The sequence below is a fragment of the Brassica napus genome, chromosome C5, assembly GCF_020379485.1.
Source record: "Brassica napus cultivar Da-Ae chromosome C5, Da-Ae, whole genome shotgun sequence".
Classification (NCBI taxonomy): Eukaryota; Viridiplantae; Streptophyta; class Magnoliopsida; order Brassicales; family Brassicaceae; genus Brassica; species Brassica napus.
In genome coordinates, this window is record NC_063448.1 from 48143258 (window position 1) to 48260849 (window position 117592).

Genomic DNA, 117592 nt, shown 5'->3' on the forward strand with positions numbered 1-117592 from the left:
ATGCCTACTCCATTACTGTTACAACTTGAACGAGAAGCTATCCCACCAGAATTGTTCTTGGATCTCTACGTTCGCGGGAAAGTTACAGTATCTCACGCGTCCTGACCTGCAATTTACTGTGAACTATGTATGTCAAAAGATGCATCAGCCAACAGTTACTGATTTCAATCTCCTAAAGCGGATTCTCTGGTATGTTAAAGGAACTCTTTTAAAATTCTTTTTTACAAAAACTTTGACTCAACTCTCCGAGTATATATAGCGATAGTGATTGGGCTGGGATGCAAAGACACACGCCGATATACAGGTGTTTATTGTATTGGGTTGAGGGTCAGAACCTTTAGACTGCTTCCAAACAAGCAACAGTATCTCGAAGCTCAACCAAGACTGAATGTAGAACACTTTCTGAGGCAGCATCAGAGATAACCTGGCTCTGTTTAACACTGCCAGAAACTCCAGAAATATATTGCAATAACCTATATGCTGTAATGCTTACTGCTAGTGCTAACCATACAAAATGTTCTTACACAATGAGATGAGTAAGCAGAGGAGTTGCTTAGAAACAGAGAAGTGACCAACCATTTTTTATTACATAGAGAAAGATCGGAAACAGATTATTAATTGGGGGTAGATCATGTTCAAAGAGCCATGATTGTTGTAAAACTGGACCGGATAGAGCAGGGTCGCAGCTAATAATTTGAGAAATAGTGTAATAAATGTAACACCGGATTTAACATGGAAAACCTTAAAGGGTAAAAACCACAGACAAGGTAGAAGAATTTATTAAGAGAAAAAATAATAGGAGTTACAACCTCTCAATTATAACGGAGAAATCGATTAATAATTTTCTCGTTATAATAGGAAAAAATACCCAAACTCTCTAAATAATTTTCTCTCAACCCGATCCCAAATACCCGTAAGAAATTATAAAAAAAAAAAATTTCTCTCTCTCACGTTCTTCTTCTTCTTCACTTCTCTTTGTGATTTTGATTTTGGGATGAATGTGAGGTGATGGCATGGCTTGGTATTTATAGATATTATGAGGATTAGTAGGTGCCTACAAGAGTTGACAAAACTCATTTCCATTTACGGCCACCGTCCAAGCCGTAATCACCGTCCAAGCCGTGATCACCGACCATCATTTTGTAAACGTGTTTTAACAATCTCCCACTTGAAGATTTGGTTGAGGATCAATCGGATCTTCACACCATTCTTTCTACCTTGTCATTCCATGTTGCTTACGTCTCCTTCAGGCCACAAGAGGATCGACACCAAATAAACTTGTCAGTAGTGACTGCTTTTGTCATAAAGTCTGCTACGTTTTCTTTTGTATGAATCTTCTGCATATCCACCGTGCCCTCTTCCACTTTCTCACGAACGAAGTGATACTGGACTCGTATGTGCTTGGTTTTTGAATGAAAGGCTGGATTCCTTGCAAGATGCACGGCACTCTGGCTGTCACAAAAAAGAGAAATTTTCTCTTGTTTGTGCCCGAGTTCCTCCATTACCATCTTCAACCACATCGCCTCTTTACTAGCTTGTGTAGCTGCTACATACTCTGCTTTGGTTGTTGATGTAGCCACAATTGACTGTAGTTTTGAAACCCAACTTACAGCTCCGCTAGCGAGGGCAAACACATAACCGGTTGTGGATTTGCTTTTATCTAGATCGCCTGCATAATCTGAATCAACATATCCTCTGACAACAAAGTCTGATCCTCCATAACATAATGCAACATCCGAGGTTCCTTTAATGTACCGTAAAATCCTCTTTACGGCATTCCAATGCTCTTTGCCAGGATTCGCCATGTACCGACTTACTACTCCCACTGCTTGTGCAATGTCTGGTTGTGTACAAATCATTGCGAACATTAAGCTCCCCACTGCTGATGCATACGGTACTCGAGACATTTCCATCATTCCTTCTTCACTGCTAGGACTCATACTGGAGGATAACTTGAAATTAATAGGAAGTGGGGTAGAGATTGGCTTACAATCTTGCTTGTTGAACCTCCGCAAGATTTTCTTCAAATAATTCTTCTGTGACAGCCAAATCTTCCTATTATTTCTGTCACGGTGAATTTGCATCCCTAGAATCTTGTTTGCTGGTCCCAAGTCCTTCATCTCGAACTCCCTAGCCAACTGTGCCTTCAATTCATTGATACGATCATTGTTGGGGCCTGCTATCAACATGTCGTCTACATATAACAGCAGAGTAATGAACTCTATTTCACTAAACCTCTTGAAATATGTACAAGGGTCTGCATGAAGTCTGCTATATCCAAGGCTCATGATGAAGGAATCAAATCTCTTGTACCAACATCTTGGTGCCTGCTTTAGACCGTACAAAGATTTGTTTAACCTGCAAACCAAGTTCTCCTTTTCTTTTTCTTTAAAACCTTCTGGTTGGAGCATATAGATTTCTTCCTCAAGATCTCCATGAAGAAACGCTGTTTTCACATCTAGTTGCTCTAGATGTAAGTCAAATGTAGCACACATTGCCAAGAGTATTCGAACTGTAGTAAGTCGAACCACAGGTGAAAAAATTTCATTGAAGTCAATGCCTTCTTTCTGAGCATATCCTTTCACCACCAATCTAGCACGATACCGCTCCACTTGGTCATCACCATTTCGCTTGATCTTATAGACCCATTTGTTTCCAATGGCTTTTCTTCCTTACAGTAATGGTACGAGCTCCCAAGTTTTATTTTTATGTAGAGCTTCAATTTCTTCTTGCATTGCTTCCATCCACTGAGAAACATCTGGACTGCTCATTGCTTCTTTAAGATTTGATGGCTCTCCGTCCTCAGTTAAAAGACAATATGCAACATTGCAGCTCAGATCATAATCCTCGTGCCAAGCTGGTGTAGTTCTTACACGTTTTCCTTTACCAAGTTCTTCTTCCAACTCGGCAGGTTCGGCTTCCTCGTGTTCTGGTGTTGCTCCAGAAGAATTCTCCTTTTCCACTTGTACTGCTACAGTCTCTGACCTTTCTTTTGAATTGCTTCTTTTTTCTTCGATCTTCTTATCTTCTGTGAAGATAACATCTCTGCTGATTATAACCTTGTGGGCAGTGGGATCCCACAGGCGATACCCCTTTACTCCATCAGCATATCCCAAGAACACACACTTTCTAGACTTTGGATCTAGCTTTGTATTTTCTTGGTTATTGTACATTACGTACACTAGATTCCCAAATATATAAAGGTCTGAATAGTCGACGGGCTTTCCTGTCCACATCCCCATCGGTGTTTTCAACTCAATTGCAGTTGATGGCGACCGATTTATCACATAACAGGCGGTGTTGACTGCTTCTGCCCAGAATTTCTTCTCTAAGCTTGCAGCTCCCAACATTGCTCTTGTTCTTTTTAACAGAGTCCTGTTCATCCGCTCTGCCACTCCATTTTGTTGAGGAGTGTATGATGTAGTGAATTGCCTTTTGATGCCCTCTACTTTACAGAATTGGCTAAATACATCACCAGTGTATTCACCTCCATTATCTGTCCTCAAACACTTGATCTTCTTCTCAGATCCAAGTTCCACCCGTGCTTTGAAAACTTTGAAAACTGAAAACACATCTGCCTTACTCTTGATAGGATACACCCAACATCTCCTGGAGTAGTCATCGATGAAGGACACAAAGTACTTCGCTCCTCCTAGTGATATAACTGGTGCTTGCCACACATCAGAGTGAACCAATTCTAGAATAACTTTACTTCTAGAATTTGACGTGCTAAACTTCAACCGATGCTGCTTGCTTGTCACACAATGCTCACAAAAGGATAGTGATACCTTTGTGAGACCCGGAAGTAACTTCTTCTCTGCAAGAATTTTCATGCCTTGTTCAGACATATGCCCAAGTTTCTGATGCCACACCGTAGTAGCTTTCTCACTGGAACTGCTTGAAGCAACAGATGCTTCTGATTGTGACAGAGTTTCTCCTCTTAACATGTATAACTTCGCAGCTATCTTCTCTCCTTTCATAAGCACAAGTGCTCCTCTAATTATTTTTAGAGTACCATTTTCAACCTCAACTTTGCAACCAAGATCATCAAGTTACCCCACAGATAGTAAATTCTTTTTCAGGCCTTCCACGTGTCGCACCTCGTGAATAGTACAAACTGTACCATCATACATCTTCAGTTGAATGGATCCAGTGCCAACAATCTTAAGTTCGTGATCATTGCAACTGTACACAGATCCTCCTGAGATGGGTTCATAATGATGGAACCATTCTCTTCTAGAGGTCATGTGATATGTAGCTCCTGAGTCGAACAACCATATATCAGCGAACCTTCTTCTATTTTCGCTTGAAATTGCTGCTTCACAACATAGCGCGATTCCATTATCTGAAGTGTTTGCGACATTTCCTTGAGGGTTGGAATTTTTTAATTCCCAACAATCCTTCTTCAAGTGACCCTTCTTGCCACAGTTGTAGCATTTAAAAGTCTTCTTACTTCTTGACTTTGATCTACCATGTTTGTGACTCCCACTTGAGCCATGTTCCATTGATCTCCCTCTCATCACCGTCAATGCCTCTATTTGGGAATTTTCTCGTCTGTCTTCTTTACTTTTGCGCCGACTTTCTTCTTCAAGAACCGCAGCTGCAACATCGTCAAAGACTAGACTGTCGGTGGAGATATTATTTGTTAAGTTGATGATGAGTTGATCATATGAATCTGGTAGACTTTGAAGTAGAAGCTCAGCACGTTCTTGTGATTCTACTTTATAACTCAACGAAGTGAGTTGAAAAAATAAAGTATTCAAGGTGTTGATGTGCTCCGTCACTGAAGTAGATTCTCCCATTCGAAGGGTATAAAGTTTCCTCTTGAGGAAAATTTTATTGTGCAGCGATTTGGCCTCGTACAATTTTGCAAGGTGATCCCATATCTCCTTTGCAGTCTTCTTCTCCTCTATGCTTGACAACACTCCATCTGCAAGGGCAAGATGAAGATTTGCCATAGCATTCCCATCCATCTCGTTCCATTTATCACCATCTGTGTATGTAGCCGGTCTTGCACTAATGACAGCTAAACAACCATCTTTTCTCAAGATAGCCTTCACCTTCAACTTCCACAACGCAAAGTTACTGCCGTTGAATTTTTCGATCTCAAATTTTGCCGCCATTGCTTCTTCCAGAACCTATGCTCTGATACCACTTGTTGTAAAACTGGACCGGATAGAGCAGGGTCGCAGCTAATAATTTGAAAAATAGTGTGATAAATGGAACATCGGATTTAACGTGGAAAACCCCAAAGGGTAAAAACCACGGACAAGGTAGAAGAATTTATTAAGAGAAAAAATAATAGGAGTTACAACCTCTCAATTATAACGGAGAAATCGATTAATAATTTTCTCGTTATAATAGGAGAAATACCCAAACTCTCTAAATAATTTTCTCTCAACCCGATCCCAAATACCGTAAGAAATTATAAAAAAAAAAAAAAAAATTCTCTCTCTCACGTTCTTCTTCTTCTTCACTTCTCTTTATGATTTTGATTTTGATTTTGGGATGAATGTGAGGTGATGACATGGCTTGGTATTTATAGAGATTATGAAGATTGGTAGGTGCCTACAAAAGTTGACAAAACTCATTTTCATTTACGGCCACCGTCCAAGCCGTAATCACCGACCATCATTTTGTAAACGTGTTTTAACAATGATGACAGAAGAAACCAAACCAAATAACAAAATGATGCAGTATGGAAATAAACTATGTACATTGATGCTCTCATTAAATAAAAAAAGACGAGAGAATTTTATCAACACAATCGCCAGATAGTCCTCTTCCCTTGCTCTTGCTTGATCAGCTTCTTTAAAAACGTCCCATCTTTGGATAAAATGTTCCCTTGTTTGCAAGTATATCGGACACTTCTCATAGACCTCAGCGGAACCCTAGAGAGGATCTCCTTTACCAAATCTGGTGGAAGATCGGAAAATATCGTCATCGCTCTACAACTTTCAACAATGGATTTTTTTTTTTTTTATGTAACCCACAAATTAAGGTAGGTTTTACCTTTTCCTATGTATCAGATCATTTCCCCTATGAAACTGCGCCAATTGTGGGCTCATATGTGGGTCAAGACAAAACCGGTTCAAAGTTAAGGGTATAGCCGACCAAAGGTCTAACATTTAAAGTTACTAGGGCCATTACCTCTGCGCGGAGTGGTAGTCTGCGCGGAGTGGTAGACAGAGTTTTTGTTTCATTTCAATATTTTGCTAAGGTTATTTTAGTTATTAATTTTGCGTTTTGAGTTATTTTTCAAGTTTTTTTTTTATTGTTATAGGGTTAGAGTTGTGATGATGAACTGTGTATGCATTGTTCTCCACTTATGAAAGATTAAACTGTGTTAGTAATGTGATTGATATAATTTGTGTTGTTGTTTGTTCTGTCACTGAGACTTATTGTTTGTTTGTCTTTTTTAATTTGTTTTTTGTACTGTTGAGAGTACATAAATTATATTAAATTTGTTGAGAGTACATTTTGTTTCTAGATATTTTTCTCCAGTTTACTCGTGTAAGTTATGTGTATTAAGTAATAAGTTTTATTATCCTTATTATGTTTGTTATATGTTTTATTTTATTTTTAAACTTGTTACTCTTACCGGAACCTTAAAACAAATACATGAAGACTTGTAGAAATAACAATAAAATGAGTGACAGTTCTGAGTATTTGGGCTTTAATGAGTTTTAAAACGAATTTATGTATTTCTCATAAGAAGACAATAGCATTGGACTGTTGACATTGGGCATGTAAGCTATTTTTATAAGACAAGATGAGTGAGCAGGTGGAGCTGTTGTTGTCGCTTTTGTGTATGTCGGGATTGTCTCTTGTATCTCTTGTTGTGGCTGTATTTGTTAATCTTTTATTTGATGGGTAATATGTAAACAAAAATCATTGTTAGTTGTATTTATCTGAGTTCATAACTTACTCTGCTTTTTTGTTTAGGTAATTTCACTGATCTTGGTTGTCGTCTTCGTCTTCTTCGTTGCGAAAGTAAATTTGTAAATTGTTAAATAGCTGGCTGTGTAGTTTATATGTGTTTAGCTGACTCGATATATGTGTCGTTGCGAAAGTAAGTTTGTAAATTGTTAAATAGCTGGCCGTGTAGTTTGTATTTGTTTAGCTGACTCGATGTATATGTCGTTGAGTTTTAGTTGAGCTGATTGGTTTCTTATATTTGTTTTGAAGTTTATTTCTAAGATTAGACAAAAAAGAGAGGTGGTCATTAATGATTCGTCTTTTTTGGAATTCTAGTTTTTGGTCTTTTGATTAATTGTTTGGGTTGTTGTGGTTTTTTTAAGCTGTAAAATAAAGGTTTGTGTAAAATTAGTTTGATAAGTAAGGGAGATAATAGACGATCACGGAATTTGGGTAGGAAACATTTTTGATTATTGATGTTAGCACAATATAGATAATAATATAAGGGAAATTGTGTATTCATTATTTCTTACGGATCAATGAGGAGACGGATAACGACTCGAGTTGTTTCTTTGCTAAGGTCAGAGCCTTGGACAGAACGGATTTGCCCAACCACATCTGCGAGTTAAATATCAGTTATGATAATGAAACATATTATAAACCCAGATGCAATAAGATAATATATTTGGGAGTTGTAGGTTTGTATTCGCAATCACTTGGAAATTGTCAAACAGTCTAATTATGATTGGAGAATGATCTCATGAGCACCTGTGATGACTTCATCAATAAAAGTTGGTTAGATGAAACGAATGAGGAATGGATGATCAATTATCTTGTACATGCTTGAGCACCTAGCAACCTCAAAACGATCAACTTTCACAATGGAACCGGCTTTCAAAGATGACATGTAATGATTAGCACGTCCGGCGGGAATAAACCCATGAATCACGGAATATGCAAATAATATTATTTAACAAAAAATCAGGAAATCAATTAAAAACAATTATATTAAATAAGTGTGATAAATCGAAGATTAAATTACCTTTTCATCAAAGAAGAAAACCGTGATTCCCATAAACTCACTGTCTTTCTTGAAGTTCAGGGAATCCCTTAAGCGAGGAGGTTAGAGGCTATGCTCTGACTACTACGACCAACACGGAGAGACTCGAAGGTTGAGTGACGGATGCCGGGAACGCCGATTTGAGGAACTGGAAAGGCAGAAAGACATTTTCTAGAAGATCGTTAAAGCTAAGAGGAATCAATGAGTTTAGTGGAGATGCAAATTGGGTTCATCAAAGATGAGAATCATATATATAGGGTTTACAGAAAGGCTACAAATCAGGAACATTTAAGATCAAGCGATTTAAGATGGGGAGATGAAGAGTTCACCGGTGAAAAATAGATTACGAACAGACATACATCGCAACTCTGTAACTCAGACTTGTCTAAGACAATGATGAAAAGAACACTAACCCATGTTAAACGAAGACAGTTTACAATATGGAAAAACTATAATTGTTGTTTTGTTCATATAACGCGATGAACCTCATTTAAAAATGAAACTCATAATACACTTGTAGGTCCGGCCCACAGAGAAAACCGAAGAAGCAAAGGTTTCCGACCTTCATAAATATATATTAGTTTCGGCCATCAATGTACAAAGTATCCTTTAGTTTAGTGGTATAAATGTTGGTATTTATATCTCAATAACCCGGGTTCGAGCCACAGGCCTGACACTTTTTAAAAGTGGGACCCACCAAAATGCTGACGTGTCGCCTCAGAAAAGAGGGAATTGTACTTTATATTATAGATTCATAGGCCCAAGCATCCGGGTCTTCGGGTCGGGTTCGGGTCGGGTCTTGTCAGATCCTAGCAATTTAGACCGATATAGGTACCTATAATTTTCCGGGTCGGTTCCGGATCGGGTCTTGTCCGGACCGGTTTGGGTCTATAATTTCAATATCCGTAAAATACCCAAAATTTTCGGGTATATTTCGGATCCGGATCGGTTCGGGTATTTAGGACTCGAAATAGACCAGAAATACCCGAACTGGACCCGAAAACTCTAAAATACCCGAAAAATCGTAAAAATACCCAAAAATGTATCCAAAATCAAACCCGAAAACCCAAAATATACCCGAATACCCGAATTATATTTTCTAAAAATCTAAAATTTTACCTGAAACCTACAATTATATCCGAAAATCCAAACCCGAAACTTAAAAAAAATCCGAAATACCAAAAATATACCTAGTATATAAAATTATTTGCGGGTACTTCGGATACCCGAACGGGTCTCGGGTAAGAACCGGACTCGAACCGAGACACGCGGGTCCAAAAAAAGACCCAATAGGTACTTAGCATAGACCCGAACCTGTATTTTCGGGTCGGTTCTGGTTCGGGTCTTCGGATCCGGGTAAAATGTGCAGGCCGAGTTATTCATTTAGTAATTAAACCGGTTTGGCTGGCAGTGACAAACCGATATATAAACCGATTTCCTTCCAAAAACGCTAGTGGAAAAATCTGTTACCTTCTTCTTCTTCTTTAACTGAAACGCTTCGAGGAGAAACTTCGCGGATCGAACAATGATGGGTTGGATCGGAGAAACAGTGGATTCCATCAAATCAATCAAGATCCGTCAGCTTCTCACTCAGGCCGTTACGCTCGGTTCGTTTCCATATCACTAATTCAAACCTCAGCTGGATTTGAATTCTATATCAAACCGTTTAACCAATACGCTAACATTGCACCGCTGATATCGTTTTTTTTTTTTTTTTTGGGATAACGATCACTGTTACATAATGTTTTTTTGAATAAAGGCGTTACCTTTTTTATTGGTTTTTTTAGGTATGATCGTGACGTCTGCATTGATAATATGGAAGGCTATGATGTGTGTGACTGGCACTGAATCTCCTGTAGTGGTTGTTCTCTCTGGAAGCATGGAACCTGCCTTTCAGAGAGTATGTGTTTCTCTCTATCTTTGGTTCTTTTTGCTCCTGCTATTGACATGAGTTTGTAATCAGTTCGAGGGCAAATGTGACAGGGGGATATATTGTTCTTGCGCATGACCAAGGACCCCATTAGAACAGGCGAGATTGTTGTTTTCAAAATTGATGTAAGTCTCTCTCTCTCTTGTTCTGTTCCTCCCAGTTTCCTGTCTCCTTATTGGTTTAACTTGTCTTGATTATGCTTCTTCTTCTTCTTTCAGGGTCGTGATATACCCATCGTCCATCGTGTCATTGAAGTAATGTTCTTTTCTTTAACACACTTTCTCGTTACCATTTCTAAATATTGAAGTCACCGGATTGTTGAGCATAGTATTAAGATATTACTATCACACTACAGGTTCATGAGAGGAAAACTACTGGAAAAGTTGATGTTCTAACAAAAGGTGCCTAGTTTTTCTTTGTTTGAATGTTAAAACCCATTTTACAGTAACTGTGTCTATCCATGGATTAGTTGACACCACCTTTTGCTTTTCCCAGGTGACAACAATGATGTGGATGACATCGGTCTCTACGCTGACGGACAAATGTGGCTTCATCGCCACCATATAATGGGCAGAGCTGTTGGGTAAGTACTCTAATAAACCTGCCAGAGATGGTGAAACAAAGGACAAATCGCATGACCTCACTGAAGATGATTCGATAAAGATCAATAGTAGTAAATGATTTCATTTTCGTATTTTTTTCTCAGGTTCTTGCCGTACGTTGGATGGGTGACTATTATCATGACAGAAAAGCCTATCATCAAGGTGCAATCTTCTTACACAGACCTGCGTATATAATATATGTTTATGGTTTTTGACTCACTATAAGCTCTTTGTTTATATTCTTTCAGTATTTACTCATTGGTGCAATGGGTCTGCTCGTTATAACATCCAAAGACTGAAACAATATACATAAAGACGAATCTATGGTGGAGAAGTGGCTTCTGCAATTGCAACCCTCATCATCTCATCTTTTTGTAGTTTCATGTCCTTAAACCGAATAACAAAACAAAGTTCACAATTGAACTTTTAGATTCTTATAAGCCATATTTTATAATTTATATAGTTTTTGTGACAGTTCTTTAACAGCATTTTTGTCTGTAACTTCCACTCAGTGCAAACAAACAAAAAACTATAGCTTGTGTCTGAAAATTACAGCTTGAACTCACAGAAACAGTCAGGCAATGCAGATCCTCTGCCAATTTCAAAATCATTCCTATGAACCTCCCAAAGAGCTTTCTTCAGCTCTTCCTCTTCAAGTCCCTGAGAACTCAGCTCCGCAAACGCCTTTCTACTCAAGAACAGAGTCTTATGCATCCCATTATAAGCTCGCATAGCTGCAACCATCTTATCCATGTTCCCAAAGTAAGTAGCTACATAGGCGTCGCTGTTGATGGAAACATAATAATCCAACGCAGCTTTTGTGTTCCCATGCATTCTTGTGAAATCTTCACGGTTTAGCAGAGCAGACTTGGTGAACACTTGTGTGTAAACGGATGTGAAACCTTCCATCTCCATCAGACCGTCTCCCGCTGCTAAGTATATGTTTGTGCTCGTTGGGATCCTTAGTGACTGAAGCATCAACGCTGTTTCGTTAGGAGTCAGAGGACACTTGCCTCGCTTTCTCCAGCTCTGAGCTATCTCTCCTGTCCATGGTTTTTTGTCTTCTCCTCCGGCAGCTTTAATAGCAGCAAGTGAGGAAGGGGATAGGTTCGGGTATTCGCATCTGCTGTATGCTACCATGTCAGGCTCAAATCTGAGGTGAAGTGACAAGAAAGGTTTGGGTATGGCATCTAGAAGCTCGAGGGCTTTCTTCTCCAAGGAGGTAGTGAGGCGTAGAGCTGAGTAACAAGCTTGACAGAGCGTGGCTTTTGCGTATTGGGGGTACCTGAAACGTAACCACGCAAATGCTGAGAATGAGAAAGTATAAGATTCTATAGTGTGTGACAAAAAAATCATGTACCTGTCTCTGCGCTGGCTCATTGCGGGTGTTAGAGAGATGTAATGATGTTCCAATAATAGTGGGAGAATGGTTTCTCTGTAATCGAATTGACCTTTCCTTTTGCTGCAGTCTACTCTGAATGGCTCTTTTGATGATATATCTGTGGGAAGATCCTTGACAACTTTGATAAAGCCATTCATCTTTTGAATGAAGTAGTCTACATCAAACACATCTCCAAATCCACTGCAGCAAAAAACATCTTGTTTACAAAAGTGATACCAAACTAAAGATACTTAAAAGAGTGACACCAAGTAAAGAAACTTAAAAGAGGTAAAGAGGTTACTCTACCTTGACTCATTCCAATAGGCAGCTACCTCAAATTTGGGTAAAACAAGCGTGGCATTTAATAGACGAGCGATTCCAACACCATCACACAACTGTAAGAGCGTCACATGATCAATGATTGCTTTATGAGACAGTAAGAAACATTGGTCCAAAACACTTACATCGCGTCGCATCTGATTGAGGCCACCAAAGCAATCAACGCGAATGAATCCATTGCTTTTAGCAGGTAGAGCTGAACAAAAAACCAAAGCAGACGTCTGCAATGAAAGCCGTTCAAAAGTATTCTTTGACTCAGAATATAAACAAACAGAGAGCTTCAGCGAAAACAACAAGCAATGCCTTTCTTTCTAAACAATATACAAAGAATCTGAACAAACCATCTAAAGCTACTTATATCTTCACATTCAGATCCATCAAAGGAGTCACTCTTACAGAACAAAGCTACTTAAAAGGATAGAGAAAAGGAGTCACATACGGGTGAGATGCCCATGTAACCACCATTTGCAAGGACGCCACTCTGCTATCCTCTTGACACTCCATATATCAAACTCACTGAAGCAAATGACAAACTCTCAAGTTATATATCTCTATATATCTCAATAAAGAGACAAGTTCGAATCTTCTTGTCCTGTATCAGAGATAAAGCTGGAAACTTTAAGCTAATTTTAGTATCATCATGTAGGCCTATCTTCAAGAACCATCGATCGAGTGTTACCCAGCTAAATATCTAACATTTCCAATTTTCGTTTGATCCAAAGAGAAAGAAATCTATAGACTCACTTACAGCAGAGAAGCCGAGGAGAGTGGAGTGTTCACGAACTGAGGCGACGGAGATAGCAAGATCACGGCGAGGAGGAGAGAAAAGGTCAAAACGACGACGAAGAGTGGCTTCACTGGCAACGAAACCATTTGATGTTTGATCGGAGAAGACAAAGGAAGTATTGCCCCGTTCAGTTTTGTATGAATTTTATTTAGATCTGTTTGATTTATCGTTTTACTTTTGTTTTTGTTTTCTTTTTTGGTTATTACAGCTAGACAACCATGTAGTTTAAAATGTTCTCTAAAACTTGGATTGAAGAAGTTAAGTTACACACAGGTAGATAAAAGAGAGAGAGAGGGAGTAAATGGTTAACACTTAACACTAATCAGCAATCAACATTCTAAGTTTTGATCAAAGCCCTCGCTTTTATTGAAAGACAGACACCCACTCATGTTTTACAAGAATCTGTAAATTTTCGTATAGAAATTGTAACACCTTAATCAATGAAGGTGTTCATAGATTATGAGAACTTGAATAACAGTAACATTAGCATCTTAATCTTTCTATTAAAACGCTTCTCAACATAAAACTTCCTCCATGAGAGACAGCGCCATTTTGACTATGCAAGTCGTTTTATTTGTTGTCTCTGTAACAAAAAAAAACGCAAGAAGAAGACTGTTAATCAATTATATAACAGCAATGAACATCTTGGCACTAAATTAAAGAGTTGGCTTGATTTACCTCTTGACAAAAGAATCATCCTCGGTGTTTATCACAATCTTTTCACCTGCCTCCAGATAAGATGGTACCTGAGGAACCAATGGAATTGCAATCAGACTAGTTTCTTGATCACAAGAAAGATTCAAGGTAAAAGAACTTGAATTGCTGTAACTTCCAAAGGAAAGTGAGATTTTACTTGAATAGTAGAACCATTATCCAGGAGAGCCCTCTTGTAACTGCAGTTTCATTCGCCATTTTTGAGAAAGACGATGGTAAGAATCAACGATATGTAAAGAGACATATACCGACGAAAAAAAGTGAAAAGTTTTCCTGATCTTAAAGAAAAAACATACCGAGGAGCTGAGGTTAAGCCTTTCATTGGTAGTTGAGTTTCTTGGATCGTGCATGTGACATGCTTAGGGACAGATGCAGATAAAGCTCTTCCATCATACAGCTGCAACTGGACTCTCATTTCCTCTGTCAACACACGAACATATATCAAAGGGAAGGAAAGAATCAACAGAATACGTTAGCAGTTATAGAACATGCAAATGGATTCTAGCAAAACAAACAAAGCGGACTGATGTTGTTGCTACACCAACCTTTTAAATATACAGCAGCTTTGCCAAATATGTCCAATGGCACCTCAACTTGCTCAAACGTATCGGGCCTGTCGAGTTAGAAATCAGATTTTACAACTCATGATCCTACAAAATGTATAAAGTCTACGAAACAGGCAAGGAGATTGCACAAAAAAAAAGTCGGACTCACTCAATCAGGAATGCAGTATCTCCCTCTGTATATAAACATGTGAACGATTTCTCCTGAACAAAAACCTCTGAAATAGTGGATTGATACAAAATCAATATCACACCAAAATAAAATTTGATATAGTTACGCTAGGTTTTGAATGTTAATGGAATAAGTAACATACTTTCAACGGACTCCTCAGGTCCAAACCGCAGGTTAAGTTTGCTCCCGTTGTCAACATCTCGAAGCTCTACCTGTTTCCCGCAAAGAAAAAAGAGAATATCAACAGAAAAAGACAAGGTAACTGTTGATAAAATAGAACAAGTCGAGTAGCAAAGGCTAAGAAAAAAAAAAAGAAACTTATAATTAACAGAACCATATCAAATACCAAGCCACATGCCTAATCAGCTTAACATGTTCAACATGAATTCCTAAGCTGGTGCTTTCACAGCTAATATGATCATTTGGAGTTCCAAATGCATACCTGTATGGAGGCTCCTCCTCTGCCTTGTTGTTTATGCTCTGATTCTACAACCTATAACAGGAACAAAAAAAACAATCGTGTTTATCAATACGTAGAAGAACCAAAAAAGACTGAAAACATGATGAAACAAATGTCCAAATGACTAACCCGGAAAGTACGTCCTGAAAAAGTCCACGTTCCATCCAAAATTGAGTTAGATTCAAACCTATCCATAAACGCTCTGATATATAACAGAAAAGGAGAAAAGCCGCCAAACCTGTTCGTTCAATAACGTTCCCTGGCCTTAACTGGAAAAAAAAAAAAAAAAAGCAACCAAGAACTCAGAGTGAGCACAAGAAAACGAGCAATAATAATAACTCTGCTAATCAAATGAGTAGGAACTCTACCTGAATGGCGTTAACTTTAACGCCGCGGCTTTGAAGAGCAGACCACAGTGAACCAAGCGCACGAGTTTCCCCGGAGCATCCACCTGATGTCGCCACTGTGATCCCGTGACTTACGCGTGATAACAGCGATCGGCTCAAAGAATAAAGCGATCTACTCGAGATCCCTCGCATCTCCGTTACACCTGCAACAACAAAAAGAAACAAGCTTTGTGTTTTTTTTTTTCTTCTTTCAATGTCGGAATATATACACAAAGCAAACCAACGCTTTTGTCTTCCTAATCAAAACGAAGAATCAAACAAAACAGAGTACAAGATAACAGAATCTGTTCGTATCTCACGAACAGTTCTCAGTACTAAGCACATAGAAGTATTGCAATTTTCAAAGCTAAAAAAAGTAAAGCTTTTTCAAAACCCTTTAGACTTGATATAGGTATCGAAGAGAGAAAAGGAGAGAAGATGGCTCGGAACGAGAGGGGTTTTTACCAGTGGGAGAGGAAGATACAAATCAGTCGAGTCGAGTGATGGAGAAATGCGAATCACGACGATTTGGGAGGGCAGACGGCGGTGGAACTTGTTAACCGGAATAAACCCTCTCGTCTTTGGGCCGAGAGAGGATAGTAAGCCCAATATGCAACTTGTCGTACTGAATGCTATATTTTGAACGCAAACGTTGTTTTGGGTCGAAACTAGTTAGGGAAACATCAAATTATTTATATTTGATACACGTAATATATATATATTCATTAAGATAACAATACAATATATAAGAATTATCTTTTTTCTTTTTAAAATGATATTATTAATATAAGTTCGTTTTTATTATAAATAAGTTATATTTAAGAATTTATTAAGAGTAACTTTGACATTAACCGGTCTAACTTTTAACGTAAGAACTCTGTTACGAAAAATCAATTCGCAAATAATAGTATAGATTTTATTTTTAATCGAAAAAAGTTTGGTTCTCGTGAATGCATACATACTAGGTGTTTTGTTCGCACATGCAGGCATAATTATCTTATAACTATTTATTACTATTTATTATTAATTTATATCATTATTTTAATTTTTTTTAAATAGTATAATTTTAATAAATTGTTTTTTATAAAAAAAAACGGATTGGGCTAATGCATGTATCGATGTGTGCAAACTATTATATCCAAAGACCATAAAACAAAATTATTATCAAAACATGTTTTTCTTTTTTAAGTTATTTTAATTATATTTCTATGATGAATTTATTCAATAAAGGTAATAATTTATTTAGTAAGTCTAACATTAACGTGAAAGTTCGAATGCAAAAAATCATTTTGCAAATAATAGTATAAATAGACATACATGGATGATTTCTCTTTTAGCTATATGACACATGGATTAATCTGTTTAGCCTTTAAAACTCTTATTCTTGACCCTAAATATCTCCTGAAGGATATATGCTTTGGCTAAAGAGAGACTTAGGCAGCTATTTTTAGGCCATAATTTTATCCTTTCATATATAAAAGAAGATTATTCATAATCATAAGATATGATGTCTTCATCACGGGCCATACTTTATATCTTATGTTGTCTTCATCATGACACATCACTTATCATACTTATCTTCTGGAGACTTCAAAATTACCAATTCATGTTAACTGGTGAAAAAAAGCAGATTTTTCAATGTTTAATAGTGAAGTAGTGATTCTTGGATACATGAAATATTTCTTAAAGAACTTTAACCGAAAAAAGTTTAAACAACACTAAAGATTAGTACTTCAAATGTAGAATATTTTCTACTAAACAAACGTGATCTACACAAACACATGCGTATCTTAGGTTTCATTAATTATTACAACAATGGTTATCCTAATCCAAAAAGTTTATTCTATCAAACGTTCATTGTATCTAGAGCCATCTTCACACACACATTAAAATATACACATAAATATCTATATATATATATATATATATATATATCTTCATATAAATCATCATTTGAGTAAGCACAAAAACTAAGCAACAAGTCTTATTGTTGTAGAAACAGTGCCAAGAAGCAACGTTTTTTCTCATCAAATGTCTTCGTCTTACATATCATCAACCTACGAGCTGATGAAAGCCGGAGAACATCCAAAGAGAGCGGTGATGGTGGAGAATATACCGGGGGCGAAGAAGCGGGCAGTGAAAGAACGTGACATCAACGAAAGTGCAGAGGCATTTAGACAGAAATTCAGAAAGCAGCTTCTTCTCCAAACGGTTGGAATCAATTGTCAGTAACAGCAATGCTTACTAGAAATCATCACCTATATCGTTTTTAACCCGAGAGATCTCTGAACTATTAGTATCGCTTGTGTGTGTCTATGTATTAAGAAAGAAAAAAGTATCATAATGTTTTTGTTTATATAAAAAAAGAAGAACAGAATAAAACAGTGTCTTAAAAAAAGAACTTTCAGACAAACAGAAACACAGAGATGTGAATGAAGTTTTATATTGTTATAAAAAAAAAAAACATACACAAGGCACGTTTCACAACATAAAACCAAGCTCAGGTCTGGTTCTAGTACTACTGAAGCTTCTTGATCCCAGGGAAGGAAGGAAGGATTGATATGAGAGCATCATTGTATCCTACAGGCTCTGTTTTGAAATTAGAAAAAAAATAAAAAATCATTAGGCAAAGAGTATTAAGAAAGGTTAAAGAATAATAAGAAGAAAGACTTGCCTCCATCCTCTCTGAGTATTTTGACAACCTCGCCGGTAACATCAGACTGGAAGATTGATCAAGAAACAGAGAAGCAATGTTAACAGACTTGGTGACAAGCAAGAGTTATAAGATGATTAATACATCAGAAATTGAAATAACCTCGATTGGAAACTGGCCACCGAGTTGTTCAATGTAGCACAGAACTTGACCTTCTTTCACTTGGTCTTTCTGTCAAGTGTACACAAAAAGCAAAGACAAGACTAATGAGCGGTCTCCCCATTAAACCAAACACTATCTTCTAGCTCAAGACGATTGGTCTTTTACCTCTTTACATGACGAAGGAGTGCGTTTACCCTTTAAGGTTTTGGATCTCCTGAAGAACCCTACCTGCATTTAGATTTGGTGACTTTCCGACATTTATTTAGCCTTTTAAGTTGTGTGGTCTCTTACTTTTGGAGATTGGAGAATCACCAAACCCTGATCAGCAGCTGAGGATGTTGGTTTTGTGATAGCCAGTGAAGTAGAGGAAGCTGATCCATTCGAATCAACACCCTCCGTGGTTGCACTTGCAGCAACGGCAGCAGGAATTGGCTGAGGTTGTGGTGGACTACTGTTGTTGTCAGCTAAGTTCGTTGCTACATACAGGCGGAAACCCCCCAGCTATTAGCATGTGCAAATGAAAGACGTGGAAGATATTAGAATAACAATCCTTTAAAAGAACTTAGCTGAGCACTACTAATCAAAAGAGCAATAATATAACTACAGAGCCCTTACTTTCAATTCAAACTCTGCAATTGATGAGGAGTCGCATATTTCAGTTACAAGAGCTTCCACCTACAAGATCAAATAAAGGAATCAAACCAAATGTATTTATTTATTGTGCAAGTACATTCCTATAAAGCATGTTCCCATAGAGTCAAAAATCAAATCAAAATCCCACCTCAGAGGGCTTGGGAACAAGCTGAGCGTTCAATGGAGATGGCTTGGTCATTTCAGCATCTTCTACTTCAACAGTAGCTATTGATATAAAATTGTTAATTCAGAAAACATTTAAGGAGAAATAAGAGACATACCCTTCTACGCACAATGTGAAACACTCGGTGCATCTATCATAGAAGAAAGACCTAGAGATCATAAAGCATAGAGAGACAAACGTACCTGCAGATTCGGCAGCTGTGACAGTAGACGCTTGGGGAGCTTTCACAGAACCAAGAGTTGCCCTGAGACTCAAGTACTTAACCAGCCTTTGACCAATCAACACTCTTTGATTGCATGGTATCTGTAACTGTAAGCTTCCAGATCTTACTCTACTGAGGTCTACTGCTGAGATTTTAATCTTAGGAACTCCTAGGCTACCTGAAATAGACACCGAGGTCTCGTTTACACCCTCAAATCCGAGATAGCTCTAGAAGCATTCAGTATGAAAATCTCATGGTAATGGTGCCTAACAGTGTATTGATTGGATTTATAAGAAACTAATAGTCATTATTTAATTAAATTACAGAGAGTGTAAATGACAAATGATTAAATTAGATTAAGCTTAATTCAATGTAAAGGAAGCAACTTTTGAACTTAAGAGAAATGCTTCAACTTTAGATCACAATTCACAGCATAAATCAAATCAAATTGTTCAAATCAAGTCCCCAAAGTTTCCATATTTTTCGATGAATATCATTCTATGAGAGAACATAAAACTATGAAATCATCCAAGTTTTGAATGTGAGAACAAGAAGACAGGTGAGAGAAACTTACAGGAAGCCATGAAGGAGGGAAGGCAAGGATTCGTGACAGAGAATGTAAGGCAGAGAGGGATGAGATTATTGAAACCGATGCGATAACGATACGAACGAGGGAGGGCGAGAAGACTCTTGATTAAATCAAAAAAATTTGAGGTGAACGCTCTTTGTTGGTTGGGTTAGCTCATTCGATACAACCAGAGTGTCTTTGTACAGCGAAGCACGAAAGACTAAACTTTTCTTTTATTTGGGCTTTTCTAGCCCATTAATGTGACTACATAGCCCATTGGGAAATACCCAAAGTTAGTATTAAAAAAGTTTGAGCGACAAGTATTGACCGTAAGGATCAAAATGACCAAAATATTTCATTAAAAAAGTAAATATACATTTATATCCATCCATAGGACTAACTAATCCAAACTTTAGGGTTTAGAGATAACAGGTGGAGATTTGAGATTGAGATTTAAAAATTTCATAAAATAAAAAATAAATATTAAAAATTTGAAAATAAAAATTTTAAAAATAGTTTCAAAAAATATTTTTGAATTACAAAAAGAAAATTTGAAAAAAAAAAAAATTCAAAATCTTTTTTTTTTTTTAAAATTATAAAAAAGTTCGAATTTGAAAACATATAATCTAAATTTTTTTAAAAAATTATTTTTTAAAAATTTTTAAATTTTTTTTTATTTTTTTTATATATCTAGGTTATTAGGATCTTTTTACCTATTAAATAAAATATTTTGGTCATTTTCCTCATAATTGCATCAAGTAATTTCGTGTTTGTTTAACATAAATGTATATTCATTTTTCACTTAAACAAAACTTTTGAATATTTAGTTAATGTTGTGTTTATTTTAAAATTAAATTTATATTTCCTTTTAACTAAAACGAACTTTTAAAATATCTAACTAATTTTCTAATTATAAATAAACACATGTACAGTTTTGTATTAATCTACGATATTAATTTTATATAATATTTTTCAATAAATTTTTTGATGTTTCACCAGTAAAATTTTTCAATTTAGAATTTTGTATCACATGATTTAAAATATGAAAAATTTAAAACAAATAAATTAAATAATTGCATGTGAACTATAAAATTGTTGTGTTTTAAAATGTTATATTAAACAATTAGTAATATGGTTAATATTACAATTAATCATGTAAAACAAATAATTATGTGTGTAAAAATAAAATAATCATCTGCACGGTTGTGCGGGTCAAGATCTAGTATAATCTAAAACTATAAAAAAAAATTATTTTTTTTATTATTTTTTTATATATCTAGGGTATTAGGGCTTTTTAACTATTAAATAAAATATTTTGGTCATTTTTCTCCTTGTTATCAAAACTTGAAAATTGTCTATTTAGGAGAATTGCCCTAGTCCATGTACATGGTTTGTAAAAAATTCATAAAATTATTAAATTTGTGCTTACTGGTCTAACCGGTAACCAAGGAATGAAAAAAATAATGCATTCTTTATTATTCTTTTTTTTATTTCACAATTTATAAAGAATAGTTTTTTCTTTTTCATTATTTCTCATTCTTTTTATTCTATAAGAATATTGAACAAATTTGTTCCTCTCCAAAATTGATAAGGAATGATTTTTTTTTTCATTCCTATAATTTTATTCATTTGCATTTTTTTCTACTTATTTTCTCTAATGGTCACCGGTTAGACCCAAGTCTGTCAATCTTCAATTTTTTTGTTTTCACCGGTTGGACGTAAATCTTAAATTAAAATATCCAGATATTTATATAAAAGGATACTTACACACGTTTAAGAACACTTTATCCAAAGTTGTTTTCTTAAAACAAAAAAAATGGTTATACTGAACACACTTGGATGCATGCAAGAACCTTCATACTTGCACTATCGCAAGCAATTTTAAATTCGGATTGTTTAATTATTTTTCCTTTAATATATTTGGTTTGTGTATATAAAATTCTACTTACTATTGCACATTTTTTTATAACCACAAATTACTACTGCACATTTACGCTCAATAGGTTGACAACTTGTAATAAAGTGTATTAACATTAGAAACTTATGTGATTGATATATTATACTGTAATATATCAATCAATTGTTTTGACAAAAGATAGATATATTACACATAGACGGCCCTATACTATATAGTCTGCGTTGAAAAGGCTGGACAACAAAAGAACAAAAATGACAAGAAAAAGTAGCAACTCATGTATAAACAATAAGCCATGAAATTGTGAAGAGAATCTTCTTTTAAGAAAGACATGCAGCGTACAATGGTCAGAATAACAAAGAAAATTACTACAATCGCCAGGGAAAACGATTTGACGTGGTAAGTATTTTCATTGGCTAGTTCTCACACGTATAACAAGGCTAATTATATGTGGAGGCGCATACATTGATACATAGTTTAAACTCTTGTTCGAGAACTCGTTAGGCGTTCCTGTTTGGGTTGGACTTAGAGTATAATGAGAAAATCGGAAATTACGCGGGGATTAATTGGGGATTAGTTTTATTGCATATATAACTATTTAAGGGTTATATAGGACATATGTGAAACTAAACTAACGATAATTCGTGGTCTAGTGGTATGCCCACTTCCTAAAGTCCATAGGACACGGGTTACAACCCGGGCTGAACCTTTTTTCAACTTTTTTTTTTTAACTAAGTTTAATTAAAGCAAAATGACAAAAATATTCTTTTCTTCGACCTCCACACCTGCGATTTTACGGCCGCTTTTTCACTTTTTCTTACGATTTCTTGATGTTTTTGGTTTATAAGTTGATGTGAACATATATTGAACAGATCAATGATATAATATGTGATTATGGGCTTAGAAACAATCGTTTTAAAAAAAATCCGAAGAACTGGCCGAATCAGTGCAAATCGCCACGGATTGCCGTCGCCTCGCGCTTTTCCGGCGAGTTTTCGACCGCGAACGCGTTTTCGAAAATGGGTTTAAACTAAACATCGAAGTTGTCTGGATACTTCTATATTTTAAAAGTATTTCAAAAAAAAAAAACTTCTATATTTTAAATTTCTAAGTTTTGATTTCAGCTAACTGGTAAAGAATATTTTAATGAACGATACTTAGGTTCACCTCTGTGGTGAATGATTAAATTCACCACACTTTTCATAACCAATCAAAGTGTCATGTAGGAGTAGTTAAAAAAGACAATAAAAATAAAATAAAAATAGCTGAAAAAAACAACACCGACATTGATTAACGTCGTTTAAAAACCTAGACTATAAAACCATAAATCCTAAATCTGAAACACTAAACCATAAATCTCAATCCTAAACTCTAAACCCTAAATCTTAAACTTTAAACCCAAACTCTAAACAATAAACCTTAAATCCTAAAATCTAAACCCTAAACCCAAAGCTATAAACCATAAACCATAAAATCTAAACCCTAAATCCTAAATCCTAAACCCTAAACTTTTTTTTTAACCCTAAACTCAAATCCTCAACTCAAATCCTAAACTCTAAACCCAAAACTTCAAATCCTAAACCCAAACCTCTAAACCCTAAACCTATCTGCTAGTTAATAAGATTAAGGTTTACGGTTTAGAGGTTTGGGTTTATGGTTTATGATTTAGGGTTTGGGTTTAAGATTTAAAGTTTTGGGTTTAGGGTTTAGGATTTAGAGTTTAGATTTTAGGATTTAGGGCTTATTGTGTAGAGTTTGGGTTTAGGGTTTAAGATTTATGGTTTAGATTTTAGGATTGGGATTTATGGTTTAGTGTTTTGGATTTAGGGTTTATGGTTTTAGAGTTTAGGTTTTTAGAATTTAGAATTTTGCGGATCGCGCTAATTAATGTCGGTGTTGTTTATTTTTTTAGCTATTTAATTTTTTACTTTTATTGTTTTTTTAAACTATTTATATATGACATTTTGGTTGGTTATGAAAAGTACGGTGAATTTAACATTCACCGTAGGGTGAACCTAAGTATTGTTATATTTTAATTGTATAATGTCCAAGTGATGTTTGATTGTTTGACAAGGTCACGGAAACATGCATGTTACAACCGATACAATGATCAAAACTGAACATAGCCATATTGATATTATAACATGCAGCAACACACTTATGGTGTTGACACGTAGCAAGCATCTTTCAGTTAACCATAACGTGTCACGACAACACAGGATAACACGTACAAGATCGAGAAACCGCATATACTAAACACTGGCAAAGTACAACACCCATACTCACTAATTTAATTAGCTTTTAATCTCCACACACCACGCAGCTATACACGTGTCTTCTATGCCAACACGTGCCTTGTTCTCAAACCGACCAAGGCACACTATAAATGTCTCGATGGTCTGGATAACAATACACAGTTTATACACAGCAACGAACATTTACAGAAAAAGCTTTAACTTTCATTTCCTATTTGCGCATTTGAAGAAAGAAAAATGGCGTCCAACCAACAAAGCTACAAAGCTGGTGAAACAAGAGGCAAGACTCAGGTACTAATAATAATATATACATCTACATATCTATGGGTGTAACTGGTGATAACTAAAAGGAATACGTGGAATTATAGGAATTATTATTTATAGAATTTAATGGATTGAAATTGGCATTCCACTTGTTTTGGATGTTTTTGATTTGGAATGATTTTTCAAATGATAGTTAAATTTTTTTTCCAGAATGGTATGTAATATTATGGAATGAAATTAACACATTTCATTTTTTAATTGTAACTGGTGAATTTTTTTTGGAATGTGCATCTGAATTAAGCATTCAGGAAGTTTTAATTCCAAAAAGATAGCATTCCAGTTGCAGCCTATATATGTATCTCATTCTCTTTTCAAGTTCTAAAGATGCTTTGGTTGTGTAATAACAGGAGAAGACGGGACAAGCTATGGGAGCGATGAGGGACAAGGCTGAGGAAGGCAAGGACAAGACTTCCCAAACGGCCCAAACAGCCCAACAAAAGGCTCAGGAGACGGCCCAGGCAGCGAAAGAGAAGACATCTCAAGCTTCCCAAACGACCCAGCAAAAGGCTCAGGAGACGGCACAGGCAACGAAAGACAAGACCTCTCAAGCTGCCCAAACAACCCAGCAAAAGGCTCATGAGACGACCCAAGCAGCAAAAGACAAGACATCTCAAGCTGCCCAGACGGCCCAAGAAAAAGCCCGGGAGACGAAGGACAAGACCGGAAGTTACATGTCCGAGACAGGAGAAGCCATAAAGCAGAAGGCTCAAAACGCTGCTGAGTACACAAAGGAGACGGCTCAAGAAGCGGCTCGGTACACGAAAGAGACGGCTGAAGCCGGTAGAGACAAGACCGGTGGGTTCTTGAGCCAGACAGGCGAGCAAGTGAAGCAGATGGCAATGGGTGCAGCTGATGCGGTGAAGCACACTGTTGGAATGGCTACGGAGGAAGAAGACCGGGAGCATTATCCAGGCACCACTACGACCACTACTGGTACTACTCGGACCACTGATCCGACTCATCATACTTATCAGAGGAAGTGATGATAGCAAGAGGATTATGAACGTGGCTTTTCTTTTGTTTCTATAACGTCTTGTTTGGTCTTTTGACTTTTCCGTGTCTATGTTTGTTATCTCTGTCATGTCCTTGTGTTTGTGATTCCCTTAATCATCTTTTGTTGTGACGGTGATCCTGGAGACTTCTAATTTCCAGCCAATAAGTTTAAGATTGTATCCCATTGCAACTTTTGTGTCGTCCAAATTTGTATTTTTGTTTTAAATAAACAGTTCTTAATTCCACACCATTAATCACTTTATCTAATGGATCCCAAGCATTCATTAGAACTGTAATCAACTTATATGTTTAAACCAAATCAGTTTTATTGATCTTAGGAAATTCGACATGTCGTCATATATTGTTTTGATTTGTATGAGTTAGCTTGTTTCTTATTTATAAATCTTTACCCAAAAAGTTACGTTGAAACCGTGATGAGACGATATCAAACTATAGCTAGAACATAAGAACCGAAAGATACAAAACAAAAGGAACATTTTGTTTCATATAAGTATAGAAGATTTTATGAATAAACAAACAACTTTCAACAATCTTACAAAATTCAAAGATACTACCTTCATCAAAGATGTTAACCTTCATAATATAACAATTTTCAACTGATGTAACTTTTTTTTTTGTTCTTGTTTTTAAATTAAAGAACCAGACAATTTATTAACCATGACATTGGATAATGATTTTTTTTCTAAACCGGAGAAAACCCAACCGAAAAACAAGAAGTCAAAGGACGAAACCCGGGCCACCATAAAACGACACCGTATGACACCTTAGAGCATGTACAACGCTATAAATCAGGCAATCCTTAGGAACAATCCTTAATGCTTTTTGATTAAAGAAATATTAAAAAAGGAGGATAAAGTTAAGGATGATCCTTAATTAAGGATTAAAATACGGAAATCCTTATTGTGCTGGCACACTTTGATTGGTCAGCTGAAAGTGTACGTGTTCTTCATCTCCACCTTGTCTCTTCCACATTATCTGCTTCACTCTCTCTCTCTTTCTAGAGCAACAATGGCTACGACTGCTTCTTTCTTTACAATAGCGTCGTCATTCTCCGAGCCCAGGATTCAGATCCGTTCCTCGAAGCGCACAAGCCTTTCACTCCAATACTCAATTCCGTATAAAGCCAATTCTCGGAGCAGGAGGAGACTCGTGGTAAGCTCCGTTTCAGCGCCCAAAGTTGAGCTCCGTACTGGACCGGATTATCTCATTTCATCCCTCCTCTCTAAGGTCTGTATCGGTTTGAGTCAAATACATTTTCAATTTTAAATTTTAAATTTTTAAATTTCTAAGATTAAGAAAAAAAAAATTCTAAGGATTCCATATTAGATAATACCATTGGACCTATAATTATGTTAAGAGTTCTTAACTATTGAAAAAAAAAGAAAAATTATTATAATATATCTAAGGATTCCAATGGTGGGTAACACCATTGGAGTTGCTCTTAGGGTTATGACTAACAACACGTCGTCGTTCTGGTTCGGTCACTCTCGATTGAGATAGCTACTCTCGGTTCTTCCATGTTCCTATTTTAAATTTTCGGAAAATTCCGGCGAAAGTCATTAACTTTCCTCTCCCTTTCCCCGTTCTTGATATGTTATAGATCAAAAGAAGCTCGGAACTTTTTTGTTGTGAATTTGAAGAAATCAATCTCTGCTTGATCTAGAGATGGCGGCTTTATTGTCGAGCAGGTTTCTCAAAGGAATCGCTAACAATTGGGTTTCTCTTTTGCAATCTTAAAGGTTGTTTCTTTTTCATCTCTTTGAGTAAATGCCTTTTGGGTTTTGATCCTGCTGTTAATTGAACCTGATTAGGTAAACACTACGTGAGATATGAGTAACTTGATGTTTGTATGTTTTGCCTGTTCTAATCTTGAATTTACTAGGAGCTTCAACGGTTTTATTACATGGCTTCTTATGTTTGCAGGCATCTGCATCGGGCTACCAACATGGGATGATGAGATCCTACTCTACTACAGTGCCCAGCGAATCAGACACGCATGATGATTTCAAGCCTACACAGAAAGTCCCTTCCGGTTCTACTGCCTCGCTAAAGGATATCGTTGAGAATGTAAACTTGGAGCTTTTTGGTTTGATGGTTTGTTTTGAAATTTGCATCTGGTTAGAGTTGTTTTGCTGATGGTGTTTAGCTTTTTTGGGTCGTTATAGGATGTGAAGGAGAATCCTGTTATGATCTACATGAAAGGAGTTCCGGAAGCTCCTCAGTGTGGGTTTAGCTCACTAGCCGTAAGAGTTCTGCAACAATATAGTAAGTTTTTGATGTCTACTTGTAGTTGTAGATTGGTATTGAAGGCACCCTTTTTGTTTGAAACTCGGAATCTAACGTGTTGTGAGTTATGGTGTTCAGATGTTCCTATCGGTGCTAGGAACATTCTTGAAGATCAAGACTTGAAAAACGCTGTGAAATCCTTCAGGTCAGATTATGCTTCATAGAGAGAGAGAGAGCTGTATAGTCTCATTCTCAATGTTCTTATAAATACCTTCTTGTTCTGTCATGGGTTCGGTAACGCTTTATAGATGTATGATCTAGGCATGCTTCTTTGGCTAAAGCATTTCTTCGCTAGTTTTGTATCTAATTCGTGAAACTTCCTTCTGTGCAGCCATTGGCCTACGTTTCCTCAGATCTTCATCAAGGGAGAGTTTATTGGAGGCTCAGACATCATCCTTAACATGCACAAGGTTAATGAGCATACTCTTTTTAGTGTCTTATTGTATTTTCCATTGTGTTGGCTTATGATCTCAAGTCCTTTTGTACAATTCCAGGAAGGTCAACTTGAGGAAAAGCTTAAAGACGTCTCTGGAAACCAAAACTCTCAATAAACTTCTAGAGGTTTTTATTTGATTTGATTTGATTTGAATGAAATTATTATGTTTTTTTTTTGTTTTTGATGGACGGCAATAATGTCACAAGAAACTCAAAATCTTTTGAATCTTGGTATGAACAAACATTTATTTCATTATTTATAACCATGAATAGAAAAGCAGAAAAGCAAAAGAAAAAAAAAAATCACAAAACAGTTGAAACAGAAAGTGCCGTATACCCCACGAAACCCATCCATTATATATAATATGTTCTAACACCATGTATAATTATAGATATAGAGATGCTTTTGGAGCTTAACGCCATCCCTCAAGACCAAGCCTTGAAGCGAGCCAGTGAACCACCTCCTCCATTTCCTTAGGAACCGTGTAATGACCCAGCCTACATAATGACAATAAAGCTCATTATCTCAGACCAAAACTGTAAAACAGACTACACTGATAACTTTGATTTACAACTTTTAACACTTACCCTTCATATGGTTTGAACACAACTTGTCGGAATCCAGCCATAGCAAGTGAATACGCTGATTTTTCTCCAAATCTGTAAGGAACTACATCATCCGCTGCAACCAAACAACATATCAAGAGAAAACAAAAATTAGATTCTATCAGGTGATTTTTATACAACTTTATATTACAGAATGATGTGTGCACATACAAGTTCCATGAGAAAGTATAACTGGTATTGATGCAGCACGCCTTGCAGCCTCATTAGAACTTTCTATTTTGCTCCTTAAGCTCCTGCATTGTTATATGTAACGTTTAAAATATTTGGAATCTGTATTAACTAGTGACATGAAGTGGTTGTAGAGAATATAATAAATACCTCCAACCAGGAAGCCAACCACTAAGTCCTACAGTAGCTCGTAGGTTTATAGTATAAGGATGTCCGGTTCCGTAACGTCCAAGAGCGTAGCACGTCGTGGAATAAAGAGCTATTGCTGCACCCATGCTGAAACCTCCTATCCCAACTTTGACTGAAACAAACAAACAACATTTCCAAGTTAAGCTAGAGACTGTGATGTTGAAACTCTTTGCCTCTCTTACCATCTGTTGGTTCAGCTGACAAGAGGTTAGCAATATGTGCAGCTGAAGCATCTAAGCCTTCTATATCATCTTGAAGATCCTCAGAAATTTCTCCCACGTCGAACCCTGAGAATCAAAGAGTTTGGTATTAGCTATGGTTTTGGAAGAGTGTTTTGGTGAAGATTAGAGAAGCCTGCAAGTTGAATGATCTTACAGGCAGTGCAAGGGAATCCTCCAAGAAGAGAAACAGGACGAGAAGGAGCAGTTGGACAAATCCATTTTATCTGTGCATAGCATATAAGCATATATCTTTTTTTTTATCAGAAACCATTCAATGAGAGTTCATTAATACAGAAAACTACTTCCAAATGTATTTTGTCTTCATGGATCCCTTACGTTTGGAAGAGGAAGGCTCTCCAAGAGCTGAGACGAGCTGCAGAGAGAACATAGACACAGTGAGTTTCTGGTTCAAGTCATTTTGAGCATCGTTTAGGCATACTGACTTGCCTCAAGATTCAAGAAATGGAGATTGATCATAAGTACAAGGCAAGTGAAAGATTATTATAATACCTTGAGCCATTGTCTCCAAGACCGTGCAACCAAACAATAGTAGCTTGGTGTTTTCCTTTAGGCCTCACAACATAAGTCCTTCCAAACTCATGTCCTCTTCCACTTCTACTGCCTACAAATATTTTGCCAGAAACATATTGAAGAAGAGTAATCTCAAAAATAGAGTTATGACTAGCATACAGTAACAACGCATTAAATATTACATAATATAGAGTAAAAAAGAAGTAGAAACTGACCAGAACCCATGCTTTGATGAGAATAGCTCATTGTTGTTCAATTGACTGTTTTGTTTTTCACTACAATTTTTTTGGTGGAGAGTTTTCAAATGCCACAAACACACACGATGATGGAAAATATAAGAGAAGGTTAGGGAGGGGGATGCTTATTTATAGAGAAGTTTTGAGGTGATGTTGAGAGGAGAGGAGAAGGAATAAAAAGGAAAGGAGATGTGAATCAGAATCATTCACTATGGGAGGTTAAATGTGTGCACCAGCTACACAAAAACTACTACTAAGAGAAGGCCAGAGAAACCATACATGCAAAATTTCTTTCTTTATATATTTAAAACAAAGAAATAAATCTTTTTGGGAACAGAAGGAATCAAAATCAAAACCAGAGCAGAGTTAGCTGCAAAAAGAGAGAATCAATGCTTTTGTGGACAGTGGAGGGAAAATAAACTCTACCGCGTAAAAGAATATTAATTCTATATACATATAACATAAGTATATTACTAGAAACATGAGGGTATAATCCAAAACTGAAAAAGAAAGAAGAAAAGGTTAAAAGAAAAATCTTCTTGTTCAATCATTTGTTTAATGAAAAAAATGAAAGTGAGAAGATTGATGGATACGCATTAACCAGAAAGCTGAAACTATCTCAGATAAAAAGGATTAAAATTACACAGTGGACAAGGAGATTACATTTAAGGTTTTTATAGGGTTCTTGGATTTGTAAAATCTGAAAGCACTGAGTGTAATGATGCGTAGGAAACATCAGTGACCAACCTGGACTTCATGTGCGGGAAGCAATAAAATTAAAAAAGCCTTTGATCTTTTCTCATCTCCTTCAACGCTTCTTTCATTACTCTCTTTTGTTTGACACTGTAGAGTTATCCTGGCCACTATTTTCACCCAGTCATTTTTCTTAATATATAGATAAAAGATTGTATTAACAAGAGTTTATTATATTTAAATGCATATGATAACCTAAACATGTACATTATATTTGGCCAGCTCTTCTAATATAGTAGTGTTTTGTATAAGTTCTGTCTCATTGCGCCTTTTTCTAGGTTATTTTTGTTGTTAACGAGTTTTTTCAGTAACATGCATCTCAGATCGCATGCGGGTTTGAATATTGGATGGTAACACGCCAACGATAATAACATTACATTGATTTTGTTAAAGAGTTTTATCTTTCGTTAAAACTTAAAAAATATTGTTAAAAGTTTCTTCTATCCATCTCTATAGTTATGCATTAATGCAGTTGTTTTCTTAGACATTGACATTTCCTGGTGTTTAGTACGTTTGGTCCACTTGAGTTATCTAGATCCCCATATTTCTTTACTTTAAAAGAGTGTTAATTATTTGACCAAAAAAAAAAGGTGTTAATTAGTGTTTTTTTTTTGTTATCTGGTAGATTAAAGATTAGATCAAACATCATCTTACACAAAAACGCCAGCGACATTACCTACCTTTCCAGAGCCAAGAATCAGCGAGGTCACAAACCTCTAAAAATAACAAAGACAATAAAGAAAAAAGATGTCGAGAGGCAGGAGAGTAAAACATAACTTCAGGAAAGGAGTTCTCCACTTTGCGCTCAAAGACGAGCATACCGAAATAGAACTCATCAACAATTAACACAAGCTGAAAGGAGCAGCGAGATAGATAGACGCACACGAACATCACCAAACATTTAAACTGAATCGAGAGAGGTTAGAATCCTTAACCGTCGCTGTAAATACCCTTCAATCCCAACTAAGACTCGCCATTGGACCTTGAGTATGCTCTCCCCGCGCCTCATACGCACCATCACCCCACGGCGAAGCCTATAAAAGCTTCCCGGAAACGTCTTATTCATACAGCCAGTAACTGGATAATAACCACTCCAAATCCATAACAATCACGATCAAAACGGCGGCAATCGACCGACAATGAAGCAATCGCTTCGATATACATCTATTCCTTCTGATCCTCTCAAAACTAAGGTTAAGCTCGCAAAAAGCTCTGGCCATCAAAAACAACAACCACCGGGGTTGACTCTAATGAACAGAGGCAGCACTCCCAAACCCAAGCAAGAAGCCGAGCCACATTCGCAGCTAAGCCTCACGCCCCCCTTCACAGTGGCCACTACTGCTTGTCCCAACGAAGAAACAAAGGGTAAAACCTATTTCCAAACATTCCGCTCCGACATCGAAACACAAGGATACAAGATCTACGAAGAGAAACCACTTGAGAAACTCTAAAAACCGACTCCACCTAAATCAAGCCCAACACCTTCCGCGCCATGACTCCAACACCAGCAAGCTCGCATTCCGGCCGGCGACTCCACGCAAGCAGAGACATAGCCGAACAGAATCTCCGGAGGTAGAACCAAAAGCAAGGCGGACAGGAATGGATAGATCTCGGAGTGTTAATTAGTGTTCTGATCAGTGGAAATTTTTATGGGTTCAAAAATTATTAAAATTTGTATTTTACACACGTGTAATTGTATATTGGGTGAGGTTAATTAGTATTTATCTACGTTATATTAATAAAATAAATTAGATAAGAAAAACAACTTTAGTGGGAGTGTGACCTACATGATGATAAAATCGCAATGGGTCTGACCGTCTGAGACTCTGAGCAGTTCACTTATACTAATATTTGAAGCAACGTAGCCGATAATATTCTAAATACTGTTTTATATATTGAAACGAAACCGCCCACTAACAATTTAACACGTTACATTAAAAAGCATGGAGCCAGAAAAAGATCATGCTAAATTTCAAAACCAAAAAAGTTGAACACTGGAAATGGGCATGGTCAGATGGATATTGGATACGTCACATAGCATACGCGTAATAATTGACTTTTGTCTCACTTTCCATCTCTACCACAAAGATCTCCATAGATTTCATGGTATGATTACTATATATCTTTCGTAAAGAAAATACCAACTGTTACCACTTAACTTTTTTTTTTTGATCAACGTTACCACTTAACTATTATGACTTGTTAAAGTTAACTGGTGATAGAAATTGAGTGATTTATTACCGGGTATCAGATATGGTATTTCAATGGCTGAGTAATTTAATTGTGATATTTAAGGTGCATGCAAGTATTTTATTTGAAAACTAGGTTAAGACCCGTGCCTTGCGCGGAATAAACATTATATATATATTATTTTATATATTATATGTTTATAACATATTATGAAATAATAAATATATATTGAATAATTAAAAAGTCATTATCTACTTATATAATTAAATTGTTGCAAACATATAAATAAATTTTATAAATCGAAAAATATTTTTTTATTTGATGTGATATATAATTAAATTTAAATGGTAGTAACATATATATGTTATATTTTAATATTAATATTTATTAGATGATGATTTTTACTCATATTTTTTTTATCATTTGTATCTGTTATAGCAAAAAAATCTAAATTAGTGATAACAAAATTTTCACTGTGAGATTAGTGGTTTAAGTAATTTATAATATTTTAAAAAATTAAGTTGTCAATATTTTTTCAAATTTTTTATCAAAAAAATGTTCAAAGTAAATTTCAAAATTAAGATATTTATATGTTTTTATATGGCATATAGTTTAATTTAAAATGATACATTTATTTATATATCTTTTATTTTTGATACTTATTAAATGAGACTTTCAACTTATATTATTTTTTAATTATTTGTATCATGTCATTACAAAAGTTTTAAATCATAGATCACAAAATTTGAATGTGAAACTTTTAACAGTTTTAGTAATTTATACTCATTTTAAAAAATTCAAAATATAATATATAAATATTTTTTAAAAATTTTTATTATATAGTTACTATGATTGTTTAATTTATTTTAATAGCTTAAAATTAAACAAATATAATTATAATACACACTTATTTTTATCAAATATTTATTATTCAAAATCATTAATTGTCATATATACTTTAGCCACATTAGGCAATTCTGTAATCTTATTTAAGGAAATAATTAAGCACATTTAATAATGTATTTATTGTGGTTTAATAAAAAGCTTATTATATATTTAGATGGACCAACCTATTTCTCTAAGGATTCTAAGAATCATTATAGTGTTGACATGTGTCTACAAACAAATGTTGCAATGCTTCTCAAATAATATATAGGAGATTAGTTAAACAATAATAACTTATGTAACAAACATAGAATGCAAATAATGTTTTACATCTATGCATTAGTTTGAACTTTGAACTGTTACTTGACATTTCTTTATAATCACGCACCACATTACAAAACTTTTAACAAAGGTCAATAACTTTTGTAAGCAACCCATGTTCCCGCGGTCCTTTTTTTAACTTGTATTTAGCTTTTGGTTAGTCAACTCTTTTAGTGACCCACCGCTTTCATTAAGAAACAACTTCAATTGGTGGTGAATAGTCAACCAATATTAAAAAGTTAATTTAAACATATTTACATTATGATTTTCTTATCAATTGACATAAAACAATACAATGGATGCTTCCAGCACTACTATGAAGTTCGATAATTTTTTTTAAAAAAATATTGTATTCTACAACTTAAAATCCTATTTTGTTTTCATTTGAAACAGCATATTTTCAGACAATATCCCTTTTCCCTTCTCCACATACTATATAATTTGTTTGTACCAATTTAAATATTCCATTTCCAAATAAAGTACAAATATTAATTATTATTATCGAGCACATCGACCTGAAGGAGCATTTATGATGTTATTTATAGTATTCGATCAGTGATAGTATATGCTACGCCTCTGCTACCGTAATTAATTTGAGGGAGTCATTTATACCCCCTTTTTAATTAATAAATACATAGACAAGACGCGAGATGCCTTGCTAAGTTTCTAGGAGTATAAATGCTCATAAGTTATTGTAAGAGCAAGATTATTCGGAAGTTCTTGAGTCGAGGTTATTAGCGGAATATAAGAATCTGTCTTTTAATTTTTAACTAAAAAAGCTAAGAATCGGTTCTTAAATAAGAGTTTTAAGAGACGGTTCTTATCGTTTTTAGTTAAAAGTTAAGAGACGGATTTTTAGAGTGGAGTTCTTAGCGGAATATAAGAACTCCACCCTAAGAACTTCCCAATAATCATGCTCTAATACTCCCTTCATTTTTTAATATAAGCCGTTTTATAATTGTGCACATATATTAATAAATCATTAATTTTTTATATTTTTTAAACAAAAACATCATTAATTATTTACCTAACCACAAATCAACCAATAATAAAATAGAAGATATATTATCATTGGTCATATAATATTAAATGTTAATAAATTTTATATAGAAAACCGAAAACGTCATATAATTTGGAACATAAAAATTTCTTTAAAACGACTTATATAAAAAAACGGTGGGAGTAGCAATTAGCAATTAGCAACTAGCAAGTGAAAGGATTAGTGAAGGATGAAATGTCATGCTGCTGTATGGATAAGACATTGAATATGTTAATTGTAGGGGATAAAGTATTTAACATAATTAATCATATTGCATTTATCTTTTTGCAGGAAATGTACAAGTTTTATAATACTCTAATTGGGGACAAGCGGCATCTGATATCGTTACGATAGTGTAATTATATCGGCAAATAGTACTATAGGCATAACTTTTCAGCACTAGAGATGTTATAAAGTAAAGTAAACGTCCAATAAACGGGTAGTCATGTCTTGTTCCACAATTTTAACACTGGATTATGATGTATTGTTGGTACTGTTAACCAATATGATATTCATAATATAGAAACTACGTCGATTTATCGACAACACTCCTTTTGTTATATTTATTTTTACATCTGTTTAAAAACAATAATCTATCATGTACAACTCTTAAATCTAGCTATATATCTAGTATCCATAGCAAAACAAATAACAATGGATATAAATATGAAAGGAATATTTATAACACGTTTATATTAGTCAGCAAACAAAATATACGTGTTTAATTTTATTATTTAATTTGTGAAAGGTAAAATTGTCTCATAATTCTCAAGGCATAATATGATTTCTCTACCATAGTAATTTCACGCAAGAAACATATATTTATACACTTTTATAATATGCATGTATGCTAATTTTTAAAAAATATATATTTGGATGTTTATACTATGCATGCATGCATGTCTGAGCTCTGAAGACGAGAGGTTCGTAGCGAGGGCAAGCTGTGTCGAACATCAATAGAGATTAGAGAATAACTGTTTATTTGGTGATTTTTCTGAAGTAGAAACAGAATATTGAACTCCGACGTTCTTCAGTTACAAAAAAAAAAACTCCGACGTTCTTTCTTCTTTATAGTTTGTTTCCTTTAAAAAAAAATCAAGACTCTTTTGCATTTTTTGGAATATATTCCTCGCGCATTTTTTTGAAAACATTGTCCTTTTGTTGTTTTTATTTCTATTTTATTGCTAATTAGCTTTTGTTTAGGTATGCTTGGTCTTTTCATTGTGAACATATAATGATATGACAACAAAAAGGCATATGAAATGAATAAGAACTGACGCAATTTTCAAATATCAACAATCTGAATACTTTCACTTTCGGTAAATCAAGTTCAATTAATTTGGTATTTAAGTTTTTTTTTTTTAGCCATTTGTGAAGATAATTTAAGAAGAAAACGTTAGGAAAGAATCGAAAGATAGCGAGAGAATAAAAGCGGCCTTGATGTTAACCTCCACCGGTCACCGGTCTTGGCCGCCGTGTTTATTGTATTTATGTATATAAAATGAAAAAGTAACACGTAGGTGCATTGTATGAGTAATTAGTGTTAAACCAATTAATCAACAAGGTTGGAAGAAAATCGATGTTTCGATAATATATTGAATTATATGGCCGTTCACAGGGAATCAAGGACACCGTGTCCTGGACACGATCAAAACGTCCAATATGAAAAGACATCGAACCAAAAAATTAAAAGGGTAAAAGTATATAATAATATGCAAAAGGCAAGAATGATTCTGATTCAAGAATTGGTACAAAAGTAAAACAACGGTCGAGAGAGTTTTGGCATTTTGACAACTTCCGATACCGAAGTGTTGTTCCAAAAGGATCAAAAACATTTTTAATTGTGTTTCACCAGCAGCATATGTTTTTTATTCCAGTCAAAAATAATAAAAACAAAAAGCAAAACTCGCAGCAAGGGAGAAGCCGGAATCAGTGGTGGTGCTCATCGTCTTCATCACCGTGACCATCGGGAGGTCCACCTGGACCAACCACCTCCAGCTGCATCACATACATTGTAACCGATTCAATCAATATTCAATCTCAACGAGTTCTTGCTCTTATCATCCTTTTACAGATTCGTCTGAGCTATGACTATTTATTTACAATTTAGAGCAAGCTAATACGAGTTTTAACTTACCTCAAAGTACTGAGTGCAAACCGGGCATTCAAAAGACTTTCCTTTCTCCAGCCAGAACCACACAACATCGTGTTCATCCTCTGCAGTTGATAAGACCAAATCGATGGTTAGTAGATGTGTCATACGATGAAAAAAATATAATAACATCAAAATCTTGCAATGAGGCAATAATTAACGAGAAAACCATCCATTTTATGCCGCTTCTCATCGTTTTACGACACTAAAGAGTGAAGAATGGATGAACTTACCGCCTTCACCACCAGGGCATCCCACAATTCGCTTGTCATAGTAGGACTTTACAATAGCAGGAGCTTCCTGAGAAATTAAAATTTGGTAAGCGTATATGTATAAATAAGATGTATCAAACGGTAGACAACCGACAATGAATGCTGCTCAATCGAAAATAAAATGACACAATAAATGAAAAGGATCAAATGTCTCAAATTGTGTTATACAGTTACACATCATGCGCAGCTCAACACTCGTATAACCCTATGATTTTCAGTTATTCCGAGAAATGATTCTTAAAAACCAAAATCTCCATGATCCATAGACACCAGCCAGATGCTGTATGTGACATATGAAAATTTTCGCCAGTATCATGAACATATGCATCATGTGCAGTGGACCATGGTAAACTAACAAACACAGCTTAAAGACTTGTCGAATGCACCATTCAAATCCCATATATGATTCAAATCCAAACTAGTGCCTCACATCACTCATGGAACTAATACTAATTACATTATCCACAAAAAAAATCCTAAAAACATGACCAGAAAATATGAAGAAAGGATGGTGTTAAAGTTAGACAAGATTCAACTAGACATGGCGAAAGTAAATGTACTTGGTGCAAGTTGAGAGCCATAAGGGTCAGACAGTAAACCAGCGGGACTCAATCCAATTCAATTTGGATGAGATATAAGTCGCCGGATGTTCGATGATCACTAGAAAACCTAAACTAGACTAACCATTTACCACACTAGACTTAAATGAAGCATTGTTGGTTTGTTTACGAGCTCTAATAACGACGTAACGTGAAATTTTGAGACATATATCTTAAAAAGTAGACAGTAAACAAACCTTAGTTCCAAAAGGACCTTCGGGGAAGTCAATGTCAAGCAGCCTCCTCCCCTGCATCCAAGAAAACAATGACAAAATCAAATCTGATTTAGTCAAGTGAAGAGCACAATCGTAATGTCGGAAACATTCCAGGGGTAACAATATGACCACACAGGTGAAGCTGCGGGCGGTAAAGCACATTTGTATCACAATGTCATACTCAGGTATATGTTAAAATGCATAGAGAGAATCACCTCAAGTTCAGCTTCAAGCTCCTCCTTTTCATGTCCAGTAGCAATGGGCATTACATCCTCCACCTTCTTCTTCTTCCCAACGGTCTCCACTACGAGGGTAATAAAAGTCATTCAATCTCTAATAGCAAATTAGGCAGACAAGAGTCCAATACTAGAGATCATAAACTTAAATTCAACAGCGACATGAGAGTACTAATTAGGTTCTGTTAGGTAACGCAATAACAATCTCAGAGACCAATACAAATTTTGATGAATATATATAAAGATTATTATACAGCGAGATCTGGAAAAACTGTAGCAACGATATATAACCTGATTCGGAGCTGAAATGGCGAGGGAAAAGGGAAGAAGAAGCTTGATTGGATGCGAGATAGAACCTCAAGGGTCTCACGGATCGACGAGGAGAAGCAGCGGCGACATCGGAGGCTACGGTTTTGAGACCAGAGGAAACGATTCTTCTCCACATGATGATTTGTTGTGTGTCGTGAATCTCAGGTCACCCCCTCCCACCTCCAAATATTATTAGCGAGCGAATCTGGAATCTCTTCTCACCGATGCGATGCTGCTTTCTCAGTTGTTGACCGACCTTTGGGACGGAAAAAAAAAAAGGGTCTCCTCACTCCTTTTTAACTCGTACGTGAGAAATACTACGCACTGTGTCAATCGCTTTTACATGTTCTGTATAAATGGTAATGCTGCCTAGCCAGGGTTCGAACGTGTGAACCCTGAATTAGATAAAATCTTGAATGTGTCAGCTTTTGATCTTAAATATATAAATAGGCTATATTGTACTTTGCATTTATAAACTTCGATAATGTGTGTTGTTCTAAAACGATCAAAAACATTTTTCAACTATGTTTCACCAACGGTGGAATTTTCTTTTATTCCGATAAATAACTGTAAAAAATTACTATATGATAACAAAATGTAAAACTCGCGGCTAAGTGAGAAGCTGGAATCAGTAGTGGTGATGCTCATCGTCTTCATCAACGTGCCCATCAGGAGGCCCACCTGGACCAACCACTTCTAGCTGCAACACATGCATTTTAACCAATTCAATATTTCATAAACAGCTCTTGATCTTAATCCGCATCACTGTGTGTTTACCATTTAGAGCAAAGCTGATTGATACGAGTTTTTAACTTACCTCAAAGTACTGTGTGCAAACCGGGCATTCAAAAGACTTTCCTTTCTCCAGCCAGAACCACACAACGTCGTGTTCATCCTCTGCAGTTTTCAATAGGAATGTCTATCAGACAACTCATTCATAGATAGTAGTATCCTTTGGTTTGTTAGACACATTCAATGATGAGGTGAACTTACCGCCTTCACCACCAGGGCATCCCACAATACGCTTGTCATAGTAGGACTTTACTATAGCAGGAGCTTCCTAAGGGTAAATACAATTAGGGTATCAATAAGATGACAAATATCAAATGTTAGCCATACGAAAAATGAATGCTACTCACTCAAGAGATGAATGACATGAAAATGTCAATTGTGTTATGCAGCATGCAAAATTCCGCACTCCTAAATGATTTTAGTAATTCAGAAAAGATACTGAGGATTATGCTAAGAAATTGATTATCATGATCTACACACACTTGGACATGTTTCATAAGGCATCATAGGCAGTGGACCAAGGCAAACTGACAAAACACAGCTTGGAGACTTGTTGAAACTCACCAAACCCCATATACAACTCAAATCCAATATAGAGTTTTATTTATCCAAGTAGTACATTGTTCACAAGAATAAATATGACAAAAGTAATATCAAGAGTTTAATTTGACAACTGACAAGATTAAAGTGTACATAACAGAAGTGATAGCTGCATGCAAGACAGTGCTGGGTGATGGATATGGGTGAATAAACTAACTAGACTCGATATAATTTTATCAGTAAATATTTTGATCAATGAAATAGCTAAACTGGATTAAATGTTCAGCTGCCCCGAGTTCTGTGAATATATGATGGTTAGAAACACTGATGTGGTTGGTGTAAAACTAGGCGGTGAGAAAAAGATTAAGATAGAGACAGTGAGAGTCGCGAAATATAACAAACCTTAGTTCCAAAAGGACCTTCGGGGAAGTCAATGTCAAGCAGCCTCCTCCCCTGCATCCAAGAAAACAATAATCTGATTTATTCAACTAAAGAGAAAAACAAAAAACACACGAGGAAGGAAGCACCTCAAGTTCAGCTTCAAGCTCCTCCTTCTCGTGCCCAGTTGCAATGGGCATAACATCCTCCACCTTCTTCTTCGCTAGTGTCTCTACTGCAAAGCCAAAGGATACTAACAGTCACTCACCACACAAACAAAATAAAATAAAAAACGACGTGAGCATTAATTAAGATAGAACAGTGATTGAGACGATAATACGGCGAGAATTGCATCGAATCCCAGCGTAAACGGAATCACAAGGAGGCGGCGAGATCTGAAAATGTAGAAACTATATAGCAATTGATTTACCACCTGATTCGGAGCTGAAACAGCGAGGGGTGACGGAAGAAGAAGAAGCGGGATTGTCAGCGCGATGGAAGTGGACGGGTCTCGCGGTGGTGGTGGTGGCTATCGAACGACGAGGAGAAGCAGCGGCGACATCGGCGGCTAGGGCTTTGAGATGAGAGGATACGATTCTTCTCCACATGATGATTTGTTGTGTGTCGTGAATCTCAGGTCACACCTCCACGGATCCGCGAACGTTTTTTTCTTCTTCTTCGAGTCTCTTCGCCGATGCTCCTTTTTTAGTGGCCGGCACTTTGGGAGAAATTGGATATTTCTAATTGGAATTGGTCACTCTTACTTGATACATATACAGTGATACTGTTGATTTTATACATATCCTAAATTAATTACCTAAAATGTTATTCGAGAAATTGTTTTTTTTTTTTTTTACAAATTTTTTATATGCTACAACCTATATGAAAATAAAGTTACAAGTTCAGTCTGAATTCATATTTAAAATGAATTATATATTTAATAAACCTCTAATAAAATAAGATTTATTGGTATATCCTAAGATATAATATTTAAATTAAAATATTTTTAACTTTATATACACAAATTAATTTATAAGAGAACCAAATTTTGAGTGATGTATATGCTTATATGATTATGATACTGTTGTGAAAAAAAGAGAAAGATACTGCTGTAGCAATTGATTTATTGTAGGAGAAAATGTTGTAGTTTAAGATTTCGGTAAAGTTAATATATATACAAAAACATTTGTACTTTTCTTTTATAAATATATTAAAATATTTTTTTCAACAACAATGTATGAAAAATATTTCATCACTAAACATATTATGATTATTTTCTTTAGCCCTTCTTTCGCAATAAACTTCAGTATACAATCTACTGTAGTATAAATTTTATTGTTTAAACTTAACGGGTTTGTTTCCCTCGTTTGATTGTTTTGGGTGTCCCTGATCAACGTTTTTGGGTGTGTTCATACTAAAACAGCCAGAAAAGAAGAAGAAAACAATTTCGGAGGGGACTTGACTCATTAACCAACTATTTGCAAAGGTCGATGGATATGCTCAGGTAGTGTTTTCCTTTTGACAATATTGTTTCAACGACGTCAAAAGCTGCCAAATCGTTTATGTACCCCCTATGTCCTAATTCCGAAATCAGCATCAGAGCGGGTGAGAGTATTAAGTTAATGCCACCTAAAGACACAAAAGGGGCCTTAACTTAGGTTCCAAAAAACTTAATAACCCAAATTCGAACATGTGATCTCTTTATGCTGCTGAGACAATGGACTTGCATCTTGCTCCTATCCTCTGACGTTTTTAGGGTTTTTTCTTCTGAAGATGATGTTAATTTCCTTCGCTTGTTCCTGTAATGGATGAAGAAAGAAACTAAAAAAGATTGTAACTGATCGAAAAACATGTGTGAAAAGTGAAGAAAGAAAATACCTCTAGTAACCTCTTCCACTTCCCTTCTGACTTTGCATGCAGGGCTTTCCATTCCACCGCCAGCTCGTGTACAATGTGGTTTGGCTGCGTGCAGTGTGCTGTAGAAACGGCCTTTCTCTTTTAAACAAAAAAAAAACTGTGTGAGACCATGGTTTGCTACTTTGCAGTTTGGACAATGTTCAAAAAGAAAGAAAAAAACGTTTGACATGACAATTGCAACACCTTACTTTAGAAATCGACATCAGAGCCCTATCCACCAGCCTCTGATGTCCAGTAAAGCTTCCACATTCTCTGACTTCCTTTGGAAAATCTCTGCTACCCACTAGAGGCCTACAAAAAAGGATCATATAAGAGAAAAAAGGAAAGAAAAAGGATTGATGAAATTTGTGCATCTGTGAGAGATAGAACGTGACATAGCGACCTCTGGTCATCTAACATCAGGCACTCTCTGGTTAACCGGGATATAGCACTATCAGCTGCCTTTTTGGTGTAAAAAATCACGAGAGCTCTCCCTAATTAGAAAATGCAGTTTGTTATGAAATAACTTATAATTTATAGTATCGAGAAATTTAAATAAGAGTAGAATTTAATACCCGTAGGAAGCAAATAACACTACTATGAGTGAGAGAGTTTATTATAAGTAAGAAGAAGAAGATGTAATGGTTCTTTGATTATAAACTCTTGTTCTTGTTTTTTTGGTGTACAAAAGAGTGAGATGAGTGATGGTATTTATAGTGAACAACAATGCATAAAATATCAAAGATGGTGCTTGATTTGGTAAATGAGTGGGTGATCATAGTGCTTGATGAGTAGATGATCATAGTGCTTAAGTTGGTAAAGGGGTGGAGGATCATTTCAAAGTTTATCTTATAACACTCCCCCTTGATCATCCATCTTGTATTAAATTAAGTTTCGTAATACTCCCCTTGGGAACCGGTGTCACTCTCCGCTCTCGCTCAACGTCTTTGTTGCCTCGTTAAAAACCTTTCTAGGAAAACCCAATGGGAAAAACCATAGTTAGGTAAAAAGAGTACAACTACGTAAGCTCCCCCTCGATTGAGCAATCATAGATCCTTCTGATGACGCATTCCAATGTTATGGACATGTTTTCTGAATACCGAAGTAGAAAGTGATTTTGTGAAGAGGTCGGCTGCATTGTCGCATGATCGAACATATCTTACTTCAATCTCTTTATTCTTCTCGAGCTCTTGAGTATATGAGAAGAACTTCGGAGGTATATGTTTGGTTCTATCGCTTTTGATATATCCTTCCTTCGTTTGAGCAACACATGCCGCGTTATCTTCATATAGAATAGTTGGCCCCGTACTTTTGTCAATCCCACTACTTGAACAAATGTGTTGGCTTATAGATCTTAGCCATACACATTCTTTACTTGCTTCATGGAGTGCGATGATCTCAGCATGATTTGAAGAGGTAGCCACAAGCGTTTGTTTCTGAGAACGCCAAGATATAGCAGTGCCTCCGATAGTAAAAACATATCCTGTTTGCGATCGGGCTTTGTGTGGATCTGAAAGATATCCTGCATCTGCAAAACCAACCATTTGACCATTTGAATCCTTAGGGTAAAATAAGCCTAAATCAATAGTCCCTTGTAGGTAACGAAAGACATGTTTAATTCCATTCCAATGTCTTCGTGTTGGAGATGAGCTAAATCTTGCTAGAAGATTAACAGCGAATGATATATCAGGCCGTGTACAATTTGCAAGGTACATCAACGCTCCAATTGCACTTAGATATGGTACTTCCGGACCAAGTATCTCTTCTTTTTCCTCAGGTGGTCGAAATGGATCACTTTCAATGTTAAGTGATCTAACGACCATCGGGGTGCTAAGAGGAGTTGATTTATCCATGTTAAATCGTTTCAACACTCTTTTAGTGTATGTGGATTGATGCACAAATATACCATTTTGTGAATGTTCTATTTGTAGGCCAAGACAATACTGTGTCTGTCCAAGATCTTTCATCTCAAATTCTCCTTTGAGATAGTCTGATGCCTTTTGTATTTCTTTTTGAGTTCCAATAATATTTAGATCATCAACATATACCGCGATTATCACAAATCCGGATGTTGTTTTCTTGATGAAAACACATGGGCATATAGGATCATTCACATATCCTTCTTTTGTTAAATGTTCACTGAGACGATTGTACCACATACGTCCAGATTGTTTTAACCCATATAATGATCTTTGCAATTTTATTGCACATAACTCTTTAGGTTTGGAACTTAATGCTTCTGGCATTTTAAATCCATCAGGGATTTTCATGTAGATATCAGTATCTAATGATCCGTATAGATAAGCTGTAACAACATCCATGAGACGCATCTCAAGATTTTTATCAGCGGCTAGACTCATCAAGAATCTAAATGTGATCGCATCCATTACAGGAGAATATGTTTCCTCATAATCAATACCAGGTCTTTGAGAAAATCCTTGGGCTACAAGGCGAGCTTTATACCTTGTAATCTCATTTTTCTCATTTCGTTTTCGAACGAAAATCCATCTGTACCCAACTGGTCTCACATCTTCAGGTGTGAGTACAATAGATCCAAACACTTTTCGTTTGTTAAGCGAATCAAGTTCGATTTGTATTGCTTCTTTCCATTTATTCCAATCATGTCTCTTTTGACATTCATATATGGATTTCGGTTCTGGATCATCGGTATCTTCATTTACCTCACCTGACACGATATATGAGAAAGCATCATCAAGATCATTTTGTTCATTTCTATTCCATATCCTTTTATTATGGATGTAATTAATAGAAATCTCATGATTATCTTTCGATTCATGATGCTCTGATTCATCAGAGTCCTTATCATTTATTTCTCCCAAAATATTTTCTGCTATTTTGGGTGCATCATATATTTCAGCTTTCTTCTGTTTCCTAGGATTCTTATCCTTAGAACCAGCAGGTCTACCACGCTTCAGGCGTGTTTTTGGCTCTCGTGTGTCATCCTCCTTTTCTTGTTCATTTGGCATTTTGATACGAGCAGGAGCATTTGCAGCTGGTATATGAGATTTAGTTACCGTCTTGGTATCTGCAAATGCATCAGGTAGCTGGTTAGCTATACTCTGTAAATGCATAATTCGCCGAACTTCTAGTTCTGACTCTTTAGTAGGAGGATCAAGATATAACAATGATGGTACACTCCATTTTATATCACTTCCAACATTTTTGTTTTCTCCCCCTAGAACTGGGAATACATTTTCGTCAAAATGACAATCAGCAAAACGTGCTGTAAATACGTCACCAGTCTGTGGTTCTAGGTATCTTATAATTGATGGAGAATCACAACCAACATATATTCCCAACCTTCTTTGTGGTCCCATCTTTGTTCGTTGTGGTGGTGCTACAGGCACATATACCGCACAACCAAAGATTCTAAAGTGGGAAATGTTTGGTTCTCGACCAAACGCTAACTGAAGTGGGGAATACTTATGGTATGCACTCGGTCTGATCCGAATGAGTGCTTCTGCATGCAAAATGGCATGTCCCCATACAGAGGTTGGAAGTTTTGATCTCATGATCAATGGTCTTGCAATCAATTGCAGACGCTTAATTAAAGATTCAGCCAAACCATTTTGCGTATGAACATGAGCAACCGAATGTTCAACTTCAATTCCCATTACCATACAATAGTCATTGAATGCTTGGGATGTGAATTCACCAGCGTTGTCTAGTCTAACTCTTTTAATAGTATAATCAGGAAACTGTGCTCGCAGTTTGATTATCTGAGTTAGAAATCTCGCAAATGCCACATTTCGAGATGATAATAGACAAATGTGTGACCATCTACTGGATGCGTCAATTAATACCATAAAATAGTGGAATGGTCCACATGGTGGATGTATCGGTCCACATATATCACCTTGAATTCTTTCAAGGAACTTTGGTGATTCTTTCTCGATTTTGGTTGGCGATGGCCTTACGATCAATTTTCCTAGAGAACATGCAACACATGTCATTTTATTCCCTTGAGAAATCTCCTGGATTTTCAGTGAATGACCATGTGAGCTCTCTATGATTCTACGCATCATTGTACTGCCTGGATGGCCAAGGCGATCATGCCATAACGTGAACTCTTCTGGGTTCCGTTTTACTACAAGATTTGATTCGATCTCATCGATATAAGTATGATGTAATCCCGAAGGAAGTTCTGGAAACTTTTCCAATATGTGTTTTCTGCCACATTTTTCAGAAATTACATACATGTATTTCTTTCCATCCTCAGTTGCAGACTGAGTATCATATCCGTGAAGATATATGTCTTTAAAACTCAACAAATTCCTTTTAGAACTCGGAGAATATAAAGCATTATTTATGGAAAATTTTGTTCCATTCGGCAAAGTAAAGTTTGCTTTACCAGTTCCTTCAATCACGTCTGCAGGACCTGATATTGTATTGACGACAATTCTTGTCGGTTTTATATCAGAGAAATATCTCTTTTGTCTCAGAATAGTGTGCGTTGTTCCACTATCTGGTATGCATATTTCACGAATCCGTTTCTTGGATTTTGCTCCATTAGTATTTTGATCCATTTCTGAAATTATCATAAACATTAAATAAAAGTGAAACGTGAAATTTATTCATTGATTATATAAAGAAAACACACAATAATTATACATATATTTTTGTTAAAACAACATTATTCTTTGAAAAACATAATTATTATATATTAGAAATGAGGACTATTCAGCAGTCTTATTAGAAACATTTCCGTACTCTTCAAGAGTATTCTAGTCCAGCTCATTTGCGAAATCAGAGGATTCAAGGTATGAGGTCCCTTCAACGTTTTTCGTGAGGTTCATCTCTTTAGCCTTTCCTTTTATGGATTCTTGATATAACTTGCACAAATGTGGGGGAGTACGACATGTACGGGACCAATGTCCTTTACATCCACATTTGTAACATTTCCACTCTTCAAGAGCGTGAGGGAGATTGATTTCCTTCTGATGATCAAATCTGTCTTTCAAGGCTTGCCATAATACGGCTGGATCCTCAACGTCTCCATAGTCGTGAGTTAGATTCTCATCTAAATGCTTCTTCAGGAAGATTATCGCTTCGGCTATATGCTCGGGTGGCGATTTGTTGCCGACTATTATCGCTTCGGTTATATTTTTTTTTTTATTACAAGATAAGGTTTCACATTTGTGACCCATCTGACATAATTTTCGCCGGTTTTTTTTTCAGAGCCGGGAACTGGAGTTTCTCGACGTTTGCCATTTGTAAAACGCAAAATAATAATTTTATTAGAACTTCATAATTTAAAAACCGTTTACATTAACCATACAAGCAATTACAAGGAGAAGCGATGTAAATAAAATTAAACCGATAATCATCTTAAATTCACTCGGAGTAAATTCTCCATCGAATAAACCATAAATAGAAACACAAATAAAAATGGCACATAAAAACAAAAGTGCGCGAATCATCTTTCTTGAAAAATCGGAGGAGAGCGATTTGAAATTTTTGAGAGAAGATGAGATGTTTTGGATGATGAAATGAAGTGAAAATGAGTTGTATTTATAGATGAAAATTACTGTTCATGACCGTTGGAGAAAGGGGAAATTTTTTGAAAAATTTTCTTTGTGACCGTTGGGTTAAATCGAGTGCACCAAAAATTAGTCTGAAAATATCGTATTAAACGGTCAATCAAATCTATAAAATTTCATAAAAGTGAAAAATTATGACAATGAAATATTTATGTTATATGACAACAAATCATGCGACGGCTCAGCCGATCAATGCAGAATAATAAATAAATTATACGGCGGCTCGGCCGACCAATTAATAATAAACAGAATATAAGGCGGCTCAGCCGACCAATAAATAATAAACAGGATATAAGGCGGCTCGGCCGACCAATAAATAATAAACAGGATATAAGGCGGCTCGGCCGACCAATAAATAAATTAAATTACTAGTAAATAATATAGGCGGTATTCCGGCCATTATAACATGATATAAATAATAGTAGAGGCGGTATACCGACCATTATAACAGGGTATAAATGATACAAATAAATTTTACCGAATCGCAGAGTGATCGTGCTGATAACGTGTTATGAAATAACTTATAATTTATAGTATCGAGAAATTTAAATAAGAGTAGAATTTAATACCCGTAGGAAGCAAATAACACTACTATGAGTGAGAGAGTTTATTATAAGTAAGAAGAAGAAGATGTAATGGTTCTTTGATTATAAACTCTTGTTCTTGTTTTTTTGGTGTACAAAAGAGTGAGATGAGTGATGGTATTTATAGTGAACAACAATGCATAAAATATCAAAGATGGTGCTTGATTTGGTAAATGAGTGGGTGATCATAGTGCTTGATGAGTAGATGATCATAGTGCTTAAGTTGGTAAAGGGGTGGAGGATCATTTCAAAGTTTATCTTATAACACAGTTAGCTTTGTTGTCCTTGCCGCTTATTTTTCTTTTCTTTAATAATAATGTCGGAACTTTAAGGTAGGTTTAAAGCAGGCATACCAATATGTGGATTAGAAACAAGACTTGCTGGGATCATCTTTGCATCAACTCGTTCCTTGAGAGCTTGCCTACAAAGATTCTGCATGCAACAATATAATCAAACGGCGATGAGTGTCACTGTATTTTGAAGTCTTTTGCATAATGATTGCTAAAACCATAATTTGATCTACGAGTTGATGGGATTGTGTTCTCAACATTGTCTAGGATGCTGAAACAATAGTTCTCAAATATCATTCTAGAAAATATGGCAACAAATGCATACTGTCGAGATCTCTATCTCAAAACTAATTGAGATTGAGTGAGATTCCTAGTATGCCACATCAAGATGAAAGCTCTTTTAGCAACATTCATCATGAACTAAATAACAATGGAATCGTTTACATACCCATTTTTTCAGAACAACCTAAGATCATGGATGTAGTGATGTCATTTATATAATAGCTTATGTCCTTATTTTCAATGTAGGACCACATACCTCCACCTCCATCGATGTGTATGATGGTTCCAGGTTTTCAAACAAGACCAACCTTTCTGTTTCAATAGCTCTTTTTAGTTCCTCCTCAAAGTTCTGGGAAAATGTATATAGCAGTGTTAAATGAAAAAACCAGTGTTTAGTATATATAGTTTTCTGTGAACTTCAATATTCCCTTGGCCTCGTTTCGTGTCATGAAAGCCATCAGCTTGTAAAACATTGTTTCAGATTCTTCTTAGACGCAAAAACATTATTGTAATACAGCTGGCCAACATGAGACGAAAAGCCATAGTTAAGGCGTCAAAGAACTTACCAGTTTCTTGTACCAGCTGCTTCTACCCTGTAAGACAGATAAAAGAAGAAAATAAATGTCCTAAGTGAACACTATCTCAAATTTCTATGTCATAAGAAGAAAAATAACTAGTTCATTTCACAAAAGTTTGTGATGTTACATCGTTAACGTTTCTCTTAGCTACTCCAGTGAAATAGAGACAGTACTTACAATTGTTTGACTTGGAGCTTTGTCTACAAGAGGCGGATTTTGGGTGAGTTTCTTCTCTCCTGGTTCAGGGAAATAATCTGAATCTGGAGTATTGAGTACAAGATTCCTCGTTTTAGAAGGTTTGTGATCACCTGATGAAACTGAGCCAAGTGGACTCCCTAATGGTGTGGTTTTGGTTTTCAGACCTCTTGACGTAATATCAGCACTTACACTTGTCTGACTTGGAGCTTTATCAACAAGAGGCGGATTTTTGGTGACTTTCTTCTCTCCTGGTTCAGGGCAACAATCTGAATCTGGAGTATTGAGTACAAGCTTCCTCCTTTTAGAAGGTTTGTGATCACCCGATGAACCTGAGCCAAGTGGACTCCCCAATGGTGTGATTTTAGTTTTCAGACCCCTTGACGTAATATCAGTATTGACAGGAGGGTATTTCTTCACATGTACACGATCAGCCAACATTTCTGCCACAATGAAAGGTTAGTGTCAATCTGTTCTGTCTTTTGCACAGAAAAGATAAGAAAAGGATCAACCTTTCTTTACTGGGCTTGTTCTACACGTCAGCTTTCCATCTCTGTCGTAGTTTTTTTCTAACCGCGACTCTGAACGAAAAGATTTCACGGGAGCTGCGCTCGAGTTTGGGCGTTTTAGCGGGTCCTTATCTATTCTCTGGTTGAAGAACTTCTCCACTGCATTATCAGAGGCAGTTGAAAGTAAAATCAGCTTTCGTTAGTAACACATCGGAAGAGCATTAGTTATTGAACAACAAACCTCTAATTCCAGCTATTGCATCTGCAAAGTCCTCTGATATAATCTTCAGTTTTGTATCGAAGGTGCGGGAGAAGACATAGCGAGCATTCCTCAACTCCCTTCTTGTTGGTAATGGGTTCCTTCGGTCATCTGATAAGCATACAACACTGCACTTCCCCAAGATCGTATCCTACACCAGCAAAAAACAGACAAAATCTTACATATAGAGTAACCATATCATCATCAATTAAGAAGAAGAGGTAGGAAACTCTCACCACATCGTTGATATTGTAAACCCCAGGGTCATCACCACAAGCGAGAAACAACTCATCCCACTGCGGCACGTAATCTCTCAAGTAGCCGCGGATGTCCATAGGTCGGAAAAACCAAAGGACCTTGACTTTCTTCTCGCCTGATGAAGTCTCATACATCCTGATAAGCTTCCCGATTGAGGTCTCGCACTGACCATGGATCTGGAAATAAGCACAGTCGAAGAGACGGTACTCGATGTCCTCAAAGGTAAAGGATTCGTAAAAGCTAACGCTTTTATCCGTGCGTCCCACAGCTTTCTTATCGCCCCACTTGAAGTCAGGGTGCTCTTCTCCACGGTTACTCTTTGGTTGCAACATAAACAAATCCTCCTAGAGAGAAGAAGACAATAAACAAAGACCATGAATAAGCTCATCATCTTCTTGAGTTTTGGACTCAGCAGCAATGAAACCTTAACTAAGAAAAACAAAAAATTATAATAATTACGAATTGATTTCACAACTCAAAAACGTTTCATCCAACTAAAACCTAGCCAGTAGCCACGAAACAGATCCTATGGCTGGCTCTAGAAGATGACACCGAAGGCGATTACTGAGTAAACCGATCGAGAGTAGGATTCGACCTAGAAACGGTGCAAATAGATGGAACAGTGACGATAAATCTGTAAAAATCGTTGCGTGGTACTTCGGAAACAGCTCAAGGTTTCTTAAAATACCCCCCCCCCCCCCCCCAAAGAAGCAGCTATTTCAAAACCAGAGGAGAGAGAGAGAGAAGGGAGCTCACCGGAAAGCTGGTGAGCTGGTTATGGGCGGCCGATCAAAGTAAGATTGTGAAAACGACGTGAAAACTAGGTAGATGAGCTTCGATAACCGTTTATTCCGGCGATTTTAGGTCACCGGAGAGGAGTGGTGACGAGGAGGAGGAGAGAGCAACATGGAAATGGGTTTTTGGAGGTTTTGTATGTACTGAGCAAAGAAAACAAAGCTGAGTGTATAGAGAGCCTAACGATGATGCTTCATGGAAATTTCTGGAATAACTTAATTACGAATTAATTTTCTGTAATTAGTAAGTTTTAATCATCTTTTGATGACTCTGTTTTCCCTGACTCAACGTCTCTGTCTTTCCTTATATAAACATGGAGGAGGAACTAAGCTATTTAACTTTAACTAATCCCACTTTTTTTTTTTTTTTTTTAACTTTAAGATCTCTTTAATATACATAATTTAAGAGCTGTAATTATGGATATAATCTTAAAAGCTTGGGTTGAGATAAAAAAACACACACGCAGAGAAGACCATTGGGTAATAATATGCATGACCTCTCTGTTTGAATAATTTCAACGAATATCGTTTGATTGGTTACTTTTATTTGAAACATTTGTATACATATAAGATTTGGCACCAAAGATGCGCTTATTGGACATTGACCAATATACCCTTTAACTACCTCACACGTTTGGAAAGGAAAATGAGGGCTATAAACCCTAGGCAGGCCAGCTGGCATTAAACCCTAAAGGTTATTTTGTCGTCTTATATACCGTCGCTGCTCTCTCCGCCGGCTAACTATTCCGTCGTACAACTGTAAACTTCAACTCTCTCTCTCTCTCTCAAACGCCGTTTCTATTTCCGCGTTCAACGTATCAGCCTCGATTTAATTCACAAAGCTGAGAAATGATTTTTTGATTTTTTTTACGGCTAACAGTGTCGAATTGTTTCTCAGGGTTGGGTTGAAGGAAGCTATGTATTCGATCTCAAAGATCCTGCGAAGGTATAAAAAGCTTATTTACCAGCTTTGTTCCTTTCTTTAGTGTGTGATTTTGATTTAAAGGTTTTGCTTTTCCTTTAAATAGGAGTTCAAGATTCAATCTTGCGCCTTCTTCGTTTGGTGCTGTTAGTAAGCTAGAGATATCAATTGGTACCAAAGAAAGTGCTTTCAGAGCATCTGGATTGAATTTTAGCAACCAATCACAAGGTTTAGTCAGACGCTATTCCGTGAGAGATGTGTTCTCACGCTTCATTGGCATCAACAAGCTTTCCTCTGTAGCTGATGTTAAAGGAGACGAGGAAGAGAAGGAGGCCTTTCCTGTTTCTGGGGATGCAGCAGAGGGAGTTGAAGACGATTCTGAGCTTGGTAGTGACATAGAAGATGCGTGTGATGATGGTTTTGAAGTTGAAGTGGAGCATTCAAACAAGGGGAAAGCTAAAAGGACAAGAGCGCGCTGTGAGCTGTATGACTCCATCGTTGCATATAAATCAGTGAAACATGTTCTTGAACAGTGGGTTAAAGAAGGCAAAGATTTGAGTCAAACAGAGGTTTCTCTCGCTGTTCACAACCTGCGTAAACGCAGATCCTACGCTATGTGTTTGCAGCTCTGGGAGTGGCTGCGAGCTAACACACAGTTCGAGTTCACAGAGGCAAACTATGCCTCTCAGTTGGATCTGGTGGCTAAGGTGCATAGTTTGCAAAAAGCTGAAGCCTTTCTGAACGATATTCCAGAATCTTCCAGAGGGGAAGTAGTCTACAGAACGCTGCTTGCAAACTGTGTCCTTAAGCTCCACGTGAAAAGAGCCGAAGACCTTTTCAACAAAATGAGGGAACTGAAGTTCCCGACAAGCGTGTTCGCTTGCAACCAGCTGCTTCTCCTCTACAGCAAGCACGACAGGAAGAAGATACCTGACGTTTTGTTACTCATGGAGAAAGAAAACATCAAGCCCACTCGGGGAACGTATCAGTTCCTAATCAACAGTAAAGGTTTATCCGGGGACATAGCTGGAATGGACAAGCTAGTGGAGACGATGAAGGAAGAAGGCATTAAGCTAGATCCGGAGATACAAGCTGCAGTGGCTAGATACTACATGAGAGCGGGGCGTAAAGAGCGAGCAGAGGAAGTTATGAAGGAGATAGAAGGGGAAGGATTGGAGCAAGCTCCATGGGTGTGCCGTTCGTTGCTCCCTCTTTACGCAGAGATAGGAGACAAGGAGAACGTGAGAAGGCTGAGTAGGTTTGTTGAACAAGCGTTGAGGTATGATAATAGTATCGCTGCTATCAAAGCGTGGGGAAAGCTGAAGGAGATCGAGGAAGCAGAGGCGGTGTTTGATAAACTCGTGGAGAAGTACAAACTCGTCCCCATGCTGCCGTACTTTTCTCTCATGGAGATATACACTGAGAACAAGATGCTGACGAAAGGCAAAAACCTTGTCAAAAGAATAGCGAGTGCAGGGGTCAAGATCGGCCCTTCGACATGGCACGCGCTTGTGAAGCTCTATATCAAAGCTGGGGAAGTTGGAAAAGCTGAGATGATATTGAACAAAGCTACGAAGGATAACAAGATGAGACCCTTGTTTATTTCTTACATGGTGATACTCGAGGAGTACGCGAAGAGAGGGGATGTTCATAACGCGGAGAAGGTTTTCATGAGGATGAAGAGGGCAGGGTATGCAGCTCAGCTAATGCAGTATGAGACTGTGTTGTTGGCTTATGTGAATGCTAAAACGCCTGCGTATGGGATGAGTGAGAGGATGAAGGTGGATAATGTGTTCCCGAACAAGAGTCTTGCTGCGAAACTGGCTCAGGTCGATCCATTCAGAAAGAGTCCAGTGTCTGTTTTACTTGACGAATGACCATTATTTGGTTGTCCTAAGTGTTTTTATTGTAATTTCTGCTAAGCTTAGATGATAAGAAACTGGAGGATTCGTTTTCATTCGAATCAAAATTTCTTATCAAGTTATGGTTGTGTAATTTTAGTCAGTGTAAATTGTGTTCAAGAGAACAACCAGATTAGAGAGATGTGGAAGAGTTGTTCACGAGTTTGGAAAGAAGATTCTCAGAAACTGGGCTGCTAAATATTTTAATTTAAGCCCATGTATTGACCCGTATTCGGATGATTTAGATTTTTAGTATTGAACCGGACGGGGGATATTAGGTGAAGCAAACCGAATCGAATCAAGTTAAACCAGCGTAACCAAAGTAGAAAACCGGTTTGAAAAATTCAAAAAAAAAAAAAGGAATTATGCGGTGAGCGTGGATCGAACACGCGACCTTCAGATCTTCAGTCTGACGCTCTCCCAACTGAGCTATCCCCGCTTCGTTGTCTATTGACAATAGTACCTATAGTTATTTGACAAATATAATTTTAATCGTTTTGGGTTCGTCTCTCTCGATAAAAGGGTAAAACGCAGAAGCGGCCCGACGAAGAAATCAGGTATCAAAGATGAAATCATTCAAGGAAGAATTGACGTTGGGTTCGTGGCTATTTTACGATTCGATTTCGATCTGCTAATGGTTTCTTCCTGGTTTTTTTATTGATAATACTTAATAGACCTTATCTATCTTATGGTTGCAGATGAAAGGCTCGCGGAATCGAGGGAGATCATCGCCAAGTATCCTACTCGGATTCCTGTAACTCTATTCTAACCTTCTCTTCAGTTATTCCGAATATATTTATTTGTTCATATATTCGATTCGATTCGATTCAATTCAATTCAATTAATTCTCTGAAATTGATTTCGGAATTCAAATGTTTTTTTCAGGTAATTGCTGAGAAGTATTCTAAGACCGATCTGCCTGCAATCGAGAAAAAGAAGTAACTTAATTTCAAATCTGAATCTGAATCTTTTCTTTTCTTTTCTTTGTGTGTCTGGAAGAGATGATGTTGAGTTGAGTTGTTGTTGTTGTGTTTTAGGTTCCTGGTTCCACGAGATATGTCGGTTGGACAATTCATCTACATCTTGAGTGCTAGATTACACTTGTCTCCTGGTAAAGCCTTGTTCGTCTTCGTCAACAACACTCTCCCTCAAACTGGTAAGCCTTTCTTGCTTGCCTCAAAAACTTGTTTGTTTTTTTCTTTTATTAACCTCTCTCTCTCTCTCTCTGCAGCTGCTCTGATGGACTCCATCTACGAGACTTACAAAGACGAAGATGGATTCGTTTACGTGTGCTACAGCAGTGAGAAAACCTTTGGTTGATACTACCACACCATGTTTGTACATATACACTTCCTCATAAGCTGTTGTTGTTCACTACTTCAGAAGAGCTTGTAAGCTTATGTTGAGTGCCGCTTGTTTTACCCTTGGTTCATCTCCAACAACTATATATGTATTTCCCACAAAACGCTCTCTTTTGTCATCATTGTTCATCTTCTTAAGAAAGCAAAAGACAATTGATTGTGTTGCTAGGGGAAGAGTCTTTGCACTTACTTTCCGTCGAGCACTACCAAGTGGCAACCCACCGGTAGAGTTCTGGCTAAGAGATGGATTTTGCGAGGTAAAAGGCTAAGAGATGGTTCATAGCGCAAGAAAGACAAGTGTCTTTAGTAGTATCAATCTTGTTGAGATTACATGAAAACCAAAACTCAAAGCACATGTAAACATTCTTATAACCCAGATCCAGATCTCTTGTATGGTTACATTATCTAAACCTTAATGCTTGTTAGATCTCACACACACTGCAATTCCCTAGCCTGAACAAGTGCTCATCCTTCTCTGACATTATCTGGAAAAACAACTATGGTAATGATCATAATGAGCTTGCACATTTTTAACAACTATGGCTGAGGTTTTGCTGCCAGTACGACACACCCCAGTCAGTCCATCGCTACCTTATCTAGCTAGCTTTAGCATACTCTTCTTGTAGCAATTTCATACCTGAGTGCCCCTGCAGAACATCTTCACTAAAGAGTGCCAGGTGTACATCTTGTTTGATCCTTGCAAAGATATGCCATGATTAGATGACTGCGCAAAGGTATCATCGCCTTTATTATATATACTCTGTTCAAGCCTTCAAAGTCTTAACCTTTATCATCATGGTTAATGCTTGTATTTGTTTTTTTTAACACAATGCTTGTATATTTCTATGTCAGGAATCCCATCATTTGAACAACTACTTTGTATATGAAATGTCTAAACAAGTAAATCAATTTAAGCGGGCCAAACCCCAAAGAACATCAAAGCCCAGACCTTTAAATGAGACAAATCGGTCGGTGTGTCCTCACACTCGTAATGTGAGTGCGCAATGAGAACAAAAAGAAAAGCTAGATAGAAGAGAATCTTAACTTTGCCATGTACGGACAAGCTGCATTGTCACGATTATTCTAAAACGGGACCATTCATAAACCACATGGAGAGAAGGATGCTACATTACAAAAAATCGAAACAGAGAGACTATGATTTATTTGTCCTTTTTAGCTCCATACATACTATAATCTTATCTCGTTAGTTTCTTTTCACAGTCAAACTTGCAGTCATTCATGAGTTTCTTTTCACAGTCAAACTTGCAGTCATTCATGAATGTACTTCATGTGTTATAAACTGTATGAGTTAGTTTTTTACATACCCAAAACAGTAACTGTTTGAAAAGAAAATCGTCAAACGATGATCATTTATTCATTTTTAAGTAATTCTTGTTTTAGACTAAAACCAAACTTAACTGAAGTGTATGAAGTTTACTTAACACCAAACTTGAAAAATCAAACTGATACTGTAAAAATTGTTTATTGCATCTTGTAATATATCAACATCACTAGCATACAAATTACCATTATCATTGTAAAGACTAGAGAATAAGGACACATCTATGCATTGAATTATATTCCCTTTGTAATATTACATATATTTATATATATGTGGCAAATCAAGAGGGGTTGATTTTGTCTTCATCCTTCTCTTATCTCTATCTTCCTCCACAGGCTCTCAATCCTCTAACATTAAGATCATGTACGTACTTTATATTGCCGACCAAAAAGAAAAAAAAACTTTTTTTTAATTATCTTAAAATCATGTTTGATTTGATTATACTCCATAGAACAGTGATTAGCGAATCAATATTTTAAGAAAATGAAAATTAATGGTACATTAATCCAAACCTTTGTTTCTTTATTTAGGAGTCTTGCGCTAAGTCATGATTACGCTCTGTGAAGAGAGCCTTTCAAGCAGAAAAACATAGGAAAATGTAAAAGGACTATATTCAAACTACCTTCTCTTTTTATATAAAAAAACACAGCACTACACTGAACTTCGAGCTCACGGTGGAACAGAACACGAGCCGTAATGAAGAAAGCACCTTCGCCGGAACCTGTCACCACCCACGGCAACCATTCGCCGCATAGTGACCAAGAAAAGTTCGCCGGAGACGTGGAGTACTACTCTTGGTTCGACGAAGCTTGCATCCAAGACATGAACTACTTCGTCAAAACCATCACCGGCATCAAATCCAAAGGCATCCGACCAGACCTCATCGGCTCCATCATCGCTCATTACGCTTCTAAATGGCTCCCTGATCTCTCCGGCAACGTCTCCGCCATCACGACACCACCACCGACGGAAAGCGTCACGGCTTCTGTAATGAAAAAGCGTTTTTTCGTCGAAACTCTAATCGGAATCCTCCCTCCGGAGAAAGACTCTGTTCCTTGCAACTTCCTCCTCCGTCTACTCAGGACAGCGAAGATGGTCGGAGCCAATGGGAACTACTTAACGGAGCTCGAGAACAGAGTGGCGTGGCAGCTGGACCAAGCCTCGCTCAAGGAGCTCATGATACCTTCCTTCCGCCACACGTCTGGGACTTTGCTTGACGTTGAGCTCGTGACTCGTCTCGTGAAGAAGTTCGTTGGCTTGGATAGTGAAGGTGTTAAAACCGGCGCGGCTTTAGTTAAAGTGGCTAAGCTTGTTGACTCTTACTTGGCTGAAGCCGCCCTAGACGGTGGCTTGACTCTACCGGAGTTTATATCCCTTATTGAAGCTCTGCCTAGCTATGCTCGTACCACGGAGGATGGCTTGTACCGCGCCATTGATACATACCTCAAGGTAATAAAGTATTAAGAAAAATACAATTTAATAGCACTAAATCATGTTTTTAGTGATAAAATTAATACGCAAGAGAAACAAATACGCAAAATAACATTTATTTAAAAAATAATAATAATAAACATTTTATAAGTGGATTTAGGCTTAGAGTTTGGTATAAAGCAATGCTTTAAATATCTGTTTAGACGGCACCAATACATCTTCCTAGTCGGCAAATCGGATATAAAAGATATGATTTTTCAAAACATTTTTTTTTAAAATTGGTTTAGGCAGTCAAAAAAAACATCCATTTAAATAAATAATCTTCTACTAGGTTAAGACCTGCGCCTTGCGCGGGATGAACATTGTATATTTGAATTATTTTTATATATTATATGTTCAGTTTTATATTATAAAAAAATATATATATATATATGTATTCGATATATAAATAGTCAATAACTATTACTTATATAATTAAATTGGTGCGAATACGTAAATAATTTTTTTAATCCAAACAGTTACCTTTTATATTTTATATTGTATATAATTAAATTTAAATAATATATACATATATACATAGATACATAGTATATTTTTAATCTTGATATATGTTAAATAATGTATTCTACTCATTTGGTTTTTTGATGATTTGTATATTTTTATAATAAAAACTTTAAAATCATTGATAACAAAATTTTCATTGTGCGATGTTTAAAAGTTTTGGTAATTTATAATATTTAGAAACATTGAATGAAAGTTTTAAAATTTAAATATTAAGTTGTCAGTATTTGTTCAGAGCTTCTACAAAAAAAATGTTTATAGTAAATTTCAAAACTAAAATATTTATGTATTTTTAATGGTATATAGTTTAATTTAAAAGATATTAAAAAAATAATATATATATATATATATATATATATTTTTTAATCTTGATATTTATTAAATGAGACTCCCTAATTATATGATTTTGTAATTATTTTTTGTCATAAAAAAATTAAACCATAGATCATAAAATTTTAATATGAGACTTTAAAAGAAATTTAAAATATAATATATAATAAAATATAATATATAATAGAGGGTGCATTAATTTGTATCAAATCTTTATTATTTGAAATCATTAATTGTCATATATACTTTACCAACATTAGGAAATTCTGTAATTTTTATTTAAGGAAAGAATTGAAAACATTAATAATTAATTTATGGTTAGTTTAATTAAAAACTTATTATATATTTAGATGGACCAACATATTTTTCTAAGTATTCTAAGAATCATTGTGGTGATGACACATGACTACCTCATAAGTTGTAATGTTCCTTTTTTTAATATACAGGGATAAGACGTTTGAACATTGGTATTTATGGGATGATGAGGGTGGAGGTGGGATTAGGTTTAAGAGTTAGAGTAATTTAGTTTTTTTCTAATCAAAAGGATGCTATTTTTTAAATTTTTATCATTGGGTGTTATGTATAGGATAAACTTTTTAAAAGTGTTATTTTGGAGAGTTGTCTAGTATTAAAACTTTGGAATGGAGATTCATTTCTTGAGACTCACTCAATCTTTAAATTCAACTATCAGGCTCATCCTCAGGTGTTGAAGCAAGAAAGGAAAGAACTTTGCAGACTCATTGATAGCAGAAAGCTATCACCAGAAGCAGCTCTCCACGCGGCTCAGAACGATCGCCTCCCGGTGAGATCAATCATCAGAGTGTTGTTCACCGAGCAGACAAAGCTAAGCCGTCACGTTGACTGGAGTGGTAGCTTGACGAGGAGTCCAACAAACCCTTCTGGCTCACATTACTTTGAGCAAGGAGGCTCTGGAGCGAGGTGCTTGTCAAAACGCGAGATGAACGTTCAGCAAGCAGAGATAAAAAGACTTAGAGAGGATGTGGCGAGGCTGCAGAGCGAGTGCAGTGCCATGCATTTGCAGGTTGAGAGGCTTTTGGAGAAGAAGAGTGGTGGGAGTAAAGGGTTTTTCAGGTGGAAGAGGCTAGGGTTAGTGCCTTCTATTAGAGGAAGTGTTAACGTTGAAGAGATGCCGAACTGTGAGAATGGTGAAGGGTTTGAACCTCAGACTCCTGGGGATATGAAGACAAGGCTTGTTAAAGGAAGAACACCTTCAAGGTGGAGAAAATCTATGTCTTAGCCAGTGTCTTCTAATAGCAAATACAAGTGGAACGATCAAAGATGGTTTGAGTGTAAATTTTTTCTAAATTATAAAATAATAAATATAAAAATTAGAGACTAAAATTTTAAAATTTTAGATCTAGTGCTAAATTTAGAATTTATAATTTGAAAAGAACAGTTAAACATATGTATATAAATAGATCTATTAACTTTTAAAATTATATATTTTAGAGAGATTACATAGTTAGATATACCATTAAATATTTTTTTGAACATGGTCTATAAATAATTTAAGACAGCACTGGTATCAGGGAAAACAACACAACAAGCTGTTATTACACACAGAGGAAGTCTATTTGTACACAAACAATGAATCAATCATCAAACTCTAACACAATGCATGTAATGATAAATGGGGTCTAGAATTTGACAGCTCTTTTGATTGTTTGAAGAGATGACTTGATGAAGTTGTTCTTAACAAGATATTCATCCTCATCGTCATGACCTGAAACCACTGGCTTCTTCATATTCCCCTTTTTCATTCCAAAGATGAGTGAAGGAGATGATGGGATCCTTCTGAAAGCTCTAGCACTCTCTGATCTCTTCACCACTTTGTCTCTCCCGCTCTTCTCTGGTGTGTTCTTCCAATCAAAACTCGTTCTGCTTCTACGTGAGCTTTCAGCTCTTGTTTCCACCTTGTTTGTGTTGTTGTTGTTTGCCTCCACAGCCTGCAGCAACTGCAAGTCCAACACATCTTCACTAACCTTGTCAAGTAGAGGGAACTTGTGATCCAGTTGCTCTATCAGTTCATCGATCTTTTTGCTTCTTTCAGCTTGAAGATCCTGTGGATTGGTGATTTTGACGTTGTTCTCGAGTAATATGTGGAGCCATTTCTCAACGTTTCCTTTCCCTCGCTCTCTCCTGCTTTCCTCATCTTCTTCACTCTCTTGTTCCTTCAAAACAGGAACTGCTCTGAAGCTTCTGCTCTTCTCTTCTAATTGAACCAGAGACTTCTCAGACACTTCTGGAATCTTCTGCTCCTCTTCCACCTCTTCTATCTCCCCATGCTTCTGAGTTTCAGCCTCAGAAGTTGCTAACTCCTTGTTTAAAGACTTGTCTTCACTTGTTCCAGGAAGGTACAAAGACAACTTCTTGTCTCTATCTTCTAGCAGCAGTTCATCTTCATTACTCAGCAAAAGTCTTGATCTTTTCCTTGCTTTCTCCAGTTCAGGCCTCACTTGATTCTCCAGCTCCTCTCTCTCTTTAAACTTCTTGTGAAGCTCTTTCTCCGAACCATCACAAATCGCCTTCTGCGCCTCTAACCTCGCCATAAGCGCACTACTTGCAGCCTGGTTTAACCTCACTTGTTCCTTATACACAACACTCCTTCAAAACAAAACAAAACAAAGTTAAGTAACATTGAGCTAATCATATAGAGAAGATCAAGAATCTCTTACTGGTGCATAGCATCGCGGATCATTTTCTCGAGTGTATTCCTATACGAGCATTGAGCTTCTGCCAATCGCCTGCCCTTTTCAGCTCTTCTTCTCCGCTTAATCAGCTCACTCTCCAGCTCCTGTATAGTAAGCTGCTCTTCGCTGTTCTTTCTTTTCAAGTCATTCATTTCCTCATCTAACTTCTTCATCTCAACTCTCATATTCTGAGCTTCCTCTCGGTGTCTCAGTGAGTCCCTAGCAGCAACAATGGCTTGATAAGGATTCTTCATTAAGTCTGGAGTCTCATTCTCTTTCATTGCACCCACTCTCATCTTCCTTGCTGCAGTATAGCATTAGAGAACTTAGTATTTAACTATCTATAACAGAAAATAGTATTATTTTCAAAATAATACTCCCTCGTTTTAGTAAGATTCTTTATTTCCAGAAGTAAAATTTTCTACCGTTTTAACGTTTATTAAGAATAATAAATATTTACAATATAATTTACAATTTACTTTCCAATAATTATCCACTAATAAAATTTAATCAGTTCAAATATTCACAATTAATGTTTCTCAAAAGTATACAAAAGTACCTTGAAAATATAGAAAATCTAACAAAAATAAACTCTAGAAAATCCTAGTTTCGGGGGAACAGAGGGAGTATATGTTATAGAATTGTCACATATATTAAAAATACATATTTAAATTTTGATTATAAAACTATTTCTCATAATTTTTAGACCATTAAAATTGAATAAAAACAATTAATTTCTTTAAAGTTAACAATTATCATTATTATCAAAAAATGCATTGAAAATGTATCTTTTTAAAACATTTGTTTCCTAAAAAATTAATCATTTTGAAAGGGAGGGAGTAGTTACTAACCATGCGTTTGACGATTGTAATCGAGAGACCTCAACACTAGTGAAGGGTCATAAGGATCTCTTTTAGAAACAACAACTGCAGCTGAAGCAAGTCCAAACTTCTCTTTTGATTCAACAAAATGCTGAGGGAAACGATGCGAGTCAACGGTTTGCGAGCCGTTAAGTTCCTCGCTTTCGCCTTCTTTGAACAAGAACGAAAACGCTCTCCTCTTGAAATCAGAACTCGAAGCAGCAAAAATAGACAGAAACTGATTCACTGAAATGCCAACTTGAAGATCCCACCATGGTACTAAGAACTCAATTTTGTCCTTTTTGTTCTTGCGTGCTTGCCATTGCACTATCCTTAAGTTGCTTGGTACTGTTAAACCTCCTCCTAGAACAATTCAAAAGCTTTTTAATCAATCAGACAACAAACACAAGAGCCTTAAAAGAGACAAAACTGAGGAGGAGGATGTGTTGTTTACTTGAGAGAGGGAACCAATGATCAAAGCCCCAAGCGAGAGGAGAAGCTGAGTCAGCGTGGAAGTAGAGAACATTCCCATACGGATCAATCCGAATAACAGCCGGATCAAACCCGGCATTGCTACAAAACAAAATGACTCTAGTGTTACTTAGTGTTGCAGTTTCATTAACTTGTGTGATGAGAGAAACAAGTCCTTACCCTAGATGATTAAGTTGTTTCCATAGGAGACTTAAGAAGATCTTAGGTTTCGTTGTTGGTCTTGCTTTCGGATCAATTACAGGGAACATCTTATCTACTTCTCTGCATCTTGAGTTCTTCAGAACAAACAGTACACACATGATAAAGATCAATTTTTATTGTAATAGATTAATTTCGACTTTTTGTTCAAAACAAGCTTGTAGCCGTATCTGATTCAAACAGATTTTATTTATATAAAAAAAAAAAACAGTACACACATGATAAAGATCAACAGATTAGTTTATTTTGGTTTGACTAATGAATTGATTTCGATTAGATTACCTCGTTGTGTTGCAGAGTATACGGCATGAAGGTGAAAGGAGGGCCATTTTTGTACGGAGAAGAATCGAAGTCGCGACAGATCTTTGCGTAAGCTATCGGGTAGCCCTGAGCTTCCTCGATTACCATGTCTTCCTCCGTTATACCATAATCGCTCAACATCGGCGTTGCAAAGAGAGGACAAGATTAACTGTTTCTCTCTATGGTTTGTGTTTGAGCTAAGAGAAAGCAAAAAAAAAAAAAAACTCCTAGAAGCTTTTTGGGAATGTGATTTCTGTTTCGGACAAGAAGAAGATTAACTCAAACAACGGTCGGATTTTCTGTCCGTGAATTTGTCCGAAAATAATAAAATTAGTTGTGGGATAAAGAGAAAATTTAAAAGGTCGTGCCAGGTAAACATGGGAACGGCTTGTGTTTAACGGCTATATATGCCACGTCGGATCCACGCTCCTCCTCTTTATTGGAACAAGCATATATGTTGTTGGCTCTTATTGACGTTGATGATATTTCTTGTGAAAAAAGAACTTTAATAGTTTCTTACCTGCGGATCTTTTTGAATTTTTAAAAGGTGAAATGAAAAGGTGAAGTGATTAATTTAGTAAATGTATTACAGGTGGAATTTTTAAAAAATTAAGTAAATTGGGCTTGTTTTGTCATAGGAGTCGGCTTTGTATTCACCAACTTGTAATTTTGATATAGTTGGTTCATTATGGATGTGTCTTTTATGTATTTAAGACTCCAAGTCTAACTAAGAACAGGATTAACGGGAGTGCTTAATTAGGGTTGTTAGTATTATTAGGATTAAAAATAAATGGTAATTAGGTTTAATGTGAAAAGCCGTTTCTTATTAAGGGGAAAGAAGCATCGGGTCTTGTGGGATACGTGTGGCCTTTTCATCGATCATATGTTTCTCTCTCTCCACCAAAACACACCGCGTCTCGCGTCTCTCTCACTTTTGTCGACGACTCGTTGTCTCTCTAGCTCTCCTCGTCGTCTCCGCCGGTTTTTCTTGATCTCGCATGCATCGATCGGCGTCTCCTTGGGTGGACTCTTCGTATCTCTTGCTCGCCTCGACGGTTCCGCGTCTCTGTAGCTGTCATCGATGACTCCGGCTCTGTTTCTTGTTCTTTCCCCGAAGATGAATCGATTGTCGTCTCTATCGATCGCTCTCCTCGACGGTGAAAAACCTCAGTCTCTCTCTCGACGGCTCACCTCGACACAGAGAAGCGGAGACATCTCTCTCTGAGGTTCACCTCGATGAAATCAAAAAGGCGATCGTTGATGCTCGGTCAAATGGAAAGGTTAAGCTTAGATAGTGCTCTTTCTTTGTTTTTTCAATTTGTTGGCTTCATATGATCTGTCTCTTGATTCTGATTCATTTTGATTTGGTTATTTTATTTGTGTGCTAAGCTGAAGGGATCAAGAGACATCAAGGTTCGCCTCAGAAGAGGATTTGGCTACTGCAATATAGGTAAAGCGTATATCTTTGGTCTTTTACATAAATTGAAAGTGTGATAACTAGCTTTGCCTCGATTGTGTTCTGAATTGAAAGTGTAATAAATTGAAGCCTCGGTTGATTGTGTTATGTAATGAATTGATTGTCTTTCTAGTCTGAATTGAAGTTGTTTAGTAACGAATATATTATGGTTGGGTTTAGTAATAAATAGATGAGAAAGTTTAGATAGAAATCAATGTTGAAGTGCTCTAAATGTGCTAGCTATATGTCTATTGACAAGCTATGTTTAGATTGTTCTCTTTCTTTGTTTTTTTTTTAATTTGTTGGATTCATATGATCTGTCTCTTGATTCTGATCCATTTTAATTTGTTGGCTTCATAAGATGTAGGGATCAAGAGACATCAAGGTTCGTCTAAGAAGACGATTTGGCTATTGCAATACATGTAAATTTTGTATCTTTGATCTTTTACATAGATTGACAATGTGGTAAATAGGTTTGGTTGATTTGGATTGTAGATAGTTTGAGATTGATGTTGATTTTGGAATGTGTGCTGGTCGGAATTGTAGCCTCGGTTGGGTTATAGTAATAAATAGATTATGGTTGGGTTGGGTTTAGTAATAAATTGATAAGAAAGGTTTAGTAATAAATATATTATGGTTGGGTGATATGAATGGTGATAGTTGCTTCTCTTCCGGCTTCTCTTCTATAAAATACTTTCTTCTTCTCCTTTCTTTTGTAAAACACTTTCATCTTCTTTCCGGCTTCTCTCCTCTCTTCTATAAAACACTCTCTTGACACACTCGGATATGGATTCTAATTCATATAGTCGAGGTCAAACTTTGTTGACCTTCTCCACAGTCAGCAAGACACTGTCTTTGGTTTTGTTCTAGACAGTGTCGAACAATTCCATGTGTTTGGAACTCAAGCTTCTCCCATCCCAAGTGAAGAACCTGTTGAAGAGCGTAGGGAAAGGAGGACATGGACACCTATTGATGATATTGTACTCATCAGTGCGTGGCTTAACACAAGTAAAGACCCTGTTGTAGGGAATGAACAAAGGGCTGGTGCATTTTGGAAAAGAATTGCAGCATATTTTGCGGTAAGCCCCAAGATTGTAGCTTCTGAAAAGAGAGAGGCTAGTCATTGCAAGAACCGTTGGCAGAAGATCAACGACCATGTGAACAAGTTTTGTGGGTCGTATGAGGCTGCAAGTAGAGAGAAGAAAAGCAGTCAAAATGAGGTTGATGTTCTGAAGCTCGCTCATGAGATCTTCTACAACAACTACAATAAAAAAATTCACCCTAGAACATGCTTGAAAGGAGCTAAGGAATGACCAGAAATGGTGAGACATTTCTTCTTCTAAAACCGAAGGAAGTACTAAAAAAAGAAAGTGTGATGACAGTGCTCAGTCGTCAACCGCTCACACAACTGAAACCACCGCTGGTGAAGATGAGCAAGTTCCCATTCGCCCACCGGGTGTGAAATGGTAAGAAGACTTTGGCATCGGATGGGAAGGCGCCGAGTGAGTTTCAAACCATGTGGAGCATCAAGAAGCAAGATTTGGAGCATAAAGAGATGCTGTCTAAGATGAAGATTCTTGACTCATTAGTTGCAAGACAAGAACCCCTAGCAGAGTATGAAGAAGCTCTGAAAAAAAAACTCATTTATGAGTTGCTATTAAATTAGTTCTAGTCTAAGCAGAAGCTTAAGTTTGTATTTCTTATGTTCAAGTTGTGTGATCTTTTTTCAGTTTCTTTGTCTTGTGTTGTTTATCTTTGTGTTATAAGAAGAAGATTCGATGTCCATCAATATCTTTGTATTGTCTTGTTCTCTGTTGTCTTGTGTTGTCATGAGGTTGTCTTGTTCTCTGTTGGATTGTGTTCTCATGAGATTGCCATGTTATTTTCAGGTCAAACAAGAGTGGCAAAATCACGGACTAGCTCAGTCATCAGTCACGGACCCTTGTTGTATTATTCTGTCTACAATATAGTTTTGTTTTTTTTGTGTAAATGAGTAGCTGCAAAGTCTTCTATAAACTTATTATTGTATCACGAGTTTTGTATTATTGTGTCACGAGTTTTGCAGCTTCTATTATTGTGGCATTCTATTTAAACCCTACTCATCACACACTCATCACAACCTCAACCCTCATTTATTCTTCTCATTCTCCCGGACTCATCACATACTCATCACAACCTCAATCCTCATCTATTCTTCTCATTCTTCTCATTCTCTCCAACTCAATCACAACCTCATCTTTTTTAGTCCAAAGTCTTCTTTAAAATTTTCATATATGGCATCTTCTTCTCATAACAATTTAGAGGAAGTGGATGATGAAAATTTTGATCAATATTTTGATCAACATTTTGATCAAACATTCGACAATATTTTCATTCATCAACAACGTCACGAAGAAGAAAGAAGAAGAAGGAAAACACGAGTTTATATAAAAAAAAATCGGGAAGCCGGCCATGTACGTTTATGGAACGACTATTTCAGTGATACTCCAACATACCCTGATAATCTATTTCGCCGACGATTTAGAATGAACAAGCCATTGTTCATGCGTATTGTTGATCGGCTCTCCAATGAAGTTCAATTCTTTCAACAAAGGCCAGATGGTCTCGGAAAGCTTGGTCTGTCTACACTTCAAAAGTGTACAGCCGCTATTTGTGTCTTGGCATATGGAACTGCGGCTGATACGGTTGACGAATACCTCCGGCTTGGTGAAACTACTACTCGGTCATGTTTGGAAAATTTCGTGGAGGGAATAATAAATTTATTCGGCGATGAGTACCTAAGAAGACCAACACCGGATGATCTTCAACGTCTACTTGATATTGGAGAGCATCGTAGATTTCCCGGGATGATAGGAAGCATCGATTGTATGCATTGGGAGTGGAAGAATTGTCCTACCGCATGGAAAGGTCAATATTCATGGGGTTCGGGAAAACCAACAATCGTTTTAGAAGCGGTTGCTTCGTATGATCTATGGATATGACATGCATTTTTTGGACCTTCGGGTACCTTAAATGATATCAATGTTCTTGATCGCTCACCTGTTTTTGATGACATCATCAAAGGTCAAGCTCCGCAAGTCATTTTTTCTGTCAATGGAAGAGAATATCATTTGACTTACTATCTCACCGATGGTATTTATCCAAAATGGGCAACATTTATCCAATCTATTCAAATTCCACAAGGGCCGAAAGCGGTTTTATTTGCTCAACATCAAGAAGCTGTCCGAAAAGATGTCGAGCGTGCTTTTGGAGTCTTGCAAGCTCGATTTGTCTTTGTTAAAAATCCAGCACTTTTTTGGAATAAAGTCAAAATTGAAAAGATTATGAGAGCATGTATCATACTCCATAATATGATAGTAGAAGGCGAAAGAGATGGATACACACAATATGATGTTTTAGAGTTCCAACAAGGAGAGGACAACAGAAGTTCACATGTGGATCTTACGTATTATACAGATATCCTGACAAATATCGCCAATATGATGGGTGTTCGAACAAGAATTCGTGATAGACAAATGCATCAACAACTCGAAGCTGATTTGGTTGAACATCTATGGCGTAAATTTGGACGTGATGAAGACAACAACTGAGCTCAGATGCTTCTTTTACATTATTCTCGTTTATTTTACTAATCTTTTTTCATTTTTTTAAAAAATTTATGTTTTAAAATTTTATCTTTAACTATGTTTGTTTAATAAATAAATTTTATCTTTAATATAATTTATCTTTTAATTTTTTTTTTAAGAACCTTCAAATAAGAACCCCCATTGGACCACTCAAAATAAGAGATTCTTAACTAAATTTCTTATGTTATATTTATTACTAAAAAATTAATTAAGCACCCCATTAGGGATTTTAACCGATGCAACATCATTAGAGCATGTTTATCCGGGATCTTTAGTGAGGTTCTTAGTGCGTGGACCCCCACAAAACCCTTAAGGATCGGTTACAAAAACTACTAATTAAGAACCGATTTTAGTGAGTTTCTTACACTGTTCGCGGGCCCCACTGATTCGTGACGGCACACGAGTGGTTTGCTTTTTAATTTTTTTTTCAGACAAAAAAAAACCTAATTCTAAGGGATAAACATGCTCTTAGACTTCAGTAAAATATTAAGGACTTGGAAAGTTTCTAAAGTTTGCTTATACAAGTCTCCAAATGAGCCATCCACAGTTGCATAAATAGGGCATTAAGAGCCGGGTGGTGTGCAGTGCGCTGGCCATCTGAGATTGTGGACCATTAAACTACTTCGTCTACATATAGCCAACTTTTAATTGGTCGCCTTATTTTAGACAGTTGTCTCTTAGGCACTTATACACTTATAAAAGGGCATTTTGCTTAAATAAGTTAAGCATCAAAATTTGTTAAAGTGTCAGCCAGAGCCAGATAAACAATGAAATAGACAGAAACTAAGTAAAGAAAAATAAAATAAGACACTTTTAGTTTATTTAAATTATTTTAACATGTGTAATTTCTTTCCAGTCATGAGTGCCTTATTTTAGACAGTTATCTCTTAGGCAGTTATACACTTATAAAAGGGCATTTTGCTTAAATAAGTTCAGCATCAAAATTTGTTGAAATGTCAGCCAGATAACAGTGAAATAGACATAAACTAAGTAAACAAAAATAAAATTATAAATAAATTTTAGACACTTTTTATTTAATTATTTTAACATGTGTAATTTCTTTCCATTACATGTTGTTATCATGTAAACAATTAATTTACTATATAGAAGTCATAAGCAATTTAGCTTCTGTCGCTTAACTTTTCGGATCGTGCAATTTTTCTCGGTATCATGCCTATCTATCAGCAGTTTAGCTGCACGGCATCGAGAGCGAACCGACTAGTAGCCCATGTGCGGTGTACCGTTGTTTATTTTGTCTATATTCCACTTTGATCGATTCATCCACTTATTCTAATCAATACCACAATTTACACAAGGAGACATTATAAATCTACATTATAATGAGTCAGTTTCATTTACTTCTGATACGACACGTCAGCAGGTAAATGAACTCTACTTTTAAAAAGTGTGAAAAAATGTCAAATCTGTGGTTTGAACCCGGATTACTGTGATATAAACACCAACATTTATACCACTAAACTAAAGGATACTTTGTATATTGATGACCGAAACTAATATATATTTATGATATGAGAGTTTACACTCTCCTTAAGGTGTACACATATGCATTATATAAAGATTGTGGGGTCCATGATTCTCGGTTTGGTTTAGTAATTTTGTTCTCGCGTTTGGTTTTTAAATTATATGGTATGATTTGAGTTTTCCCGTTCAATTAATATTTTATTATGTTATTAAACACATCGTTTTGTCGATTAGGATTTTTTTAATTGTTCTTCGCCTCTTTACCTTTGCCGTCTCCGTTCAGCTTCTCTGCAAACACCAAACATTAATCTTCCTTATTGTTTAACGTATGTCTCTTGATTTACCAATTAATGTTTTCGTCATTTAATTCAGAAGCGATGTCGACCTCTCCGTTTCCTTCACGCCAAACCTATAAATTATAGATGAATCTTCAGAACCTCTGTTAGTTAATGTTCTTTATCAAGCGTTCATTGTTGCTCGACTTCCCCCGTTTTTGGAACTCGAAAAAATTAAGAAGCATGGTGAATTCATGTGAACCACTCTACTAAGGTATTGTATGGATAAAAAATTAAGAGATTATTTACTTTCATTTTTTTTGCTATATGTTTCAGATTGTCTCTCATCACACTGCAGGAATTATATGAAGTCAAAGAAGGCAAATAAGAAGTTTAATTTCAAGGTGTTCACCGAGACCGGTCCAAAAACAAGTCTGATTACGGATGGTACACAACAAAATAAGCGTACAAGTCTGATTTCTTTTTATGAATTAGAATTTCAAGAAGAAAACATCAAAAAGAAACATAAGAATTTTATCTGATTAATTTTCTATATTATAGGTTCAAGATAGATGTCAGTGACCTTAAGAATAAAGGAGGCAAGCCTACTATTAGAGTTTCTAACGTTGGCCACGCATTGCATGTCTGGCTCAATGGAGAATACCATGGTAAGATTGAGAAGCTACAACATTTAGATGTTATGTTTAGAGAACTGGAATAATTAATAAATTTGTTCAGGAAACGGACATGGTAGCCCTGATGAGAAGAGCTGATGTTAGGAGTTTTCAAGGCTCCTAAGACAAATGTTGTAGTATAAATGATTGTCGAACCAGTTCTGAGGGATATCAAAGCACCGAGAATGCAAGTACTCACTTAATTTAAGTGCAACCGATAATTTAAGAGTTTTTTAAACTACTACTAATCCTAGAAAGCAATTACAGAATGATACTTTCTTGGCTAAGGGAAAAGAGAACTCATGGGCATAGGGATTAGACCTTGGGTGATCAAGTTTCGAACTAAGGATGGCAAACGATCAATCAAACTATCAACCTTAAGCTTAGACACAATCTTAAACAAACTCTATGTCTAGATGATTGTTCATTTACTAACATATCTCAAACATCAAATGTCTTTGGTTGAATAATATGAAAGCAATCATTACTAACAGGTCTATTGGCTATCTTAACACATTTAACAACAAATGTCTTTGGTAAAGTATGTTAAAAGCTTAGGAGAGTTATCTCAGGCATTTCATCAAACACCTTGTGGGTGGGAAATGCCTAAAGATCAACTTTTGAGTGGCCAACTCATAAGATGCATTATGAATACTCTACTAGCAAGGAACAAGAATGATCTACACTAAAACATCCTAGAACTAACCTAATCACCCTTAATCTCCCTAACCCATGAATTCAAAAGATGATTACTCACTACTCTTCATGATTCCTCTTAAACCCATATTGGATTTCAGATTAATCATGTAGAGAAATACAGATAATAGATTAGAAATCAACAGGATAACATCTGATCAAATGAATCAAAGAGATGAACTTTTCCAAGAGGTTTTTGGTGGTTTCCTCCAAGATCAAGATCATCAGCCACTGATGGCTTACAAAAGATACTTAAACATAGGTTTAGAAAGTAAAAAACGTGCATAATGAAATGACCAAAAGACCCCTAGAAAAACATGAGTTCGACAGGCAAATAGACACGGAGCGACCTCGGCACGTCGCTGCGAGAGGTCGCTCCCGAGTCGTTTCTTCGCGAGCGACCTGGCTGTGTCGCTCTGAAGACGTCGCTCCCGGGTCGTTTCTTCCCGAGCGACCTGGCTGTGTCGCTCTGAAGACGTCGCTCCCGGGTCGTCTCCTCGCGAGCGACCTGGTTGTGTCGTTCTGAAGACGTCGCTCCCGGCTTCGTTTTGTGTCGTCTCACCATGGAGACGCGAGCGACCTCGGAGCGTCGCTCTGGCCAGGTCACTCCGGGATGTGTGTCACAGCGACTTCACGGCGTCGCGCCGGTGAGGTCGCTCTGGAGCGCTGCTCGTCCGTTGATCGCTTTAGACACTTCTTTTGAGCTCCAAATGCGCCCAAATGTCTCTAGGAACTCCATGTGGTACTCCAATACCTAATAGAGACATATGTATGCAAAATGCAACCTAGACATGGCTAAACCCTAATCTATATGATAAAAATGCACATGAATAAATGGATAAGATAATGTAAATATTCAAGATATCAACTCCCCTAAACTTATTCTTTTACTTGTCCTCAAGTGAACTTTCTAGAACTCATAGGGAGAGAGGTTTGAAGGTGGGAGCTCATAGCCAAAAGAAACACACAAAGCACTCAAATCAACATCTAAATTCAGCATTAGTACACCCTCTCTTATTATACTCTAGCTTCTCTAGGCCTATCTCAACTCTTTTCATCCTTACACTCATCATCATGCATTCACACATGCAAATCAGCCAACTCTCAAGTTCATTAAGCATAGCATCAAGTGAATTCTTGCAAATGGTCAATTGGTCCAACTCATTCGGCTGAGTAAGGGAAGACTTTTATTCAAGTGGGTCAAGAGGTTCAAAATCCAGGATCTTTTAAAGTGGTTTACTCTCAAAACAAGTAGCCTTGACATTGCACATAATATATCTAAGAAAGGGACCAACTAATGCATACAATGCTCAATCTCCATTGTTCTATCCTTTTCCCAAACATACAGGTTACACAATCACTTCCCAATGTCAAACCCAACTCACATCTCTCACCCAAGGACTTCAAAAGCATTTCCCAACATAAAACTCTTTTTTTACAAGAGATTTCTTACACTTTTTGAACACCTCTTATCTCATACTAATTTTGCTAGCCCCTTTTTTCTTTCTTCTACTCTTCCCCATTTTTTGTTTTTTTTTTATATATATATATACATTTTTTTTTTCGGGGGCCAAGACTTTTCATAAACTCGAGCTAGACGTTTATCTATTAATTCAAATAAGATTATCCATTTAAACACAAAGAGTCTATTCTTTTCCTTTGAACTTTTCATGCTTCCAAACCATAGTCACCACACTCACCCCCACCTATAACTAGACAATAGATAACTAGACAATAGAGTGCCTAATCTAGCAAGAATGAAGACCAAGCATTGTCGTTCCTGATACTCTCAACATTATGCACATGTAAGGCTTTCCGAAAAAGGCCTCACTCATCAAATAATGAATGCTCAAAAGGAGGGAAGGGTTTTGGGAATGGTGTACCTCTAGAGTTTGTAAAAAAAGATTGGCATAAAGAATGTGACAACTCATGTGTGTATATCCATGACTCAGTACACAAGGGACCATAAGCAAGAAGCATTAAGTTCTTTCAGTTCAAACAAGGTTGTAGTTGGCTTCAAAGGTTGAGTTTCAGCAATCAATAAGTTTCAGGAAGAGTTTTCAAGGCTCGAAGCATACAAGTCTTTTTGAGAGGTGCATAAACTACTCAGGTGCAAAGTAATGTTCTTTACAAGGCGTCTCAAATCATTGCTCTCAATGCAAGTAAATGCAACCTATACGCTCTAGACTCTCCTAGAAATGCAAATGATGCAAACTAAATGATTTTTTTTTAATGCAAATAGGTATGTATAATGCAATGCATGAGACTCAAAATCATCAAAGTAAACATAATCAAATACTTGGTACCTCCCCCAAACTTAAATGACACAGTCTCTGTGTTGTCAAGGAGAGAGAGATACCCAAAAAGAGAAAACTAATATGCAAAAACGAAATGGTATATACAAGGGAAAGTAGTGGGTTACCTTCTATGGGGAATGAGTAGAGGGAGATGCTCCCTCCTCGTTGTCCTCAGGTGGTAACTCTTCAAGGGGTTCATCAGCAGGAGTGCCCATCTCTTCAATGTAGAAGGCTTGCCCGAACACAGTTGGTTTCTTCATTTTCTCCTTGATGTCAAAGTGGAGAACATGCCCTTTACCCAAATGGAGATCAATCGTGCCCTCTTTCACCTTAACAATTGCTCCTGCTGTAGCTAAGAATGGCCTTCCAAGAATCAATGGGTCTTGAGCCTCCTCACCCATCTCAAGCACCACAAAATCTGTAGGTATCTCATACCTTCCAATCTTCACAGGTAGGTCCTCTAAGATGCCCACAGGGTACTTCACTGAACGATCAGCTAACACCGGAGAGGGTCTACACTTCTTGTACTGAGTGAATCCAAGCTTCTTTGCAACAGATAAAGGCATCACGCTGACACTAGCTCCCAAATCGCAGAGACATTTCTCAAATACCATAGGTCCAAGAACACAAGGTAGTGTGAAGCATCCTGGATCCTCTAACTTCTCTGGAACATCAAGCCTCTGGATGATGGCACTGCACTCATGGGTAAGAATCATCATGCTTTCCATTTCCTTCTTCTTTGCAGCTACAACATCTTTCAAGAACTTGTTGTATTGAGGAATCAACATGAAAGCATCGATGATGGGCATTGCAACCTGAGCTTCACTCATTTGCTTCTCAAACAGAGCCTTATACTTCTCTAGCAGCTGCCTCTTGAATCTACCAGGGAATGGTAGTTTGGGTTCATAGGGAGGAGGAACAAAAGAATTCTCACTTGCTGGAGCAAGAACTTCACCATCTTTCACTGTTTTCTTCTCTTCCCCAACCTTTCCTTTACCTTTGGCTTCCACAATCTTCTCCAAGATTTCATCATTGATTTTTTCATCAACAATCACCACTTCATCATCTAAGTTGATGGCCACCTCCTCACCTAGTTTCTCAGCATCCCTGGTGAGGGTTGTAGGAGGTAACTGCTTACCACTCCTAAGGGTGATAGCTTTGGCTTCCTTGGGGTTTTGGTTAGATTTTCCAGGTAGAGATCCTTGCTGGCGAGTCTGGTGAGTGTTCATGGAAGCAAACTGATTCTCTAAATTCTTGACTGTAGAAGCAAGATGTGAGAACTTGTTGTTGAGCTCATTGTAGCTCCCATCAATCTTGGAATGAAGGTTCTTCAACTCATAACCAACATGCTTCTCACTTCTAGTCTGAGACTCCAAGATTTGTTTCAATAAGGTATCAGTGCTGCTCTCTTGAGGAGCAGAGGAACCAGACAAGGGGTTTTGCTGAGGCTGATAGCTGCCTTGCTGGTTGTTTCTAGGCGGATAACCACTCTGTTGGTTGTTGGGATAGGATTTCAGTTGGTAGTTGTTGTACTGAAAGTTGGGCTATTTTTTGTACCAGCTACCATTGTTGTTGATGAAACACAGCTCTTCCTGACCTTCCAAACCCTCAACCTCATGGACAACAGGTGGTGTCTCTTGGCTTGGGTTACAAACAAAGTGCAGCTGCTCTTGGTTGGCTTTATCAGCAAGGAGGATGTCTATCTTATCCTGTAGAGCTTTCAACTCCTTCCTCGTCTGCTTATCATCTGTTCGACTGCCTCTGTCGTGGTCTCCACTGTAGACTGCATCACTCTTTACCATGTTGTCAACCAGCTCCTCTGCATCTTCCTCAGTTCTCTCCAAGAAGAACCCATTGCTAGTTGTATCCAGTCTGGCCCTGTACTTAGGAAGAGCACCACGGTAGAATGTGCTCAGCAAGCTCTCTTTAGAGAAACCATGGTGTGGGCATTGAGCCTGGTAGCCCTTGAATCTCTCCCAGGTTTCACTGAAGCCTTCCAAGTTCTTCTGTTGAAAGCTGGAAATCTCATTTCTCAGCTTAGCAGTTCTTGAAGTAGAGAAGAACTTCTCCAAGAATGCTCTCTTGCAATCATCCCAAGTGGTGATAGAGTCGCTGGGTAGAGACTTCTCCCACTGACGTGGCTTATCCCCCCCAAAGAGAAAGGGAATAGCTTGAGCTTTAATGCATCTTCGGACACACCATTGGTTTTTGACAACCCACAGTAGCTGTCGAAATTGTCCAAGTGATCAAATGGGTCCTCTAGAGCCAAGCCATGATACTTGTTGTTCTCGATCACGTTGAGGAGTCCTGACTTGACCTCAAAGTTGTTCGCTGCCACAGCCGGTGCTCGGATTCCCAGTCTATGACCATGAATGTTGGGCCGGTCATAAGTACCAATGGGTCGAGCTGTCCGCGGTTGGTGTTCTGCCCCTTGCTGGTGATCTGCAATATCAATATCCAATCTCTGCAAGTGAGCTTGTTCTTCTTCTTCTCTTCTAGCTCTAGCACACTCCCTCTCGAAAGCTCTGATATCTGCTACTATTGGAACTAGGTTTGATGGACCCCTGCTCCTCAAGTTCATACACCTGAAAGTGAAAGGTAGGTGAAGAAGAAGAATCAGTAAGAAAACAAAATTAAAATGACTTAGTCTCAAGCAAGTGACTAAATCTCAATGTTTAAATCTACTCAGAATTTGGCAACGGCGCCAATTTGATGTTAGGAGTTTTCAAGGCTCCTAAGACAAATGTTGTAGTATAAATGATTGTCGAACCAGTTCTGAGGGATATCAAAGCACCGAGAATGCAAGTACTCACTTAATCTAAGTGCAACCGATAATTTAAGAGGTTTTTAAACTACTACTAATACTAGAAAGCAATTACAGAATGATACTTTCTTGGCTAAGGGAAAAGAGAACTCATGGGCATAGGGATTAGACCTTGGGTGATCAAGTTTCGAACTAAGGATGACAAACGATCAATCAAACTATCAACCTTAAGCTTAGACACAATCTTAAATAAACTCTATGTCTAGATGAATGTTCATTTACTAACATATCTCAAACATCAAATGTCTTTGGTTGAATAATATGAAAGCAATCATTACTAACAGGTCTATTGGCTATCTTAACACCTTTAACAACAAATGTCTTTGGTAAAGTATGTTAAAAGCTTAGGAGAGTTATCTCAGGCATTTCATCAAACACCTTGTGGGTGGGAAATGCCTAAAGATCAACTTTTGAGTGGCCAACTCATAAGATGCATTATGAATACTCTATTGGCAAGGAACAATCTACACTAAAACATCTTAGAACTAACCTAATCACCCTTAATCTCCCTAACCCATGAATTCAAAAGATGATTACTCACTACTCTTCATGATTCCTCTTAAACCCATATTGGATTTCAGATTAATCATGTAGAGAAATACAGATAATAGATTAGAAATCAACAGGATAACATATGATCAAATGAATCAAAGAGATGAACTTTTCCAAGAGGTTTTTGGTGGTTTCCTCCAAGATCAAGATCATCAGCCACTGATGGCTTACAAAAGATACTTAAACATAGGTTTAGAAAGTAAAAAACGTGCATAATGAAATGACCAAAAGGCTCCTAGAAAAACATGAGTTCGACAGGCAAATAGACACGGAGCGACCTCGACACGTCGCTGCGAGAGGTCGCTCCCGGGTCGTTTCTTCGCGAGCGACCTGGCTGTGTCGCTCCGAAGACGTCGCTCCCGGGTCGTTTCTTCGCGAGCGACCTGGCTGTGTCCCTCCTAAGACGTCGCTCCCGGGTCGTCTCCTCGCGAGCGACCTGGTTGTGTCGCTCTGAAGACGTCGCTCCCGGCTTTGTTTTGTGTCGTCTCACCATGGAGACGCGAGCGACCTCGGAGCGTCGCTCTGGCCAGGTCACTCCGGGATGTGTGTCACAGCGACTTCACGGCATCGCTCCGGTGAGGTCGCTCTGGTGCGTTGCTCATCCGTTGATCGCTTTAAACACTTCTTTTGAGCTCCAAATGCACCCAAATGTCTCCACGAACTCCATGTGGTACTCCAATACCTAATAGAGACATATGTATGCAAAATGAAACCTAGACATGGCTAAACCCTAATCTATATGATGAAAATGCACATGAATAAATGGATAAGATAATGTAAATATGCAAGATATCAAGAGTCCATGGTCATTGTCAGGACCCTGCTTCTATTACTTTCTCTGTGCTAAGCCTAGCGATGCATTTCCATGGCTGGCTCTCCTTCCTCATTACACTATACTACAAGTTGCCTCTCAAACAAGATAGGACGGGTTACTATGAATATATTGGTTTCTGTCCATGAACTCTTGGTTCTGAAGTGCAGTTTTCCACACTCGGTAATCATCTACACATTACTTTTATCATCCACAATCTTCTGGTGATCTGTTTCTATGGTTTCTCAGGGATGTTGACATCACAAAGAGGTTGGACTACTCATATGCAATAGTCGTTCTCGGATTCTCACTCATCGTATCCATCCTAAGAACCTTTGATGTTCGGGTGGAGGCTGCAAAAGTCATGGTATCCGCTCTAGTACTAGCTTTAGTCACCACCCATTTACTGTACATTAACTTCTACAAACTTGACTATGGTATACAGAGAACTCTTTCTCCTATCTGAAACCAGTTCCATTTTGTTTCCTCCACATTCTCTGTGAGTTCAATGTTGTTTACATGTTGGAACATGATTGTGTGTGTGGCCATGGGAGTCGCTCAGCCTTTCCTATTGGCAAGATTGGCAGCTGTTTCTAGGCATCCTTCTAATTGGAAACTGTGAGTGGTTGTGATAGCTTCAGGTTTAGCTATGCTTTTAGAGATATATGACTTCCCTCCGTATGGAGGCTACTTTGATGCTCACTCTATTTGGCACCTCGCCACAGTTCCTCTAACCATTCTCTGGTGGAGCTTTATTAGAGACGATGCTGAGTTCAGAACTTCCAGTCTTCTCAAGAAATCTAAGACAAAGGCGAAGTAAGTTTACTTACAGATGCAGAGGTTTCTTAAGCTTTTTCAATGTTTTTTATTCAGAGATTTGACTTGGCCTTGCTTTTGGTCAATTGAATCTTAAGACTTTTGTCAATCTTTTTGGAGTCTTAAGACTTTTGTTAATATTATGAGAAAATCTTGTGATCTATATATGATTGTGTTAATAAAATTTGATTTTACATAAATTGTGTGAATTGTAGGGTTTAATTTAATTAAACAAAATTGGCTTTAATGACCATTCATACAAAATCTAAAGTATTTCAATAATTTCATGACACCATATTAACCATTGCGCAAAGTCACTTAAAACAATTGCAGCAAGGAATCACAAGTCGAAAGCCTTGGTCAGTTTATATACATTTACTCATGTTTGATACAATAATGTTCCATATTGAAAAAAATATATTTTCGGAAGCGCGGGACTACGCTCCTAGATGCCTTTGGCGGGGTGGACGATCATTGGGTTGAATTAATAACTGGAAATCTAGAAGCTCTCCCGAGGAAGAAAAATAAAACGACCTAGCGGTTGAGTTAGAAGCATAGAAAACTAATGCTCCAACGCCCACCAAATTTCAAACCTAAACAATTTAAACCCAATTTATTTTCTTGAAACATAAAGCTATACCAATTTTTTTTTGGTCTGCGATTGAATTTTTTTTTAAAAACCACAAAACCATTTTTATTATAAAAAATTGCTAAACCTCTATACTAAATAGTTATGTAACAATATAAATATATAAATATATAAATATCTTCACTTATTACTTTAATTTTACAAAAAGACTACATTTGAAAAGTTTCACAATAAAATTCGTGTAAACTAAGAAAATTATTTTATTTACTGCACATATACATTTAAAAATTTAAAAATCAAAATTTAAACTCTTTTCCTTACACTATTTTAACTGTAAATTAACAACTACAAAAGTTCGGTTATCTTTGATCATTTTTACGCTAGAAGTGAATCAAATCTATACTAATATAAGATTAAAAAAACTAACAACGAAATTAATACTATGGTCATTGTTAGATCTACCTAATCAACATGTATAACTTTCAATCCTCTATTCGTAGACAATTATAGACAACATGACGAAATAAACTTTTATCAAAAAACAAACAATACAATTACATGCACAAAACAACACAATGCATCGACAACGTATCCGGACTAAACCCCTAGTCTAAACAATGAAGGGGTTTTTCTTAAAATAAATAGAGCGTTTAATTATTGACAGAACGAAATTTATTTCATGTCAGAAAGTTTAGGTAGCTCAGTAAATAATAACAATAAATAAATAGAAATCGACAAACAACGTGAAAACGTTTTAATTGGAACAAGAATTGATCCGCATAGGCGCGGATATTCTTTTCAGGGCTAAGAATTAGCTTATATAATAAATAAAACGTTTTTGCGATAACTTTTAATTGGAATGAGGTAATGAGAGCATGATTAACGCTATGCGTTTCTTATGCGATCCTTATTTTTTTATTTTTATTTTTTATTTATTTTTTTTTTTTTAATAGATAAACTAATTGCGGGCCACCACGTGTCGGTGGGGCCCGCAAACAGTTGAAAAACTCACCAAAAATCGATCCTTATTTTGCCTTCCCCGTGACCGATTTTCCCCCTTTCCTGTGGCCCCCCCCACCTAAAAACCCCTCCTAAAACTCCCGATAATCCTGGTCTGACAAATTTTGTCTGGAACGAAAGCACCAAAATGTTTTAGCAAAGAAAAAAACAAAAGCACCAATTATCTATATATGGGTGTATTTTCTGAAAATGCATTCAGTGAAATAGCTAATTAATTTCACTCAAGAATAAAATAAAAGCATAATAGAAACGTTTACGCTATATATTTTTTTTCAAACGTTTACGCTATTTAATAGTGTGATATAACTCACATCGTTGTCATTTACCTAATTTCAATATTTTCATGGTTGTCCTTATAAATAGAAATTAATTGTAGGGTACCCTTAACTTTATTATTTAACAAGACCCGTGGTTCATGACATGTGAAAAACAATGCGATTGTACTCCTTTTATCTGACTTTCTGTCTCTATAATATAACACGAAGCGAGTCTTTAAAACTTGGCACAACACAAAAGACAAACTACACTCTTCATTCTTAACTTTTGAAGAAAGACAATGACGATAAGTTCAAAACCCCAATGTCTTCCTCTTTCTCTCCCGGTCATTGACTTCTCGGTTCCAAACCTTAAAGCGGAAACTCCCCAGTGGGACTCGGTTAGAGCCCAAGTCCGAAAAGCCCTAGAAGATTTCGGATGTTTCGAGGCCTTGTTCGATGGAGCTTCAGTGGAGCTACGTAAGGCTGTGTTCGAGGCCTCGCAGGAAGTTTTTGATTTACCATTGGAGACCAAACTGAGTGCAAAGTCAGAGAACAATCGTAACAGTGGATACTCTGGTCAGGTTTCGGGTATGCCTTTATTCGAAGGCATGGGCTTTGACGATGTAGATAAGCCTGAGGTTGTCAACAAGTTGACTCACAAGGTTTGGCCTCAAGGGAACATCACCTTCAGGTTCCCTTCTTATACGGTTTTGTTCATGACAAACGAAGTTTTATCACAGTTTAACATTTATTTATGGAAATAGTTTTGAAATGGTAAATTTAATTAACATACATAGAGGATGCACATAATATATGGATAAATTTTAGTAATAAGTAAGGTCAATAGCATGGGATACAATTGTTTATAAACAAATTATTTGTTTCAATTTTCTACTTGTAATTTAATATATTTATAAATATGTTTCAAAATATTGTTTATCTCTTGGTCAATTATTTATAAGAAGCAATCTCCCTGTTTTTGTTTTGTTTGCTTTGAAAGCATTTATTATATTTTCAAAAACCTTATGAGACTATATATGTCATAGCAAGATGTAATATTTGATTTAATATGTAAAAATATATGTGTATATATGATTTGCATTAATAATTTAAAACTGGAAAATTGCCAAAAATACCATTTTTAAAGTACTACTTTTCATGTTTACACTAACCATTTTGCTCTCATCTTTAATGAAGGGTAAAATACATTTATAACCTTTTGATTAACTTTGACAAAAAAAAACATATAGTTAACTAATCTAAACTTAAAACATCAACTCTAAACCCTAAATCATCAATTCGAAACCCTAAACCATAAAACATCAACTCTAAACCCTAAACCCTGAAACATCAACTCCAAACCCTAAACCCTAAACCTTCAAATCTAAACTCTAATACATCAACTCTAAACCATAAACATAAACCCTAAACCCTAAATCTAAACTTAAAACATCAACTTTAAACCCTAAATCATCAACTCTAAACCCTAAACCATGAAACATCAACTCTAAACCCTAAACCCCGAAACATCCAACTCTAAACCCTAAATTTTAAACCTTCAAATCTAAACCCTAAATCATCAACTCTAAACCCTAAACGTAAACCCTAAACCCTAGATTTTTCTGAAATTCGAACCCTAAACCCTAAAACCCTAAACCTTCAAATCTAAACCCTAAAACATCAACTCTAAACCCTAAACATAAACCCTAAACCCTAAAACCCTAAAACCCTAAACTTTCAAATCTAAACCCTAAAACATCAACTCTAGGGTTTTAAGGTTTTAGGGTTTAGGATTTAGGGTTTAGAGTTCAGGGTTTAGAGTTGAAGGTTTAGGGTTTAGGGTTAATTTTTAGGGTTTAGGTTTAGAGTTTACTTTTTAGAGTTTAGGGTTTAGTGTTGATAGTTTAGGGTTTAGTGTTGACGGTTTAGGGTTTAGAATTGAAGTTTAGGGTTTAGGGTTGATGTTTTAGGGTTTAGAGTTGATGTTTTAGGGTTTAAAGTTGAAGGTTTAGGATTTAGGGTTTAGAGTTGATGTTTCGGGGTTTAGGGATCATATTTCAAAAAAAAAAGGGTTTAGGATTGATAGTTTAGGTTTTAAAGTTCGTATTTAAAAATAAAATAGGGTTTAGGATTGATGGTTTAGGGTTTAGAGTTTGAATTTCGAAATAGTATAATTCGACAAAAAATTAAAAAAATTATTTTTTATTTTTTTAGATTTTTATTTATTTAAATATTTATTTATTATATATATAAAGAACAAAGGCATAAGAGTCTTTTCCACTTAATGAAAAACGTATTTTTGAAAATGTCTCTTTAATGGTGGTAAAAATGAAAAGTGGTAGCATAAAAGTGGTAAACATGTAATTTTCCGTTTAAAACTACTAGTCAAAATATTTGTATTGTATCAAATATAAAAAAAAATACTAAGATTTACGGTATATTTCAGCAATACTGTTCAGTCGTTTGCGGAGAAGTTAATAGAGCTAAACGTGAAGGTGAGGACAATGCTCATGGAAAGTTTCGGGCTTGAGAAATACGTAGAGGAACATCTTACCTCAGCGAAGAACCGCTTTCATTTATTCAAATACAAAGGACTTGACGATAATACAGAAGAGGATGTAGGTATTGACACTCACATCGATAGACATTTCCTCACAATACTTTGCCAGAATGACGTAGTAGATGGCTTGGAGATCAGAGCCAAAGACGGTGAAGAGTGGTTCAAAGCTAAGCCATCTCAAGACTCTTCTTACCTTGTTATGGTTGGAGCTTCTCTTCATGTAAAATCAAGTTTCCTTGAGTCTCAAGTTACACAATTTGATTATTTGATTGACATATATATAATACGTATGGGTTTTGCAGGTACTGTTGAACGGTAGGGTACATCCTCCGCTTCACCATGTGGTTATAACCGGGAAAAAAGATCGATATGTGGCTGGACTGTTCTTGCGTCCTAAAGAAGGACTTATTATTAAAGCGCCTGAGGAGATTGTTGATGATGAACATCCTCGTCTTTATAAGCCTTTTAATTTTGAGGATTACTTTAAGTTTACCTACATAGACACCAAGAAGAGAGATCTGCCTGCTCTCAAGGCTTATTGTGCCCTTTGAAAATTCGTGATGCCTTTGCAAATAAATAAAACTTTGCCTCATTTGATCATTGTGCACTTGTTGGTTTGCTCTTGAGTTGGTCTGTTGTTACCTTTAGGTTGCCATGTTGACTCTTGAGCTTGTAATAAAACATAACTTTCAGAAGCTCCATTAGTATTATTATTTCCATCGATTACATGAGAGGAAGAAATTTAAACATGATCTCGAGTACCAAAGATTAAATGGCACGAATTCATAAGCTTTTAATCAATCAGCCAACAAAACAAGAACCTTAAAAGGAGATAAAACTGAGGATGTGTGTTGTTTACTTGAGCAAGGGAAGCAATGATCAAAACCCCAAGCGAGAGGAGAAGCTGAGTCAGCGTGGAAGTAAAGAACATTCTCATAGGGATCAATCAGAATAACAGCCAGATCAATTCCTACATTGCTACAAAACTGATGTGATCAGGTTTTAACCATTAAATTCAGACTGTAAGTGCAAAGCAGTGAGCATTAATATTTAGGGATCGAATTCGCAGGGACCAAGGTTACGCAACGACTCTTCAAGAGTAGAGTCAAGCTAAAAGAGTTTATTTGTAGTCCAGTTGCAATAATGTAAAAATAGAAAGCAAAGAACGATTTAAGCTTATAAATAAAATACGTCAGGTCTCGGGAATCTCAGAAAACATAGATTAGATGATTATTTAACATGGAATGTATTAAGAACCGTTCTGGGACTCAAATCACTTAATTAGACTAGCATACTTCCACAGTACTAAACCCTATGTATTAGAATTTTAAAGATTAACTTCCATTGAATTTCAAATTCTAAACATGCAATAAGAACAAGTTTGTTATATTCACGAAACTCTCTAACATCAGCTTCCATAGGCTAAGAATATTTTGCTCATCTAAGTTCATTCATGCATTTAATCGAACACTTTCGGTGCATAAAACAACCTATGAATCAGGATCAAGGTGTATAGTCAAGTTCAACCTTTAAGATCAACCTAGATGAAGAAACTAATAGATTATTCCCTATTCTAACAAATCATAATCATCAATCCATGAATTCCCTTAAACCCTTAAACCTAACTAATGAACTACTCAGATATATAAATCATAGCACAACGAATCACTGAGAAAATCATGGCAATAAAATCAATAAGTGGGTTCAGAAATCTTCTCTATAAAGAGTATGGAATGTCTTCTCAAAGCTTACAAATCTCCAAAGCAAAAGTAAAACAAGAGTAAGAAAAAGCATTGCTTAAAAAATGGCTGAAAATAGCAAATGTAAATTTTATTTTTGTGTTGGTCGAAATTTGGGTTAAACCAAACCAAATTAAGGAAACAAAATTTTCCCTTTTTCTAGTATTGAAGCGGCAAACAAAGCAATCTTCAATAATACGCACTTAAATTTTGATGAATCGATCTCAAACCGGTGGCTTTGGAAAGCTAACTCAAATTCTTATTTTGTATCAAAAGTTGAGCTCAATGGTACTGTGGGATGTCATCCATCCAAATCTAAACTTTTTATGCATCCGCATAGTTTGCATCTTTATTTGTTCATTTGCACCCAATTCAACATCTTCTGCTCCAAATCAACCTAATACCTGAAAAGAAACGATAAAGAATTAAAAGACTCGGAATCACATATTATGACTCGATAAACAACTCAAAACAAAGGTTAGAAACCGAAAAAACACTGTTTATCACTAGTGTTTCTTTGTGTAGCAATTTCATTCACTATGTGATGACAGAACAAGCCCTTACCCTAGATGATTAAGTTGTTTCCACATGAGACTAAGGAAAATCTTTGGTTTCGTTATTGGTCTTGCTTTTGTATCAATTACTGGAAACATCTAATCTACTTCTCTACATCTTGGGCTCTTCAGAATAAGCAACATACATCACAAGGATCATTTTTTTACATAACATATAGTTTATTTTGTTTTGGTTAATGTATTAATTTCGATTAGATTACCTCGTTGTGTTGAAGAATGTAAGGCATGAAGGTTAAAGGAGGTCCCTTTCTGTACGAAAACACATTAAAGTCGCGACAAATCTTTGCGTACGCTATCGGGTCCCTGAGCTTCCTCGATTACCATGTTATCCTACGTTATACCATAATTATGTTTCGGACAAGAAAAATATGACTTCAAACAACGGCCGGAAAAGAGAATTTTACAAAATCGTGTCAGGTAAGCATGGAAACGCCTTGTGATAACAACGACTATATGCGAGATTGGATCCACTCTCCTCCTCTTTAATGGAACAATTATAAATGTTGTTGGCTCTTTTTAATGTTGGGTTTGTATATCATAATAAATGAGTTATATAATGGTGAATGATATCATCTACGTACACGTACAGAGAAATCCAACACAAATCAACTCTGTGAAAGAGAATTGAAAAACGCTAAAGAGTAGAATCATTAGATATCATATGATAGTCTTACAATAAAGAATAAGAAAGAAAGATTGCTCCCAACCAAGAGTTAGCATAAAAACACACTACTGCCATGTTAATTTTGTGAAAGATAACTTTATTGATATTTTTTTACCTCGCGGAACTTTTTGAGTTTTAGAAAGGTGAAGTGGTTATTACAATCTTTTTTTTGTAAATGTATTAAAGATGGATTTTATGCATATTTAAATGGGTTTATTTGCCAAATAACAAAAAACAAAAAAAAAATTGTAGAAAGAAATTAGAAGAGAAAATACGAGAGAAGAGACGGTTTGGGTAATTAGTGAAGTACCTTTTAGTACTGTTTGAAAATCTGGATAGTGTTGTGAAACTTATGATTTAGAACTATAAGTTTCTGTGTATTATTAATCAAAAGTGTGTTTCTTTATATAAGAATTACAAGATATATAAATATGGAAAGTATCCAAAACCTAAACCAACTAGGATTATGAAAACTACTAATACATAATATGGAAAGAGTACAAATACAAGGAAAAATGAAATATGGTTTTCTTTTCTCCAAGCTACATGGCCGCCTCTCTCTCTCTCTCCAAGTCGTGGCCGCGTTTCTCTCTCTAGGGTTGGGCCGTCTCTCTCTCTACACTACAAGAAAACAACAAGGATACTGAGGGAAAAAATCGTCGGAATTTCGTCGGAATAACGTTATTCCGACGACATACCGACGAAACAAGTCCTCGGAAATAATTCCTCGAAATTTCTTCTTTCCTCGGAAATCCCTCGGAATTTTCCGACGGAATTCCGAGGAAACAAATTTTCGAGGAAATTCCGAGGATCACTAGTTTGTCGGAAATCTCCTCGGAATATACCGAGGGAGAACTTCGTCGGAATATTTCCTCGGAAGTTCATCGATCGATGCGTTTTTGGACATATATCCATCGATCGATCCGTTTATAAAAAAACGTTCGGAATATACCGAGGGCATCTTCCTCGGAATATTCCGAGGAACATGTCCCTCGGTATATTCCGAGGAACATGTCCCTCGGTATATTCCGAGGAACATGTCCCTCGGTATATTCCGAGGAAAGGTGTCCCTCGGTATATTCCGAGGAAGATGTCCCTCGATATATTCTGAACGTTTTTTTATAAACAGATCGATCGATGGATATATGTCCAAAAACGCATCGATCGATGGAGTAAAAAATATAATTAATTTCCTCGGAATGTAAAAAATATTAATTTTTTTAAAAAAATAAAATTTTTGAAATTTAAATTCGAAAATATAAAATTAAAATTAAAATTGAAATCATATTAATTAATATTCAAAGTTTCACAAATAAAAATAAAACATTGCGAGTTTTTGGAAAAAAAAAAAACTACGGGTCTGGCACGTCCGGGAACACCTCGTTCGGGTACATCCTCTGCATCATCTCCATCATTTGCTGGCAAAGGGGAATCCTGAAAATGGCTGGAATCCCGAGACTGGCTCCCCGTACCACCACGACCACGACGCTGTCGAGGCCCGGTCTGATCATCATGAGACCTGTAAATTAAAAAATATATTTAATAAATACAGAAATATATAAATTAATTTTTTTTTTAAATCCCAAATAATAGTTTTTAATCACAAAAAAGGATTTATAGATATTAAAAATATTTAATAAATATCTAAAAATAGTTCTAATAAACAAAAAATGGTTTTAATAAATAAAAAATAGTTTAATAATTACAAAAAATAGTTTTAATAATATATATATATTAAAAATATTTTTAAATCCCAAATAATAGTTTTTAATCACAAAAAAAGTTTTATAGATATTAAAAATGTTTTGTAAAATTCAAAAAATCGAATTTATATACAAAAAAGATTTTGTAAAATCCAAAAAATCGAATTTATATAGAAAAATCGTTTTGTAAAATACAAAAATCAATTTTATAAATACAAAAAAAATAAAAAAATTATAAAAAATTCTAAATCAATTTAACAAAACAAATTATTCAACCAAATCACAATTCTAAACCTATTATACAACCAAATCACAATCCTAACCAATCACCCTAACAAAAATCTATCAAAACTACACAAAAACCTAACAAATAGAACCTAAGAGAGTGGGATAGGGTCCTTACATGATTTGTGTAAGAGAAGGGGGAGATCGCCGGAGATATCGTCGGATTTCAGGGAGAAATCGCCGGAGAGAAGAGAGGAGTCGCGCAGAGGAAGAAGAGAGAAATGGGGAAGAAGAAGGGGCTCGTGGTTATAAAACCTAGGGTCCGACGGATATTATCCGTCGGAATTCTAATTTCAATTTTCGCGAAATATTTGTCCGGTAAAATGAAAATATTCCGAGGAAATTCCGACGGATAGTAAAATATCTGTCGGAATTTCCTCGGAATATTCCGAGGAAATAACGAGGAACTAGTGTTTGGGGTTTCAAAACATCAATTTTTTTTGCCGTATTTCATTTCTTATACAATTGTAATGCATACCATTGAGGATTCTTTGTATAGATGAGCATAAACCATGAAATAACAAATTTCAAAACTAATTGAAAGTATTCCCTTTACCGTTCATTAAAAGGTATAAGTGTTTCTCTTATGTTGTGGGATTTCGTTCATACAATCGGAAAAGTGTTAATTATACGGTAAGGAACAAATTTTTGACTTTATAATGAACGTAAGACACTTAATAAGGGTTATATAGGTGTTATTCAAACCGCAAAACGTTGTTTTCGGTTTAAAAACCCTATTTCCTCGGAATTTCCTCGGATTATTCTGAGGGAATTCCAAGGAAACCCTTTTCTTCCTCGGAATTCCGTCGGAATATTCCGAGGAAATTCCGAGGAACTAGTGTTTGGGGTTTCAATACGTCAATTTTTTTTAAACGGATCGATCGATGGATATATGTACCAAAACGCATCGATCGATAGAGTATATCAGGTGTTCGTCGGAATTTCCTCGGAATATTCCGAGGCTTTTCCGAGGAAACAGGGTTTGGGGTAACAAAATCTCGTACGTTTTTTTATAAACGGATCGATCGATGTATATATATCCAAAAACGCATCGATCGATCACTAAGATGGACCAAAGCGTAACAATGTGATCGATCGATTAGATTATCCCATCGATCGATCGAGAATCTCAAGCGTTTCTCGGAATGTCCTCGGAAAATCTTGTAAGTTTTTGTATAAACGGATCGATCGATGGATATATGTCAGAAAACGCATCGATCGATCACTAAGATGGACCAAAGCGTAACAATGTGATCGATCGATTAGATTATTCTATCGATCGATCGAGAATCTCAAGCGTTCCTCGGAATGTCCTCAGAAAATCTTGTAAGTTTTTGTATAAACGGATCGATCGATGGATATATGTCAGAAAATGCATCGATCGATCACTAAGATGGACCAAAGCGTAACAATGTGATCGATCGATTATATTATCCCATCGATCGATCGAACAAAATCTCGGGAGCCTTTTTTTAAACGCATCGATCGATCTTTATTTGTACAAAAACACATCGATCGATCTTTATTTGGTTGTGTTTTGAGTAGTTTTTAATTCGTATTCAACTTTGCCTTGCTAGATAAACCAAATAACTAATATCTGAGTACCATTCTTTCAGCTATCAACTGCAGGCTGTGAAACATGGAAAAGCCACAAACATTGATCAACCAACAACATCCATGCTTTTAAGAATGTTCAAAGGATTCAAACTGACTGACCACTCAATCTACTCAAATTTTCTCATCTTGGGGCTTGGTATACACTAGGTTCGCTAGTACTACCATGTTCATAATCAGTTTCCCCATGATGATACCAAATTTTGTAACTTCGTGTAAACCCACTCAAATATAGATGAGTCCAAACATCCCACTCTTTAATAACCTTTCTATTTTTACAATTAGAGCAAGGACATCTTAACATACCTGTTTTTGTTTCCGGTTGTCGGTGAACTAACCCCATGAATTCGGTTATACCTCGTTGGTATTCTTCCGTAAGCAATCTCGTGTTCGGATCCAAATGAGGTCGATCGATCCAAGAACGAAAATAATTTGAAGAAGACATATTTTTTATGAATCAAATTCGTGTGTAAATTGAGTAAGAGGGAGGATGAAGATATGGAGTGAATGAAGAGGAAGAGGACTGCTTGTATTTATAGTTTAAATCCTGCCGACAGACCGAGGAAATTCCGACGGAATTCCGACGCCAACGGCTAGTTCGTCGGAATTTCCTCGGAATTTTGTAAAATCCCCCAGCGGCTCTCCAACGACTATAATATTTCCTCGGAATTCATCGGTTTTTTCCGAGGAACACATTTTTTCTCGGAATTTCCTCGGAATATTCCGACGGATTGATATTTCCTCAGAATTCCGTCGGTATATTCCGAGGAAATTCCGAGGAAACCAAATTTTGTGTTTCCTCGGAATTTCCTCGGAAATTCCTCGGGATATTCCGAGGATTTCATTTTCCGTCGGAATGTCCGTCAGAATACCGCTGTTTTCTTGTAGTGCTAAGTGTATGGGCCGGTTATGGACCGGGCCGGTTATGGACATCCATCAATTGATTTATAACACTCCCCCTTGGATGCCATAACCATACAAAGATTGTAATACGCTTAATGTTGCCTCATTAAAACCTTATCAGGAAAACCCAGTGGAACAAAACCATGATAAAGGAAAAAAAGTACAACACGTACTACTCCCCCTGATGTGAACCTCAGTGGAGGTCCTTTAGCCCATGCCTCCCAATCTGATGCATGAGCTTCCTGGATGTGCAGGTAGGAAGTGCTTTGGTGAATAGGTCTGCTGAATTATCACTGGATCGTACTTGGACGACCTGGACCTCACCGACCTTTTGAAGCTCGTGAGTGAAGAAGAACTTATGCAATATGTGCTTCGTCCTATCACCTTTTATGTAACCGTCCTTGAGCTGAGCAATGCACGCAGCATTGTCCTCATACATCACGGTTGGCTCTTTGTTCTCGGCCATCCCACAATCAGTTCGGACGTGTTGGGTGATCAACCTCAACCAAACACACTCGCGGCTGACCTCATGTATGGCCAATATTTCCGAATAATTAAATGATGTGGCCGCGATGGTTTGTTTCATGGAACGTCATGATAGTACCTCTATGTGTAAAGACATATCCTGTCTGTGATCGAGCTTGATGTGGATCTGATAGATAACCTCATGATCGGACATGATCTAAGCATATACAAGAGATTCATGGCAAAAACACATGTCCAGCCTAGTATAGCTTGCCTATTACATCAAGGCGCCAATGGTACTTGGGTTAAGAACTTTTCCGGACCAAGGACATATCCCTTGTCCTTCTTGGGATCAAAGGATCCGTGTCTAATTCAAAAAATCCTTACGACCATGTCCTTCTTGAGACTTACAATACGTTTGTGTCCGGACCAAAGTACCTTATGGGACAACACAATGGGCGAGCTTTTAGTCCATGTTTAAAATTTGGTTGAATACCTTTCTATAAGCCCTTTGATGCACAAAGATTCCATCTTTTAAGATGTTTTAATTTTATTCCCAAACAAAATCTTGTTTGTCCCAAATTCTCATTTCAATCTCTTTCTTTTAGATAATCGTTTGGGAAATCTCTCTAGAGGATATTAACATACACATATATATTTTAGTTCTCGAAAACTTGTTGTATTTGACAACTCAAAATCTTATGGGACTTATACATATATTCATTATCCAGTGGACCATATAAGTAGGCGGTTTCTACATCCTTTAACCCTAAATCTATTTTCTTTTCTTATGGTCAAACTTATTAGGAATCTAAATGTTTGTTATATCCACCACATGGGAGTATATCTCCTCATAATTGATTCCTGGTCTTTGTGTGAATCCTTGTGCATATGGCCGTGCCTTATATCTTGCTATCTCGCCATGTTTCATTTCTTTCACAAAGACTCATTTGTCCAACTGGTATTACATCTAGAGGTGTCCGAAATGTGGGACCAAAACCTCAATTTTCTTAATTAATTCCACGTCCCCTTTTCCTTTTATCTGATTTGTTGAGTGCACTCATGTATGGACGTGGGTTCATGATCCTCGTTTATATTCATAATTTCAAGTGCTACTAAAATCATCTTATGTCGACTTTCTTTATGTGTTCCATAATGTTCCAGACATGATATAATCGATTGAGATTTTATTATTATCAAGGACCTTTATTACCTTGCAGCTTGGCGTCCCAAGCTACATTGTTTGGTACCTTATATGTTTAGCCGGCCGGCCTTATCTCTATGTCTGGGATGGTTTCCTTAGTAACCTCAGATTTGGATCTGTTTATCATTATCTGCACCTTTCTTTTGTTTCCGAGGATTCTAATTTTTTTGGAACTTATTGGTCTATCTTGAATAGACTCTGTAGCAACTTGACTGTGTCTCTCTTGGACATCATTTTCGTTGGTGCTTTACAAGCTGGTTTATATATGACTTAGTCATTTTTCCGGGTCAGCAAATGTGTCTGGCATTTGATTAACTAGCTTTGTAAATGTATAATCTTTGGACGTCTATTTCACATTCTTTAGTCCGAGGATCTTGCCAAGACAATGATGGTCGGTGCCATTATGTTTCTTTTACCAGCTTATTATTTTCTCCCCCTAATGTTGGATAGTCGGATTCATTAAACTTGCAATCCGTGTTCTTGGCCACTAAATAGATCACCCATATTTGGCTCAAGGTACTTCATTATCATGGGAGATTCATATCCAACGTATATCCCCATCCTCCTTTTGAGGTCCCATCTTAGTTTTCTGTGGTGGAGCAATTGACACATATAAATGTCTTTAATGATGGAATATGTCTGACTCTTGACCCGTTATCTAATCGAGATGGGGAATATCTATGATCACTAAATGGCCTGATGCTTTTAACTTAGATGCATGTAAAATTTGTATGTCCCCAAGCTTTAGATTTGGAGCTTTGACCTTATAAGTAATGGCCTATGCGGTTTATAAAAGGATTCGGCCAAGCCATTTATAGTATGGACATGTGCCACGGATTTGTCCACACTGCCCCCTCATGGACATACTATAATTATGGCCTAATGAGTTTCCTTTGTGAGATTCTATGGGATAACTCTTTCTTTCTTTCAATGTGTGCCCATTTTGCATCATGTTTGAACCAGGATGGCTAATCCGGTTATGCCATAGAGTGAAAAGTTCGCAGGCATTTGCCTCTATCATACTGATCTTTGCATAGTATAGACCAGTAGAGAATGCATGTATAGTCTCGACCATTTTTTCTATGATCTTGAGTGAATTCTAAAAGGAAATCTTTATTTCCTTTGCCCATTGTTTCAATATGGAAACCATTCTTATGTTTTTTAAACTCAATGGGCTTCTATGGGTGAGTATAAATCATTAGATCTCTTTAGTCTGGCCGTAGCCTTTCATGGAAATGGCTATACCCATAACTATATTTCTTATCTCTTTGGGCGATGTAAAGGAATTCTTTGTTCCCTATGCCCATGGTTTCAATTTTGAAACCATTTACCCATTATTTAAGAATGAAGAAATTTTAGGTGATTTATTATTATAGATTTTATTATACTTATTTCAGATTTTCAGAGATAGGATTTTTAAAATAAAAACTTTCATTCATATAATAAATTCAAATAAGTCATAAATACAAAGAAATCATAAAATCAAAACAAGACATCGAAATCAACTTATTCTTTTAGACAATTAGAAGCCTCATATTCCATAAGATCGTGTGGGCTTCAGGATTCTTGCCTTTCAAAATTCTATTGGTACACATCAACTAGATGCTTGGGAGTCCTACAATTCTTAGCCCAATGATTACTTATTCCACACCTATGACACACTGATCTGGTCGAGTGTTGTGGTTTAGAAATACCACAGATTCTGCCTCGACCACGGCCTGAATGAAATTGATATCCACGGCCTCTTCCATAGCTATTACCGCGGCCATGTAAGTTGTATTGGCCGCAGCCATGTAAGTTGTATTGGCCGCGGCCACGTCCTCTCCATCCACCACGGCAATGGCCATGTGGTTTATCATGATGGACATGGTTAGATTCATTCATAGCTTCTTCGGCTGCATGTGCTTCAGGTAATGGTGTGGATCCTGGAGGTCTCATCTCACTGTTTCTCATCAGTAACTCATTGTTTTGCTCAGCACGCAACAAACATGGAATCAGATCTTCATAACTCTTGAAGCCTTTTTCACGGTACTGGTGTCCTAACACCATATTATTTGTGTGGAAGGTGGACAATGTCTTTTCCAACATATCCTTATCCGTGATTTCCTTACCACACAGCTTCAATGTAGAAACAATTTTGAACATTTCTGAGTTATATTCATCCACGGACTTGAAGTCCTGGATCCTGAGACTCATCCAATCATATCTAGCATTTGGCAATAACACCAACCTTTGGTGATCATATCTTTGTTTTAACTTGTTCTAAAGGTCTAGAGGATTCTCAATAGTTATGTACTGATCTTTGAGACTCTCTATAAGATGATGGCGAATAATTAATATTGCCTTGTATCGATCTTTCTTACTTGCATTATTGTCCTTGGCAATACATTCACCGAGGCCCTTGGATTTCAATATAAACTTAGTATCAAGCACCCATTGCAAGTAATTATCTCCTGAGAGATTTAGGGCAACAAAATCCAAGTTGTTGATTTTCGACATCTGGAAACAATTATTAATAATTTTATAAATTTTTTATAGCTTTATAATAATAGTTTATGTCACACGGACCAGAAAAAAAAATTCTAAGAAGTATCATATGCAAACAAAATGATCAGGTTATAATGCATTATTGGTCTCATGACCAAACGAGATGATTTACTTATCCTAGCAATATTGATGCAAGCCACACGGATACATGATGATTATAAGCAATAAAATCAATCCTAACAATTTTCTAAGTGATCATCATGGATGCAAGACAAGTCACACAGCTAATGGGATGAACAATCTTAATCGGTTTCTATATGATCATAATGCAACTAGTTTTAAACACCTTAGCAATCAGGTTTCTAAGTGATTATGAAAGCATGAAATCTCAAACAATTAATTTAATTCAAACAATCAAATTTCAGTATGAAATCCTAGCAATCGGTTTCTAGGTGATTCATATTCAGAAACAATTCAATCACAAACAATCAGATTCAGGTTTAATTATTTAAGCAATCATGATCAGGTTCGGATTTTAAAACAGTAAGCAATTAATCAATTCTAGCAACAATCCTAATCAGATCAGTTTCAATCTCAATAAACAATCAATCAAATTCAGATTATATCAAGCAAGCAATCAATCAATAGTTTTCGAATTAGGGTTTTAAGATTTTCGAAAATTTGATCTTAGATCAAAGGAATTTTGATTTGAGATTCAAAACCATTAAGGCTTTGATTTTAATTGATCAATGGATCAATCTCTTTTTAGGTTTGGGGATCGAACTTATAGAGCTTCGATTTACTCATTAGGGATTGATCTATTATCCTATGGCTTTAGTTTATAGAGATTAGATTTTAGGTTTCATTCTTTACAATCAACCAAATTCGATTTCCATGTTCTTAGAATTCGAATTACCTTAGGTTAGTAGATTGTTGAAACCAGACCACCAAGAGAATGAACCTCGAGCTGGGCAGGAACGGGAGCTGGACACGAGCTGGCCTGGACGCGAATGGATTTAGGTTGGAGATGCTAGCAGCTGATCGTCGAACGGGAGCTGTTGCAGTCGGGATCGCGAGCGGCTCTGATGCGAATGGGATGCTTTGCTGTCTGGAACGCGAACTGTCCTGGATCAAGATGGAGCTGAGTTCGTCTAGGATCAGGAACGCCTTGGGGATGGAGCTGATCAGGTGGATACGAGCTGGAACAGATGCGGGGACAGATTAAGGTTCGTCGGGTCCGGATTAGGGTTCCAAAGCAAATCGGCGTGCACTGTATCTGTGCGTGAGGGCGCGTCAGTGGTCAGATCGACAAGCGGTTTGTACTGACTGATTCGTCTTGGAAAGGGATTCGATTTGATATCTTGATCGTTTTCTGGGTCTTCGCGGTTTGGGAGAACGGCCTCTTTGAAGTTACGCGGCAGATTCCTCTTCGTTTAGGGTTTTAGCGATTTGGTTTTAGGCTCAGGGTGTTAGAGGCTGTCGTGCTGATAACATGTTGTGAAACTTAGGATTTAGAATTGTAAGTTTCTGTGTATTATTAATCAAAAGTGAGTTTCTTTATATAAGGATTACAAGATATAAAAATATGGAAAGTATCCAAAACCTAAACCAACTAGGATTAGGAAAACTACTAATACATAATATGGAAAGAGTACAAATACAAGGAAAAAGAAAATATGGTTTCCTTTTCTCCAAGCTACATGCCCGCCTCTCTCTCTCTCTCTCTCTCTCTCTCTCTCTCTCTCCAAGTCGTGGCCGCCTTTCCCTCTCTCGGGTTGGGCCGTCTCTCTCTCTAAGTGTATGGGCCGGTTATGGACCGGGCCGGTTATGGACATCCATCAATTGATTTATAACATATAGCAGCATATATGAGAATTGTTTGAAAGCTTGGATAGCAGTATAAAAAATATTATCTCTTAATAATTTCATTAATATAATTACATTAATTTTATTTCCATATTTCACTCAATTTAAAATTTTTATTTACCTTAACAATACATTACATCATTAATTATATTACCATAATAATAATAGTGCAGATTATTATTTATTTGTTAATCAACATTAATTTTGTGTCAGTTATAAAATAAAAATGGGTTTTTGCATATGGTTAAACGTTTGGTTTAGTTTGTTTTACTAAATATTTTTTTTTTTTAATTTTAGTTTCAATCGGTGGAAAATTACGTAGCCAAAAATATAATTCAAAAACATGTTTTGTGAATAAAATAATAATTTAAATCAAAATAATCAAAATGTATTATATCTATGGTCACTTAACTTTTCATTCCATATAATTATTTTACTAAATAAAAAACTCTTTATATTTCATTAATTTAGCCAAACACTTAGAACCTTTTATTAGTTTTAGTTTATAAAATTAGTTAAACATGAACATTGGCTATCCATTTAGGTACGCATTGTTTTTTTCGGGTATCATTTTTTTTTTAAATTAGGTCCCGCTTGAATATTATAAATTTATGTGTGGATTTTGAGCTGAATCTTTTTGGGTCTGGATGAATTCAGTTCTGATGTATATGAATCTGAAAATATCTAAATAACAAAGAAAGAATTACACTCAAAGGCAGTTTTAAGTTATTTATAACACAATAAAGCAGTTTATGCTACAAACACACTTTTCTCTAACTTCATCACATATCGTTCAATTTTTCAAGTTAAAAGATAACTATATTGTAAATGGCAGGACCCACTTTCATCTCGCTCTCTTATCTTCTTGACCCACTTTCATGTCTCTTTTATCTTTTTTTTTTCTCTGAAACTTTTTCATCTTCTTCATTTTAAAATCTTTGACTTCCAATCTTTTTGTTTCAAAAGATTATCTTTGTAAAATTCAGATTGATCCACGAATTCAGCTCATAATGACTGATGTACCGTCACAGACCATAGATATCATGATTGATGTAAGTCAACAAGTTTTCCACCGCAATTCAGAGGTACGACGAGCTCCACTACCATCTCCTTTCTTCTACACAAATCTTCACTTCTGCAGTATCTCAAGTCCGATGGGAAGCCTCAACCTTGTGCCCTCAGCCTCTCTTCCACGGTGTCCAAAGAGGTCTTCGTGGTGATCTCAGCCTCTCTTCGTGCCTCTGGTGGACCGTAAAGGGAAGCCGCCGCTACATCCGAGATTATATCGCCATTGTTGAACTTTGAAATTAAGTTTCCTTAATTTTCATATGTGGTCCTTGTAATTTTAAATATTTCCACTACTCCCTTAAAACTTTCAGATTTGCAAATAAGTCCTCTTCAGTTAATCTAAAACTTCTAAATTTGCATTTTAGACCTTATCGAATGAAATGAAAAAATAAATGTACCAAAAATGATGCGACCCAAATCAGCAGCTATGTCTCAACGAGGAGCTTAAGGTACGAACCAACTAAGCAACTGATCATAGCTTGGCTTAATGAGCATTTTATGGGCCTTAACGGTTGGATCCATGAAGTTCTAGACCGAGAGAAGTTGATGGGCTTGATGCAGAACGTGGAGGCCTTATGCTCAATAAGAATTCAATGTATGGATTTTTCCAAGAAGGGCCCACCAAGAAAATACAAGCCAAGGTCGTATAATATATCAATCTGACGGCAATTCCGAGATCTTCAACCATGCGAAAGGACGCAACCAGCCGAAGAGTTCTGCGACCAAAACTTTCAAAATTCGGTCAAGTCTTAGTCTTTGGTCAAGTCAATATTCCTATTCAAGTCTTCTTAGTTTTAAGAGCTTTATAGTTTCAAGGATTGACTAGATTATTTAATTCTACAGATTGTCTATTATATAAAGGCTTGCTTTGTATTGTTTATATTCATTCAATTTTTTAATAAAAACCTTTCATTTTAACTTGTTGAATCATTTGTTCTTCATCGAACATCTTATCTTCTGAGTCGTCGAAGTGTGTCATATCTTCGGGCTTAGAAGTTGGTAGTATCAAGAGACTTTCCGCACCTCTTGTGTCACCTTTCGATCTACATCCCTTGATCGTTTGTGCTTTCTAGCTCATTCGGTGCAAGGCTTATCCAATCCACCAACCTTAGAGTGATCCTTCAATTCCAGGACGTTTCATGTGGTATCAGAGCCACTCTGAGGTTCAGAGTTCTTCACAGCCATCCATTCTTAACTCTTCAGCCTTTAGGAGATCAACTGTGTCTTTTGGACTACTGATCAACCATGAAGAGAAGGCAGCGCACAAAGCACAAGAAGAAAAGTTGCGAGAATGGAGGTACAACAAACGCACAGCCGAAATGAGAGCACAATATGAGCATGACCAAGAGAAGGAAGCCAAGAAGTCACGACCGGGGAGAGACAAATGGAAGAAGCCACTCAGAAAAGAAGAGAATCCATCAACCAGAACTGAAGAGAAGAGGAATAAAGGCTTGGAAAGATGGCTGGAGAATTTCAAGGCTAAGATCTATCAGAGGATCAAAAACCCACGTCCATCTCCAGTTTTAGAAGAAGATCAGGAAGCCGAAGATATCGAACCAGAGCTATCGATTTTTTATGTCCGAGAAGAATCTATGGACGATCAGCTGTATCAAAAGGAAGATCTCAGCCCAGTCTTTGATGAGGAGAAAGATCTCGGTCCAATATTTGATGAGGAGGAAGATTTCGGTCCAATCTTTGATGAAGAGGAAGAAGGAGAGGCTGTAAGTGTTCTCCTGGCTGTCCAAAAAGTGGCTAAAGATGTGGTTGATAGTGTACCAGAAGCTGATCATGAAAAAGATCTCACAACCGCTTTTGCTTCAGGTGATATTGTCGATTCTTTATCAAGTGCCAAACTGGTTCAGCCATTTGTTTGTAAGGAGTACGACCCAGTGGAGCTACTGAGGCCTGAAGAGGGTCTACAACACTTCATCTTTGAGCCTGGAATAAAGGCGAGTGGGCACAAGAACAGTAGAAACACCTTGGCTGAGCAAAACCATGTCGGTTCATTCATCCTAGAAGGTCCGGATTTGAGGACAAATCCTTTTAAAGGAGGAGGGGATGATGCGACCCAAATCAGCAGCTATGTCTCAACGAGGAGCTTAAGGTACAAACCAGCTAAGAAACTGATCATAGCTTGGCTTAATGAGCATTTTATGGGCCTTAACGGTTTGATCCATGAAGTTCTAGACCGAAAGAAGTTGATGGGCTTGATGCAGAACGTAGAGGCCTTATGCTCAATAAGAAATCAATGTATGGATTTGTCCAAGAAGGGCCCACCAAGAAAATACAAGCCAAGGTCTTATAATATATCAATCTGACGGCAATTCCGAGATCTTCAACCATGCGAAAGGACGCAACCAGCCGAAGAGTTCTGCGACCAAAACTTTCAAAATTCGGTCAAGTCTTAGTCTTTGGTCAAGTCAATATTCCTATTCAAGTCTTCTTAGTTTTAAGAGCTTTATAGTTTCAAGGATTGACTAGATTATTTAATTTTACAGATTGCCTATTATATAAAGGCTTGCTTTGTATTGTTTCTATTCATTAAAATTTTTAATAAAAACCTTTCATTTTAACTTGTTGAATCATTTGTTCTTCATCGAACATCTTATCTCCTGAGTCGTCGAAGTGTGTCATATCTTCGGGCTTAGAAGTTGGTAGTATCAAGAGACTTTCCGCACCTCTTGTGTCACCTTTTGATCCACATCCCTTGATCGTTTGTGCTTTCTAGCTCATTCGGTGCAAGGCTTATCCAATCCACCAACCTTAGAGTGATCCTTCAATTCCAGGACGTATCAAAAAAGCTCTAAATACATCTTTTTAGCAACTATACATAAAATCAATAAAATTATTAAATATCATAATTTGTAAAATGTACAAATGAATCTGTGTACATGTATCATTTCGTACAATACTGTACACATGGACAGTAGAATATATGTGTACACGTTGGCGATATTTGACACACTGAGTACCTTTCAAGTATCATTCAAAATTTGATTGGTGCGGTTTGTTTATATCTAAAGAACATATGCAGTGTACACATGTACACTTTGAAATAGATGTACATATGTACACTATGAAATAGATGTATGTGTACAATATGAGCATTTAGATGTTACTATTGCATCTTAATTAGTTAATTTAGGTTATTTAAGTAGCATTTAATTGTTAATAGTGTATTTGCATACATAATTGCATAACCAGAGTCTGGAATGCTTACATGTGTAAATTTGTACATGTTTACATGTGTACATGTTTATATGTGTACATGTTTATATGTGTTTATGTGTCCATCTTCATTTGTGTACATTGTATATCATTAAAGCAATGTACCGTACAATCATGCCTCTCCACTAAAATCGTGAATCATATTGTCTGGTTAAAAACCCAAAATCACATTTTGAATGATACTTTAAAGCTACTCAGTGTGTCAAACATCCTCAACGTATACACATATATTCTATTGTCCACGTGTACCATATTATACGAAATAATACATGTATACCGATTCATTTGTACATTTCTTAAATTATGATATTTAATAATTTTATGTACATATATGTTATAGAAATATGTTATATTACATTTTAAATTCATATCTACATATTGTAGGGATTGGATTGAACAATTAAAATTTTTTGGACAATTAAAAGGGATGTATCTGAAAATTTGATAGTTTAGGCCAAATTGATAATAACCTAACAAATAAAGGACCAAATGTGAAAATGTGAGAAAAACTCCATTGTTGCCCGAGCTTTACCGTGCGACCCAGTGTATTCCTACCATCACACCCACCACGACATACTGTCACAGCGCGAGGCGGATGAGTTGCGGAACACAACGTGGAGGAGAAAGCTTGGTCGTGTTAATTCATGGTGAAGGAGAAGACGAACCGCAATCGAACTGGGCTGAGGTTTATCGGAGTCAGAGATGAGGACCAGGAATCACGGCAAAGAGAAACTGTGAAAAAAGAGAAGATGAGATAGTGTTTTTATTTTATGAACTGAAAAAAAGAAAACAAGATCTGAGAAAGAAGAGAAGAGAAAGAAGATGAGAAATTGGTAGGTCCTACAAATTATGCTCTATTTATACTTTAGTTAGTAATAAATGGAATAGGTTAAGCAAAGTTAAGAAAAAGTGTCGTAGGAGTAAAAACTGTCTTATCGTGTTATAAAAAACTCAAAACTGCCTTTGAGTGTAAATAACTCTTTATCTAACTAAAGTGGTCCTACCATGTTTTTAAGTTAATTACTTTTTTCTTTGGAACGCACAAGGAAAAATTTAAAACTAAAAAGCTTCTTCTTCCCATTTCAATCTTTGGTATCTCAATCCTTGGTGCATCATGTCTTCACCGTACTTCCTGGTCCTCCTCCGTCATCGCCGACGAATTCGAGCGCAAGCCGTCGCGGTTTGTCTTCTCCTTCGCCGCGAAATCATCTTTCCTCCTCCACGTCGTTTTCTCTGCAACTCATCTCCGTTGCACGCTGACAGCAGCGCGTGGTGGTCGTGATGCTTGGACTCGGCTGCGGTGGTCGTCGCTTCAGTTACAAGATGAAGCTCGAGCAACAATGGCCAAATCTCACAAAAATTTAAAAATCTAAAGTTGGAAATCAGTTTAGAAGTGATAAAGCAACAATCTTGAAGTGTAATCTACACTTAAAACGCAAAAGAATGAAAATAAATGAAAGAAATCAATGGCGGCCGCAATAAGTGTTGCAGGAAACCCTAAAAAATCTGGGAAATACGAAGATATATTTACTAAAATGCCACTCCTTAAATAAAATTGCAAAAAATGTACAACATGATTTTATATGTATATGGGTACATGTTTACAACACGTACCCTCCTTCTTTTAAATATGCAATCTAGATCAAGCAAATATTTTGTTTTTGCATCTCTTATGCGTCCCCTCCTTCTTTCGATTCACAGCCACAACCAAGCTTAATTCTCAACTGTTCATTCTCTGATGTGAAGCTTCTTCGTCGACATGAATCCGCCGTGGTAGCCGTTGAGAACGAAGTTGGGTGAATGAAGCGTTAAGAAGTGTAAGAGTGTATACATGTGGCTACAATTACACTTCAAAGAAGAAGAATTTTTACCTCTTTAAGCCAAAAAAGGGTACACATTTTGAATCATGTCATATATTACTCAAATCTTATTTAGATGAGATTTTATTCATTTTAATTTGGTTGTTGCGGAGATGAAAAGATTATATGCTAGTAAAAGTACAAATCTCATTTAAAATTTCCACATGTATAATGTTATCCACATGTACAAAAGGGTGTGTAACAAGCACCTCTATACCAAAATATTTGGGTTCAGTCAGATTTGTACACGCAGGATCAGACATCTTTTAAATAGAGAGGTGTACATGTGTATGCTAAATATGATAGTGTACATATGTAAAACAACCAGAAATTAATCAAGCTAAGACCTACCATGAAGCTACTATGAAAACACACACACTAATCAGAAGCTCTTAAACAAAATGTGAATGATGATATTTGGGTTCAGTCAGATTCCAAAGATGTCTGACCCTGCGTGTACATAGGAAGAAGGGAAAAAATTCACATGTACATTGTGTTAACGTTATCGTGAGTTCATGAAGTCGTAGATGCTTAGTTATTGAGATAGAAAAACCTACAAAAAGAGAAAATTGTGTACACAATCCCTTTGATGTATAACATAAAATTAGGTGTACACATGTACAGTTTGAAAGTAATATACACACAAACTTTTTATTTTGATTTTTACATTAATGATGGAAAATTACGAAAATAACCTCGTCTTCTTTCTTGGTCACTGTCGACCAGAAACCCTAATCTCCGCCTCTCTCACCTATTTTGCATGATTCTTTACGAATTTCTCCACTTTTTTATGTATTTTGTCCGGATCTGATAGATTTTCAATCATAATTCATGGTTTTACATTCAAAAGTTCGAACAAAACTGTTTTTTTTTTGTTTCTGATTTGTTTAACATTTTGTTCTAAATCTCCACGTCTGAGTGCCAAATTCTTGATGACGCTGCCTGACTCCTGCGTATCACGACGTCCAAGGACCTCACGACGATCTGTTGAAAAAGAATTGAAAAAGAGAATGATGAAAACTTCAAAACGATAAAAAATAAAAAGATAAAAGTCAATCATTAAAAAAAAAAAGAGTTCAGAATGAAGAAGATAAGAGAGAGATGATAGTGGGTCCTACTGATTAGTATATAGTTTTTTTTTTAACTTGAAAAACTAAACGAAATGTGATGAAGTTAGGAAAAAGTACCTCAGTAGCTGAAACTGCCCTATTTTTTTATAAATAACTCAAAACTGCCTTACAGTGTAATTATTTCTTAGATAAAAGACTTTAGTTATAATGGTTTGGTTTCTAGTCACAATAAATTGCCTCGGTAGCTGAAACTGCCTTATTGTGTAAATAAAACTTGGAAACTGCCCTGTAGTGTAAATGACTCTTTAAAAAAAAAAAGATCATATCAAATAAAATGTTTAAATAGCGATAACGTGTAGAAAAACTTAAAAATAACAATTAAAATCTAAAATCAATATGAAAAGCACATTTAAGCTTTATTCGCAGATCTTATCATTCTAAATCTTCATCACCTTTTAAAAAAATTATATACACATTAGGTAAAATTTATATTTTGAAATACAAAGTTCAGAAACATAATATTTCAATTATTTAAAGTCTTCAAAACAAATGATCATGAAATAAAAATTTAAACAAAGCGAGAAGTAGACAAAAAAAATATAGTGACATGACTATTAAACTTTGTAAATCTTATAATTTATGAGTTGTAGAGACGACAAAAGAAAAAGATGAGAGATGATACTTTATTAATCTTTGATAAATCTTATTTTTACTTAAAAATGAAGAAAAAATAATTGTTTCATTAACAAAATTTTGGCTTATATACGAATCGGGGTTTGGCCGGTTCACTGGATCGCCGATTCTCGGGTTTTTTACGGTTCGATAGATGTTTTTAACTGGTTTAATTTTAGTTGGGTTTTAACATTAACCCAACCCGGATTGTTTCGGTTCATGGTTCAACATGGTTCATGGTTACAATGAAACTATGTCAGTTCGGTTTTATATCATGATTTTGCAATTTAAAAGTTAATTATGGTTATGAGAAATTTACGTTCACGTGCCAATCTTATCTATCTTCAATATTTTTCTCATTTTTGTGTATTTTTTTTTTCATTTTGGTTATTGCTCGTATTGATTTTTGAGTTTATTCTCATTTGGTTATTTTATTTTTGCCGAGATTTAGAAAATGTTAAAAATTTAAATTTATTAAAGAGATACATATTTAGGTTAAGATCCGCGCCTTGTGGAAAATAAATATTTTATATTTATTACTTATTTTATGTTTTTCTGCATATTATGAAATAATAAAATAATAATTATAAATTAAATAAGTAAAAAATCAGTTACTATTATGTAATAAATTGGCGTGCGCATATAAATCAAACGACTACTCTTGTTTATTCGCAATCATTTTAAGGTAAATAAATAAAAAAAATCAATTTTATCTATATATAATTAAACTTAAATGATATTAACATAGATATATAGTATACTTTTAATATGGATATTTAGTAAATAAGGCTACTCATATGATTTTATGATTATTTGCATATTTGTGTAACAAAATTTTACACCAACGATTTTTTTAAATGTGGAATGTTTAGTGGTTTTAATAATTTATTCTGATTAAAAAAACAATGAAGATTTCAAAATTAAAATATTAACTTTTCAATATATGTTCAACGCAGATATCAAAATATAAGTAAGTATTTTCATATAATGTATAGTTTAATTTAATCGATATGATATATATATTAACATAAACACCTATTAAAATAAAATTATTTATTCATATGATTTTATAATCATTGTATCTTATTATAGAAAAAAATTTAAACATTGATCACAAAAGTTTATGTGAGACTTTTAACAGTTTTAGTAATTTATACTCGTTTTCAAAAATTCAAAATATAACATATACAAAAAAAATCTAAATTTTTATTAGATGATTAATTTGACTGTGTAATTTATTTTAATAATAAATAATTAAAAAATATAAAGTATACAGATTGTTAGCAAGTCTTTATTATTTAAAATCATTAATTGTCATATATATTTTAATAACACTAGGTAATTCCGTAGGTTTTATTTAATGAAAAAATATATAATAATTTCAATTTTGATAAATGAATAGTCCATATAATGGACATACTATATAATATAACATTTTCTAAAATTTAATTTTGGACTAACAAAATTCTCAAGCCGCCACGTAAGCAAGATTAGCAATCTAATTACGTGAAAACTCAGCAGGACATTTTTTTAATTAGTACAAACTACATATTATAACTTTTTAAATGTTTCTCTATTAATATATAGGGGATTAGACAATTCATTCCTTGATGCCAAAGTTTTTTTAATCTTCAATAGAAGTTTTCTAATTTAAATTTTAAAAAATTGTGTAGCAAGGAAAAATATTTAATATATAAATTCAGAGAGATTTAATTAGTAAATAATTAGGGGATTCAAAAGAAAATTAAAAAAAAAAAGAAGATACTAAGCTCTAAAATATTTGCTACAATTTCAATGATCAATTTGTACGTCTATTCTCTTACAAATAATTAGGTGAATGATAGATTCCTTTTCCATAAGTAAAAATTTGACATTTACTGCACGGTGCTAAAAGGTATTACATTGACTCATATAAGGTATGTATCGAGTCGTAAGAACATTTAATGTTAGACGTTTCTCCAAGTAATATTAATAAAAATCTAAATCTTTTAAACGTCGAATATTTAAAACAAGGATAAGACATGCGCAAAGTAAATTTATATGAAAATTATTTAAGAAATATCGTATGAAAAAAAATTATATTATTGATCGAATTAATATATTTGGTCCTTAAACAATTTTTTTAAAATTTTTTTCTTAATTACATAATTTGTTTACTAATAAACTGATCTCATTTTAAAAAATATTTTAGGTCAAAAAATTATTTATCGCATAAAAACCTAACGTGTAGGTCGAAGAATCTCATGCCTACTATTTGGTTACAATGAAACTATGTCAGCTCGGTTTTATATCATGATTTAGCAATTTAAAAGTTAATTATGGTTATGAGAAGTTTACGTTCACGTGCCAATCCTATCTATCTTCGATATTTTTCTCTTTTTTGTGTCATTTTGGTTATTGCTCGATATAAATATTGATTTTTGAGTTTATTCTTATTTCTTTCTTTTATTTTGGCCTGAGATTTAGAAAATGTTTAATATTCAAAATTGTTAAAGAGATACATACTTAGGTTAAGATTTGCACCTTCTGAATAATAAATACTTATTTTATATTTTTCTGCATAATATGAAATAATAAAATAATAATTATATATTAAATAACTAAGAAATCAATTACTATTATGTAATAAATTGGCTTGCACATATAAATCAAATGACCGCTCTTGTTTATTCGCAACCGTTTTAGAATAAATAAATAAAAACAATCATTCTTATCTATCGTATATGATATATAATTAAATTTAAACGATATGAAGTATATATATATATATATATATTAACATAAACACCTATTAAAATAAAATTATTTATTCATATGATTTTATTATCATTGTATCTTGTTATAAAAAAAAATTAAACATTGATAACAAAAGTTTATGTGAGACTTTTAACAGCGTCAGTAATTTATACTCGTTTTGAAAAGTTCAAAATACAACATATACAAAAAAATCTAAAATTTTAATATATGATTAATGTAATTGTGTAATTTATTTTAATAGTAAAGAATTAAACAAAAATGATAGAAAACATACATATTATTAGCAAATCTTCATTATTTAAAATCATTAATTACTATATATATCATAATCACATTAGGTAATTCCGTAGGTTTTATTTAAGAAAATAATATATAATAAATAGCCACCATGATTTAGTTAATATCATATGATATGATATCATATAGTTGGTATTAAATGTTACTAGTGAGATATAAAAATCTAATTGGACCAACATGTTTTTCAATTTCAATGTGAGACTGACACGTATGATTAATTAACTACCTTATTGATTGACATATAAGCAAGATATTTTTTTTAATTATTACAAAATTGAGATTACATCTTTTCAAATGTTCCTCAATTAATATATAGAGGATAATAAAGATACCTCTAAATCCTAATTTATAAATATGGGTCCACGTACCGTTGAACACGGTTGTCTCATGGAACTCATATGGTATTTTTAAATATAGTCACACTTTTTGTTTACCATGACCAAGAAAAATCCAAGTATTTTTCAGCTATGTGAATCTAACATGTACACAACATTGCATTGAGATTATCGAATTCGAAGGTCACCTTAAAAGACACTTATAAACTAACATGTATACAACATTTTTGTAACATGTACACAACATTGGACGATGAGAAAGACCAATTCATAATTTAAACATCCTTTTTCTAATTTATCTACAACAAAGTAAAACTGAAATGTTTGATTGATCATGTGATTGTGACAGGATGTGTGTAAGCGATGAAGGATTGAAGTTAAGTCATTGATATACATTAGGAGCAGACCATATAAAAGATGACCGGAAAAAGATCAATACATATTGACTTGTGAAAGTGAGGTAAACTACAAAAATTCTGGAAAATTTCTGTCTTTTGTCATTTTCATCTATGATGCACGGGGACGGCATATCATTGACGTCTCGCGTACCAGCGGCGTTTCAGGGACGGGGACGGCGCGGGGACGGTGTGGGAACGTTTCCAAAACGTTTCAGAGAGGCTGGGGACGGCAAAGGTTTCTGGGGACGGCATGGTTAGGTTTTGGAAACGTTTCCGAAACGTTTAGGATGTATAGTCGGCATAATTTTGTAAAATTTTAATTATTTACTTTTTCATACTCTTTTTATTTGGATAACAATTGAAAAAAAGGGAAACACGTCTTGTATAAAACGATTAGGGTTATAAACTTTTAATCCATCTTCTCTTAATCTTAATCAAGCTCTTATTCTTCATCTTTCTCACATCTAAGAAAAACACAGTAAGCATATCACAAACTCTGGTTTTGGTTTTTCAATGCTCACGTAAAAGAAAGTCTTAGATAATATTAATATTAGATAGTATTTGGTTTGTTTCATGTATGTAATGTACGTATGTGTTTTTTGGTTTGTACGTAAAAGAAGAGTATTAGACTTCTTTATGTTTATGTTTTTCTTACGTGTGTGTTGTTTATATAATACAAGCTTCTCACAATTTTTTTTTTCCAGGTTATGACTTCTTAAGGAGCAAGTGATAATGTTGACAATGCTTCTGAAGAAGCTCCATTATGGAACTACGTGACTAAATTAGAGAAATCAGGAGCAAAAGGAGTTACTTGGAAATTTAAGTGCAATATGAGATTTATGCTTTGGTTTTAATATTTATATATACACATTTATATACATACATATATATATATTTAGACGTATCCATGCCGTACCCGTATCTATAAATTTTAGATTTAGCCGTTTCCCGTCTCCGCCCCCGTCCCCGTATCTGTCCCCGTATCCGTCCCGGTGCAACATAGATTTTCATCACAACTTCAGAAGAGTATTGATGATGCTTTAGACAATCAAAACTAAAGACGAAACGCGATTCTAAGAATACATAATAGATTATTGAACAAAAAAAAAAAAAAGAATATATAATAGATTGATTATAAATTTTGTTTAGTGATGTCTAGAAATAATCATATTTTTTGAATGGGTTGTACCAAACATTATTGTTAGTCATACGACCAAACTGCATATTGATATAGTAGTGTTATTACTTTCTTCATACTTAATCGTTAACTAGACCCTGATCCGCGCACCAGCGCGGATTTGAATTTTTGGTTTTTGGTTATTTATTTAACTAAATAATGTATTTGTAATATTTGATGTATTATATTCACCAAATAAATAATTTTTTTGGCATCTTAAACCATCTATTTACGATGAATATTCCATATCATATAAAAAATTGAACAAATAGACGTAATTAGAGAATTGTTGACGATATATAAAAACAATAGTTATTAATGTAAAATATGAAGAAATATTATATTATGACTTAGTATGGTATAAAAGATTATAAATTAGTTATACATGTTTAAAGAAAATAAAATGATTTTTAAACTTCTATGAAAAATTTAATATATAAAAAAGGGCGATGAATTAGTCATCAAATTGTAAATAATTTCATAATTTTATTAATAATAAATTATTTATAGTCTTTGTTTTTCGTCAAGATAATTATTAAATATCCATAACATTAATATGTTAAAAGGCCATATTATGAAAGCCCATGTTGTAACCGTTTTTTTTCCGGGAAGTGTAACAAAAAAAAAATTACATTTAACTCTTCGTTTTGTTTAAGTTTGTGTCGGTAAAAGATTTAAAAAAATCTCTCTATCTTTTTCAATGTTCAATTTGAAGCTTATTATGCGGAAATCATACGCAAATATAGGCAATTGGTTGGAATCTCTATATCTTTATATTCTTATAAATTTTAAATTTATTGTTTCCTCTTCTGCAAGCAAATCAATTACCGAAGTAGTAGATCAAATGGTTGGAATCAAATCTATTCTTATAATTAGTGTAATTATGGTTACAATTTCTATATTTAATAGGTACATTAAAGATACGACATTGAAGATATTTTGTTTTGATTAATAGAAGATATTAGATTTTGAGTTTGAATTTATTGATTTGTTTTTTTTATAAAGCTTAGAAAATCAATGGGATGATTGGTTAGTTGATACATCCTATAAAGAAAACGAAAACTATATGTGGTTTGAATATTGTACATCGATCGATGCATGATGTAAGTTGACTATATAAAACTTGAACATGATCATTTCAAACTAAAGTATAGGTAGGTTATATGCATTTGTTATATTGTAGTTAATATATTTTAAATATTACATAAGTCTGATTCACGTTTTCGTAAAAATAAAATTCAAGTTCATTATTGGGCCGTACTCGTACGTAATAAACTACGTTAAATATGATGTATTTTTAGGCTCATTTAATGACATTAAGGAAAACTCATTAATTTAACTGGAAAAGACAAGCATTAAAATATTTATGTTTATTTAATGACATTAAGTTTAAATTTTATTAAGGAAAACTCATTAATTTAACTGGAAAATACAAGCATTAAAATATGTAGTTTAATTTAATTCTCAGTGGAATGGAAGTGTAAATAAGTTAGAAAATTTAGGATTATTTTTTAATGAGTACTTCTTTTTTAATAATAGAGATATAATCTTTGATGTCATGATGTAAAGACGCGGACAATTTTTGTGTTAAGTTATTTAATTTGCTTAGAGAATAAATTTTAGTCTATGATATATCCAAAGCTCTTGTAAAATGCTACATAAGCAATAAAATGATATTAGATGACGACACTTCAACAAGTTTTATATAATTAATACAAAGTTGATGTTACATTTTTTTAAAAGATCCTTAATTAATATATTGGGATATCATGCCTTGGTGCAAATTTTTTTTTGCGTATTAAATACAAAATTTACATATTTAACGCATAAAGAATTGCTTATCAAGATAAATATATTCGATATATACTTGTCAACTTTAGGAGGTGTTATTAGTTTATATATTTTGATTGATTTAGAAATTAATATAGTATTTATAAATCCAAGTAAAATATGTAAATCCGGAGTTTTCCCTCGGATTTGCGTCTTTGTATTTTTAACTAAAAGATCCAAACAAATCCATTCAAATCCATTATAAAATCAAATATATTAGTAAATCCGTGGGATTGAATAACACTTGATTTGATACAGAATTTATAAATCATTAAACCAATAACACATGATTTTAATACAGATTTGAAAATCATAAAACCAATAACACTAGATTTAGTTCGGATTTTCAAATCCATTAAAATACAACAACCAATAACCCCTACTAACGACCATAAATTTTTTATTCTTTCTTCTTATAAACCTATGTATATAATGAAAGTATATATTATAGGAGCATTTATTAAGATGAGTATTAATATCGTAAGATAATTACTAATGCCTTAACAACTTATTATGAATAATAAATTTGAATCCGTCATGATATCTAAATATCTAAATATAGGGGATATTGGCGTGTCATGCAATCTATTGTTTTTATATCCCCTTTTAATAGTTTTCTCATTATTCTGATTTTGGTCCAACATAATTATTATCCCCCTATATATTAAAAGAGAACACACTTTACTGATTTCTGCTGACATGACATTAATATAAAGCTTTTCAGGAAAATTGTTATAATTCTATTGGTCGATTTTTTTGAATTTTATTTTTCATTTATTTTAATCAATCGCTTATGTAGAAAAGCCCAAAACTATTGTCGATTTCGTTAAGCCCATATATAGCTAGAGGGATAATAATTATCGATTTAATTTAGGATTGGGCAAGATTTAGAACTAAGACAAATATTAAAAATTTTCCTTATTATTCAAACAGTAAACTTACGCATGTTGATATCATATTAAGTACATTTGCTTAGAAAATATTTTAATATTTCTAATTAGGTTGTTTGTTTTTAATAACTTACCTTTCTAATATGGATTACTTGCGCAAATTGAAATCATTAAATATGCAAATAACTTATTGACAAAATTTTTTTTTAATAACTTACCTTTCTAATATGGATTACTTGCGCAAGTTGAAATCATTAAATATGCAAATCACTTATTCACAATACACATTTAATATCTTTCTTTAAGCGTTTGATTTATTTATTATGCAAATTATTGTGCGTCGTTAATATGAGAAATAAATCGGCTGTATATATATAGAAAACAACCAAGGTCTTATAATGCAAATTCTTGAATGGCTCTACCGATCATGCGTCTCTCTTCTCCCAACAGGGCAAGAAAGGTCCTAACCAGGACGCCATGATTGTCTGGGAGGTGTGTTTGTTCTGTTAAAACCAATTTTGTTAATTAGTATGTGTACATTCTCATTAAATGTATTACTTCAATATAGTTCTTGTTGCTGTAAGTTCTATATAACTATCTTCGTTTACTTTCTAAAAGTATGTCATCAAATGTTTTACTCCAAGGACCATTGGTTTAATTGTCAAATATATAACCTTTTGAAGTTTTATCTTTTTAATAAGTTGTATAGGCTTAGTGTCACTCAGCTGAATATTTGTTTTTTTTTTAAATGTTTCAGAATTTTGGGTCAATGGAGGATACTGTATTTTGTGGTGTATTTAATGGACATGGTCCTTACGGTCACGTTATCGCAAAGAGAGTCAGGGATTTGCTTCCGCTCAAATTAGGCTCTCACTTGGAGTCCTATCTCTCCTGTGAGGAGGTTTTTAAAGAGATCAGCCTCAACACTGCTGACAGAATGACCTCTGACGGCCTTGTGCAAATATCTGCTAATGGTGAATCTGGAGTCTACAACAAGGATCAGGATATGGTTCAGATGCTGTTGACCTCGATTGTTAAAGCCTACAGATTCATGGACAAGGAATTGAAGATGCAAGTGGATGTTGATTGCTTTTGTAGTGGTACTACTACAGTTACTATGGTTAAGCAGGTAGATAGTTTGACCAAATATTCTCATGTTGTGTCTGAGTTTTGTTGCGAAAAGTCCTTTTCATTTGTATTTTTTTTTTGTTCTTTGGGTTATTTGGTTTAGGGTCAACATCTTGTTGTTGGAAACATTGGGGATTCAAGAGCAGTATTGGATACGAGGAATAAAGAGAATAAACTTGTTCCTTTTCAGTTAACTGAAGATCTCAAACCAGATGTTCAAGGTTATTTTACTGCTACATCTTCCTCTTCACAAAGGTTTTTATAACCAGTTCCATCATCCTTAAGTTCTTCTTACGGAACTACTGTGAGGAAACTTTAGTTTTAGCTTCTAAGCATTTGAGAAGATAATTTGGTTTTTATCAATTAAAGTTGGGAGTTTTGATGTTACCAGCTGAAGCAGCAAGGATAAAGAGATGCAGAGGACGTATATTTGCTCTCTGGGATGAACCAGGAGTTGCCCGCCTCTGGCTTCCTAACCACAACTCACCTGGTCTGGCCATGGCGCGTGCTTTTGGAGAATTTTGCCTTAAGGACTTTGGTCTCATTTATGTGCCTGACGTGTCCTACCGACGCCTCACTGAGAAAGATGAATTTGTTGTCTTGGCAACTGATTGGGTAAGAGATATCACACTGTCAATGAAATAGTATTAGTAAAAAGTCCAATAGTTCTAAATAAATGCATATAATAGAGGTACAAAACTATTTGGTCTCTTAAGTGTGTTCTTGAAACTTTGCTAGATATGGGATGTATTGACGAATGAAGAAGTTGTGGAGATTGTAGCGAAAGCACCAACACGTTGCACAGCTGGTCGAGCCTTGGTGGAAGCTGCAGTGAGGAATTGGAGATGGAAGTTCCCCACTTCAAAGTCGATGGCTGCGCTGTAGTTTGCCTCTTCCTTGACTCGAAACCAGACAAATTATCAACTGCTTCTTTCTCAGTGGATAAACACATCAGCAATGGTCTTACTGAACCTGATACAACATCAACGTCAACTCCAGGCTCGGGAACCGAATCACCTGAGCTCAATGGTGTCGAAGAGTCGACAGAATCGACACACTCGTGACAACCAAAGAGTAGGGAGATAGAACAGAGGCAGGAGGTGAAAATGTGAGATTAGACTTTGTCTATCTCTCTTGTCTATCTCTCTCTCTCTCTCCTTTTTAGTTTTTTTAGTCTCTAAATGTCTCTTATGCTCTATGTTCCCGTAAGAAGTCATTGTTTGTATATATAACAATGCCAATACTTTTGCTACGGTCTCTCTTTTTTTTTCCTTTTTTTGTAAATAAATTTCTGAAGCCGCATTTCGGTTTGTTTGAGCAATTTTTATATGTTAGAAACCACATCTGCTTTTTAGACCCAAAGTGCTGTTCAGAGTGTTTACCCTGCTCTTGTGCCTTTAAGGCTTTATTTTGGTTTGGATGCTGAGAGGCACATAAATCCAAGGCAAGAGTCCTTGAATCTTGATCCTTCCTTAGATAACATCAGCGTTTCAGAAGAACTGATAAATAGTGAATCTAGAATGTGGCATGCCAAGGAATCTTTTTCAAATAGTTGTAAATCAGATGATCAATCTATACCGACTTAAAATTTTTTGACCCAGTTTAATTATAAGAGACCCTAAGTTTTATCTATTTATTAGAAATTTCATGAGCCTTTTAACAGAGGCTTATGGAGTGGTGAATTATTTCCGGAATGACATCGGAACCACCTACATTAGCCACCATGAAAGAAAAGTCATTATAGCCACCTAAAAAGGAGAAGAAACATATCAAATATGTTTTGGAAGAAGAAGAATGGATGATAAAATCAGTGAATTTTGAAGCCAAACTATAGGGTAAGTTCTTCACTCATATGTCTATCTATAGCCGAAAACGGATCTTCATTTATAACTTTGGTTTAAGAGTTATGATCATTTCTCCAAAACTGATCAATGCAGATCGGATCAGTGAACAATCAACTTCATGAGCGATTTCTTGTCAATCTAAAAGGGACCAAAAGGTGATCTAGGTGTCTTTGGGAATATCTCACTATCATCTACTCCAAAATAAATTTCATTTATAATATTATATCGTCAAATTAGTTAAATATATGGTCACACTGTAGTGCTAAGTCAATAATATCATATATATTAAGTGGATGACGTAACATACAATTTTTTTGGGTTTTTTTACTATATGTTTTTGTATATATCATATTTATTTTTATTTATAATTTATTAATAATAGATATAAAACAATATTGTTGTATTCTACGCTACGTAATCATCATAGGAAAATACATCAATAATCTATTACTATTAGTAAAAATATATTTGTATACACTTTAAAAAATATATAATATCATAAATGAAATTTATATAACTCATTTTCTTACAATAAAATAAATACATTATTAACAAATAGAGTTTATCTGTCTTTTACATTTTAAGGTCTACGTTCATCTTTACTAATTTATGTTTTCGTATTTCTTAATTAGATATATTACTGCATGCGAGTCGTCGTGGCGGATTCTTGCATTTCCTACACATTTTCGTACTACTGCTGTAGAGAAACTTGGATTTCATCTTCCGGATCAGGAGCTGGTGTTTTTTTATGAAGATGAACCTATTGAGAGTATTCTCAACAAAAAGACTATCAACCAATCCATGTTTTTGGCCTGGTTCATAGCAAACAAAAAAATACCCAGAGGTAAGAGAGTTGACATTTGTAACTATTTCCAACAAAATTTGTTTGGAAATCAGGTACGAGAGAATGGGTACCACGGAGACGAGGCTTTGCGATAGGGAGGATTGCACATATTCATCCAAAATATGTTGTCTACAAACAAGTTTTTCGGAATATTCCGTAGTCATGGTACGTAATTTTAATTTACTTTTTTTTCAAATACAAATTTTAAAATATATAAACTGTTACAATTATTTATTTTTTGTATTTGCCAGATGGGTTATGATGAGTTAGGAGACCGATGACGGTATGTCAATTTAATATTATTTTGTGTTCAATAAAATTTAGAAATTTATAAATCTATCAAATAATGTTAACCCGTTAAATCGCTTACAAAATTTATTTAATTTTTTGCAGGTTTCTAATTGAATTTGCTTTCTTTATCGAGAATTGTACTTCATAATTTATATTATTTATAGATAATATTTTCAATTTTATTATATTTTCTTTTAATATGTATACATAAATGTTTGTTTATTATTTATGGAAAAATAATATTATTCACCTA

At 35.6% G+C, this 117592-nt stretch overlaps 15 protein-coding genes, 2 long non-coding RNA genes, 2 other non-coding genes and 1 pseudogene across 30 annotated transcripts; 10 read left to right on the forward strand and 10 right to left on the reverse strand.

Annotated features, from left to right (window-relative positions):
* Positions 1-9416: 9416 nt before the first annotated feature.
* On the forward strand, positions 9417-10998 carry LOC106402012 (signal peptidase complex catalytic subunit SEC11C-like). Its single transcript, XM_013842641.3, has 8 exons — positions 9417-9585; positions 9766-9878; positions 9962-10033; positions 10127-10162; positions 10264-10309; positions 10404-10491; positions 10615-10672; positions 10759-10998. Exons 1-8 carry the CDS (start codon positions 9504-9506, stop codon positions 10807-10809), a joined length of 546 nt encoding a protein of 181 aa, XP_013698095.1. The 5' UTR covers positions 9417-9503; the 3' UTR covers positions 10810-10998.
* On the reverse strand, positions 10909-13221 carry LOC106402010 (O-fucosyltransferase 13). 4 transcript variants are annotated; one of them, XM_013842637.3, is made up of 6 exons: positions 12979-13221; positions 12670-12746; positions 12356-12426; positions 12198-12286; positions 11871-12092; positions 10909-11795 (listed from the first exon to the last, which is right to left on the reverse strand). In XM_013842637.3, the coding sequence occupies exons 1-6, from the start codon at positions 13101-13103 to the stop codon at positions 11060-11062; spliced, it is 1320 nt and encodes a 439-aa protein (XP_013698091.1). In that variant the 5' UTR covers positions 13104-13221; the 3' UTR covers positions 10909-11059. The 4 variants fall into 4 exon arrangements, with proteins under 4 accessions (XP_013698091.1, XP_013698092.1, XP_013698093.1 ...); XM_013842638.3 differs by having other exon boundaries at positions 12356-12451; XM_013842639.3 differs by having other exon boundaries at positions 12356-12451; positions 12975-13182.
* Positions 13222-13359: 138 nt separating this feature from the next.
* Positions 13360-15947, reverse strand: LOC106402011 (elongation factor P). 2 transcript variants are annotated; one of them, XM_022703385.2, is made up of 12 exons: positions 15778-15947; positions 15295-15476; positions 15165-15195; positions 15056-15069; positions 14909-14959; positions 14609-14678; positions 14446-14512; positions 14277-14344; positions 14028-14151; positions 13871-13910; positions 13696-13763; positions 13360-13600 (listed from the first exon to the last, which is right to left on the reverse strand). In XM_022703385.2, exons 2-12 carry the CDS (start codon positions 15463-15465, stop codon positions 13588-13590), a joined length of 717 nt encoding a protein of 238 aa, XP_022559106.1. In that variant the 5' UTR covers positions 15466-15476; positions 15778-15947; the 3' UTR covers positions 13360-13587. The 2 variants fall into 2 exon arrangements, with proteins under 2 accessions (XP_022559106.1, XP_013698094.1); XM_013842640.2 differs by lacking the exon at positions 15778-15947 and adding an exon at positions 15707-15771.
* A 1699-nt stretch (positions 15948-17646) lies between these two features.
* Positions 17647-19917, reverse strand: LOC106397150 (biotin carboxyl carrier protein of acetyl-CoA carboxylase-like). Its single transcript, XM_048756997.1, has 9 exons — positions 19721-19917; positions 19127-19324; positions 18909-18985; positions 18743-18802; positions 18419-18628; positions 18293-18355; positions 18128-18196; positions 17987-18032; positions 17647-17901 (listed from the first exon to the last, which is right to left on the reverse strand). The coding sequence occupies exons 1-9, from the start codon at positions 19728-19730 to the stop codon at positions 17831-17833; spliced, it is 804 nt and encodes a 267-aa protein (XP_048612954.1). The 5' UTR covers positions 19731-19917; the 3' UTR covers positions 17647-17830.
* A 4112-nt stretch (positions 19918-24029) lies between these two features.
* Positions 24030-25451, forward strand: LOC106397930 (late embryogenesis abundant protein 76-like). The gene is made up of 2 exons (XM_048756998.1): positions 24030-24175; positions 24556-25451. Exons 1-2 carry the CDS (start codon positions 24122-24124, stop codon positions 25189-25191), a joined length of 690 nt encoding a protein of 229 aa, XP_048612955.1. The 5' UTR covers positions 24030-24121; the 3' UTR covers positions 25192-25451.
* Positions 25452-26092: 641 nt separating this feature from the next.
* LOC106397128 (monothiol glutaredoxin-S15, mitochondrial-like) lies at positions 26093-28199 on the forward strand. Its single transcript, XM_013837686.3, has 6 exons — positions 26093-26449; positions 27146-27289; positions 27388-27487; positions 27587-27653; positions 27840-27918; positions 28003-28199. Exons 1-6 carry the CDS (start codon positions 26231-26233, stop codon positions 28057-28059), a joined length of 666 nt encoding a protein of 221 aa, XP_013693140.1. The 5' UTR covers positions 26093-26230; the 3' UTR covers positions 28060-28199.
* On the reverse strand, positions 28178-30728 carry LOC106402509 (acyl-protein thioesterase 2-like). Its single transcript, XM_013843259.3, has 9 exons — positions 29895-30728; positions 29659-29770; positions 29485-29521; positions 29303-29372; positions 29110-29214; positions 28889-29039; positions 28721-28803; positions 28532-28625; positions 28178-28441 (listed from the first exon to the last, which is right to left on the reverse strand). Exons 1-9 carry the CDS (start codon positions 29923-29925, stop codon positions 28357-28359), a joined length of 768 nt encoding a protein of 255 aa, XP_013698713.2. The 5' UTR covers positions 29926-30728; the 3' UTR covers positions 28178-28356.
* Positions 30729-36789: 6061 nt separating this feature from the next.
* On the reverse strand, positions 36790-39136 carry LOC106401641 (cytochrome c oxidase subunit 5b-1, mitochondrial). Its single transcript, XM_013842187.3, has 6 exons — positions 38869-39136; positions 38557-38645; positions 38324-38374; positions 37489-37555; positions 37241-37320; positions 36790-37101 (listed from the first exon to the last, which is right to left on the reverse strand). The coding sequence occupies exons 1-6, from the start codon at positions 39020-39022 to the stop codon at positions 37033-37035; spliced, it is 510 nt and encodes a 169-aa protein (XP_013697641.1). The 5' UTR covers positions 39023-39136; the 3' UTR covers positions 36790-37032.
* Positions 39137-39333: 197 nt separating this feature from the next.
* LOC106401640 (cytochrome c oxidase subunit 5b-1, mitochondrial) lies at positions 39334-41389 on the reverse strand. Of its 3 annotated transcripts, XM_013842185.3 has the most exons (7): positions 41303-41389; positions 41030-41266; positions 40746-40831; positions 40621-40671; positions 39880-39946; positions 39704-39783; positions 39334-39586 (listed from the first exon to the last, which is right to left on the reverse strand). In XM_013842185.3, exons 2-7 carry the CDS (start codon positions 41202-41204, stop codon positions 39515-39517), a joined length of 531 nt encoding a protein of 176 aa, XP_013697639.1. In that variant the 5' UTR covers positions 41205-41266; positions 41303-41389; the 3' UTR covers positions 39334-39514. The 3 variants fall into 3 exon arrangements, with proteins under 3 accessions (XP_013697639.1, XP_013697640.1, XP_013697638.1); XM_013842186.3 differs by having other exon boundaries at positions 40746-40828; positions 41030-41365; XM_013842184.3 differs by having other exon boundaries at positions 41030-41361.
* Positions 41390-42041: 652 nt separating this feature from the next.
* Positions 42042-52349, reverse strand: LOC106399831 (protein ANTI-SILENCING 1-like). 3 transcript variants are annotated; one of them, XM_048757001.1, is made up of 13 exons: positions 51765-52349; positions 50987-51352; positions 50733-50901; positions 50495-50650; positions 50096-50425; positions 49965-50023; positions 49776-49802; positions 49466-49558; positions 48991-49069; positions 42896-42986; positions 42702-42804; positions 42475-42591; positions 42042-42395 (listed from the first exon to the last, which is right to left on the reverse strand). In XM_048757001.1, exons 2-13 carry the CDS (start codon positions 51338-51340, stop codon positions 42333-42335), a joined length of 1641 nt encoding a protein of 546 aa, XP_048612958.1. In that variant the 5' UTR covers positions 51341-51352; positions 51765-52349; the 3' UTR covers positions 42042-42332. The 3 variants fall into 3 exon arrangements, with proteins under 3 accessions (XP_048612958.1, XP_048612957.1, XP_022558787.1); XM_048757000.1 differs by having other exon boundaries at positions 42697-42804; positions 49965-50425; XM_022703066.2 differs by having other exon boundaries at positions 49965-50425; positions 51765-52133.
* Positions 52350-52452: 103 nt separating this feature from the next.
* LOC106397670 (pentatricopeptide repeat-containing protein At3g15590, mitochondrial) lies at positions 52453-54767 on the forward strand. 2 transcript variants are annotated; one of them, XM_013838293.3, is made up of 3 exons: positions 52453-52561; positions 52701-52748; positions 52831-54767. In XM_013838293.3, exons 2-3 carry the CDS (start codon positions 52720-52722, stop codon positions 54599-54601), a joined length of 1800 nt encoding a protein of 599 aa, XP_013693747.1. In that variant the 5' UTR covers positions 52453-52561; positions 52701-52719; the 3' UTR covers positions 54602-54767. The 2 variants fall into 2 exon arrangements, with proteins under 2 accessions (XP_013693747.1, XP_048612956.1); XM_048756999.1 differs by lacking the exon at positions 52453-52561 and adding an exon at positions 52563-52617.
* A 224-nt stretch (positions 54768-54991) lies between these two features.
* On the reverse strand, positions 54992-55064 carry TRNAF-GAA. Its single transcript has one exon. It is a non-coding gene; the product is annotated as a tRNA-Phe (tRNA).
* A 19-nt stretch (positions 55065-55083) lies between these two features.
* On the forward strand, positions 55084-56154 carry LOC106397152 (autophagy-related protein 8i). The gene is made up of 5 exons (XM_013837715.3): positions 55084-55222; positions 55324-55379; positions 55511-55563; positions 55663-55781; positions 55857-56154. The coding sequence occupies exons 1-5, from the start codon at positions 55192-55194 to the stop codon at positions 55943-55945; spliced, it is 348 nt and encodes a 115-aa protein (XP_013693169.1). The 5' UTR covers positions 55084-55191; the 3' UTR covers positions 55946-56154.
* Positions 56155-56266: 112 nt separating this feature from the next.
* Positions 56267-57426, reverse strand: LOC125586976. Its single transcript, XR_007323530.1, has 2 exons — positions 56624-57426; positions 56267-56471 (listed from the first exon to the last, which is right to left on the reverse strand). It is a non-coding gene; the product is annotated as an uncharacterized LOC125586976 (long non-coding RNA).
* A 205-nt stretch (positions 57427-57631) lies between these two features.
* LOC106401107 (coleoptile phototropism protein 1) lies at positions 57632-61012 on the forward strand. 2 transcript variants are annotated; one of them, XM_048757002.1, is made up of 3 exons: positions 57632-57691; positions 57859-58777; positions 60342-61012. In XM_048757002.1, exons 2-3 carry the CDS (start codon positions 58025-58027, stop codon positions 60906-60908), a joined length of 1320 nt encoding a protein of 439 aa, XP_048612959.1. In that variant the 5' UTR covers positions 57632-57691; positions 57859-58024; the 3' UTR covers positions 60909-61012. The 2 variants fall into 2 exon arrangements, with proteins under 2 accessions (XP_048612959.1, XP_013697001.1); XM_013841547.3 differs by lacking the exon at positions 57632-57691 and having other exon boundaries at positions 57703-58777.
* Positions 61013-61140: 128 nt separating this feature from the next.
* LOC106397794 lies at positions 61141-64545 on the reverse strand. Its single transcript, XM_013838423.3, has 6 exons — positions 64194-64545; positions 63873-63988; positions 63676-63794; positions 63213-63584; positions 62347-62665; positions 61141-62275 (listed from the first exon to the last, which is right to left on the reverse strand). The coding sequence occupies exons 1-6, from the start codon at positions 64350-64352 to the stop codon at positions 61309-61311; spliced, it is 2052 nt and encodes a 683-aa protein (XP_013693877.1). The 5' UTR covers positions 64353-64545; the 3' UTR covers positions 61141-61308.
* Positions 64546-64738: 193 nt separating this feature from the next.
* On the forward strand, positions 64739-67751 carry LOC125586975. The gene is made up of 3 exons (XR_007323529.1): positions 64739-65661; positions 66029-66089; positions 67557-67751. It is a non-coding gene; the product is annotated as an uncharacterized LOC125586975 (long non-coding RNA).
* Positions 67752-76649: 8898 nt separating this feature from the next.
* On the forward strand, positions 76650-76756 carry LOC125588012. The gene has a single exon (XR_007324408.1). It is a non-coding gene; the product is annotated as a small nucleolar RNA R71 (small nucleolar RNA).
* Positions 76757-78584: 1828 nt separating this feature from the next.
* Positions 78585-80390, forward strand: LOC106393689 (annotated as a pseudogene).
* A 1251-nt stretch (positions 80391-81641) lies between these two features.
* On the forward strand, positions 81642-84872 carry LOC106394932 (probable 2-oxoglutarate-dependent dioxygenase AOP1). Of its 2 annotated transcripts, none has more exons than XM_013835471.3 (3): positions 81642-82277; positions 84033-84348; positions 84449-84872. In XM_013835471.3, the coding sequence occupies exons 1-3, from the start codon at positions 81886-81888 to the stop codon at positions 84695-84697; spliced, it is 957 nt and encodes a 318-aa protein (XP_013690925.1). In that variant the 5' UTR covers positions 81642-81885; the 3' UTR covers positions 84698-84872. The 2 variants fall into 2 exon arrangements, with proteins under 2 accessions (XP_013690925.1, XP_013690924.1); XM_013835470.3 differs by having other exon boundaries at positions 81724-82277; positions 84033-84366.
* The last annotated feature ends 32720 nt before the right edge of the window (positions 84873-117592 follow it).

Excerpts from the sequence above, each read along its gene's own strand:
- LOC106402012 (XM_013842641.3), top strand. The coding sequence starts at position 9,504 with ATGATGGGTTGGATCGGAGAAACAGTGGATTCCATCAAATCAATCAAG. Across the intron at positions 9,879-9,961 it reads TGGAACCTGCCTTTCAGAGA|GGGGATATATTGTTCTTGCG; the intron begins GTATGTGTTTCT and ends CAAATGTGACAG. Across the intron at positions 10,034-10,126 it reads TTGTTGTTTTCAAAATTGAT|GGTCGTGATATACCCATCGT; the intron begins GTAAGTCTCTCT and ends TTCTTCTTTCAG.
- LOC106402010 (XM_013842637.3), bottom strand. The coding sequence starts at position 13,103 with ATGGTTTCGTTGCCAGTGAAGCCACTCTTCGTCGTCGTTTTGACCTTT. Across the intron at positions 12,747-12,978 it reads CTCTCCTCGGCTTCTCTGCT|TGAGTTTGATATATGGAGTG; the intron begins GTAAGTGAGTCT and ends CATTTGCTTCAG. Across the intron at positions 11,796-11,870 it reads ATGAGCCAGCGCAGAGACAG|GTACCCCCAATACGCAAAAG; the intron begins GTACATGATTTT and ends GTTACGTTTCAG.
- LOC106402011 (XM_022703385.2), bottom strand. The coding sequence starts at position 15,465 with ATGCGAGGGATCTCGAGTAGATCGCTTTATTCTTTGAGCCGATCGCTG. Across the intron at positions 15,196-15,294 it reads TTAAAGTTAACGCCATTCAG|TTAAGGCCAGGGAACGTTAT; the intron begins GTAGAGTTCCTA and ends TTTTTTTTCCAG. Across the intron at positions 14,345-14,445 it reads GATACTGCATTCCTGATTGA|GCCCGATACGTTTGAGCAAG; the intron begins GTGAGTCCGACT and ends CTAACTCGACAG.
- LOC106397150 (XM_048756997.1), bottom strand. Across the intron at positions 18,629-18,742 it reads TTGCAGAGTTTGAATTGAAA|CTGGGGGGTTTCCGCCTGTA; the intron begins GTAAGGGCTCTG and ends ACATGCTAATAG. Across the intron at positions 18,356-18,418 it reads TGATTCTCCAATCTCCAAAA|GTAGGGTTCTTCAGGAGATC; the intron begins GTAAGAGACCAC and ends ATCTAAATGCAG.
- LOC106397930 (XM_048756998.1), top strand. The coding sequence starts at position 24,122 with ATGGCGTCCAACCAACAAAGCTACAAAGCTGGTGAAACAAGAGGCAAG. Across the intron at positions 24,176-24,555 it reads AAACAAGAGGCAAGACTCAG|GAGAAGACGGGACAAGCTAT; the intron begins GTACTAATAATA and ends GTGTAATAACAG.
- LOC106397128 (XM_013837686.3), top strand. The coding sequence starts at position 26,231 with ATGGCTACGACTGCTTCTTTCTTTACAATAGCGTCGTCATTCTCCGAG. Across the intron at positions 26,450-27,145 it reads TTTCATCCCTCCTCTCTAAG|GCATCTGCATCGGGCTACCA; the intron begins GTCTGTATCGGT and ends TTATGTTTGCAG. Across the intron at positions 27,290-27,387 it reads TAAAGGATATCGTTGAGAAT|GATGTGAAGGAGAATCCTGT; the intron begins GTAAACTTGGAG and ends GGGTCGTTATAG.
- LOC106402509 (XM_013843259.3), bottom strand. The coding sequence starts at position 29,925 with ATGAGCTATTCTCATCAAAGCATGGGTTCTG. Across the intron at positions 29,522-29,658 it reads CTTGGAGACAATGGCTCAAG|CTCGTCTCAGCTCTTGGAGA; the intron begins GTATTATAATAA and ends TTCTCTCTGCAG. Across the intron at positions 29,040-29,109 it reads GTCAGCTGAACCAACAGATG|TCAAAGTTGGGATAGGAGGT; the intron begins GTAAGAGAGGCA and ends TGTTTGTTTCAG.
- LOC106401641 (XM_013842187.3), bottom strand. The coding sequence starts at position 39,022 with ATGTGGAGAAGAATCGTTTCCTCTGGTCTCAAAACCGTAGCCTCCGAT. Across the intron at positions 38,375-38,556 it reads AGCTTGAAGCTGAACTTGAG|GGGAGGAGGCTGCTTGACAT; the intron begins GTGATTCTCTCT and ends TCTTGGATGCAG. Across the intron at positions 37,321-37,488 it reads ATGCCCTGGTGGTGAAGGCG|AGGATGAACACGATGTTGTG; the intron begins GTAAGTTCATCC and ends TATCAACTGCAG.
- LOC106401640 (XM_013842185.3), bottom strand. The coding sequence starts at position 41,204 with ATGTGGAGAAGAATCGTATCCTCTCATCTCAAAGCCCTAGCCGCCGAT. Across the intron at positions 40,832-41,029 it reads CTGTTTCAGCTCCGAATCAG|TAGAGACACTAGCGAAGAAG; the intron begins GTGGTAAATCAA and ends TTGGCTTTGCAG. Across the intron at positions 39,784-39,879 it reads ATGCCCTGGTGGTGAAGGCG|AGGATGAACACGACGTTGTG; the intron begins GTAAGTTCACCT and ends TGAAAACTGCAG.
- LOC106399831 (XM_022703066.2), bottom strand. The coding sequence starts at position 51,340 with ATGTTGCAACCAAAGAGTAACCGTGGAGAAGAGCACCCTGACTTCAAG. Across the intron at positions 50,651-50,732 it reads TGCAATAGCTGGAATTAGAG|TGGAGAAGTTCTTCAACCAG; the intron begins GTTTGTTGTTCA and ends CTGATAATGCAG. Across the intron at positions 49,803-49,964 it reads AAGCTCCAAGTCAAACAATT|GGTAGAAGCAGCTGGTACAA; the intron begins GTAAGTACTGTC and ends TCTGTCTTACAG.
- LOC106397670 (XM_013838293.3), top strand. The coding sequence starts at position 52,720 with ATGTATTCGATCTCAAAGATCCTGCGAAG. Across the intron at positions 52,749-52,830 it reads ATCTCAAAGATCCTGCGAAG|GAGTTCAAGATTCAATCTTG; the intron begins GTATAAAAAGCT and ends TCCTTTAAATAG.
- LOC106397152 (XM_013837715.3), top strand. The coding sequence starts at position 55,192 with ATGAAATCATTCAAGGAAGAATTGACGTTGG. Across the intron at positions 55,380-55,510 it reads AGTATCCTACTCGGATTCCT|GTAATTGCTGAGAAGTATTC; the intron begins GTAACTCTATTC and ends TGTTTTTTTCAG. Across the intron at positions 55,564-55,662 it reads CCTGCAATCGAGAAAAAGAA|GTTCCTGGTTCCACGAGATA; the intron begins GTAACTTAATTT and ends GTTGTGTTTTAG.
- LOC106401107 (XM_048757002.1), top strand. The coding sequence starts at position 58,025 with ATGAAGAAAGCACCTTCGCCGGAACCTGTCACCACCCACGGCAACCAT. Across the intron at positions 58,778-60,341 it reads CCATTGATACATACCTCAAG|GCTCATCCTCAGGTGTTGAA; the intron begins GTAATAAAGTAT and ends TTCAACTATCAG.
- LOC106397794 (XM_013838423.3), bottom strand. The coding sequence starts at position 64,352 with ATGTTGAGCGATTATGGTATAACGGAGGAAGACATGGTAATCGAGGAA. Across the intron at positions 63,795-63,872 it reads AAACAACTTAATCATCTAGG|CAATGCCGGGTTTGATCCGG; the intron begins GTAAGGACTTGT and ends TTTGTTTTGTAG. Across the intron at positions 62,276-62,346 it reads ATCCGCGATGCTATGCACCA|GAGTGTTGTGTATAAGGAAC; the intron begins GTAAGAGATTCT and ends TTTGTTTTGAAG.
- LOC106394932 (XM_013835470.3), top strand. The coding sequence starts at position 81,886 with ATGACGATAAGTTCAAAACCCCAATGTCTTCCTCTTTCTCTCCCGGTC. Across the intron at positions 82,278-84,032 it reads CAAGGGAACATCACCTTCAG|CAATACTGTTCAGTCGTTTG; the intron begins GTTCCCTTCTTA and ends GGTATATTTCAG. Across the intron at positions 84,367-84,448 it reads TGGTTGGAGCTTCTCTTCAT|GTACTGTTGAACGGTAGGGT; the intron begins GTAAAATCAAGT and ends TGGGTTTTGCAG.